Source organism: Mercenaria mercenaria, chromosome 7, assembly GCF_021730395.1.
Source record: "Mercenaria mercenaria strain notata chromosome 7, MADL_Memer_1, whole genome shotgun sequence".
NCBI lineage: Eukaryota > Metazoa > Mollusca > Bivalvia > Venerida > Veneridae > Mercenaria > Mercenaria mercenaria.
In genome coordinates, this window is record NC_069367.1 from 82,119,730 (window position 1) to 82,263,908 (window position 144,179).

At 33.4% G+C, this 144,179-nt stretch overlaps 1 protein-coding gene and 1 long non-coding RNA gene across 3 annotated transcripts; both read right to left on the reverse strand.

The window, feature by feature from the left end:
• Positions 1 to 21,673: 21,673 nt before the first annotated feature.
• On the reverse strand, positions 21,674 to 97,812 carry LOC123553786 (neurogenic locus notch homolog protein 1-like). 2 transcript variants are annotated; one of them, XM_045343431.2, is made up of 11 exons: positions 97,285 to 97,812; positions 44,191 to 44,300; positions 39,631 to 39,797; positions 38,927 to 39,066; positions 38,305 to 38,458; positions 37,716 to 37,856; positions 36,129 to 36,271; positions 25,277 to 25,370; positions 24,183 to 24,317; positions 23,632 to 23,836; positions 21,674 to 22,629 (listed from the first exon to the last, which is right to left on the reverse strand). In XM_045343431.2, exons 1-11 carry the CDS (start codon positions 97,441 to 97,443, stop codon positions 22,479 to 22,481), a joined length of 1,599 nt encoding a protein of 532 aa, XP_045199366.2. In that variant the 5' UTR covers positions 97,444 to 97,812; the 3' UTR covers positions 21,674 to 22,478. The 2 variants fall into 2 exon arrangements, with proteins under 2 accessions (XP_045199366.2, XP_045199367.2); XM_045343432.2 differs by lacking the exon at positions 97,285 to 97,812 and adding an exon at positions 50,507 to 51,087.
• A 20,425-nt stretch (positions 97,813 to 118,237) lies between these two features.
• LOC123536622 (uncharacterized) lies at positions 118,238 to 119,658 on the reverse strand. Its single transcript, XR_006683375.2, has 2 exons — positions 119,290 to 119,658; positions 118,238 to 118,824 (listed from the first exon to the last, which is right to left on the reverse strand). It is a non-coding gene; the product is annotated as an uncharacterized LOC123536622 (long non-coding RNA).
• Positions 119,659 to 144,179: the final 24,521 nt, after the last annotated feature.

The window sequence follows — 144,179 nt, forward strand, 5'->3', positions numbered from 1 at the left end:
TAAAGTCGGAAGGTGGTGTGCGCAAGGCATATCTAGTCCAGTCTATTTAAAGGGTAATGTCCCGCCAAATACTAAATTTCATGGGATTCACGGTTAAGCCGTGAGCTCCGACTATTGTCATTTTCACGGGATTCACGATATAGCCGGGAAATCTAACTACTTTGGCGCGAATTTAAATTGACAATTTGAGGCCCATTATAGTGGTTTTGGGGATAAAAACATAAATTACTGAAGTTTATAAAATGTCAACTTTCTTATTACTGAACAGAATTTAATGAAATTTACATGGAAATTTAAGTTATGAAATACAGAAAAACATGAGAGGTATTTCATGCGTGAAATCTGACATTTACCTCAATAACTCAAAAATTTACAAAAAGATGATACAATACCTGCATTTACAATACATATAAAATAAGGCCCGTATGTCAATTTGTGACACACGTCCCCCCTTAAAAAGAAAATTCATAATTTTCTTAATTGAAAGCAAAATGACATACTGAAAATAGCAAACACAAAAAGAAAACACACACTGTCACTATCTGTACACCATATAATATAGCCACCTGTCTACACTCTACTTAAATAATCTGCACCTACATTTTCTCTACCAGGAATTGCTCTTATACTGATCCTATATGGCTGCAATGCCAATGCCCATCTCATCAGCCTGGAATTGCTAAGTTTCGCTTTATTCAAATAAGTGAGCGGCTGATGATCTGTCTCTAAGACAAAGTCTTTACCGAACAAATACCGGTGAAACTTAGCTACTGCCCATACTATCGCTAAACACTCCTTCTCTATCACTGAGTACTTTTGTTCCCTAGGTAGCAATTTTCTACTAGCATACGCTACAGGTAATTTCTCTCCATCACTTTCCTGAAGTAATACTGAGCCTAAACCTACATCTGAAGCATCTACTTTCAATATAAAAGTCTGATCTAAATCTGGCAACTTCAAAATAGGCGGACCCATTAAGCTAGCCTTCAAAGTCTGAAAAGCCTTTTCTTGACTTTCACCCCACTCTACAAGATTTGGCTGACCCTTTTTCGTCAAATCTGTGAGTGGAACTGCAATGGCTGCAAAATTTGGGATAAACTTTCTGTAAAATCCAACTACACCTAAGAATGAACGTATTGCCTTCTTGGTTTTCGGTCTTTCGGCATCCTGTATAGCCTGTACCTTATTTGGAACTGGTTCAAGGGTCTGAACATCTCCTATCATGTGCCCTAAACATTCTAACTTCTGAAAACCTATAAAACACTTAGTCGGTTTTGCTGTTAACTTAGCCTCTCTTAGTCTGGTTAACAACTCAGTAAGGGCTACTACATGTTCTGGCCATGTGATTGTATACACCAGGATATCATCTATGAAGCTATCTGAGTGCCCTAGGTCCTTCAAAGCCTTCCGCATCAGTCTACAAAACGTTGCTGGTGCGTTAACTAATCCAAAGGGCATCTTACGGAACTGGAACAAACCTTTCGGGGTTTCAAAAGCAGTCATGGGTTTTGCCTTTTCAGACAAAGGAACCTGCCAGTAACCTTTGCTCAAGTCTAGTTTAGAAAAATATCTATACTTAGCTTTGAAAACATCTCCTCCATGTTTGGCATAGGTTCAGCATCGAAAACCGTCAGTTTGTTGACCTGGCGAAAATCTATACAGAACCTTATACTGTTATCTTTTTTCCTTATGAGGACAATAGGGGAGGAAAATGGAGCATTTGATGGTTCGATTACTCCCAACTCCAACATTTTATCTACTTCCTCTTTTACTACTGGCTGTGAATGAAAAGGAATAGGATAACCCTTTACTCTTATCGGATCTGTAGTTGACAACTGAATATCATGTTCAACTAAGTTAGTATTTCCAGGAATATCTGTCAGTACATCTGAGAAATTTTCTAACAAATCTACTACTTCCTGTTTACATGCTACTGGTAACTCTGGATTTACCTCTACATCTTTGTACGTTTCTGTACCCTGCTTTATAGGACACAAAACTATATCCTTTTCTACTCTACTCGAAAACTCGTCACTACTTTCATTCGGATCTAATCTATCATAATCTCTCTGATCCTCCTCTACAATAGCTGCTCCAACCTTACTTAAAATACCCTTATCTGGTATAGACTTACTATCATCCTTCCTTTCACAGTACTGTTTCAGCATGTTTGCGTGAAACGTTTTCAATTTTCCGTCTACATCTATCCTGGAATCTAGTCTATTTACTACCTCTACTACTAGGTAAGGACCCTTCCAATGTAACAACAACTTATTATGTTTCGTAGGTAACAATACAAGTACCTTACTACCTGCCTTAAACCTCCTATCTCTAGCCTTCCTATTGTAATACTTCTTGTATCTAGCACTACTTTTTGCTAACTGTTGCTGAGCTATCTTACACGTATCCTCCAACTTTTCTTGCAAATCCATAACATACTGGTAAGTGGTTTTAACCTCATCATTCTCCGTCTTACCAGCCCATAACTCTCTTAGCACAGTTATCGGTCCACGGATTGTTCTACCATAAAGTAACTCAAAGGGAGAAAATCCCAAACTTTCTTGCGGAACTTCACGGTAAGCAAACAACATAGCATTCAAATACCTATCCCAATCTCTAGGTCTCTCACTACACATACGCTTCAACATTTGCTTCAAACTACCGTTAAACTTCTCTACTAAACCGTTACACATAGGGTGATACGGTGTTGTAGTTAACTGCCTTAATGACAATAACCTACTAACTTCTGCCATAAGTTCTGACGTAAACTGCGATCCACAATCGGTAAGCATCTCCTCTGGCACTCCTAATCTACTGTACATATCTACTAATGCCTCTGCTACTCTCTCAGTTTCAATACTAGGTAGTGCTATAGCTTCTGGATATCTAGTAGCATAATCTACCATAGTCAAAATGTACCTGTTTTTTCCTATCAGTCATAGGTTCGATCGGACCAACGATATCGACGGCAACTCTCTTAAACGGAGTATCAATCAAAGGCATTTTTCCTAAAAGGAACTTTACTTACTCTACCCTTAGCTATAGTACGTTGACAAATACTACATGACTGACAGTACCTCCTAACCTCTGCCATTACTCCTGGCCAGTAAAATTCGCCTAATACCCTATCACTAGTTTTCCTTATACCCAAATGGCCTGACAGTAACGAATCATGTGCAACTTTCATCACAGTTTCTCTAAGACATTTAGGTACAATCAACTGTCTACTTTTGTCTAAATTCTGGGCGGTATACTCTCTATATAACAATCTATTCCTTATCTCAAACCTAACTGAACCTTTACCTCTACACTGCTTAATCGTACCTTCCTCAGCCTTCTTTCTACACAAATCTAACGTGCTATCTTTCTGTTGCTTTTCTAAGAATTCCTCTCTAGATACATCTAAAATCTGAGACGGAACTTTAAGCTTTACTTGCTTCTTAACTTTGGCTTGCGCCCTAGTTTCTACTGCTGACGCTAAACTACTAAACTGAGGTTCTACAACTCCCTCTACATTACCAATTATAACATCATTGGTAGGATTATCTACAACCAACGCCTCTACCATACCCTTGAAATACGGACAATCAATATCTATTCTAGCTACATCTAGCCTATGTTCACTCCCATCTATGTACTTACATCTACGTGTTTTCTCTAAAAACTGACTTGCTTCTACTAAGTCCCGTTTCACTATCACACATGTACAACCTGTATCCCGCATAGCGATTACATCCCTACCATTACAAGTACCGGGTTTTGTAGGACATGTACTTACACTAAGCATACCTAACTCCTCTACTTCACTTAGTTCTATAAAACTATTTCCACTCTCTGACCTACTTGACTTACTCCTATCTCTATCTCTATTTCTTCCTCTACCTCTACTCCTAGATCGGTCACGGCCTCTACCTCTATTTCTATTTTCCTTACTATTTCTACTCTCCCCTTTACTACTTTCCTGTTCCTGCTCTACCTCTAACTCTGCTGCTGCATTAGCACTGTTACCGCCGTACTTTCCACTCCTACAGTAATATGAGCTATGCCCTATTCGACCACACTTATTACACTTCAGTACACCAAAGGGTTGATAACCTCTACCTCTATTAGCAACATTGCTACTACCTCTATTACTAGTTCCTACATTACGACTACTAGGATACTGTCTCTGAGGTGTTTCATATGGTTTATGGCTCCGGTCCTTATTGGTTCGATTCACGACATACTTGGGACCTCCACGAGTCTTTGCAAACAAATCTGCATCTTCTGCTACATCCTTAGCTTTAACTAACTTCTTACTACTCAAATTCTGGTATAGTTCTCTATTACATACATCTAAAAATTGGTCCCTAAGAATAAAATCTAACAATCCTTCGTACGTTTTCTCTACCTTACTCAATCTAAGCCAACCATCTAAATATCTACTTATTCTGGCTAGAAACATCACAAAGGTCTCATTATCCCGAGGCCTCTCAGTTCTAAACTTTTTCTTATAGCCATCGTCAGTGAGTTCGAACTGACGTAGCAAAGCGGCTTTCAGTTTATCATAATCCTTCCTATCTTCCAACGGAAGCCTATCAAAACCTCTCTTGCCGTACCCTTTAGAAGGAACGGTAAGTTAAGTGACATATCTCTTTATCCCAATCCTGCGCACAGCGTACGTTTCGTACACATTCAAGTACGCATCCATGGAATCAATTTTCTCATCAAAGGGAGACATCTTAACCTTTACCTTTTTCTTACTCATCTTTTCTAAGTCTGTCTTAAACTTATGCTCTGTTTCTAATCTCCTACTTTCTGCTTCCTCCTTCTCTGTTTCTAACTTCCTAGCTAACATTAACTTTTCCTTTTCCATTTCTAACTTATCCTGTTCTAACTTACGTCCGTATTCTAACTTATCTAGCTCTAACTTACGTTCTAACTCTAACCTTTCCTTCTCAGCCTCTAAGCTACTACGTCGTTCATATTCTATCTTTTCCTTCTGCAACCTAACTTCTAACTCTAATCTTTCCCTATCTGCTTCTAATCTATTCTTTTCTGCTTCTACTCTTAATCTCTCTGCTTCTAACCTATCTTTTTCTCTTTCTCTCTCTGCTTCTACTCTTATCTTTTCTGCTTCTAACCTATCTTTTTCTGCCTCTAATCTACTATGTCTTTCCTCACGTTCCCTAGCCTGCTCTTCCTTAACAAAGTTACGTAACTCCTCTCCTTCATAACCTAACTCCTGTCCTACCTTCGTTAACTCTACTACACTAGTCATGATTACACTACGTTAACACTATATAACACTACAGTACAACAGCTACTATAACAACCTGAGACACTAAAGAAACAATCGTGAGGGAATACTAGACTACACTAGTTTACACTAAAGCTCTACAGTTACCACTGGAGCCAAAACAAAATACTATACTCTACGTATATACTACACCAAACGTCCTCACTAAAATAATAATACACTAAGTTGCGCAACAGTACTGTGTGTCAATCGAGGTTGCATAGGCAACAATCAACAAAGTACAGTGACAGTAGGCTGCAACAATACCCTAGCCTTATCAAATATCAATCAACTGTAACTAGTGTTAACACTTTAGCGTAACAAATAAAACAAAAAAATAAACCAAAGTGCTTTATCCTAAGATAAAGTATAGGTATAACACAACAGTGTAGCACTACAACATAAGAGTAGGTTAAAAGTATATGCAAGTAAACAAGCTTGCTAAAACACACAAATTAAAATACTGTATCTAGTATGTATACAGTACACTAATACAAAATAGGATCACTGGGAGGAGTAGGGCGACGCACAATTAAGAGTGAGTAGGATAACTCTCCTTGTCAAGGGCGGTCACTCTCAGCACAAATATATGGTGGCTTAATCATAGAGTGACACAAAATAAACCCAAAAGAAAAATAAAAGGAACGAACTCACCCCAGAATCCAAGTGTCGTTTGCAACTGTCTATCAGTCTGTGACCACAAAAGCTGGTTAGCTGAAGCTATGGATCTGTCCTTGTCTTGTCTGAGGTAAGACGTCACTCTGAAAAATGAATAAAACTATTATATGTGTACCAATAGAACAAAACAAGAGGAATCTTTACAAATTAATGCTGCAGTTAAATGGGTGTTAATAATGTTCGAATAGCTACTGTGTCTGGTCGACCAATCCCACTTCTGACACCATTGTGACAGGAAAGGCCGTACCGGCGACAGTAACCATCAAAACAAATCAACACCCTTTACAATATTTACAAATTTATTTACATAAGATGATTATTAACAATGAATAGATATGAAAAGAAAAAAACTGATTATAAGAAAGAAAAAAAAGAAAGTTCAGTATCTCTAGATACAAAAGTTCTTATAGTCCATTCTAATCTGACGTGACACAGGTCTTTAATGTAATTGTGAACTTTAAGTAGCACGAACAAAACATAGCTTCTAAATTCAGTCCCTTTAAACCGTGAATACGTTGATTCCGTGTTGGCTCCCTATGGTGGTAGGTGATTGCATCCCTGAGCTGACTTCAGAGGATAACAAAAATCATCGTCTTTGCGGTTTACGGCACAACCATGGGACGTAAGCTCTGCGCTGGGAATATCACATCCAGGCGAGTGAAGACAAGTGAACCTCGGGCATTGTACTTCCGGGTTATGACATCACCAGGTAAAATCGTCTGGCGGAAGAAGCTAAAATATATAACATATGGTAAGCACCATAGCAAAACAAATAAGTCAGGGCATATAACTGCTCCTTTGGGTACACCATACCTCCGTAGGCTCCCATAAATAATACGTGCTACTTATACAAAACATATGTGCTACTAAGTTCAAACGTCACATGATTAAAATACGTCACTTATTACTTCCATTATTACAAAGATTACTTACTTAAAAGACTAAAGTTAAAGTATGAAAAAGATATGAAAAGTATATGATGAAACATTATAGTAATGGAAATGATAAACTGCAGCTATTATTTACAACTACAAATTAACAAAATTCAATATAAATCAAACGTTATATGATAGTTGGCATCCATATAATATCTAATGCCGTACACTACAACGGACATTAGATGTGCTATAGACTGGCACACAATTACAAATTACAATAATATATTACATACACAGTACTAGACTTGCCATATAGATTTATACATAACAATACAATGCAGTAATGGCGTTCCATAATTAACAAAATGTTTGACATAAGTTTTTGAAACAGTGCTTTACAATTATCATGTTACAAATTTCAGTACAAATTTAACATCTTATATAAATGAAACATTTTAGATTCCTCTTTCGAAATAATTTACAAAAGTCTGAAAAATTTAATAAATCATCCTGACATACCGAAACTAGCTAAAATCATATGCCGAAAAGTAAATGTTACAGAATTCTGTAGAATGAACAAAAATTTACCAAATAAAAATCGTAATGCAAAAATCATACAAAAATCTAACAAATAAATTTCTTACCTCGATCGAGCATAAATTTCTAGCAAGAAAATAATTCAGACATAGATTCGTCTATAAAGTCGGAAGGTGGTGTGCGCAAGGCATATCTAGTCCAGTCTATTTAAAGGGTAATGTCCCGCCAAATACTAAATTTCATGGGTTTCACGGTTAAGCCGTGAGTTACGACTATTGTCATTTTCACGGGATTCACGATATAGCCGGGAAATCTAACTACTTTGGCGCGAATTTAAATTGACAATTTGAGGCCCATTATAGTGGTTTTGGGGATAAAAACATAAATTACTGAAGTTTATAAAATATCAACTTTCTTATTACTGAACAGAATTTAATGAAATTTACATGGAAATTTAAGTTATGAAATACAGAAAAACATGAGAGGTATTTCATGCGTGAAATCTGACATTTACCTCAATAACTCAAAAATTTACAAAAAGATGATACAATACCTGCATTTACAATACATATAAAATAAGGCCCGTATGTCAATTTGTGACACTATTTCTGTTTCTTTACGTTCCGAATGGCATATGCGTTCGGCCATGTCGTCTTTTTGAAAGGTTTTTTTTTTTTTTAGAAAAGTTCATCTAAGATTTTCTCTATTAAAGTGTCGAACTTACAAAGTTTAATGAGATTAAATAATCTATAATGATGTTACTTTCTTCCTTCATACTGATTTCTCAGGAAACCATTTTCTCTCTAGGCTCATCTCAACAGAATAAAATCATAGATAAGAGATATTCTAAATTTTTCAGGAAAGTTCTTTTAAAGAGGATTTTATGGTAGAGGTATTTATTTTGAAGGACTACCAGTCTAGCATAAAATATGCGAAAAATATTGAATCAATGTTACTGGTGCACGGTGGAAGATAAATTACCACTTGTTCAATATGCACAGTACCGTTTTAACGATCTGCGCGTTTTAAGTGAGAAATATGCGATTGAAATGGGTTATTACATTTTCCCGTTTATGACCGTTCATGACCATGGTTTTTATTGTATACCTAAGGGTAAGGTATGACATGTACCTGGTGCCAGTGGATTAACCACTTGTTGCTGTAACTATTTAAGTCATTTATTTCCAATTTATTCTTTATTATTTGTCATCGTTTTGTTTTATTTTTAGACAATCACAATCACAAAAGTTACAACAAAATAAACATGGAATGAATTTAGATTACTTTTTTACACGGTGCTAAGTAATGTTATACTAATGTCAATACATATGTCATATGCTTTATCTTTAAAGCTTTGTTCACATGTTACGAGACAAATATTTACCAAATAAACCCCTCTCGATTTTCGCTTTAAGCAAACTTAGATATCGTAGAAGATTAAAACTGAGAGGTTCAGTTAGGTGCTTCCATATTTAAAGCTGACCTATTATTTCCGTTACTTAATGAAGCTTATTAAAACGAATAATTGCTTTGAACAATTAACTGCACGGTACATGACTGTCACTAGTGCGAACAACACAGGTGTAAATTTATTGTAGGTGGTTCTTTCACTCCGGAGATTAATTTACGAAGGCATTTGTCAGGAGATTTAGAGTAATGCCACTTCAAATGGGTCATTTGTAGAAGTAATTATAAGGTTAATTTGATTACTTGTTCGTTTCAGAAGTACTTTCTTCAGGTCTAATGTGTCGATCTTACTTTAAGATTATTTTAGCAAATGTTGCATGTGTTATATATATTTTATATTTTACTGACATAACTTTTAGTTATAGAAATTTTATATCATACTAATATTTTTGTTTTAACATTGTGTGGTTTTGTTAATTGTGATTTTCCAAGTGCTTCAAGGGTTAATGCATTTACTTTTCCTTTTACTGGAATATCATAGAAAAACAATGAAAGTGAAATCGCACTGATTTAGTGCAAATAGACAGAGAGAGACAACATTAATTCTGCTCTCAGCATCCTTATTCCCGGTAAAGCAAACACATTAAGTTAAACGAAACACTTTTACACTTAATTATGCTCATGTGAGTATTAATTTTAATGGCCTACATCACTTCGACAATTATCTTTTTCACGATAGTGGCGTTGTTTTGCAACCTTTGAATTGAGTTAAACTTAATGAGCAAATTGTATCTTTACGTTTTTGTTTTGTTTTGTTTTGTTTCATTATATTATATCATCCTTGCTGTTTTTCAAATATTAATGGTATCTTTGGTAGAGTGGTTAAGGTCGCTGGCTTTGAAACACTTTTCTCTCAACGCTTTGAATATGAAATTTTGCTTGGTTTGCAAAATTCTGTCATGTTCTTCCTAGAAGACCGCCTATGCCAAAATGATGTCTAGAGGGAAATTTTGTGTATTTCTCCACAAGGAAAAGCTTGGAAGTCGTCATATCCCATCAGAACATTTTTGGATGAAGTGTGTGGCCGGCAACTGCTTCTTGAAATGAAAAACGTAATTACATTAATCTTTCTGCTTTTCTGCAATGGATCATAATCCAAAAGCATAATATGAATCGTGTTTAAAAAGTAAAATGTAACAGGCTGAAATAATTCAGTCCTGACTGGGAATCGATGTCTGGACCTCTCACGCCAAATTTGGACACTCTACCACGTCGCTATAACCGCTTGCTCAATAGAAGGGTAGAATAAGTACATCCTTATTCTCTACCGTACTACAAAATATTTCTTATCTATGTTTCAGCTGTACGGACAGTAACAATGATTGCGATAGATACGTCACACTTATCTAAACAATGCATAGCCAAACACAGTGCATTTGTTCCTGATAACGTCAATAGGAGAATATGACACTTCCTTTGTAGATGAAAAATAAAATATAAGGGTAGATTTCCCGGAAGAACATAGCACCCCAAACACAGCCAAAGAGCTATGCATCGCAAAATAGGGTGAATTCCACTTGATTAAGCAGTACATCTATAAAGATAAAATATTTCAGATTATAGTTTTTCCATTTTAGAATATAACGTTTCCTTTTTTGTTGATGATTACAAAGCCGTTCTACACAGAACCGTGAAAGGTCGGACATGTTTAAAGGAGATACATGGCGGTTTTGTATCGATATAAAGTTTACTCAGGTGACATTCCAGGCAGTTTTCGTCTGAGCAGCAGTTATAACTAGCGGAAGGTTTTATTGCAAACAATGAATCACCAGGGGGAACGGCAGCTCTGCTATTATTGCAGAAAAAGCTTACAAGAAATGTTTTGAGTTAGCTACATATTACACCAGCTATAAGAGATAGCTCAAATCACTTGCCCCTCATCGGTGTGGGTTTGAGCCTCACTCGGGGCGTTGAATTTTTTATGTGAGGAAGCCATCCAACTGCCTTACGAAAGGTCGGTGGTTCTGCCCGGGTGTCCGCTCGTGACGAAATAATGCACGGAGGGGCACCCGGGGTCTTCCTCCACCATCAAAGCTGGAAAGTCGCCGTATGACCTATGGCTGTGTCGGTGCGACGTTAAACGAAAGAAAAAACCAGACAGCTCATATTTCTTGGTCAAAGGTTTCTTGTGTATGTTTTACGAAATTCAGTGATATTCGTAATTCGTAAACGAATGGCATTATCTGATTTATTTGAGAAAAAAATATTATTGACTCTCCTTTGTGCGAATACGGTGAAACAGAAAATCTTACATGTCCAAAATACATAAACCTACGTACTGGTCTACTTACCACTATCTCTCAGTTCTGTAACCCTTCTATCAATGTCATCATTAAAGGTTCATTATCTCTCGACTCCAATCAATCTTTAATGCTGTTAAAAAATACATAAGAGAAACGGAACGATTTTAGAGGTAAAAATGATATACTGTTTAATAAATAACAAATTCTATACACGCAACATTTCCCTGATATTATCTATACATGTTGAAATCCAACAAAGTAAACATGGTTCGGCTATTTTTTAATATTGTACTTTACCCGTTCATCCCGTCATCTTTCTTCACGTTCTTTTGTTGTTGTTGTTTTTTTTTATATATATATATATTTATATTCAATTTTAACGTATTATTATTTCACTTTCCATTCTCAATCTAAATCTGTATCCAGTACCTCTCTCAATGACATTTGTTAATGTCAATTCACAACCTGTTTCAAAATTGTGCTATTCAATGTGTTACTTCAAGACTCATTTCTTTATTAATCTTTCGTAACAATATCATCTATGTTAGATATGCAAATCAATATTTGTGTTGTTGAAATATGTCATTGCTTTTGTCTTTCAATACTGTATGTTTGTATAGTCAGTTATGCCATGAAAAAATTATGGAATTGTACCTACCTTAAGCAGTTGTAGCCTTCTGTCAAATTCCTTAACTAATGTTTTGTAATTTTTTCATGAATTTCTGAAATAAAATATGTTTAAACTAATCGAATGAAGTATTTAATACATTCAAATATAATCTATTAGTATTCATACTGCGTATATGTTTGACTTTAAAAATGTATACTTAATGTTTCAAAACAAGAGGGAAATACATACAAGTAACTGATAAACTGCGCACATTCATACCTGCTCTCAACGTTCATGCATAATTAATGGAAGCTTTCTTATTTCATGAGTAACTAGCTTGTAAGACAGAAGTAATACAAAGAAATATTAAACAAATTCTCTAGTCAGGAATACTTACTTGACTGGAAACAAGCCTTCAATAGTTTTAAAGATTACCCTCCTTACATATTCAAGCAAGAGATGTAACATCACACAACCGTGCAAAAGAAAATGATGCATTACCAAAACGCATTAGAAAAACAGACGGAAGTACGTCATTCTGTGTTGTGGTTTAAAACATTTTTGCGACGATGTAGATCATTTTTCTTTTCATTAGAAATTCTAATTATTGTAGATATTTTCAATTTCAGACATGGATCGTTTTATTGTATTGAACCACAATTCTGCATGTCAAATTCACATTCACATATAGATTGCATGTCGGCTTGAAAGAAAAAAACTCCTACTATGAATATATACATGCATATATAAAGTAACCTTAACATTAAGTCAAGTAGAAAAGTAGTAAATGAATTTATGTTGATATATTTGACATCTTTTTGAAATAAATTTTGTCGTTTGAGGTCATTTTTGTATTTTTGTCAAATGTCGACATTTTTGATAACAAACAGTACTATGATATAAGAAAGTACAATCTTACAGTTTCACTTTTCATTATAACATAGAAAATGCGCGTATTAAAGTAACACATTTACCACGGTACTGTTCTCTATCCTGTCTGTGTGAAACACTTCTGTCTCTTCAAACTGAGCGTTAAAAGCACAGGAGGATTGTGGTGCACTCAAATCATCAATATTGGCTTCAGGAAAGCAATTTTCATTTATTGTGCAAATTCCTTCTGGTGCACTAAACCACAAAAATAAAAATTAGATCATTTATTTCATTAAATCATGTGGAGGGGAAATGTGTTGCGTTTTGTTAGAACTATTGACATAAATTCTAAAAGCATAGCTGTTTTTATAACAGATGTTTTGCTTACATTTATCATTTTGTCCTTAATACTTTGTACATTACTTGGGATCCAAGAATGTGCCGCCTGTGTCATTATCAGATAGATAATTTGATTAAATTGATATCTACATTCCAAAACGTGCTAGACATACGAGTGATCTATTTATGTATTTTGTACGATCAATTTTTATATTTTAAATTTATGTCAATTTGTCAATGGGTCTTTGTGCGTTCTCTTATTATGTTCTTTTGATTAATTTGTCCGTTTTTGAATGCTTCCATGGATACAACGTTTTTCTTTTTCATTTTGAAGGAGTGTAGAATATCACAGAGCATGTAAATGATCTTAAAATGTAACTCCAAGACTATCTAAGAATTTGCATTAATCATTGTTGAACGATAGAGAAAGACATACAAAACCATTTCCATTTTCAGCATTTTAAAACGTGGTACAGCACAAACAATGATTTGTTTCTATCAAATCACACGCAACATTTTAACGTCTTAGATTTTAATTTTCCCCAGGAGTATTACAATGTTAATGGTATGAAACAGTATGACAGTTAGAATTCTATTTTTCTCAAGGGTGTTATGATTTTAATGCCATAGATTATTATGACAGTTTTAACTATCCTTAGGAGAGCTTTCAAGAGAACAAATCTTACTATTAAGAAGATTGTCTTTTTATATATTTTTCTTTTGTGTTCTAATAAATCTATTCAAATGTTTTATGTGCTACTTGCAGTGTCTAATATCTTCTTTTTTTTCAAACAACAGAACAAATGTACAAAAGTTTAAAATATATAATGATAGGAAACGATAAGGATTGTTCATAGATGAATGTGCGACTGGAATGGTAGCAAAATTTAGACTTCATGTATACTAATAACGATGTTACTAAATATATTTCACAGTGTTGGTTATTTTGACTTTGTTTGTTGTTTTGTTGTACTTGGTTTTTGTTTGTTTTTTATGCAAAGTACAACAAATCGGACACATATATAATGATATTGTAATATTCCTTGTGAACCTCTGATCCTATTTTTAGACTTCAGACTAACGAGCAATTTTATGAAAAAAGAAATTTGTTCTTCTGTAACTTATCATTGAGGACTGAAATAGCTTTAACTGCAAAAAAAAAGATCTTTAAAATAATTCTGTCAGCGTATTTCATTTGTATCAATGTATCCGTTATTACTTGAAATCTCTTGCATGACACGTTTATTAAGATTGTATTCAGTTTAAATTCAGGAAACAATTTCTCACGGATTTAAAGTGCTTTTTACCAAAAGATATATCATTGATTTCATACGTCAAAATGTTAATATAAAATCCTTTTTTACAATATACTGTTTTTGCCTTTCTTGACACAATCTTGTTCTGCAGGGTCTTTATATAAATAATACATGATATTTTTTAAGTTTTAAAGTTTTTTTTTCGTTATTTGCTGAAGATATTAAGTTTACAAGCTGACTTGTCTGGTTACATGTACTGACGCTTTGTATAATTATAAAGCTGAGCATTTTTAAATAAGAAATAATACTGTGGCCTATTTTGTCATCTTGCTTACAATACCAAATACCAAAGACATTCCTGCTAAATATATCTTTCAATAACATTTCTCTGTTGCATACAGAGAAAGAAAAATCCTGCAATTTGCCAATACTCACCACGCACAATATTACAGGAGCGTCTATATCTTCTTTTAAATGGGCAATAGGCTTTTCTATTTCACATTGAATAAAGAGAGCGTACTTTACGAGGTCATTCAATATTCAAACCAACTATTGCTATGATAAAATGTACCCAAAGAATGTCTTCTTTAATTACATTGCCTAGCAACGAAATAATGCTAATTATGACTGGCCGCGCAACATGGAAGTATGCTAGTAGGAGTCCCATAAACTTGTCATTGATAATTTGACTATAGACATTGAGACGGCAAACCATTTACAAGTGAACATAACCTCTTAAAAGATAGTAAGATTTAAGAAATACTAACTGAGCTTTTAAAAAGTAAAACTAAACCCCATCTGCTGATGTTTTATGTATCAAGTGAGGATGGTATTTGTGAAAAGTTAATACATTACAAACGAGATAGTATTGGTAATTCTGGGTCGTTTGTATCATTAATGCATGACGTTTCAAACGAAACATCTTTCCTAAAACTTCTTAAATTATTCCTAATCGAAATTTCTTTTAATATCTAGAATTAAATATATGATTCGAAATTATGGCAAATAACATTAATAAAGCTAACTGTCTTTCATAACCGATAATAGCAATTGGAAATTTGCGTGGGAGAATAACAAGCACTGTCGAATAAAGCATGTAAGCAAGGAACTTTATGTGCAACGTTGAAGAGTTGATGCAGTAGCACTGTAGCACTGTAGCAAGGGTAGCACTGTCTGACAACAAAACCAGGGATCGCAAGTTTGATTTTTCCGCTCTCCAAAATTAAAGCTGCTAACATTGGGAATTGAGTGTTATACACCTGCAACGCTACAGAACCAGGACAGCTTCTGGAGTCGAGTGTCCTCTGTGTCTTGCACTATCATTCTAAAGAAATACTTACAGTCTTCTGGAGTAGACATCCATTTCTTTTCATTCGGCGACTATAAATCAGCTTCAGTATAATTCTAGGTTGTTATGTATATTGGTACCTAATTCATGTTGTTAGTGCCTCTTTGTAAACAAATGTTGAAAGCACTTGTTATGTTTGTACGGTAACAGCGATTAAATCAGTCTTTTTTCTGGTCACGTTCAGGGCAAACCTTTACGAATCCGCAAACTTGTCGAAGTTCTTTTGTGTTCAATGTTACATAAATATAATTAAATTATCCATCTATACAATATTTAGAACTTATTCTTTTCAGAATCTCAATATGTAATGTTTATAGTAATATATTTGCTATTGATTCAGGAGATTTTTCCCTCAAATTTAATGCTCTCTATTACCTGCATGTTAAAAGAAAAGGATAGTTTTACAATTCATGATTTGATGAAACAATATTCTTTTTGAAGCATCATTTTATCGAACAAAAATCAGACAATAATTGCTCTGAATAATAACAATTAAATAAATAAATAGAAATTGTTTTGCGACTTCAGTGAGTTGAAAAAAACATTCAAGCACAAATACTGTTACGAAATTGATTATGTTACACAGTGACACTACAATGTACTACCAAGATACATGCAAAACCAATGTTCACAAAGAATTGAGAGATAAAAAATAATTTGGACAGATCGTGAAAACTAATAACAAAATCTGTCATGTGTAAATAATTCATATCTTATTAAAAGTTTACATTATTTGTGCCTTCCAGTTTTCTTTAAATTAAAAGGCTCTTCTACACTTGTTTACAACTCTTAAGTTATAACATTAAAGAATTGACTGTAAACTTACTATCGTTTTCTCTATCAACATCTTGTCAGAATTCCTATTGTTTCCAGCAGCTGACACTAACTAGAGCAATTCACAATATTATTATTAGTCGAATCAGATCCCTTACTTTCACATATAATCTGAGGATTTTACTTATGAGCAGATATATTGGTTTGTGTTAAATATAGCTGACTTATAGTATTAGGAATATTGAATTTGCGGTCACTTATTCCCTTCAGACTGGCTACATAAATATATCATACGCTGGTGCAAAATAAAACTAGGGTTATCAATGACGTCCTTGTCGTGTCCACAAAACAGAATATGTAACAGTGTTTGATGACATTTATAACTATACTAACAACAAGCACACTTTTACCTTGGGAGGAATCAACAAAAAGTACATAAAATGAACTAAAACAAATATTAAGAAAAAACACATGACACACTGTTAAAAAAATTGGTAAACCTATACTCTGTATAACGCATGTACATGGGAAAGAAGAATAATATAAAGAAGAATGCTATATGTAAGAAAACACTCAGAAATATTCTTTTGTTTTCTTTTTTTTTTTTTTTTTTTTTTTTTTGTATTGGTACAATAAGAAAACACACTGAAATATTCTATTGGTTAATTTCACAGATTTTGTGTGTTTATTTGTTTTCGGTATAACGCCGTTTTTCAACAGTTTTTCGGTTATGTTACGGCGGGTAGTTAACGTAACAAGTATTCCTGACTACTGTACCACTACCTGTTCTCCGCTAGTAACTGCCAACTTCCTCACATTAATTAGAGGTGAAAGGGCGAATGATTTCAGACAAATCGTCACGGAGAACATACGCCTCGCCCAGGGCTTGAACTTACGACCCAGAGATCCGTAGATCTGCGCTCTCCCTGTTGGGCTAAGCGGGCGGACGTTAATTTTACAGATGGAAACATGGAAATAGAGGTGATTGTTTGGTTTGTATCGGTACAATAGGAAAACAAACTGAAATATCCTAGAGGCTAATTTTACAGATGAGAATAGAAAGGAAATTGTTCGGTTTTTATCGGTACTATATGAAAACGCACTGAAAAATTCTAAAGATTAATTTTACAGATTGAAATATAGGGGAGATATTTTTTGCTTGTTTCTGTACAATAACAAAGCACACTGAAATATTCTAAAGGCGGTTTTTACAGATAGAAATAGAGACGAGATTGTTTGCTTTGTATTAGTTCAATAAGAAAACACACTGAAATATTCTAAAGGCTAATGTTAAAGATGGAAATAGAGATGAGGTTGTATTGGTACAAAAAGAATAAACAGTGAAATATTCTAAAGGCAGATTTTACAGATGAAAATAGAGAGGAGGTTGGTACAATAAGAAGACACACTCATATATTCTAAAGGCAGCATTTACAGATGGATGCAGAGCGGGGATTGCTTGGTTTGTATTGGTATAATAAAAAACGCACCGAAATATTCTAAAGGTTTATTATACCGATGGAAAAGATAGGAGATTGTTTGGTTTGTAATGGTTCAATAAGAAAACACACTGAAATATCCTAAAGGTTAATTCTTCAGATGGAAATAGAGAGATTTTTTTGGTTTGTATAGGTACAATACGAAAACACACTGAAATAATCTAAAGGTTAATTTTACAGATGAAAATAGATATGAAGTTGTTTGGGTTGTATTAATACTGAAATATTCTAAAGGTTAATTTTACAGTTGGAAATTGAGAGGAGGTTGTTTGGTCTGTATTGGTTCAATAAGAAAACACACTGAAATATTCTAAAAGCAGATTTTGCACGGATGGAAATCGAGAAGAGATTGTTTAATTTGAATTTGTACAATAAGAAAACACACTGACAAAATCATTCTAAAGATTATTGTACAGATGGAAATAGAAATGGGCTTGTTTGCATCGGTACAATATGAAAACACACTCAAATATTCTAAAGATTGTTTGGTTTGTATTAATACAATAAGAAAATAAATATGAGAATAGAAAGGCGACTGTTTGGTTTGTATCGGTATTCTAAAGATGGAAATAGAGAAGAGACTGTTTGTTTCGTATTGGTACAATAAGAAACCAAAGTGAATTTGCCTAAAGGTCGAAACAGAGAGGAGATTGTTTGGCTGAGATCCCCTTCCTAAATTCCAGTTTGTTTATTTCTGCCCATTGTTTTCTCGTTTGGGGCAAACCCTTTACTTTATCTGGGGACCAAACGCCGCTCTTCATGGAAAAACACGCCTCAACACGTGTATCATTGAAGGTTCCATGTTCATCGCCGTTTGAATACATTTGCGGATGTCTCTAAATTGTTTTTTGTACTTTTAGCATGTGTAAATGTTGAATTCTGCTCAACCCGGGGCTAGAGGGCGTGGACGGTAGCATGCATTACCATTACCGTCCATGAACAGGCTCAATAAAACCGAACCTGCAACATTTTCATTTTTGTCGTGTTGAGCAACCTGTGAAGTTTTCACTTTTCTCTATTTTATTATCACAGCAGCGTTGTTTGTGCCGTGTGGCGGCCGTAAAAAGTCTCCCGTACATTCAATCAGGGCTGTTATATTTCGATCTTCCCAGATCGTTCAGCACGACTTTTATGTCGTGTTATTGGTACTGTTTAGTTTCTCAACATGACCATTTCGGCCTGGATGGTTCCAATACTCCCGCTTTCATAGCCTTGGGTATTGTTTAATCACCCCTCGGATTTGGTGCCTGCTTTTTAATTTTGTCTTTTGACAGTTCCTGTGATACGCAGGCTCCATAACCTCAGATCCCCTTCCTAAATTCCAGTTTGTTTATTTCTGCCCATTGTTTTCTCGTTTGGGGCAAACCCTTTACTTTATCTGGGGACCAAACGCCGCTCTTCATGGAATTACACGCCTCAACACGTGTATCATTGAAGGTTCCATGTTCATCGCCGTTTGAATACATTTGCGGATGTCTCTAAATTGTTTTTTGTACTTTTAGCATGTGTAAATGTTGAATTCTGCTCAACCCGGGGCTAGAGGGCGTGGACGGTAGCATGCATTACCATTACCGTCCATGAACAGGCTCAATCAAACCGAGCCTGCAACATTTTCATTTTTGTCGTGTTGAGCGACCTGTGAAGTTTTCACTTTTCTCTATTTTATTATCACAGCAGCGTTGTTTGTGCCGTGTGGCGGCCGTAAAAAGTCTCCCCGTACATTCAATCAGGGCTGTTATATTTCGATCTTCCCAGATCGTTCAGCACGACTTTTATGTCGTGTTATTGGTACTGTTTAGTTTCTCAACATGACCATTTCGGCCTGGATGGTTCCAATACTCCCGCTTTCATAGCCTTGGGTATTGTTTAATCACCCCTTGGATATGGTGCCTGCTTTTTAATTTTGTCTTTTGACAGTTCCTGTGATACGCAGGCTCCATAACCTCAGATCCCCTTCCTAAATTCCAGTTTGTTTATTTTTGCCCATTGTTTTCTCGTTTTGGGCAAACCCTTTACTTTATCTGGGGACCAAACGCCGCTCTTCATGGAATTACACGCCTCAACACGTGTATCATTGAAGGTTCCATGTTCATCGCCGTTTGAATACATCTGCGGATGTCTCTAAATTGTTTTTTGTACTTTTAGCATGTGTAAATGTTGAGTTCTGCTCAACCCGGGGCTAGAGGGCACGGTAGCATGCATTACCACTACCGTCCATGAACAGGCTCAATCAAACCGAGCCTGCAACATTTTCATTTTTGTCGTGTTGAGCGACCTGTGAAGTTTTCACTTTTCTCTATTGTATAGGTACAATAAGAAAACACACTGAAAAGTCTAAATGTTAATTTTAAAGATGGAAATAGAGATGAGACTTTTTGATTTGTATAGGTACAATAAGAAAACAAGCTGAAATATTCTTAAGGTTATTTTTACATATGGAAATAGAAAAGAAATTGTTTGGCTTTTCCTTTAGCAAGTAACAATGCACGTCACAACAAGCTGTAATTGTGCAAATATTTCTGACAAGTGTTATATCTTAAACAAAATAAAATCCCTATAACTACTTCATGACGCTCTCTGCATACAGGCAAAATCAATCAAAAATACAAATTGTTCATGTGAATAAAGTGTTGTCATTTATATCAAACAAAACAACGTTATCAAATGACGGAACAAAGTTGATTATATGCTTTGATAAACAAAAGCAATCCATCACTTAGATACCTTAAGGGTCGTGAAAATACATGACGCAGTCTATATCTGTTTTTGCAAGTCACATTGTAAAAGTCGAGGTTAGCTGATCTGTTCTGAGTTTTTGTCACAATTTCCATCATTTTTTATGAGTAACAAGAAGTCGACTATTTGATATGGTTAGGGGACTGAGACTTGTATTAGAAAATAATTCTGGCAGCAGGTTGTAATTTCCTTTTAAATATTTCTATCACTCTAAAAGCATATTGCTTGGGTTTATTAATTGATTTTAGATCTAAATTTTATAGTTACGTGTGTATTTAATCAGAGCATAAACACGCCATCTGTTATGAAAACAACAAAATTTCATCAACGTTAGCGACGTCATCAAACACTGAAGGTTTTCGTCATTGATCAATATAATAGTCCGAAAAAATTTACTCTTATATATAGACTAAAGAAAGAATAGCGTTGATTTGTTTCATAATTGTTATTTGCCTGGATAAGTAAGAAATATGCATTTCAGAGACAAAGCATATCCCTGGTCCATTCAGTAATCTATATTACATGGCTCCACATGTAGTCGCTGGTCCAGTTTCAGCTGTTTATTATATATTCAACATTCAACATATATTTACTTGACTAAAAAGTCAAAAGTTTGAAAATAGATCTGATTAATTTAACATCTGTTGTCATGTATTTAAACACTTTGGACCTCAGGTAATCTGAATTTTCTCTATTACCTGATAAGCCTTTCAATAAATGTTTACTATTGCTGTTCCGTTCCGTTTGGTCTTTTTGTTTCCAACTCAAAAAGCGAGATCGTTTACACTGTTTATCCTACCGTCATGCGAAATTAAGGATAAACTCTAGGGGTATAATCAATTTTGCTTCATTAGGTCAGTGACGACAAAATGAATTTTTGCCAGATTTTTCTTTATTTCTATTTTTTAAAGACGCCATCTTGTTTTTCTTTAGTCAGAACAAATACTTAAGACATATTGATGCACAGGTTTTTTTATTAACGAACGTTTATTACTATAATAAATATGTATATGAGTTCTGACAATATGTATTTCAACTTTTATATTCTTCGACTTACTTTATAAATTTTAATTAATAAAATATTAACCAAATATTCTCTGCATATTTTTGAATTATATAAATGTGTTTTCTTATAACAAAAACAAAAACACATGCAGAAATGACTGATCAGTTCAAGTTTATTTTTTCTTTGCAATTACGTTTTACACAGCAAATCATGAAACTATTCATTTAATGTACGCACACGTGTATGTCATATTTACATAATGATCTGAAAACAAAGAAACATATAGTGTGTAGTATGCTGTCTCCTTTTGTATGTTATACATATTTATTTATCTATTTGATTAAATCCACACTAACACACGAACAGTTTTTCATAGTTAAGGAAGACCCATCGAGCCATAATTTTATCACGTGCGGGCAACTGGGTAGAGCCTACGACATTCGTTTACACAGCAATATTGCTTCTTCATATGAAGAACTTTACTTCACAAGAGAGGCTTGAACACACATCTTTCAGGAGTTAGCGATTTTCAGTCAGCAAACTAAACCACGGAGGTCGTCTTAATATACATTTATTTGTTTACAATATCAGAGGTCTTATAGGAGTGGAAAAAGTGGATGTTTTGTGGATGTATATTTTTTAGTAGAGATGGAATGGTTTAAAAACAGGATGTGCCTCATTTGTAAACAAATAATATAATACTCTGGTGTCACATTTCGCTACACTCTGCAGTTTTCGTAAACGTTTGTAGCGGACACCATTCTGGCTTCCCGACATGATTTCGCTCTACAAAAGACCTGTATGGGAAAAACGAAAAAAACTGAAGCATTTTCCTGCTTAAGTCCACTGAAGTGAAATATCCAATAATGTTTATATCGCACCACGAATATCAAAATGGTCCCGATGTTGAATCTTTAAAAGAATGTAAGTTTATACCACGTGTTTTTACGTTCTGTTATTCATATCTGCATTGATGTGAATGCCTGGTGGTTACTGGAATGTTCAAACGCTGCGTTCTCATGGCATAGACTGGTTGCCTCCAAGATAGCATCAGCACTCAGTCGATGTTTACCGATATAGTTTGGTTCGTTGCATGTTTCCAAGTCCGGACTGTGAAAAGAAAATAGTACATATAATAAAACATTTTACGTTTCGACATAAATAGGCTTGTCTAAACACCATTAATTTCAATTCCATTTAACTTCACTATTTTGCGTGGAGAAAACATGTTTTCTACAAAACTATTGATATACTTTTATGAAAACCCATAAAATAAAATCACATGATTGTAAACCATAATTAAAATTATTTTTAAAGTTGGATAAAATCACTTCCATGTCATTATATAGTGACTATGTCTTAGACTATTACTTATTTAGGAAAACTTGCAGTTGAGGAGAAAGAAATGAATGCGTTTGTTTTTTATACATGATATCTGTGATCACAGCCGTTGGTCTTATTATATATCATTTATAGTTGACTTTTAAATAAATCAGGAATAATATCTAAAGGAAGGGGGGGGGGGGAGGGGGCATCCACTTGACTGTATGCAAAAGCTATACTGCGGTCCTATGTAGTGTTTTGTCTAATTCGTGTTATTTGATATATATTACTGCACTTAAAATCAATTAATGAAAAATTTAACACCATACTCTATAAAATACCGACTGTCCTGACAGCTGAAACGTATTTATGTATGGAAAAGATATTCTGTCGTTGGCATTATTTAAAGACAAAAATTTAAATATATCATTTTGAAGAATTCCCATTCATAAAAAAAAACAATTAAAATCCGCAGATTATTTTTAAATGATTACGTCATTTATATGGTTGTTTGAAACCACTGACCTTTTCCAAGGACGCAACGAAAAAAGTGTTCCTATTTCTGAAACGTATGTCATCACACTATTTTGTATCATATATAATCCTACTCATTAGGTAGCCTATTATAAACAATATTTTGAATGCACTCGTAAAAAGTTAACTTGAAACAATTTAAGGCAAGTGCAACACTATATGCAACATGTAATTTGAGAAGCAGATGCTTGTTTAGTTTTCTCTTCAACAAATTGAACAAAAACTAACATATTTCTGGAATGGAGGAACACTTACCAGGAGTTTGATCGTTCCCGGTGGTATCGTAAACGTTTCCACATAAGTTGTTTATACGTCTCGTAAATTTTACAGTAACAGGCAATTATTACAGACACTACTATGAGCAACATACTTCCCAGAGTAGCTGCAACAATATACATGTTGTGTTTATGTGATTCACCGGATAGCTCCGCTCCCTCCATCGGCGGAGCGAACACATCCACTGAAAAATAAGATATAGTGCCGGTTAATATGTACAGCCCTAGGTAACTCTGCGCAGTCTTCGTGTTCGATCAGTTCCTGCCCATTTGTTATACGAGTACGAGGTATCAAAAATATAAAGAAAAAAAAAACATTTTTGCGATACAGTGTTGGTATAGCCGCTACCACATGCTATCTTTCCAGTTCGATTTCATTTCCAAAGTAGTATCTCCATTTAGGTTAGTGCTGATTCATATAACAACTTCTCATTTAGATAATGAAGATCATTCCATATACACTACAATACTTACTGAATACCTAAAATGTAGCTTTACTTTATCTGAATTTTCCGCGAACAATTTACTTACTCATATACTCGCAATGTAGTCCTGCAAATGTAACTGGACACATACACTGGTAACCATTTTCAAAGTCGATACAGGTACCATGATTCTTACACGGACTAGAAGAACACGACTTCATCCTTTCATCACACAGATTCCCTGAAATTAAAATGTGTCATCTCTGAACACACCAACTTAAAAAGGATCCAAGTTCTACACTACCGAACATCAAACGACAGGCTTGCCATTACTATACGCAATGAAACACGAGTGTAATTATCATTTAATAACAATTCAATTTTCTGCAGTAAACATTTAGATACAATATTATAGAATTAGTAGTTTTGAATCAAATCACTGTCATAACAAAACAAGCATAAATATCCAACAGGCAAAGCCACGTTCCTAAAACGCAGCCTACCCAAACACCAAGTTGAACCCAGTATGCGGACACGCACGCGACGAACGCACACATGCATTCACACAAAACTAACACACTAACCCGAAGAAATAAAGGAACGCAGTGGGGCACCGCCTTTGAACGGTCAGTGGCAAAACCACCATTGGGGAGCTTAAACCGGTTTATGGTGCAACTAACCTCACTTTTGCCCCCACCATTTCCAAAGTCACAGGACAGTTTAAATAAAAGTTATCCCTGCCAGGTGACCTGCCAGGTGAAATCCTAACATACACAAAGGCAACAGAAGGCATGCAATGTAAAACACAAAATTGCTCTTGTGTATTCATATAAAAAGCAACCCTTAAGAACTTAAAACGCATGTAAAACTTAAAGACATAATAATCATAGGATCAAAGAAGCCCTGCCTACCCTCCTGTAAAGGCCAATGAAAACAAAACATACTCTTACTTATAGAGAACGTACGACAATATATATAATATAGTATAGTATGAATATCAAACATTATACACGAATTATAAATGAGGCTATCATTCTGAATATAATAAACAGGTTGTTTACTTCCACCACCGTCAAATATTTTTTAAATCAAACATGAGCTGAAATCATATAGGTTTTCTAATTTTCAAAATAATGGATCGGGGTACAGCTAACTCAAATTCCAGAATATGATTTCGTAATGCATCGTTTGATGACAAACCTGTAAATCCGTTTAGGCAAGTACACTTGAACACATCACCAATGGTAGCACATGTAGAGTTCGCGTGACAGGGATTTGGTTGGCACATATCAATCTATTAAAAGAAATGAGAGTTCTTAATTGATGACTTCGGCCATTCAATAACAAATATAGGTCACCATGTTCGTTTTATATTTACTGCAGTCTCTAACATTATACACATGCATAACTTACACATGTCTTTTAACGTTTAACCTTTTTTTTAAACTACTGTGACAAAACAAATATTTATACTAATAGCCGGGGAGCCAAGGCATGAAAAAATGGATTTACCTGTCCGGTCATGCTATAGTCAGTTTCTATACATATTATGAAAGTGCAAAGTCTCGCGGATCAGAAAAATGAGCCTGCAAAACAAAAGCTCTTGCGAAATTTGAGAATATCAAGGGAAGATAACTCTGTATATTTGCAGTTTTTTAAGATTCAAAATGCTTTTATACTAACAAAACATGGCATCATGTTTCTAAAATCAGTTCAAATATATATATGTCAACATTGCTTTTACGCATAAGGCTTATGCTTGAAAAATCCGCAAAATGTACTCATTTTATGTACATTTTATTATAAGATTTGGCACCTAAAATACCAGAGAATAAAATATAAATATTTAACCTAAAATTTACAGTATGAAGAAGTAACCTTTGAAATGATCTTATTTCTCATGGTCATTTATTAATACCGCTACGAAACAGTCTGTTAGAACAGAAAATCATCTAGATACTCTGGTTCAGGTTTGGCTTAGAAATACGCAAATCCGGGGTATTTTATGTACCCCACCCACTTTATATAATGCAAAAAAATCTATAATAAAAATATTCGACTAAGAACCAAGAAAATATATTCTTTTTATCACGTATACAAAATAATCTATATTTTTGATCATATACAGCTGGATGAGGGGTATTTAAAAGATTTTAAACAGAAAAAGGGGATAGGAAAACCTATGTATTTTACAACCGATAATTAGAATTAACAACCCGTTATTAAATAAGAGCAACACTAATGAAAGGCGATGAAACCTTTTCTTGCAAACTATTCATTTGGAAAGTAATTTATTTAAATACTCTTTCGTGCAATCTAGTTTGGTTTTGGCTAAGAAATACGCTAATACGGGGTATTTTGTGTACCCCAACCACTTTATATAATGCAAAAATGTATAATAAAAAATATTCGACCAACTACCAAGAAGATATATTCTTTTTATCACGTATACAATATAATCTATATTTTTGACCATATAAAGCTGGATGAGGGGTACTTAAAAGATTTTAAATAGAAAAAGGGGATAGGAAAACCTATGTATTTTACAACCGGTAATTAGAATTAACTATCCGTTATTAAATAAGAGCAACACTAATGAAAGGCGATGAAGCCTTTACTTATAAACTGTTCAGTTGGAAAGTAATTTAATTAAATACTCTCTCGTGCAATCTACTCCAGGTGCGGCTAAGAAAAACGCAAAATCGGGGTATTTTATGTACCCCACCCACTTTATATAATGCAAAAAAATGTATAATAAAAATATTCGACGAAAAATCACTGAGATATATTCTTTTTATCACATATACAATATAATTTATATTTATGACAATTTAAAGATGGATGAGTGGTATTTAAAAGATTTTGAATAGAAAAAGGGGGTAGGAAAACCTATGTTTTTTACAACCGATAATTAGATCAAACAACCCGTTATTTACCATTTAATAAATACAAGCATCAATAATAAAAGGGGACGGAATCTTTACTTGCTCACTATTCGTTTGAAAGTAAATTATTTAAATACTCTTTTGTGCAATTTTGTCAAAATTGTGAAATTGTAGGGGTATGAACATTACTCCACCCATCTAAAACTATGTATAAAATGTGATTGATCGATAAATACAGTTTTTACAAATTCAAAAAGTATAAATGCTTGCTTCGGGGTTGTACACATCTGTTTTTACCTTTCTCATGATAAACAGATAGATGGAATGCAGTTCTAATGTGTTGATTGTAATGTAGAAATTTGACATAATGTGTAATTTTAATGCTTATAAAATGAAACATTTTGAATAATATTTACTATTCAGAAGATTTTAAAACTAAATAATGTTACGATAATTCATTATATCACTATTCAAGAAATTTTACAAATCGTACAAAAAAGTCATAATTATATATATCCCCCAAACATATATAATTCAAATAGGTTCTATCAGAGTTTTAGCTCACCTGTCACGTAGTGACACAAGATAAGCTTTTGTGATCGCCTTCGTCCGTCCACAATTACTTTGAACACGATAGAAACCACATTTTACTATTGATTTTAATCAAACTTGCGCGCAACTTGTATAAGAGCTAGGAGACGAGGGAGGAAATCTACTGGCCACCAGGAACAAAAAATGTCAACGCAACCTTTCAAGGTTATGCATTGGAATGCAGAAGGACTCCTCAATAAGAAAATGAATTAGAGTACATGTTGTTTGATAAGGACATTCAGGTCTGCTGCATCGAAAAGATTCACCCTAGCGAGGACAAATCATTCAATGTTAAGAGGCTACCAGTGCTTCCGTTGTGACAGGTTGGGAAGAAGCAAGGGAGGAATCCTAACACTGATGAGAAACAACATAGCAACTTGTACTGGTATAAAATCTCGCTTTGAAAACTAGCCAAATCCCATAATGGATTCCAGAGTTAGGGCCCCTTAAAGAGCCAAAAGTTTCTGTTTTGGCTTGTGAACAGGGTAGAGACCACATTTTGCAATTGACTTTAATCAAACTTGCACATAAATTCTATTGGCATAATATCTCGGTTCCTGTCAAAAACTGGCGAGATCCCATAATGTGATCTAGAGTGGTGGCCCCTTAAAGTAGCCACACAGGCACTTCACGTTATAGTTTGATTTGAAACAAACTTGCGAAATATCTTTAACAGCAATAAATCTTGCATTCCATGATGACTTCATCAGATCAAATCATAGGTTCCAGAATAACGACCCCTATTTGAACACCGAAAGTGCCAAAATTTGTTAATTGTTACATTATGAACAAGCTAGAAATGACATTTTACGTTTGACTTCAACCACACTTACGACTTAAGTCACGATACGATCTCAGTTCAGTTCGAAAACCGATTTGATTGACCTTTTAGCCATAAAGAGGTTTCATTTTTGCTTTGATCTGACACAAACTTGTAAACTTGATAATCTTTAGGCCAAGTTCGAAACTGGGTTATGTGGGGTCAAAAACTAGGTTACCAGGTCAAATAAAAGGAAAAGCTTGATAGCACCGTAGAGGCCATATTAATGACACTATATTCATGAAATTTGTTCAGAATGTTTGTCTTGATGATTCCTATGCCAAGTTAGAAGCTGGGTCCTATGGATTAAAAACTAGGTCACACGCTAAAATCAAACAAAAAGTCTGTTAACATTCTTGAGGTCATATTAATTACCCTATCTTCATAAAACTTGGTCAAAATATTTATCTTCATGATCCCTAGGCCAAATGTAACAGGTGAACGATATACATGAACCTTTCTTCTCATAAAATGCTAGTATAAGTCTTCTTAGATAATCTAAATTATAAACTTATTGAATGGCTTGCTTGTTATTACTTATAAATTACCTAGTATACTGCTGTGTCTGGATGAATAACAACAAATAATTTTGACTATTATATATATCCCCCAAACATGTATAATTCAAATAGGTTCTATCAGAGTTTTAGCTCACCTGTCACGTAGTGACACAAGATAAGCTTTTGTGATCGCCTTCGTCCGTCCACAATTACTTTGAACACGATAGAAACCACATTTTACTATTGATTTTAATCAAACTTGCGCGCAACTTGTATAAGAGCTAGGAGACGAGGGAGGAAATCTACTGGCCACCAGGAACAAAAAAATGTCAACGCAACCTTTCAAGGTTATGCATTGGAATGCAGAAGGACTCCTCAATAAGAAAATGAATTAGAGTACATGTTGTTTGATAAGGACATTCAGGTCTGCTGCATCGAAAAGATTCACCCTAGCGAGGACAAATCATTCAATGTTAAGAGGCTACCAGTGCTTCCGTTGTGACAGGTTAGGTAGAAGCAAGGGAGGAATCCTAACACTGATGAGAAACAACATAGCAACTTGTACTGGTATAAAATCTCGCTTTGAAAACTAGCCAAATCCCATAATGGATTCCAGAGTTAGGGCCCCTTAAAGAGCCAAAAGTTTCTGTTTTGGCTTGTGAACAGGGTAGAGACCACATTTTGCAATTGACTTTAATCAAACTTGCACATAAATTCTATTGGCATAATATCTCGGTTCCTGTCAAAAACTGGCGAGATCCCATAATGTGATCTAGAGTGGTGGCCCCTTAAAGTAGCCACACAGGCACTTCACGTTATAGTTTAATTTGAAACAAACTTGCGAAATATCTTTAACAGCAATAAATCTTGCATTCCATGATGACTTCATCAGATCAAATCATAGGTTCCAGAATAACGACCCCTATTTGAACCCCGAAAGTGCCAAAATTTGTTAATTGTTACATTATGAACAAGCTAGAAATGACATTTTACGTTTGACTTCAACCACACTTACGACTTAAGTCACGATACGATCTCAGTTCAGTTCGAAAACCGATTTGATTGACCTTTTAGCCATAAAGAGGTTTCATTTATGCTTTGATCTGACACAAACTTGTAAACTTGATAATCTTTAGGCCAAGTTTGAAACTGGGTTATGTGGGGTCAAAAACTAGGTTACCAGGTCAAATAGAAGGAAAAGCTTGATAGCACCGTAGAGGCCATATTAATGGCACTACATTCATGAAATTTGTTCAGAATGTTTGTCTTGATGATTCCTATGCCAAGTTAGAAGCTGGGTCATATGGATTAAAAACTAGGTCACACGCTAAAATCAAACAAAAAGTCTGTTAACATTCTTGAGGTCATATTAATTACCCTATCTTCATAAAACTTGGTCAAAATATTTATCTTCATGATCCCTAGGCCAAATGTAACAGGTGAACGATATACATGAACCTTTCTTCTCATAAAATGCTAGTATAAGTCTTCTTAGATAATCTAAATTATAAACTTATTGAATGCCTTGTTTGTCATTACTTATAAATTACCTAGTATATTGCTGTGTCTGGATGACAAACAACAAATAATTTTGACTATTGATAGGCAAGCCCTTTAATTAGTGTTTTTTATACATAACATTAGAATTAAACATTTGTTGTATTTTTTCACGAACTGAACAACAAAGTGCCATGAACCAAGTATTTATACAGAGTCATATCATTTTAGATAACATTTACTGGTTTGGCACTAAAGGCTATAATAGTAATTAGAATTTTGTTTATATGCGGTCCATCTGGAACACAATTTTAGTTACACATTCCTGCAGTACTAACGACAAATAGTTACATCTGTACGTGCAATTTAAGTAGACATTAACACAATACTTCATAATATCATGCGTAACTATTTTTCCGATCTGTACATAGAAATACGTGTATCAATTTAAACTTTACGGCTACACCACAAAAATGATTTTATCTCGTACTATAACTTGCACTGGCAGTGGAAATGGTAACGCGTTATATTGTTTTAACTTTAAATATGTGACTTCAGACTGCAACAGTTCAATATGTCTTATTCGCAACTTATACACTAGTATTAATCAAATCCATCTAATTCTGTGTCAAACAGACTGTGTTTTATTCTGCGACACTTTTGAGGCATTGCATTACACCAGCAGATACAATGTATTTTATATTAGATTTGGCGCAGATACAATATCTTAAGTATTTTCCATTCGTGCCTTTACAGAATATAGTCTGGTTTCCGCTCAATGACGTTAAAAATCAGCTATCATTGAATTTAAAAGAATTATTTTCTGCGGTCAGTAAATGAGCAATATTGTTTTGCGACAATTGATCTAGGAAAAAGGTCACACTTACCTAGCTCAAGTCTAATATGATTACCACTAAGTAAATAAGGAACGTTTTGTCTGTCCATCCCCTTAAAATGTAATGTTTGTAGTCTGTAGAAGACACCTGATGTTAATAAGGTCAAGGTCAATGTTATAAAATTAGAACTTACACTCCCCTTTGCCTTCAACAAATCATCATGGGAGCATATGTTTTTTACAAACACCCCTTCTTTATATCATATTTTATATAACTTCAGATAAGTTCCATCGTTATATGAGCCGCACCATGAGAAAACAAACGTAGTGTATTTGTGACCAGTATAGATCCAGAAAACAAACATAGTGCATTTGCGACCAACATCGATCCGGACAATCCGCGCAGTCTGGTCAGGATCCATGCTGTTCGCTTTCAAAGCCTATTGCAATTAGAGAAACCGTTAGCGAATAGCATGGGTCCTGACCAGACTGTGCGGATGCGCAGTCTGGTCTGGATCAATGCTGGTCGCAAATGCACTATGTTGGTTTTCTTATGGCGCGGCTCATATTTAGTGCAAATCACCTTAATAATAATTCTAAGATATGTTTTAAAATTAGTGAAGAGTAACTGCCCTTGACTTTTCATTTAGCAGTTGGATAAGTTTTGCAGTCACGAACTTTCCAAATAAATCAGCATTTAACTATAATCATTTGAAGAGAACATTGGACTAGCAATATCGGTTTCCGTGCATTTTGGCTATTTTTGCCCCTATGGTGTAATCATCTGCCTTATTCAAGGTGGGTTGGTGAATAAATTACTTCTGTTTTTTGGATTTGACAAACTTGCAAATGAAAGTTACTAATAATTCAAATGAGAAAGTAAAAAAGTTAAAGTTTGAATGTAAAGGTTTCAGTGCTTTTCGATAGTGTTGCTTGCATTTTATCACATCACAATGAACAGGTTGTTAATTCTAATTATTGGCTACTGTTTTTAATCTAAAATCTCTTAATACTCCGAATCCATCTTTAAGTTGTCAAAATATAGATTATATTGTATATGTGACAAAAAGAATATCTCTCCTTGATTGATGATCGAATATTTTTATTATACATTTTTTTCATTATATGAAGAGGGTGGGGTACATAAAATACCACGGATTTGCGCTTTTTGTCGCCAACCCTAAACTAGATTGCACGAAAGAGTATTAAAATGATTTTTTTTTCAGATGAACAGTTTGCAATTAAAGGTTTCACCCCTTTCATTAGTCTTGCTCGTTTTTATCAGATGGTAAAAAACAGGTTATTAACTAATTATCGGTTGTAAAAGACATCATTTTCATACCCCTATGTTCTATTAAAATCTTTTAAATACCCCTCATCCATCTTTAAATTGTCAAGAATATGCATTTCATTGTATGCGTGATAAAAAGTATATATCTCCTTTATTTTGGTCGAATATTTTTATTATGAATTTTTTGCATTATATAATTATATAAAGTGGGTGGGGTACCCCCTTTTTCTACTTAAAATCTTTTAAATACCCCTCATCCAGCTTTATATGGTCAAAAACATAGATTACATTGTAAACGTGATAAAAAGAATATATCTCATTGATTTTTTGTCAAATATTTCTATTAACATTTTTTTGCATTATATAAAGTGCGTGGGGTATATTAAATACCCAGGATTTGCGTATTTTTTAGCCAAACCTGAACTAGATTGCATTATAGTATATCTAAATCAATTACTTTCCAAATTATTAGTTTGCAAGTAAAGGTTTTTTCGACTTCCATTAGTGTTGCTCTTATTTAATAACGGGTTGTTTATTCTAATTATCGGTTGTAAAATACATAGGTTTTCCTACCCCCTTTTTCTGTTTAAAATCTTTTAAATGTCCCTCATCGAACTTTATATGGTCAAACATATAGATTATATTGTATACGTGATAAAAAGAATATATTTTCTTGGTTGTTGGTCGAATATTTTTATTATAGAGTTTTTGCATTATATCAAGTGGGTGGGGTACATAAAATACCCCGGATTTGCGTATTTCTTAGCCAAACCTGAACTAGAGTATCTAGATGATTTTTTATTCTAACAGACTGTTTCGCAGCGGTATTAATAAATGACTTTGAAAAATAAGACCATTTCAAAGGTTACTTCTTCATACTGTAAATTTTAGGTTAAATATTTATATTTTATTCTCTGGTATTTTAGGTGCCAAATCTTATAATAAAATGTACATAAAATGAGTACATTTTGCGTATTTTTCAAGCATAAGCCTTATGCCTAAAAGCAATGTTGAAATATATATATTTGAACTGATCTTAGAAACACGATGCCATGTTTTGTTAGTAAAAAAGCGTTTTGAATCTTAAAAAACTGCAAATATACAGAGTTATCTCCCCTTGATATTCTCAAATTTCGCAAGAGCTTTTGTTTTGCAGGCCCAATTTTTCTGATCCGTGAGACTTTGCACTTTCATAATATGTATAGACACTGACTATAGCATGACCGGACAGGTAAATCCTGTTTCTAGGCACTTTTCGCACTTTTGGCTCCCTGGCTATAAAGCAGATTTAAAAAAAGAGTGCAAACTGTTTAGAAGTAGCTTAAATGAGCAAGAAAGGACGTAGTTTAAGTAAAAAGTCCATATTTTATAATAAAATACTTTTTAAACACCTCTTTCAAAATTGTTGTGTTTTATGGAAAACTGCAATACATGTACTATGAAATGTATAAAAATACACAATGTAATTATAGATCACATTGATAATTTTGAAGCAGAATAACTTTTAGTAGAAATTATAGATATAGTTGCCAAACATTTCAAAATTTGACAAAATTGTCAAATAATGCTTCTTCACATAAATATCTTAAGGTTTTTTGTCTATTCAAAAAACGTTCTGTCTACAAACGAATACGAATACGAAAATGGATTTTATTAAGCATAAAACTCTCTACAACGTTCACAGCTAATATAATGATACAAAAAGTGGTAATAATTTTTAAAGACTTTTCAACAGATAATTTTTTTCTCCGGAGATATGTTATGTGTGAAATAATTAAGTTTAGCCTAAGCGCAAATATTTTTTGAGCTTAGATGACAAAAGATTATCCAGTTTAGACATAGTTGGCCAATGGCAATAATGAGGATTGAAATTTTCATTCTGAGATTTCGGTTTCAGTTTAAAAATAATTTATAACATAACATTTGAGCAAATGGCATTTTTACAGCACGCCCAGCTAACAAACTATGGTACAATATAGTCTTTCTTTAAGTCGTTCTGTCAGGCTGTTTGTCTGTCCGTCAGTAGACCATTTTAGTTTCCGATCAATAAATAAAGGAACGCTTTGATCTACAATATTACAGTAACAAACTACATGACTTCCTATGTTTATCAGATGACGTTATGAATGTCAATTTGTATAGTTACACTGAGACTGTAAACGGTTTCAGGCCAATAACAAGAGAAAACTTAATTGAGCCTATTCTAGGCAAATCTGTAATACGATTGTCTTTTGTTACTAGGTAAATTAAAATCACATGTGACTGAAAATAGTTTCCTATTCAATTCAGTGACTGTAGTGTAGGTCATTTTCAAACAACAGTGACTTTGAGACTTGCATTGCTTACCCCGGCCATCATTATATGAGCCGTGCCATGACAAAACCAACATAGTGGGTTTGCGACCAGCATGGATCCAGACCAGCCTGCGCATCCGCGCAGTCTGGTCAGGATCCATGCTGTTCGCTAACAGTTTCTCCAATTCCAATAGGCTTTAAAAGCGAACAGCATGGAGCCTGACCAGACTGCGCGGATGCGCAGGCTGGTCTGGATCCATGCTGGTCGCAAAGCCACTATGTTGGTTTTCCCATGGCACGGCTCATTTATATTGTCTGTCTTTTGTCAGTGTAATATCATGTCTTATACTGACATTACACACGCAGTACAACACCAACATCGGGGGAACAAGCCTTTTACAAACTGCTCATGTAGAACAAATGGCTAACATATAATTATGTACGATGTTTCTTTTGAACAGACTCACGCATACATATTTGCATAAGATGTTTTGTCAAAATTTGTTTCTGCTCCAATTTTACAAAAAGAGGCATTTGATATTACCTATCGCCATATGCATATTTACTACGACGGCGTCAAAACGATTATGTTAAGGGAATTCGCTTAAAGATAGCATGAAAGCTAAAGTGTTATATATACTAGCGAAAGTTTAATTCATTAAAAGTCGAGGACCTTGGTTAAAAATAGTTTAGTGCTGCATACATTCAAACAAAACACAATTTTGGCAAATTCAGCACGAACTTGACATGAATCAATTTAATGAACGTTTTAAACGTTTGTATTTTGAAGCTAGAATCGCGCTTCGATTATGTATGTTTTCTTAAAGCAGCATGCCTCCAGATTTGGCTAAAAACAATCTTTCTTTCAAATTGAAGTTTGATTATATTATGAACATTAGAATATGAATTTTTGTTTCTAACATATTTTAAAAGTTCCAAATCAAGAAAAAAAGATGACCGCGTCGGGAATCGGACCCCGGACCGCCGCGGCAATAAAGACATTTTCCCGTCGTCGTAACCAATAGCGCTATAGCTGAAGTAGTGAATAATGACTTCAAAATATAGATATTTATAATCGAGACAGTTTACCTGTAGTAAAAGCGTGACAAACGCTTTTCAATTTTCATTGTAAAAAGTAGTAAAAACAGCAAATTCTCAAGTGTTTCCGCAACATAAAGTTTGTCAGTAATTAAGTTTGAAAGCTTTCTAATGAAATATAGCATTTATTTCAATATATCTAAACAAAATTAATGTTTTTGTTGTTGTCGAACGATCTGGAGGCATGCTGCTTTAAATACGCCTGAATTAGTCAGAATTACAATTCTCATAACTGACCTACCTTATCTTGACACGTGATTCCTCTATACCCAACAGAACAAACGCATTCGAATCTGTCAACCCTGTCGATACATGTACCTCGGTTAGAACACGGGTTGCTCAAACATTCGTTGTACTCTAGTTCGCAGTTTTTACCATGGAAACCTATCAAAGAATTTATCTCTAAGTGATACTTTAAACAACCTATATTTAGATCACATAAATTTTTAATATTTTCTACTTCTTTTTTTCTAAAATCGTCGAATTTATTTTAGTTTCTGTGAGGCCCACTCACTAAAAATGAAAACAAAGTAATCTGAAAAGGATAAGCGTACACGTGACACAATGGTCATCTTATATTCTAGTGCTTCAACAAGGTCTGCATTAATATTCTTCTGCCGATTGCTGCTTTCATAACAGTTGCTGGGTTTAACCGGGTAGTTGCCGCTACTACCATGTGCACAGCACCTTTTGACACGATTGTTTAAATATTACCCACCTATGTACGCAGACTGACTTTCAAATGAAGTTTCGTTTAAGGTTTAGGAGTATATCACCAAAACACAGAAATACTTTATGAACGAACAACATCGTTACCAATATTTTACCTGACCATTACATGTTCTGCCGTACTGTTCCGTACTTAAAATATTCTGAAAAAGTTGTCCCCCTTTGAAAATGAATGCCATTTGTAAAGAAATAAAAATAAACAATTGCTGAAAACTGTGTTCCACCTAGTTATGTGAAATTTCAACACTCGCATGCTATTGCAAATGCATCAAAACGAACATGTGTAACAGTTCCTTGAAAATGGTGAGTTTTTAAAGGCGTTTGACTGTCCGGAAGTAGGGCCCCATAAGCCAGTCCTTTTCCGGAATTCAATGTTTATATCAGTATACTGACACTTGTTTTGTAGAGTAATATACACGTTATCATTACAAAAACTGCAAAACAAGTGTCAGTATACTGATATAAACATTGAATTCCGGAAAAGGGCTGCCTAAAGAGGCCCAACTTCCGGACAGTCAAACGCCTTTAAAAACTCACCATTTTCAAAGAACTATTACAAATGTTTGTTTTGAGGCATTTGCAATAGCGTGCGAGTGTTAAAAATTTCAGATAACTAGGTGGAACACAGTTTTCAGCAATTGTTTATTTTTATTTCTTGTTTTAATGTTTTGGTGATATACTCCTAAACCTTAAAAGTACGAGTTTGTATTTGTCTTTTTGTTGTTGTTGTTGTTGTCTTCATGTTGGGCTTAACGTCGCACCGACAATTATAGGTCATATGGCAAATTTCTAGCTTTGATGATGGAGGAAGAACCCAGGTGCCCCTCCGTGCATTTTTTCATCAAGAACGGGCACCTGGGCAGAACCACCGATCATCCGTAAGCCCCATGAAGAATTCAACGCCTCGAGTGAGGCTCGAGCCAACATCAGTGAGAGACCAGCGACCTTAACCACCCCGTGCGAGTATGTAAGATAGTCTTTCCATATCCTTAAGATCTATATAGGCAATAGTTTTTCTCGCTTTTATTTGATTTAAGTTTCTATTGGCGTTAGTTTTTAGACTCAGTCTTAAAATATATTGAATTTACGTTACACTTACCAGGGACACAGTAGCACTGAAATCCTTCCGCATGCTCCACGCAAACACCGTTTACACAAGGACTGGATTTACATTGATTTAAAATTGTCTCACAGTATTCCCCAGTAACATAAGGTGGACATTCGCATTTCCATGTTGATACTACAATTTCAATCAATATCATATTGATAGTTTCAGAAACTTGCACATGCAATATCAATAGAATATAGAAATGTGACGCATTATATTGCAAATCAAATGCAAAACTGACAGAAATATTGATGGAAATTATTATTGACACTCGATAAGATGTTTGCAAGGCTTGACGACTTTGAAAATTTGTTTTATAACTTGACTTTATTTCAAATACGATATCAAATAATAAGCAAAAATAGTAAAAAAGATTAAGCGGGGACAGGTTGTAGGGAGTTTACATGCAATGTTATATACCTGGTAGAAACCTAATGGCCAGTGTACGATATAATTTGACCGTGCCAGTATGCGTATCAATAGTTATAGTGATGTTTAGCTGTACTTTCATATTCTATGGTTGCCTGACGTTGTCTTAATGGACAAAGAAAAACAATTTGAAAAAGGAAAAGTCGCCTACTGTTAATAGACAATTTCTCAGATGTTTCCGTGACACATGTCCCGCCATTTCTACATTTATTGTCCTCGCAAACTGATGAAATATTGTCGTCTGTGTAAATTAAATCACACATCTTTCCGCCGAAACCGTCGAAACATTTGCAAGTAAATGTCTTCTGCAAAACAATTAAGATAAAATACATCGATTTTCCTCCCCTAGTCAGAAATGTTTCATAAATGTTAATAAGTATTATTTTTTCATTATGAATGAAGGAGTTAAATGTCTGTTACTAAGTATGACCTCAATTGGTCATTTATGTGCGCTGTAGGACCAAACATATCGTTTGTAAATGTTCTAAGTTTGAGGTGAAGGTCATATTTGAGATAATTTATATAAAGGTCAGTTTGTAGGTTTTGCCACAACGATTGACGAGTGTGAATATGAGCTATATCGGGTAATATAAATGGCTGTAGAAAGTCTGCTTCGTACGGACGGACTAACGGAAAGTTCAACTGCTATATGCCCGGGGGCATAATTTTTTTTTAACTATTAGCGTTTTTGCTTGTTTAAGCATTAGCTCTTCTTACTAGCTAAAAAAGTAAAACACTATTGGAAGAAATATTTTATAAATCATTTGTATAACCTCGTTAAATGCAGATGTACATCGACCATTTCCGCTACAGACGATCTGTGAGGTGTTCTCCTGACATGTATTCTCTTTAACTGTAATATTCAAGCGGCAACCTTTGTGGCATGTCATGTTGGAATCATGGGGATCATCACCTGCAACATGAAAAAAAACATGGTCTAGCATTAAAAGGTAGTAAACGGGAACATGTACGTCTACTTTTTTTCTTAAGGATGAGCATTTTCATGAACATTTATATGTATAATTATCACGGGACTTTAATTTCATTCAGTAGAGTTAGAAAAACCCGAAAAGTTCAATCGTGAATAATTGCTATTAGCTAACTACCTAGAGAGAGGCAAGGAATTTTATCAGAAGTTAAAAGAATCAACATAAAACATTAGTACATGTTTTTCGCAGTGAAAATACCAAATATATTTCCTACACAAACTGTTACAGAAATACAAAATGGACAAAGGCTGCTTAAAACAACTTAAAAGACCAGGAAGAAAAACAAATGTTTTGTGGCATAAACATATGTTTCACTTGTGAACACCAGGTCTTACATTTTCCCAAGTCGCGTGTAATTTCTTAATTTATTTTGTTTGATTACAATTAGCTACCAGTTTGATTTTTCAAGTGCTATGATAGATTTTAATGTGCAAAACTAATGTTTAATCGAATTCATGAACATGCTTTGAATAAATAAGTATGCTTACAGATAAATAAGTTAGATCCAATGTTTAACAGTTCCGGTGGTATTTGATAAACATCAGTGGATATGTTGAAATCTGGCAATGTTGCGTTGTTGTTGAAGGTACAAGACGTAAACTGCTCTGCTGTTCTTCTGTAAAAGTGCACTGTTCTTCCATTGTGTGTTGTTATACTAAACAAAAAGGCAAATAACATCTGAGGTACATGTATGACTTCTCTAGCAACAATTATGTCAATACAAATGTATGTGGATTTCATAAACATTGTGAGTATTCTAGTATACAGTCAACTCCAAATTAAGAACTCTTAAAAATATTTCAAACTGGAACGTTTTTATAAAGAATTGACTGGAAGCAGGCATTGATTTTACAATCAATTGTTGTCACTGCAATTTATTATGTACCTGTTTTCGGGAAATAGTTTCTAAAAATGCTTATTAGCTTACTACTCGATCCCTTGCTTTTGTAAAAATGTATTGTAATCACATGCTATTTGTTGAATAAAATATTGTTTAAACCAAACATCGCGAGCTCTGAAATGAAATACTGTATTTCCTATGAAGGTTTGATTTAATACAATATAGATTGTATACGCTGACAATATGACAGTTCCATAAATATGTATTTTATTGGCAATATAAGCCTTCGTTGAGGAATTATCCGATAACAATTTCAAATCTTCAGCACTAACCTTTAAATAGACAGGATATGCGCATGTTATAATAAAGCATCTGTCTCTTATTGAACAAATATCTCGGAGTGTTTTTTACACCAAACAACATAATGAACTACAAAACATTAGTCGCACTATATTACCTCCAGTGCACCACAGAAGTAAATACCGAAGGGTGAAAGCGAGCCCAAACATGATACAAAGATAGCACCGTGATGCCCCGACATGTACATGACCTCAGCGAACTTTGCAGGGCACCTCTTCACAATGCAACATGCTAAATACCTAAGCACTAGGTCTTGAGGTTTTAGACAATAATTGTTTTATTTCTTAACATACTTGGTAAGGGATATCTGAAGCAACATGCCAAAAAGCTTAAAACATTCTTGTTTTCACCTAGAAGGTTTTTAAAGTCTTTTTTTTTTCTATTAAAGTCTATGTTAGACAAGTGAACATCAAAGCGGTTCCTATTTTGACCCTATTGGCAGGATTTGCACTCCCTTGGTACAGGCTAGAAACCAATTATTTAAGCTAAGGACATTAAGGGTTAAGAATTTTTCCAGTATAAATTTATATAAAACAAGTGAACCCCAGGGTGGTGAAAATTGGAATTCGGGGACATGATTTGAATTGATGTGGTAGAGGAATCACCCAAAGCATTTCGTTGGTAAGCTAAACACCTATTCCTATGTACTTACATATTTTATCACGACAGTCTTATTCATATATATTTAACATGGTGACATTGGAACAGTAATTTATAATATGAAGAGTTACTATTACAGGAAAATATGTATATCACGCCCGCTAGTACTTTATGTTAGTCATATATATTATTACCATGTATTTATTCCTGTACTGCTGTCCAGCGTATTTCGATTTTAGATTAAAGTTCCGTTTTAGTAAGATAGTAGTTTGACATTGTGTTGTAATTATCTTAGATAAAAGTCCTTGGATCACCGTAAAGTAATAACAAATGCAAGTACTTGCATATATATGATCTGAAAAAACCTCACTAACGTATTCGAACTGTAATTTTTATTTGTGTTTCCCTATTTGGTAACAAAACGGTTCACAGCTTGTCACAGACTGAAGCACCTTACGGATAAGCATGCGACAGAATCCTAGAACTCTGCTATTCTCGTGACAAATGCACTGTAATATATTTTAATCTACTGTGATTCAATGTATCCATAAACAGAAATATTTTGCTTAGTTATTTTCTACGTTTGCAGTTAACAGACAGTCTGATAAATTGTTACTGAGCACACTATTTATTTACTGTGACAAAAAAAAATTATTAAACCCTTAAAAACCATTTTCAACGGTTGCAAGAAGGAAGGCTAGAAAAGTTTGTTCAGTCAATGGCTGTAAAGGAGAATAAAGGCCAAAAAAAAATAAGCTTCAATAATCAATTTGGTAGGAGTATACTTTGGAAGAAAATAACATAACAACACAAAAACATAGCGAACTCGATTTAATTTAGGCTGTTCATGAAATATGCAACATTCGTCACGTCCTCTTACACCGGATTGCGTAATGTCACCAAGCTTCAGCAGAACTATATTGAACTGACTTCTATGATCACATGGATCAGAGATAAATACAACACAAAGTCATAGAACGGAACAAGATTTTACTATTTCCATACAAAAGTTACAGACTGCTTTTGTAATGAGTACTCAAAATATAGCATAGAGAACAAATATATAAAAACAATACCTGACCGGGTTTAAGGATTCTGTTTATGAATAGTGATGCAATGTAACAAGCTTATTGTTAAGTATATCTCTAATCATTATTCACTGCATAATTTTCTTTTCTTTTTTACATCACATCGTGTTTCAATTATTTCAAAATATAAGTTACGAAAGTGCAGGCAACAATATCAAGCAATGTAAAATTTGGCTATTTGCCGTCGCGTTAAATAAATTAATCTCGCGCTCTCTCTCTCTCTCTCTCTCTCAGTTAAAAGAAATTGATTTTATTTGAACGGGAAGGACGAGCAGTATTAAATGCCATAATAAAATGCCGTTTCAATTATATCAGCAAAGACTCTAAAGTTCCTGTCTGCCATGACAAAATCCTACTTTGTGTTATTTTGCGTGGCAGCGTACTGTGCCTCCAGAGGACTGGTTTTCTTAATTTTATAACAGCGGCAAGTTTCTTCTTTTTTTGTTAGGTTTAACGTGGCACCGACACAATTTTAGGTCATATGGCGACTTTCCAGCTTTGCTGGTGGAGGAAGACCCTAGGTGCCCCTCCGTGCATTATTTCATCACGAGCGGGCACCTGGGTAGAACCACCGACCTTCCGTAAGCTAGCTGGATGGCTTCCTCACTTGAAGAATTCAACGCCCCGAGTGAGGCTCGAACCCACATCGATGAGGGGCAAGTGATTTGAAGTCAGTGACCTTAACCACTAGGCCACAGCGGCAGCAAGTTTCAGCCTGTACAAAGACGCTGAGAAATGAAGTTTATCAATGTTCTGTTAAATAGAGTTTCCCTTAAGCCGATGCTACGAGGCATGAATGGTGCTTTAGTTTGAATAATGGAGTTCTTCAATGTTTTCTTTTATAAAGGAATTTCCATCAAGCCGGTGCTGGGGGCATGAGTGGTGCTTTAACTGGAATAATGGGGTCAACTAAATGTTTTCCAACATTAAGGTGGTGTTACAAGGCATGAATGCTGCTTTAGTTGGAATAATTGGAGTTCATACAATATTTTCTATGATAATTGAATGTCCATCAAGTAAGTGCTAGGAGGCATGAGTGGTGCCTTCCTTGGAATAATGAGGTCAATCAAATGTTTTCTATAATAATGCAAGTTTCATTAAGGAGATGTTACAAGATATAAATGTTGCTTTAGTTGGAATAATGGAAGTCCATTCAATGTTTTCTATGTTAATTGTCCATCAAGTCGGTGTTAGGAGGCATGAGTGGTGCTTTAATTGGAGTAATGGGGTTAATTAAATGTTTTCTATTATAATAGAAGTATCATTAAGCCGGTGCTACGAGGTATAAACTGTGCTTTGGTTGGAATAATTGGAGTTCATTCAATGTTTTCTATGATAATTGAATGACCATCAAGCCAGTGCTAGAAGGCATGAGTGGTGCTTTAACTGGAATAATGAAGTCCATTAAATGTTTTCTATTATAATACAAGTTTCATTAAGGTGGTATTACAAGGCATTGGATGCTGCTTTAGTTGGAATAATGGGAGTTCATTCAATGTTTTCTATGATCATTGAATGTCCATCAAGCCGGTGTTAGGAGGAATGAGTGGTGCTTTAATTGGAATAATGAAGTCCATTAAATGTTTTCTATTTTAACAGAAGTTTCATTAAGGTGGTGTTACAAGGCATTGGATGCTGCTTTAATTGGAATAATGGGAGTTCATTCAATGTTTTCTATGATAATTGAATGTCCATCAAGCCGGTGTTAGGAGGCATGAGGGGTGCTTTAATTGGAATAATGAAGTCCATTAAATGTTTTCTATTAAAATAGAAGTTTCATTAAGGTGGTGTTACAAGGCATTGGATGCTGCTTTAGTTGGAATAATGGGAGTTCATTCAATGTTTTCTATGATAATTGAATGTCCATCAAGCCGGTGTTAGGAGGCATGAGGGGTGCTTTAATTGGAATAGTGAAGTCCATTAAATGTTTTCTATTATAATACAAGTTTATTAAGGCGGTGCTACAAGTCATAAGTAGCGCTTTGGTTGGAATAATGGAGTTCATTCTATGCTTTCTATTATAATAGATTTTCGATTAAGCCTGTGCTAGGAGGCATAAGTGGTGTTAGGCTGTACAGCTTAAATATTCACTTAGACAAACAGCCTTACAGCTTAAATATTCACTAAGACAAAAAAATCAGACTGAGAAAGCGACTTACTTTACAGATACTCCCTCTTGTACCGCTATTGGCTTTATTTCTCGAAATGTATCGTCAGTGAATATATTTTGATAACATTGACACGCTGTAGACTTTGAGCACATATTGATCTGAAAACAGAGACAGTAGGTATAACAATATCCTCATAAAAATCTTTGAGGGACATGTGAGACTACTGCCGTAACAAAGACATAAGGAAGGTTTCCGCCTTAACAAAAGATAATGCATAAAAAAGATCATCTATAAAAACAGAAATAAGTAAACCGATATGTTTTCATAATAATGTCTGTCACAAGGACAAGTATTGCTTTTTAAAAAGCTAGAAAGTGGCTCGGTTAGTTCTAGTTATGAGAGGGCAGGTATGGAGCCTAAAGTGATATGCCATTGATAAAGGGTCTATGAACGTTTATAATACTACCTCAATATTAGAGAACTGTCCACATAGTCCCGATGCAAATTTTGTCATCACTCATTACTACCATTAAAGAAGCAGTCTAAATCATTCTGGCTAAAAACGAATATTAACATATATCCAGTCCCTGGAATATTTCCAGTGTTCAGATATCTTAATGGTATTCGTTTCAAATACGCATGCTTCTAAGTGCTCAACTGGCTCAGTTTCAATTATCCAAAGTTCTCCTAACTGTTAAGCTCGTTTCTGCAATTAGGGCAATATTCTATTATTCGCATCCCTATACAAAAAAAGGATCAAGGGCATCCGTATGTTCGCTTTATGTTGGCTTACCTCGACGAGATGTTATTAAGACATTTTATTATGGTAACTAGCTAAAACTCCGAATCTTTTCGTTACAAATGCAAAATGGAAACAGATCTTTCAAAGAAGTAATTTTCCGCCATTACCCGAAACATCATTAATGAACACACAATGTTCAACTAAGAAAAAAGATTCATTGAAGCCGAAAGGAACATTTTGTCTTAAATTTGTGTCGTTCATCTAAAAACGAGGACCAAGCGAGTTGCATTCTAGCTTTTTAAACAAGAGCTGTCAGAGAGACAGCGCGCTCGACTATTTCGATGCTGGATAGTGAAAGTTGGCACATCTGAGGAAGCTGGAGCTGTCACTGGAGTGTTTAATGACTCTAATGGTGGATGAAGATATTGGACAATAGCTTGAGTATGTGTCAAAAATATTAAGTAATAAAAGAGATAATGATAAAGTGTATCAAAACATTAAATAAATATAATTCTATGCAAAAAGGGGCATAATTTATAAAATATTGGTGCAAGGGTCATGTGATGTAAGTCATGATGTGAAACAACTACTTCAAGTCTGAATCAAATCCATTTAGTAATCACTGACATACAGTGAAAATGCATTAAAATCAACCTTAAATTCTTAGAAAAAGGAGACATAATTCATGCCAGAGTTATGCATCTTGTGTCATATGATGTGGATGATAAAGTAGAACAATAATTTAAGTTTGAATCGAATTGATTTAGTAATAAATGAGATAGAGTGAAAGTGCATCAAAATTTTACCCTGAAATTCTTAATAAAAAGGGTTTAATTCATGAAATATTGGTACCAGAGCTATGGCCCTTGTGCCATATGATGTGGATGATGATGAGGAATAACTATTTAATGCTTGAAACAAATTCATCAGGTAATTACAGAGATAAAGAAAAAGTGCATAAAAACTTCAAGCAAGGTGCGGACGCGGAAGAACGCCGACGACGACGCCGGGTCGAGTAGGACACCTCTCCATACCTCGTATAGTCAAGCTAAAAAGTTATCTAAATGCAAACTTTTGCTCATTTGTTCAAAAGATGTTATCAATTGTTAACAAATGCAACACAACCAAAAAATGGAAACGTTTTTTTTTTTTTTTTTTTTTTGTTTTGTTTTGTTTTCTCATATAAAACTTTTGTCTGAATATTCTATACATTGATATTTATCAGAATTGATCTCCATACTTCGGCAGATTTTACAACAATAGGAAAATCATCTTTCAAAATATATAACAAATAATCACAGGTCACGGTGATTGTTTGGTAGCCATTTAAAGGACCGTTTGAGGCTTTATATCACGTTCTTTGTAAACATTTCAAGAATTGCACGTTATTTTCTTTGACTTATTTCCATTTTAATGATAAAATGGGCTTAGTGTCCATTATGAAAACGAAATTTTAAATGACTGGTATCCATATACTGAACTAGAAACAAGTCATAGCGGATTTTAATCAAGTAGCATAAAATGAATTGCAATTGTAAAAAGCAATTAGTGTTTATTCTGGAGACAATTTTGGTATTTTAAAATTATTCCCATAACATCGAAAACGTCTCTCGTTTTGTTATAATTCAATTTGAAAATATAATGACGCTGGTCAACTTAAAATGATTATTTTTGTAGCCCTTTACAAGGTTTTACAACAATAGCATTAACGCATGTGTTTCGTGTTATAGCATCAGTCTGCTAAATTTCCTGGGATTCTTAAGTTGTTATAACACGAAAAACCATACGTCATCCCTATAAAACAAACGTGTCGCTATCATTGCACAAATTCGGAGCACAAAACCTAAATGCATTGTTTCTATAGGTAACGGAACAAATTTTATTACCCATTGAGTTGTTCCTTAAACGGTCAACATGTTTTAAATATCAATATCTGTGGCTCACAAATCACCAAAACTACCAGATGCATGTAGTTAATCGCTTTAAACAATAACTGATACTTCGTCATTATAAGTTTGACATTAACCATTTCAAAGAGAATAATTTTCGTGTGCTGCAGCCAATGGACGTTAATTAATTTCAGATGCAATAAAGTAGACCAATAATTTACAGTGTTTCTCCCTTCTCACGTGACATCCGAAAGAAAAAGGTCAGGGGGAGCAATCGAGAAAGTTCAAAGTTAAGGCGGCCATATAAAATGAGATGCAGTACGTTGGGGTGAATAGCATAGCAGGGATTAGATAGCAACTGTGTGCTTTAAAAAGATTTTTTTTTGTGAACGAACAAGACACATGTACCCAATATTTATTTGCACAAGAATGAATAATCGGCTCCGGCACTGCATTTGGAAAACACACAAATCATGTGAATTCCCTTGTTTATACAAGTTTTTCTCCCGGATCCAGTTTTTATGCACGAATATAAGAATAAATCAGTAGAAGCTATCGTGAAATTGATGAATGATCCTAGCTGTAATTGTCAATTTTCCACATAATGACAGAGTGCGTTCCTTGTTGAATGATGAATAGTAATGGTAAAAGACAATTTTAACACATGAAATTTTCGTTCTTTTCCCTGTTCTTCTCCTGTTTTGATAAAACAAATACCTGATTGCGTTGTTCTCTTGCATGATTTTTAGTAGAGTTTGATGACTCGGAAAGACTTATTAAGATATTTGTGTAATGATCAATATATTACAGAATATTTATATTCTTGTAGTAAGTTTGTTTTGTGTCACATGTATGCGTAAGTGTAATGTTTCTTGAGGTTTTGGACTCGTAATAGCGGTCGGCAATTTCCGTCGGTTACGTACCCTCCGTATCCGATTTATTACGAAAGCCATATTTTACTTGAACCAAATGATAACGGTGAAAGAATGGATAAAGTAGTGAAACTGCCGATTATCTTTCCGAATCCATTATATTAACAAGGCATAGCAAAAGTTCCTTCAAGGGCACATCTATAGATATACATGTATAATGATCATTGTGTAAAATGTTGGTTGCAATGTCTGTTTTAAATATTGGTTATCAGTGTGTGGAACCCAAGGATTGGATTGGACGCAAGGACAAGACCGTTCTACCGTACTGACATATATTCGCTTTCTTTTTCTGTTTTAAACATCCTAATGTAGTGTTTTGATGCGCAAACAGTCTGTCTGTTATTATTCCAGTCTATGTTATAAACACTCAATGCAACGTTTTATTACATGTATTTATAAAGCATTTTAAGATTTGTCCACATACAATTCTCAAAAATATATCTTTAAATATTCATTATGTCTATCGCGCTGCAGAAAATTCATTTCTTAACAAAAATCAGGAGAAAAATTACATGTAAAAGTAATGAACAGTACAAGTTAATGAACAGTTCGTTGACTGTTGAAAATGCAAATAATTTAGTATAAATGTTAATTAGTCTTTTAAATGCCATATAAATGTGGTGTATCTGTATTCCTTTTAGATAACGCCATTATTCAGTATCATAATGATAGCTTTAAAATCGAATGTCAATATGTATACATCTCGATATCTCGTTAAAAATGTGTCGCTTTAAAAACAAACGTTTTATAACGCGAATACTTCGAAAATCTTGTTATATGCAGCTAATAAATATGGACAATACTGAAATATTCCTCACTGAGAAACATCCAGTTAATTGCAACAAAGGCGCCGGTTGTGAAACAATCACATAAAAATACTGGTTTATTGTCAAAACAAGCGATGTCTCAGTTCAGGAATGATTTTTCATTTCCCTGATTATGGTTGTCACAGCTCTGACCATGCAGATAAAACTGTCAAATTATACGGAGACAGCTGAATAATTATTTGTCAAATTAATTAGATATATTCTGCTGTCTGAGAACGTTTGTGTACTGCATTCAATTTTCATAAATGAATTCTTCTCTATATTGCCGGTCATCACATGCAATTCTAAACAATCGATATATCTATAGAAAATAACTTTCAACAAGACATGTCACTTTTAGTGGCAAATACCATCGAAGCGTGCCCAAGAATACTACAGTTGTCTGCACAAAATATGCCAGAAAAGTTTAGGTATGAACCATTTTGTGGCCTTGACCTTGACCCGACAGATCCGGGTCATAAGCGCGACACACCTTCGCAATATGGGTAACATTTGTGTCAAATTATTTTCAAGTCCCTTAATAAATGACAGGGTTGTGAGCCAGACAAGAAAAAGACCATGCTAACCTTTGACTTCTAAGTGTTGCCTTGACCTTCGAGCTAGGGGTCTGGGTCTTGCGCATGACACGTCATCTCATTTCCTAGGGAACATTTATGCTAAGTAATTTTAACATCCCTTCATTAATCACAGAGTCGCGGACCGGACACGAAACAAACCCTGTTAACCTTTGACTTCTAAGTGTGACTCTGACCTTTAAGTTAGGGGTCTGGGCTTTGCGCATGATACATTGTCTCATTATAGCAAACATTTATGCCAAGTTATTTTAAAATTCCTTCATGGATGGCAGAGGTATGGACCGGACAAGAAACAGAACCGTTAACTTTTGACCTCTTTATGCATGACTTTGATCATGATAAGTCGTCCCATTACGGTAGACTTTTATGCCAAGTTATTTTAAAATCATTTCGTGGATGGCGGAGTAACAGCCCTGAAAAAAAATTACACAGACGCAAGAACGGACGCACGGACGGTCCACTACTATCGGACGGACTCATGGACGCACGGACGGACGGATAGTGCAATTTTAATATGCCCGCTTTTATGGGCATAAAATCATTTATCATCAGACCGATCGAACATGTGTATTTACAGACAAATCCGCATGATTTGCCTGACATTGGAAATGTAACTTATCATGAAAAGATGGGTATACCAGCTAAAGTTTAATGTTGGTTTTTATTTCATTTTGCAATAGATATATAGGTCAGATAATATACATAAAATACATAAATTTCTACATTGTATCAAATGTTCCAAAGTACATGTACTGCATCAGAAGTGTACATAAGAATCAAAACTAAACACTGAGGTAGAAGGAACACGACAACTATCACCTTTATGAGTTATATTGACGGATTAACAGTTTTATTCCTTAGAAGTTAAAGTTTGCTTGCTGCCATATTACCAATATCAGATTCAATATTGTTTGAAAACTTTTATAATCAAAATGCCGTCTTGAATATTTTTTGTTTGTTTCGACTTTTCACCATCATAGTTTCATTATTTCCACTCTTCAACATCGGAAGTATTATTCTTTCGTTGTTTCGAGCTAAACATAAACGACAATGGCACAAACAGAACACTGTAAAACGCCGTTTTGATTGTTTCATTGCAAAATTGTAAAATAATTAAAAACACAAACCATAATGAATTTTTTAAAAAATCGTAATTAATTGACACAATTATTATTTGAAGACCCAACATTTTTTTTTCAATGAATTGACCACTATTGCATTTTCCATTTCTATTATCCATTAGCGATGATGTGGCGTATCAGGACTTATTTATACATATTTTATTATTCTCTTATTGCAATTCATTGTTATTATTTAAAAACATTTTAAAACATCAACAGAAATTTATTTATATCAAAGATGGTTTTAAATACTAAATATCTACACAATGATAGCTTACCGTTTTATTTTCTATATCAACAACTAAACTATAATTTGCGATTACTTCAATCTCTTCATTGTTTGCTGAATATGTGCATTTTACATCTTCTAGCTCACCACAACTCAGTGTTATCCATCCAAGCAACATGCAGACGAATAATTTAAATGTCATGCTTATTTTGTATCCGACTTGTCATATACTTCTTTAATCTTTGATATGCCTTACCAATTCTGAAAGAGTCTTAAAGTTATAGTGGTTTCTCAAATGCTGTATTTCAATCACTTCTGTTAACAGCGCGATAAAGCACGTGTCAGTTTTAAAATTTCTTTGACTGTATTTTTGCTTGCCAGTATGTTTTCAATCAAATTGTTTCAGTTTATAAAAAGTACAATTAAGATTTTTTATCACTGTGTTATTCACAAATAGAAAATAACGCAATTTATCCCATTATCCTTACGAGGTAAAGTCCATTCACAAGTACCTGATCTAAAGGCTTTGATGTATTTGATTTTCTTAGTTTTGCTCGTAGTACTTTGCCAGTGTTGGTATTGGAAATATTGAACTCATGGTCAATTATTCATCACAAACAAGCCCTGCAGACATCTTACTGCGCGAAAACATCTTCTACCAGTGTAAATATATCTGAAATACCGTTAACAACATGTCGGATTATCGAGGAAATGCGTATTAACATTATAAAACCAATCACAGACTTTAAGGAGACAATGCTTTCACTATTTGAATACCGGCCAATCCAACTGGATCTTACCTTAATTCGTAATTGAGTCGAACACAAGAACAAGTCCAGTTTATATCTAGTTAGATGGACAGATTAAATTACAATTTCTGTTCGGCCAAAATATCAACCTTTATCCCAAGCCATGAAATTACATTTACAAAAATTACACAGAAATTGCTCACGTACGTGATCGCAACAGAGCAACTGTCTTTTGTCATCTTACAGCCAGCGAGTTTACAAGTAGACATTTCTGTGGCCTTCATGGTTTTCTCATCGAGATCATTTGAGCCGCATCATGAGAAAACCAACATAGTGGGTATGCGACCAGCAAGTATCCAGACCAGCCTGCGCATCCGCGCAGTCTGGTCAGGATCCATGCTGTTCGCTAACGGTTTTTCTAATTGTAATAGGCTTTGAAAGCGAACAGCATGGATCCTGACCAGACTGCGCGGATGCGCAGGCTGGTCTGGATCCATGCTGGTCGCATACCCACTATGTTGGTTTTCCCACGGCGCGGCTCATTTATTATCCGCCGCAAAAGACAGAGGAATATCGTATTAAAGTTGTCCGTCCGAATGTTCGTCCGTCCGTCCATTTGTAAAAAATAGGAAAGAAAAAAATCGCTGCACGGTTTTTTTTGTGCACAGCTTTGTACATCTGGAAATAAAATATCTTACAAAATATAGTCCCCTCATTCACAGAATAACTTATTTGGCTGGGGATATGAATACACTGAATTTGCTCGTTTCATTCCGTGTTTAGGATCTTAATCTAAAGAAGCAAAGTTAAATGCAATTCTGCATCAGCTTTAATCTCAAAGTAGTTAGATAATAAGGTACATAATAGAATTGATGTAATAAGTCGAGTTGAGTTTCATTTAAAATCGTAAAACTAAATACATTCTTTATAAAAAAAACAAAACAAAGACAAGCCTATTACACAGAATACATTCAACCACAAGCCGGAAATATTCTTTTTCGGTCATTCGGAAAATTTTTGAAAGAACTTAGTACTAAAACACATTTTTTTTCAATTGACTAAACAATATGAATGAATCGACGACAAGGTTAATGCACCATTCATCTGAAAGGTAATTTACTGAAAAGGTTCACGTCGCAGCAGAAGAGGAAATTACTGAGAAGATTATATTGCAACACTGAAAGAAATACAGTAATGAGAGTATTATGGAAAAAGCTATTGTTATTCAAGACATTAAATCAAATGAAGCATATTTTTGAGATGATCTATCTAACAAAGATAGGAGAATAACATCTAAAGGGAAATAATTTATATCTTGAATAATACAGATACAGATAGATACCCACGCTGTTCTGTTGTACATTTCGAACAACATCATTATGAGAAATGTTCATGATATATAAAACGTCGCTTTATAATGTAAGCGTATACCAAACATACAGGTAGATATTCCTAATAAATTGTTTGAGCGATTAGACACTAGTCACATCCAATCTTTTAAAGATAAACATTTTGTACATAGTTATACATTATAATTTTGAAATATTTGTGCTTGTGACCATAACGTTACCAATAAAGTCAATATGTGTGTATTTTTTATTTTGTTTGAATTCATTGTAGATATAAGCAAATTTTAACGTTAGTCTTGGAGGTAAGCCGAACATTCCACATCCAAAGCTGAATAATGTTTTACATGAAAGTTATAGAACGTGAATCAATGTCAGCTACCTTTACAAGTCAGCGAGGAAGAAGATCTCATCTAAAAGTGATAAGCAATCACTTACTTGTTTGTTTTTTTTTGTTTGTTTGTTTGCGTGTTTTATGGTTGTGACTTTGTCTTTTCTTTCTTTTATTAGGTGTTTAAAGTTTTTAAGGCAAAAGATGCTAACATTGGACCAATTATGCATGCTCGGTCGAAAATTACTAAGGAAATGTTTTAAAACTCACTTATTTTGCAAAACATGCTAATAAATTGTGTTTGCTTATTTATCTCTTTGAAGACTTTAAATTTGGAACTTATTTTTACATATTTATAATTGTTACAAACATAAAAAATTAGAGGCCTCATTTCAGGTTTTTATTAGATCCAAACCCAGCCCTTTTTCCCCACCAGGACATATATTTTCCCGAATTCTGAGAAATATCCGCTAACTTGACAGCTCTCAAAGTAAGTTTTTGTGACAACTGATACGGCCTGTATACTATAATTGTATTCATGCTTTAAACTAAACCAAAAATTAATTATTGTTCAAGGTCTATATTGGATTGAAATCAGTCTGAATAAGATTTATTTTCAATATGGTTTTATCTTTTTAACTCTGAAATATTGTTTTAGAGAATGTGTTCCTCTTGTCCTCTAACAGTGCTAATAAACACCCTCTGATTGTTTGTAAATGAAATATATAGAAGGACTAAATCTATCAAATGTTTTACCAACTTTTAGATAATTCATATAAATAATATCATATTACTTCGTAAAAATTCATTTGATGAAGATGTCTCTTGAATGTGTAGTAAGAAGTTATTATGTCTTTCATTACATGCACCGACATAACAACTATCGTCAAGCAAAGACTGGGAAAGAAAACACTATAATTTGCCATGACATCTTTGTAAATAGAAAATGTTCTGCAATTGAGACTTTAGTGACATTTCTACCCGTCAATAGCAAACATAGTGACATGCAATATATAGATCTTTAAGAATATCATGAGATATTTGCATATGACTGAAGAAACGTAAAATTCAAGCTTTTTTGACATAATTTGTTGTTCATTTACTTGGCAATAGTTGTATATTTATATGCATCATTACAAAATTAATAAAGTTGCCATTCTCATACACTGGCGGGCGCTTTGCCATTTATTTGTACAGTGATGCTTGTTTCTGTATGTCTTGTCCAGGCTTTATTTCACTTTTTTGTATAGATAACGATATACAAAATTTTCCAGTTTGCAGTATTACTTTAAAGAAGATATGTCTTGTTCAAGCCCTGACTATTGTAGGTTCAGCGGTATTTTGCTGAAAAGATATCTTGTACACACACAATCTCAGTAATTAACGTAGCAATATTGCTTGACGTTAATGTATTTTTAGTTAAAATCTGAAGTGCATCAATTCTGTGGTTAGGTGAAGTAGGTTTTCGGGACATGTGCGAATGTATGTGACAATATTTGTTCAAATAACGTATTTCGCATACTATATAGAGACAACAAAGCAAAAGAGTAACATAGAAGAAAACTGTACTCTTAATCCTGTCTTTTAATTATGCGATAGGAGATTGTCTTTGGATTGTTTCACCATTAAGTTATCAATGCACGATTAACTCCCAGTTTGGAAGTAATGCGACATATCATCTACTCATCACTGGAGTTATTGTCAGCAAGCTCTTTATCTTGATGTTACCTTATACTTTCTAAACACCAAATCTTTCCAGAGAATTCCCAGTAGTGTACATGACAACTTGTTGTGATAAAACTGATGCGATTTCAGAACGATTTTCTTTTGGTTGTTTTTTTATTATTTGAAAATTAATTATACTTTTAAAAAATATATCATTATAAAACTGTTTGTTTGTTGTTGTTTTTTTTGTTGTTGTTTTTTTTTTTTTTTGGGGGGGGGGGGGGGTTAACGCCGTTTTTCAACAGTATTTCAGTCATGTAACGGCGGGCAGTTAACCTAACCAGTGTTCCTGGATTCTGTACCAGTACAAACCTGTTCTCCGCAAGTAACTGCCAACTTCCCCACATGAATCAGAGGTGGAGGACTAATGATTTCAGACACAATGTCGTTTATCAAATAGTCACGGAGAACATACGTCCCGCCCGAGGATCGAACTCACGACCCTGCGATCCGTAGACCAACGCTCTTACCTACTGAGCTAAGCGGGCGGGGTCATTATAAAACTGTCGGAGATCTTTGTGCAATTTAAAATCGTTCATTGATAAAAATGTTCATAAGATTTATGTAATGTCTGTATGCCTCCCCTGTGGATTTTCATTTTACAATTGCACCATTCATGTTTCCTTTTTCATAACATAAAATCAACACTGTTCGTAACCAGAAGGACATGCTTCTACTATGTAACAAGAGTCGATTTTAAAACTCACTTGAAATGAGGTTACTAAAGACAAATAAAGCATCTCAAAACTGTTTGAAGAGATTGTGAAAAGTAGTCATGGTTGGAGAGTTCTATAAATGGGTTAGTTATCATTTCATGCAAGCTTAAATACATGTTGTTTGAAAATGCTTGATGAAATGAACTAATATGGTGATCTTTACCTCACTTGTAATATAATTATTTCCTTTAAATTTGATTCAAAACTTTCATTACAGTCTGAACAGATACCAAATATAGGATATTTATTTTTACTTTTACAACACACGATTTATTTCAACAACTTTTGAGAGGATTCGAATTTTTTGACAAAGCTAAGTAAGTTACAACACTGGTGTTGTACGATTTACCTGGAAAAGAGAACGTCCCTACTTAAAATTAAATCAGCAATGCTTAGCAACATCAAGAACTGTACAAAATTACAAAAGTAGGGCCTATAGGACATTCAAATCCTCTCTGTTATTTTGCCTACGAATTACAGAAACCTGATCTGTCACAATCAGGTGTCAATTACAAGAGGCTCATTCATCAATTTTTAGCTTCTTATTGTCTCTCAAATGATAGTTTTTGTAATAATGTTCCAATTACTTCAAATATACTTTTACGATCATCTTAATAATAGACAGAGTGTGACTGAATAATGCTTATTGCACACAACAATTTGATCTTTTATTAGACAACATGATATGTATGTAAAAAGAAATATATGTTGTTAGCTACAGAATTTACAGTCGCGGTATCACAGAGGATGGTAATTGTTGCCGTCAGAAAGTGGGATTTGCCTAAACTGCTGTTACAGTGTGACTTATACTGGCTCAATGAGTTGTAGAGAAATACATTGCAATATCCTAGAGGTCACTTATTATTACAAAGACAACGTCACATTCAATTTCAAATTCGATTTATAGTCTAACAGATACTTAATATCTTAAAGACTTAATATCAAACCTGAAGCAATCTACATCATCAAGAAACTATTTTAGTAAATGTTGTGTTGTCTGTTTATGGACTTTCGTACTATACGAGTCGTGGAGTATTACAATACATATGACTGCGTTGGTAGTAACACAATTTAACTTACTGGCTTATATAGTCACTCACTGACTTGAAGTATTGTTTTAATCAATTTTAAAAGCAAGACAAAAAGGTAAACTTATTGTTGCAAACTGAAAAGGTGTTTACTGAATACTACAGATTACTCCGCCTACAGTTTGAAAATTGCAAAAGCTCTGCAAGTATAAAAAAAAAAAACATTTTTCATTCAGTATTTTAGGTAAATGCTCAAAGTAAAATTCTATATATAAAGAATAAAAAATTTAATCCAAATTATGTATGTACAGACAGATCTCTAGTTTGTTTGGTTTTTGTTGTTGTTGTTGTTGTTGGATTCAACGTAGCACCGGCATAAATACAGGTCATATGGCAAAAATGTCCAGCTTCGATGGTGGAAAAAGCTACCCCTCCGTCCATCATTTCATCACGAAAGGGCACCTGGGTAGAACCATCGACTTTCCGTAAGCCATCTAGATGGCTTCCTAATATAAAGAATTCAACGCTCTAAGTAAGGCTTGAACCCACATCGGATAATTTATACTTTATTGTCAATCGAATACAAACATGAGCCTCGTTACCGCCTAAACAATCTTCGTGCCTGACATCGTCATCCGCACCAACACCCAGCGAAAGAACTTATTAACCACTTCCCTCAAGATGTGTTAAGGTATTGCTATTTATGAAAGACATTGTGTCTGAAGTCATTCGTCCTCCACCTCTGATTCATGTGGGGAAGTTGGCAGTTACTTGCGGAGAACAGGTTTGTACTTGTACAGAATCCAGGAACACTGGTTAGGTTAACTGCCTGCCGTTACATAACTAAAATATTATTGAAAAACGGCTTTAAACCCAAAACAAAAAACAAAACACTTTAAACAGACTGAACACCATATCAATCAATACCAAAATGGCACCCTGTTATCAATATTCTAGAACGTACTGACCTTTTTGTACTGCTAAACATGCCATAAAGTAGTTGGTCCATCTATATCGTATATACAACCTTTATAACTCTTGAAATATCTTAAATGTGCATATAGTATAATTATTGAATGTCTCATATATTTGAAACGATAAGCACTGCAGTATCTAAATATCAAACAAATTTTAAAACATTTTACGATATCTTTTCATTCATTTTGAATCCTCAACCCAATTTTAAAAGTTACAAAATACAAATAAATGTCTACAATTAAGAAACGAACAAATTTCGATGTAAACCAGGATAATTATGACGAAAGCAAAATTATTTCCATATCTAAGAAGAAATTTCAATGTTCAGCTTTCCCTTTCGGATTCCTTCCACCACCCTCGACCCCATTTCGCTCTTTACCATTTCCTTCCCCTCCATCAATTTTTAGCATAAATTAATATGTACTTGATGGATGTTTGAAGCACCCGTCTGAAATATTTTTCTATTACAGCTTCTTTTTATTGTGGGCCTACTATGTAAATGCGTGGCTCTGGGGCTGTGTTTTTGGTGCTCTGTGCTTCCGAGAAATCTACCCTTACCTATTATCTTTCATATTTGATCATATCTCAGAAATAATTTCAGATGTACCAAGCAATATCCTTTTAAATGATATTTGTAATTTTATTCAAAAGAAACACTCCGGTCTGTTACTTTTTAAAATGGGTTGCGGTCGTATAATAAATAAAATATCTTTTGATTAAATTTCTACACGCTATTAATACATATTTGTATAAACGTACGTTTAACTTCATAGATGTACTACTTGCAGTATGAAATTAAGAAATAATTTATAGCAGCCCGAGTGAAATTATTTGTACGACGTATTACCGCCCGAGTGTATAGTGTTAAAACACGATTTTGCGATAAATTATTTCGATTCTAATATGCCCTTGATCTAAAACAGTAGATGAAATATAGTAGCGCTCTTTCTTGGTCGCAACAAAAACATTGACGTCACCGCACGTTAACGTGACGTCATTCTAGCGTAAGAGTGTTTTAACAGAGAAAAGCATATTAGAATATATTGCAAACAATACCAAGGGGGAGATAGAAGTTTCGATAGGTATTTAAGAAAAGCATTATTTATCAATATCTGGGTACCTGTTTTGCCAATTTTACTGCATTGTACACTAAATTTCCATCAATATCCAGGAAATCAACTGGCAAATATTTCGATAAAAATAATGGTAACAATTTACAAGGATACGAGGAAACGTCTTCACTGCATTATTTCCATCAATAATTCGTGCATGAGACTCGGTTAACTTTAACGGAAATTTCACGCATTGCAATATATTCAATGCAAAAAACACTTCGTCTTTTGAATGAATTTTCTCAACTATTGCGTCTGTAACTATACAGTCTGCTAATACATTTCAGTAGGTGTATGCTTGTGTAAATATAAGATGATCAAATTGAAATAGTCATCAAAGTACGTGAAAGTAATTACAATGCCAGACCCATTTATATTTAACAAGAGCACCGCCTACGGGTGCCATCGCTCGTCTGCAAGAGCTGGACAATATGTAAGAAAAGAGATTTTCTAAGTACAAAAGGAGCCATCATTCTGTTAAAATGCAGCTTAGAGTTATGGTTCTTGTTCTACATTGTCCCCTAATGATGAGAAACAGGTGTGCAAAGTTTTTACAGTATTTGAGAAAAGGCGGACCTAAACAAAACTTTTAACTGAAGCAGACGGCGATGCCGATCAACCTCGTAGATTTTTTTTCAAAAATCGGACGAGCTAATAAATGACAAAAAACACGGAACCACTGGGTCAGATAACAAGCGTTGTTTGTTTACTTTTGCAAGAAAAATTGATGACTGATAATTGATCAGTAATGATTCTGTAATATATTTAAGTTAAATATTGGCTCTATGTCCCTTTTAGTTTGTACATTTATAACGTTATATATACCCTCAGCATATGAGTATGAGATTATACTTAGTGCAATATATTTCTATTTAGGCGTTGTTAATATATCAATGTAAATACATGCATTTGTTCACTCTCCATGCTGATCGTACAAGTGCTCGTTTTTCCGACTTAATGTATATATATGTCACATCTGAACAGGTTTTTGGATGGATCTGTCAACTAAGGATTTTAGCGTTTCCATAATTCGTTACAGTTACACTGTAGCAATGTCCTCATAACAATATAACATCATTGTATGTATACTTCGTTTAATGCAATCACTTCGTAGCTGATAACAAAGATCTCAGTTTTCTCAGACTAGAACATTATAAACAATATAATCACGAGGAAGCAGATAAATACATTTAATGTAAACTATTCGAAGTTCATAATTCGCACAGGCGACACAGATATGTTTTGCCAATCAATTTATAGCCACAGAGCTGTGGATAGCCTTAAGAGAAGGAAAATATCTCTTTATTCCGATTCATGAAATTGACACTGCATTGGATCCATCGAAACCCGTTGCACTCCTATGTTAAATGCAATAACAAAATGCGAAAAAAATGCCTTTCTTCCACGACAATACTAAAAACGGCATGGGACATCTTTCATGCGTTTCTAAACGGCGTTTCTAAACGCTACCAATTGATGTTTGCATATAAATTATATGAAATGCCAAAGCATTGACTGACACGTATCACCAAAGCCAATGTATAATGCAGATTGAAGTACGGACAAGCACTGGAACAACAGCTCCGAGCCAGAACAAGAAGGCAAAGTGACCGTGTTATCAAGCTGCAGTTATCCAGTGTTAAACAAATGCCAAATGTTAAAAAAAAACAATGATTTCTGTCAAATGATGGGGAATAAATAAGGATTAATCGAAATCGATTATGTTACAAAGAAAACTATTCTCCATAAAGTCACTTACTCACTCAACCACATAAATAAAGATTACACGAGATAATAATTGCAGTGAATAAAATATGTAAGAAGATATGACGTACCATTTGGGTCAAAAGTCTGAAATCGCTCGATCGGTACCATAATACACCATAATGGGTCGGACCACAAGTACATGTAACTAACAAACTTATTACTAAAATGGATAATAACTACAACGTAATGAAGAATATTATTTCATAGCCGAAATGGCTATAATTTGTATTATCTATTACCGCGTGATATATTAATCCGTGTGCATTTTTATATAGTGGCATTGATGACCGAAGGCATTAAATTATATCATATCAAAGCCATCTTATATGCTTCAGTAAATTTTATGATCCGCTCTAATTAGGAACCTCGAAAGGACCTGATAACCTAGTTGACATATGTTTTATCATGACATGGAGCCGCCCTCCCCCCCCCCCCCCACACACACATAATTATGCACATGTCATTCAAGTCGGAGAAAAATAAATACTATTTGAAGTTGTAGAAAAAATAGATATATGATAACAAATGACATTTTAAAATGTAAGGTACAAGTGTTATAGGTGTATGATGTGTGGAATTAGACAGGAAATGCTTGTTCTTTTCTGACGAAAATAAGAATAAAACAGGCTTGTAAGATATGATAAAAAATATACATGTCTATAATCAAAGCATATATACTGTAGAATAAATTACTTGACTGAAATCATCTTTACAGTGGGAAAACAATTCGTAATATAATGAAAATATTATGTAGGTTTCCTTAAAAGTAATAATTCAATCATAAACTTTATAAATATCTTCCTTTGTAACATGTATTTTGATTGGCTGATTTATTTAAAGTGTAACTCGAGCGAGCGATACGCGCTAAGCGTATATTTTACCCGGTAAACGCGTAAAAATACACGGTGAGCGTGTACTTTTATAGATCTACCGATTCAAATACACGGTAAGCCTGTAAATTTACACGGTAAGCGTGTATTATGGTACCGCTCGAGCGATTTCAGACTTTTGACCCAAACGGTACGTCATAAGAAGATCCTTTGAAGACATTTATGGAGAAAGTAAAGTTGTTGATTTTTTTTAGAGAAATTACTAGTGCGTAATTACATTTTACATTTTGATCCCGCATAGAAGCTAGTGACGTGCCTTATAGAGCATACGAACGGTAAAGTAAACAAAATATTAGGAAGAATTACACATCTGATGGAAACACAAGTAATATATGATAAAAGTAATATAAATCAAGAAGCTTTATTTGCACTTTATAACCGTCATTTACGGGGGCGATTAGCAATGTTAACATTTGAAGTATCACGTATTAACTTTATTAACAGATATTAAGATTTACGTTACCCGGTCCCTAACAAAAACACCATAACGTCTGTTTGCATAATGTGTGATAGTGGTCTGTAATATAAACCATTTTCGTTCGATCCAGTCCCTATTATTAAGAATGGACGGTGACTAAGTTTCGGGAAGTAGCTGATTTACCTGTACATTTAGCTTTTCTGAGAACCCAGACACTAAATCATATTCGGTAAATACCCACTAGCATATGTAAATATTATGTATTCTTGCACCATATTGGTGAGATAGCAGCAGACACACTGTCGTTTGAAAGGATTTTTTACAGTTTCTATGTTTGTGCGGTTCTTTGTTACTGCAGCTAAAGTAGCTGAACCTGATATGCCAGCCCCTCATTGATATTTACTTTATATCTTTCTCCTGCTGAAAAGCCCAACTGTTCTTGAAGTAATGCCCTAAGTTCGTCGTTATTAAAGTAGCATGGAAAGAACTATAAGTTCCAACCCGCATACGTTTATAACGAAGACAGATTATTCTTTCTAACTAATTGCATTAATTCTTAATCTATCATACGCAGTTCAGACTGAATATTAACCAAGCAAATCACACACTCCTACAATTTGTCAAACTCCGTTAAATTGATATTGCATGAAGATAGTTCATGCCAGTGCCAATACTGTGTCAATAAGCCGAGTCGTAGTCACTGTCATTAATACCTGCAGTTTAATTGAAGTGAAGAATTGTTGAACGGAAGCATCCGAATTACTAGTGTTGTTTATGTATCCCTTATTTATGGCATCAGTGTCAAGGCAGACATTTTACCATTAAACCAAATTTGTTATTGGCTGCATAATGGAATGAAAAATGTGTGTAGTTCCAACATTGAGTTTATTAAAGACACATAGAGTACAATTTTATTTAGTTCGTTTAATAACCCCGTACTAACTTAAAGAAACTCGTCTGCATTTATTACCCACTTTGCTTTATCTACGAACATTACTGGAACAAAGAAAATGTATAAAGTATCGTTTTGTTTTTCGGTGACGCCGTCTAAATTCGTTTTCGTTACCTATGCCACGTGACTTCAGTTTGCAAATCAAACTACTTGATAACGCATTATAGATAATTTATCAAAATGGAAGATTTATGCAACACTCTGCCTGATTGGACGAGAGTGTCAATTTCTTTCACTCTGTTGATTGTGCTACGCTGAGTGAAATGTAGACAAAGCGTTTATCCTAAACGACGCTGTTCACAGTTTTAAAGCTAACTTTGGCTCAGTATATTTAGCAAGAATATTGATATATCTCAAAATGATAAGTAAGTTTAATAAATATGAATACTGAATACTGAATACGGTCTGCGTTTCACATGAATAAGGGTGTGATTAGAGTCTTTTATGTAGAGAAGTGCTTTTTAAAAGATTTTCCTTGTTACAATTGTCGTCTGTATATGAAAAGGTTTCTTGCTTTTGTGACTTATTCAGATTGCATATTAAAATGAGTACTTGTTTGCTTTGATATATTTGTTATAAATTATTTAACTGATTCATTATATATGAATATTTTTTTTTAGTATGGTATGCAAATATTGAACTCAGTTGAAATCTGTTTTATTATATATTTGCTATATAATGACTGAATCTCATTACACTGAAATGAAGGTACGCTGCATACAGTTTATCTATGTGATATGACTACGGTCAAACTTTGCTTATGAAACAGAAATAATTACAGTTGTATGTTTTGCTTGACCTTCACTTTTTTATAGGTGTGACGTCATTGTCCAAAGATTCGTGAATAGCGAATATGCATTTGTTAAAGCGGGATTAGCTGGCCTATTTTAGAAATAAATAAAAATAATCAATAAAAAATCCTTTAATTGATTTTTTCTCATGTATTCTAATCAAACTTGATTTGTAGCATCTTTATTAGGCTCGCAGCCAACTTTGTTCAGCTGGGACATTTAACCCCTTTTAGGGGCTGCTAGAGCTAAAACTAGAAATGCCTTTATACAGCGTCTCATGAACAGCTTGGTGGATCTTTGTCATACTTGGTCTGGAGCATCATTATAAGGTCCTCCTCCAAATTTATTTATATAGGAACTTGGGCCCTATTAGGGACCACTATAGCTAAAAGTAGATATGCCTTTTTTTCGCATTAACCACTAAAATGTAATGGATTTTTATCAAACTCGATGTGTAACAATATCGTAAGGTCTCCTGCTATTTTGTTACAAATGGGGATAGGGACCAATTTAGCTAAAAATATAAACACGTTTAATGACCTCTTCTCATGAACCGTTTCATGAATCTTCATCAAACTACTACTGTAATTATTCGTCTAAGGATAAACGAAACACAATTGCAACCCTACGAAACCTTTGCGAAAAATTAAAAGAGAACCATTTAAATTGCTAAAGTGCGGTGTTAGTTGTGCAATTTGAAAAATGTTAGATTAAAGATGAATGTTAGATGAAAAATTCATAAACTTCTTTCCTTATTACAATTCGCCGACCATCATTTTTAAAAATATTTCTTGTTAGTCTTTGCAGGGAAGTTCATTTACATTTTTTTCCTGTGATGATTTATAGCCACATCTTTCATTTCGAACAATGAAACATAAGCAGCGGTACATGCGTCTAAAAACAAATGTATGTCTTCTTCTAAAATATTAACATAACATAAATTTCATTATTGTTTGATTTTAAGGTACCAAATAATCAGCGACAGTTGAGAGCATTTCATCTTGATGCCATTAATCAAAATGCATTCCAGTGTTATTCTGGAAATCCATCCAGTCACGGCTTGCTTCGGCCTGTCTGTTGAAATGTAGCATCGATAATCGTAGATCACTCTTAATTAATGTAGATGACATTACATTTAATGTGATAAAAACTGATATAACCGACGGTAATCATGATCTTTTTACGCAACACCTATTTTTGGTTGGTCAAATTTGTTATGTCTTTGTCTGATTGCATGACAAAAGAAGATAATAGGTAACTGTAGATTTCTCGGAAGCACAGAGCACCTAAAACACAGCCTCAGAGCCACACATTTGCAAAGTAGGCCCACAACGAAATTAAGCTGTAATAGAAAAAATATTACAGACGGGTTGCTTCAAACATCTAACAAGTACATACTGATTTATGTGAAATATAGATAGAGGTGGAATGATGTGGTAAAATGGTGGGGGAGGGGGTAGGGTTGGAAGAGGAATTTGAAGGAGAAAAGATGAACAAGGTTGAATATACAAAGGGAATGCTACGTTCCTTAATAACAGTCACACTACAACGTAAACCACAAAAGCGAAGACACTCCTGTACCAAACTCAAACACACCACCACCCACAACTTAATAACATAGTCAGAATTAGAGTCAGGTCATAAAAGTCATAGTTACCAAAATAAAGTGCTCGTGAAAATCTTGATCAAGGCTGTTAAGACAACTGTGATGGCTAATTATTCATTAAATGAGAATCGGTTCAAGTCAAAACAAAGAAGAATTTACAATTCCGTCTGCATTTTAGACTTAACCAACACGCAATAGATTGCTTTGTTCAAAGGCTGGGACTGGGAAAACGCAAATTCCAAGCTTTTTTACATAATTTGTTGTTCATTTACTTGGCAACATTTGTATGTTTATATTGCATCATTACAAAGTTAATAATAAAGTTGCCATTCTCATACACTGGCGGGCGCTTTGCCATTTATTTGTACAGTGATGCTTGTTCCTATATGTCTTGTCCAGGCTTTATTTCACTGTTTCTGTATAGATGACGATATGCAAAATTTTCCAGTTTGCAGTATTACTTAAAAAAAGATATGTCTTGTTCAAGCCCTGACTATTGTATGTATTTTGCTGAAAAGATATTTTGTACACACACACACTCTCAGTAATCAACGAAGCAATATTGCTTGACGTTAATGTATTTCTAGTCAAAATCTAAAGAGCATCAATTCTGTGGTAAAGTGAAGTAGGTTTTCGTACATACCGCGACAACGGACATGTGCGAAGGTATGTGACAATATTTGTTCAAATAACGTATTTCGCATACTATATCGGGACAACAAAGCAGAAGAATAACATATAAGAAAACGCTTTACTCTCAATCCTGTCTTTTAATACGTTATTTTGTGATAGGAGAGTGTCTTGGGATTGTTTCACCATTTAGTTATCAATGCACGATTAACACCCAGTTAAGAAGTAATGCGACATAACATCTATTCATCGCTGGAGTTCGCTGGACATCAAAATCTTACCACAGAATTCCCAAAGCGGTATGCATGACAACTTGACAACATGATTTCAGAACGATGGTTTTAGGAAAATTCATTATATTTTTATATTATGTAGAAAAATCATTATTAATATAAACTGCTAGAGATATTCATGCAATTCAAAATCGTTTATTGATAAAAATGTACACATGCGATCATAAGATGTATGTAATGCCTCCCCTGTGAATTTTAATTTTAAAATTGCACCATTCATGCTTGCTTTTTTTTTCAAACATACCATCAACACCGTTTACGACCAGAAGGACATGCTCCTACTATGTAACATGGTTCGAAATAAAAACTCACTAAAAATAAGGCGACCAAAGACAAATAAAGTATCTCAAAACTGTTTGAAGAGATCGTGAAAGATAGTCATGGTTTGAGAGTTCTATAAATGGGTTGGTTGGATGCGCACCATAAACCGGTTTAAGCTCCCCAGTGGTGTTTTTGCCATTGATCGTTCCAAGGCGGTGCCCCGCTGTGTTCCTTTGTTTGTTCGTTTTGTCCTTATTTGTTGACTCTGTGTGTGTGTGTGTGTGTGTGTGTGTGTGTGTGTGTGTGTGTGTGTTCCTTTGTTTGTTCGTTTTGTCCTAGTGTGTTGGCTGTGTGTTTGTGTGTGTGTGTGTGTGTGTGTGTGTGTGTGTGGTGCACGCGTCTGCGTGCTGTGGATTTCGTTTTGAGGAGGCTGCGTTTTAGGTGCGTGGCATTCCCTGTTTGATATCTGTCTTTGTTTGTTAGTTATAACTTCATGCAAGCTTGAATACATGTTGTTTGAAAATGCTTGTTGAAATAAACTAATATTATAGTGATCTTCGTCGCACTTGTAATGTGATTTTTTCCTTTAAATTTGATCCAAAACTTCCATTACAGTCTGAACACCAAATATAGGATAATTATTTTTACTTTTACAACACACGATTTATTTCAACAACTTTTGAGAGGATTCGATTTTTTCGACAAAGATAAGTAAGTCATAACCCTGGTGTTGTACGATTTACCTGGAAAAGAAAACGTCCCTACTTAAAATTAAATCAGCAATACTTAGCAACATCAAGAACTGTACAAAATTACAAAAGTAGGGCCTATAGGACATTCAAATCCTCTTTATTATTTTGCCGTCGAATAACAGAAGCCTGATCTGTCCCAATCAGGTGTCGATTACAAGAAGTTCTTTCATCAATTTTTAGCTTGTTATTGTCTCTCCAATGATAATCATTGTAATAATATTCCAATTACTTCAAAAGACAAAATTAAAAAGCAGGCACCGTATCAATGTGGTGATTATAAAATACACAGCTACGAAAGCGGGAGTATTGGAACCACCCAGGTCGAAATGTTGGATCTGAAAAACTAAACAGTACCTATAATACGACATAAAAGTCGTGATGAACAATCTGAGAAGATAGAAAAGCATTATTTATCAATAGCTGTTTTGCCAATTTTACTGTGTACACTAAATTCCCATCAATATCCAGGAAACCAACTGGCAAATATTTCAGTGAAACAATGGTAACCCATTTACAAGGATTTTTACATGGACGAGGAACTGTCTTCACTGTACTCTTTCCATCAATAATTCGTGCACGAGACTCTTTTTTGCTTTAATGGAAATTTCACGCATTGCAGTATATTCACAATGCAACAAACACTTTTTTTGAATGACGTTTCTTCGCTGTCAATCAAAGTATTGCGTCTGTAACTATAGATTCTGTTACGACATTTCAGTAGGTATATGTTTGCGTAAATATAAAATGATCAAATGCAGACAGCCGACAAAATACGGAAAAGCAAGAGTACAATGCTATGCCCATTTATATTCAATAACTGACAAAAAATGGAAGCGCTGGGTCAGATCACATTGTTTAATTTTGCACGGAAAATTGATGATCGATAAATGATGATTCTGTAATCTATTTCTGTTAAAATATTTGCTTATGTCCCTTTTAGTTTGTACATTTATAACGTTGTAGATGTCTCTCAGTATATCAGGATGATAATACACTGTGTTATACATACAATATTTAGTGGTCAAGCGTTGTTGATACATCAATGTAAATATTATAATATGCCCCAACGATAACTTGACGTTTACAAAAATTGCTTTCAATAGATTAAAATGGAACATGGGGAATTTTACATTTTTATACGCCCGAAGGGACGTATTATGTTATACCCCCGGTGTCCGTCCGTCCGTCCGTTAGCAATGGATGGATCCCTGCTGTCAATCAAACTAATTGTTATCTATGATATTGACCAATAAGATAGCGCGGATTATTCAGTGCACTTACCTTGTTGCTAACCAGCCATTGCTTCCCACAAGCTTTCACTTAGTAACCGTTACTGACTTATTCTTTTAAGTCTGATACATTTTTTTTTTCGAAGGAAGTGGTGTTGAGGTGTGCGTTAGGAATATGTAATGCCGACGGGCGGTACCCGGAAAGGCTAGAAGGGGGAAGATTTATTTTTTCCGTAAACCAACGGCCGATTTAGAAAAATGTAAGCGTTGAACGTTAAACGGATCAATAGGCAATCTGCTCAAATGTAATTCTAATAAACTTTATATTGAAACTGCCGTGTGTGTCACTAATGTGCATGGTATAATATGATAGCATACGTAATACATCACGAATCGTCTCTCTCTCTCTCTCTCTCTCTCTTTACTCATTTGTCTGTGATCGGAATTTTAATATGAATTTACTCACTTTATTTTAATTTAGGTCGATCGCAGAATTATTCAGTTCAAGACATTAAATATATGTCATAATTGTATATCTTATTTCATATAAAAGTAACAGCTAACCTTCTTCAGCAATATATTCTCGCTATTGAAAGTATGATCTATATTTTCGCATTTGACTGTATGTTAACTATACTACATAAAAATGTTGGATTAACCGACCAATCTTCTTACACAGAAAAATATTAAACATAAAGCGCACATTGAACGAGTCATTAATAAAGTCAAAACATATACATGTAAACTAATTTTACATAGAATACCAAAATCATGATTCAAACATATACATAAGATCTGGACAGTGCAAGGCACATTAACATTATTTCAAAGACAAAACGTAAGCTTTTATTAATCAGACATTAAATCAGGAGCATAAAGATAAATATTCGGCAGTGAATTTTAATGCTTTTTCATTATTTATTATGTTATGTTATGTCTTTCATATTTGTAGACAGCAAGTATACTAGTATCCCCTGTTTCGACACCATTCTGTTTTATTCAACGAAGTCTGAGAATTGATAAGTTTAAATTGATTTTCCTTTTAAATGTAATTTGAAAAAAATAAGTATACGCACATGTCGATGCGGTTTAGAATGTCGTTGATTTTTTTGTTTGATACGTTTATTTTACCTTACGACTATCGTAAACTATTTATAACTACCATTAATACTAAGTATATGATACAATAAATGCAAATGGGTTCATTTTATCTGTTTGTTCTCTCTTTTTTTCATTTTTATTTTTTGTTTTGCTTGCAGCATGAAGACATATTTAATTTTATGAACTGTCAAGTAAACAGAGCACTGGTTTTCGTTTCCTTGTTTCCACCGGTCTAACAAAAACATGGTTAATAGGTTTCAGCAAGATCTTTGTCCCTTTCGGTTTGTGCCATTGCTGTGATAGACTTGTTTAACTTTGCTGGTCTGGAAACTGTTTAATTTAATTGTGGAGCAGATTTAATCAGCCCTATGATATGCGAACAATGTCCGACTGACTGAAAATAAAATTAATATGGCTATACCGTATACCAAATGTTCAAAATTTTGTAAGTTTTCACGCAAAAATTAGTTCTGAAATATACACGTACCAAGCATGGACATGTGTTTATTTTTAAGACAACTGCGTGGTATTTTACAAATGTATATTATAATATAAAGGAATAATTAACTTAATTGATATCACAGCGGTGATTGACAATTCCACAATCAGTTGCAACAGCAGCCCGATCGCAAAACATACTTGTAAAATAAGAACAGTAGAGTATTACGCAACGTTAATATAAAGCTATTGAACCAATGAATGAATTTCTTTATCTGTTGAAAATGTTATCTTGATGTAAGAAATCACTTACACCATATGTGACTGCACATGATGTTTGATATTTTTATCATATAAGCCTAGCGTGGAAATACAGTCTGTATATGGCAGAAGTGGACGTAGCCTACTATTATATAATAATCTAAGACGTAATTTCTTTTCACATGTTGCTTAAAAGATAATTAACATTATAATTATACTCAGGTATTTGCATAAGGACTCAATATTTTTCCTGTCAGGAATATCTAGCAAAGACGGAAAGTGTTTTTTCTTTGATAACGCCAGTATTCTGGCGCTAACTTTTACCGTGGTTTCTTCTGAGTTAAGCTTAATGTCATGTACATAATCTTTAGTAAAACAACTAAGCCTCTTTGACAGCTATCTTTGTGCATTTTGGTTCACATTTTGGTAAGTATTTCACACAGATATCATCTGAAATACTTTCAAGCGAGTCATTAGCTAATGTACATTAATCCGCCATTTTGAAAGAAGCTTGTGGGAAACAGCAACAGTAACTAAGGGGCGGAGTTTATTGATCGGTTTACGGATCCATCCATTTCGCGTCCGCTCTGTAACTCTTGAACCCCTTGAAGGATTTCAAAGAAACTTGACGCATGTTTTAGAGGTATTATTTCAAGGTGAAGGTCACACTTTGGGCCAAAGGTCATATGAGTGTGTTTCGTGTCCGCTCTGTAAGTCTTGAACTGCTTGAATGATTTTAAAGTAACTTGGCACAAATCTTCACCACACTGAGGCAACGTGCAGAGCATATGTTTTGGATGACTCGCTTCAAGGTCAAGGCCACACTTAGGGGTCAAATGTCATATATGACTTTGCTTTGTGTATATTGTTCTGCAATGCAGTGCTCTTGTTTTTATTTGGCAGATCCCTTTTTGTTCTCTTACCATAATTTCTTTTTGAATTACTTCCCTTTTTTGTAACTATAAATAGCTTAATTTGAAACTTTTTTATTATTGGCCGTAGGGAAAAACCGAGACCACTTTTCTTTGGTACAACATGGATGGTACATCTAATTTTTAGATGTATTTTGACATAAATTTACCTGGTTAGAATTTTTTGTGGACTTAGATTTTTTTTTATTTTTGCAATTTCTCCTTTTTTGTTGTTCCTGTCCTTTGGACTTCAACAATCAAGTTCTTTAAATTTTGCTCCCATACTCTGTTGTAACCCTTCGGGTGTATATTGCCCCGCTTGGCGGCGCTCTTGTTCTAGCATATTAAAATCTAAATATTTCTAGTTTTAGTACCAACTGAAATTTGCTTAGTGGTTAAGCATACTGTCCACGTTTAACAGATCTTTTACCATGTGGGTTCGAAACTCAGCATCGACATTTAATTTTTATTTCGTTTTTGCATAAAACATTTAGATTCCTTCATGAATGCAGGTGCTCTGTGCCAACACGACCGCCAGAGAGATATCTAAAGCTGATATGGCATATGAGAAAGGTTTAGCAGCATATCAAAGATGATATTAATTAAATGCATGCACTTAAGCGAATAATGAATATGATTATATTTTATATAAAGACATTTATTATATACGTATGTAAATTCTGTAAAAAATCGGCTTGTATTTCACATTTAAATATGAACAGGCACAACAAAATCCGTATTGTACCTTTTGAATTCCGTATTGTACCTTCCGTATTGTGTGCTGTCGGACTACTTTCATTAATATGACACAGCTCTATAAATAGTGTACATAAAAACTTCACTTAGTTCCATATAAATATTGATAAACATTGAAAATTTCGTTCAGTAACAAAACAACAAACAAAAAGGTAGATCTAGGTATATAACAAAAAGGTCATTATAACAGTAGCTAGATCTGGAATGTTGTATTCGACTTTCGTGGATTTTGCTTGCGCGCCTCGTGAGATCCGATCTGGAAAAAATCCAGTCGAGCCGAATACAGCATCCCAGATCGAGCTACTGTTATAATAACCCCATTATATGCAAATACAAACCACCAAAAAAAGAAACGAAAATATGGGAACAAAAATTAAAACGAATAGGAAAATCAAAAACAAAATCTTTAAAAATTCTTCATGAGGATTCCAACTCACAAACCGAGTTTATTATATCCAATTATTATCTGCATTCTACCCGACTGAGTTATGTTGCAGTATACTAACTGGATAGTTAAAATGAAACAAATACAAAATATTTAATACTAATAAAATGTGCAAGCATTATGAATTGTTAAAAGTCCGTGCTTATCCTCCAACAAGACATTTTCCAATGTCATATCAGTGTGCTCTAGATGGATTTGTTAGCTATAGCCTTTGTATCGTTTCCATAATTCGTTACAGTTACTCTGTAACACTTTCTTCGTAACAATATAACACATATTCCCGCTATCTACTAATACTGTTTTTTATACAGTCAAACTCGCTTTATACGAACTCATCCGGACCTGGGAAATCTGTTCGTATCAAACGAAATTCGTATTAATGAATGTATGACGGATAATTTCTCCGAGCAAGTTGGTCATTTTCACCGGTATCAGCGGTGAATAGTTTCTGATATATAGAAGTTGTTAATAGTTTTAACCTAATGAAGTTAATTTATTCAGATAACATTGAAATTACTCAGTAAAAGTCATACTTAAATACGTAAAACTGTATGAATTTAAATTTTAGTAAGTAGGAAATATGCACGCACAAGAAATACAGCATTTTTTGTACATTTCAACAAATATCTTTACTTGTATACTTCATTTAATGCTGACAGTAAAGATCCCAGTTTTCTCAGACTAAAATATTGTAGCCATGAGAAAGCTTTTGTTTTTTTTTTTTTGTTTTTTTTTTTTTTTTTTTTTTTTTTTGTTTGTCTTGGGTTTAACGCCGTTTTTCAACAGTATTTCAGTCATGTAACGGCGGGCAGTTAACCTAACCAGTTTTCCTGGATTCTGTACCAGTACAAACCTGTTCTCCGCAAGTAACTGCCAACTTCCCCACATGAATCAGAGGTGGAGGACTAATGATTTCAGACACAATGTCATTTATCAAACAGTCACGGAGAACATGCGCCCCGCCCGAGGATCGAACTCGCGACCCCGCAATCCGTAGACCGACGCTCTTACCTACTGAGCTAAGCGGGCGGGTTTCATGAGAAAGCAGACAGATATATTCGAAAGTCATGATTCGCACAGCCGACATAGATATGTTTTGCTAATCAACTTATAGCCTCAGAGACGTGAATTGCCGTAGAAAATACCTCTTTATTCCGATTCATGAAATTGACAATGCATTGGACCCATCGTCCTATGTTTAATGCAATAACAGAATGCGACACAATGTCATTCATTCGTGTCAATGCCAAAAACGGCATGTGACATTTTTCATGCGTTTCCAGACGCTACCAATTAATGTTTGACTATGGATGCGTTACGTTGGCAGACATTTATCACTTAAGCCTATGACACGTAATCAATGTATAATGCAGATTGAAGTACGTGCAAGCATCGGAATAACAGCTTCGAGCCAGACCAATAATGCAAAGTGTCCGTGTTAATAAACTGCCGTTATCTAGTGTTAAACAAATGCCAAATATTAAATAAAAACCAATGATTTCATTTATTTATAAGCCATGTCAGCCTGGTCAAATAGAAAAAAAGTAAGGATTTGTGTCTCTTTTAAAGTTACTGTCCGTAGATGGAAACAATACATATATATGTCATTTATTGAGAAAATAAAGTTGCTAAATATACTTTCAGATCTTGTATTATTATAAGAAACTTCTATCTTGATTAGAATATAGAATCCAGTCCAATTCCGCTCTCGAGAAACTACTAGTGCATTAATTTGATGCCGCATAGAAGCTAGTGACGTGCCTCATAGAGAATACGAACGGTAAAGTAAACAAAATTTGGAGGAATTACACATCTGATGAAACACAAGTAATATATAATAAAAGTAATATAAATCAAGAAGCATTATTTGCATTTTATAACCGTCGTCTACGGGCGCATGTTTACATTTGAAGTGTCACGTATTAACTTTATCAACAGATTAGGATTTACGATACCCGGCCCCGAAATAAAAATCAAAGCACTAAAAGTGCTGAATGCGGCGGGCTTAAATAGAAGACATTAAATATAATGGAATATTATATTTTAAAATTTCTCTTTCTCAAAACAGTGAGATTTTGAATTTTAATTATAAATTTGCATCTAGAATATACACATATCATTGAATACCTATTTTTCTCAGCGAATCACATTTGTACCACGTGACCGTCTAATATATTACTGTATTGGATCCATTATATATTCCGTATTTGACTAGACAATTTTTTTTATTCTAATCTGCATGTTAGCAAAACGATAAAAGCCATATACCGATGAAGTATCCGCATGAATATCAACTTAATGCAATGTTACATACGTCTGAAGGATGAGTTCATGTCTGTTTGATTGTCTTTTTCCTTTTTTACCGAGAATAAAAGGCATAGAATAACACGAAAATAATGGTAAACCCAATGGATGCTCACCAAAATAAGATTATTGCATATTAAAAGAAACAAGAGGACCATGGTGGCCCTATATCACTCACCAGAGTTGATCTGGCCTACTGACCTAGTTTTTGACCTCACATGACCCAGATTCACACTTGACCTAGAAATCATCAAAACAAACATTTTGACAAAGTTTCATGATAATTGGGTTACAACTATGGCCTCTAGAGTAGGCCTATTAACAATACAAACATTCTGACCAAGTTTCATAAAGATCGGGTTGCAACTGTGGCCTCTAGAGTTTTAACAAGCTTTTCCTTTGATTTGACCGGTCGACCTAGTTTTTAAACCCACATGACCCAGATTCGAACATGACCAAGACAAACATGCTGACCAATTCTTATGAGTTTCAAACTTAAACTATGGAGATTAACAATATTTTCCTTTGATCTGGCCTGCTGAACTGTTTTTTTTTATCCTAACTGACACAGTTTCAAACTTTACCTAGAGATCATCTATACAAACATTCTGACCAAGATTCATTAAGGTTGGGTTACAACTGTGGCCTCTAGAGTGTTAACAAGCGTTTCCTTTGATTTGACTGGGTGACCTAGTTTTTGATCCCACATGACCCAGATTCGAACTGGACCTAGAGGACATCAAGACAAACGCTTTAAACAATTCTCATGAATTTCCAACTTAAACTGTGGACTCTTGAGTGTTTACAAGAGTTTCCTTTGATCTGGCCTACTGACTTAGTTTTTGACCATACATGACCCAGTTTCGAACCTGACCAAGAGATCTTCAAGACAAACTTTCTGACAAAGTTTCATAAGATTGGGTCACATATGTGGCCTCTAGAGTGTTAACAAGGTAAATGTTGACGGATGACGCATGTCGCATGACGAACGCAGCCGGACAATGACTGGTCACAACAGCTTACCTTGAGCACTTTGTGCTCTGGTGAGCTACAAAGTGGAATCCGCTGACTGTGCAGATATAGTTTTAAAAAATACTCATGTTGAATTAATAAAATATTAGAACCTCACTGGAATATTACCCCACCATTAGATGAAGATACATGAGGGCCATGAAGGCCCTGTATCGCTCACCTGGCCTATTGACCTAAAGATCATCAAGATTAACATTCTGACCAAGTTTTCATTAAGATATGGTCATAAATGTGGTCTCTAAAGTGTTAACTAGCTTTTCCTTTGATTTGAACCGGTGACCTGGTTTTTGAAGTGACATGACCCATTTTCAAACTAGACCTAAAGATCATCAAGTTTAACATTCTGACTAAGTTTCATGAAGAAACAGTCATAAATGTGGCATCTAGAGTGTTAACAAGCTTTTCCTTTGATTTGACCTAGTTTTTGACCCCACTTGACCCAGATTTGAACTTGACCAATAGATCATCAAAATCAACATTCTGACCAAGTTTCATTAAGATATGGTGATACATGTGGCCTCTACAGTGTTAACAAGCTTTTCCTTTGATTTGACCTGGTGATCTGGTTTCTGACCCCAGATGACCCAATATCGAACTCGTCCAAAATTTATTGAGGGTATCATTTTGACTAAGTTTCATTAAGATTGGACCAAAATTGTGACCTCTAGAGTGTTAACATGCTTTTCCTTTGATCTGATCTAGTGACCTAGTTTTTGATCCAAGATGACCCAATATTGAACTCTTCCAAGATTTTTGAGAGTAACATTCTGACTAAGTTTCATTAAGATTGGGCCACAATTGTGACCTCTAGTGTGTTAAAAAGCTTTTCCTTTGATCTGATCTAGTGACCTAGTTTTTGATCCAAGATGACCCAATATTGAACTCTTCCAAGATTTTATTGAGAGTAACATTCTGACTAAGTTTTACTAAGATTGGGCCACAATTGTGACGTCTAGAGTGTTAACAAGCTTTATCTTAGATTTGACCTGATGACCTAGTTTTTGACCCCATATGACCCAATATCAAACTCATCCAAGATTTTATTGAGGGTAATATTCTGACCAAATTTCATTAAGATTGGGCCAAAATTGTGACCTCTAGAGTGTTAACAGTCAAATTGTTGACAACGGACGACTGACAGAGAGACGGACGACGACGGACACAGAGCGGTCACAAAAGCTCACATTTGAGCTAAAAATGCGCACCACCTTTTGTTGCCAAGAAATATCCTGAGAATGGCGCTATAGTTCATTAACCTTTACCCTGCTAAATTTCTAAAATGGACTGGTCCATCATTCAATTTGGGCAATACCATTTATTATTTGAAGGGGTGTTCACTAAAAATTTATTGACTGAATAGCGAACAGTGCAGACCATGATCAGACTGCACGGATGCGCAGGCTGATCTTGGTCTGCAGTGGTCGCAAAGGCAGAATCACTTGCCGACAGCAGGCTAAAGGTTAAAGTTGAACAATCAAAGTGCAGTATCTCAGTGATAATCATTCGACCAAAACATGAAGATAATATGCAACTTCCGATGAAGTTTCTATGGATTCCAGTCCAGGACAAAAAAAATGGTACTATAGTGTACTAAAGTTGAATTATCAAAGGGCAGTAACTCAGTGAATCATCTGACTCGAACGCGCATTTCCTCTTGGCAGTGAAGCTTCCTATGAAGCTACTATAAATTCCAGCCAGTGGTTGCTGAGGAATACTCTTGACAAGAAATGGTACTATAGTAAATTAAGTTGAATTACCAAAGGGCAATAAGTCAGTGAAAAATCATCTAGCTGGAAGTTGGAACATCCAGAAATATGCACATTTCCTCTTCGGAGTAAATCTTCGATAAAAGATTGATGAATTCCAGGAAATGGAACTTTTGTATACTATGTTATGTAATCAAAGGACAATAACTTTGAAAAATCATCCGACCAGAATATGAAGATAATATGTGCATCTGATATAGCAATAATATCAAACAAGAGATTTAAAGAAACAAAATTTTTTAATTGATGAAAAATGCCTGAAATAAAACACTTGAGACACCAGGTCTGTATGAACAAGTGACCGAGTATAGCCGTGGCAATGCATAAGTCCCATACCGGTGAAATTTTTTTTACTTGACTTTCAATAATGACTTTGACCTTTGGCCGACAACAATGGGTCATGTGCGCGACATATAGCATAATCATGGGGAACATTTCTGTGTAGTACTAAAAATATCCTTTGATGCAATTAATGTAGCAGAAACAAAATTTTACTTGATCTTGAACAGTGACCTTGACCTTTAACCGACAGGCATAGATCAAGCATTGACACACTGTCTCATCATGGGGAACATTTTTGTGTAGCACTAGATAATCCATCAGCAGAAACAAATTTTTCTTGACCTTCAATAGTGACACTGACCTTTGACCTATAAGCATAAGTCAAGTACATGCATATCTACTTATTGCGCTCTAATAGGCGTCATTCCTATAATCCACTCCGGTGTTCCACCTGTAGGGGACTATAAAAACCTACTGTTCTATTTATCGTCTGATTTAATATAAAATTTCCCAACAACCAGAGTAACTAGCAGCTGATTTCCAGGTATGTGTTACTTCTATAAGTAAGCTTAGTATAATATGCTTAATATTACCTTTAAACTTCATTTTTTACAATGTTTTAAGTTTTTTGTTTTTCATCACGTTATGTCTTATGGATCAAAGTACATGTTCATTTAGCAAAACGGAAATGCACAACTTCACACAATAAATACATTAAGGTCTAGAGGTCCGGGCTAAGGGTGTAATTAACGACATATCGAAATTCACTGTATCACAATACATTATATATATAGTCTGGCGATAAGAGTATAATATCATAGGTCTGTTTTACGATACAGTGAAAAGTAGGGATAGACACTGAATGAAAACTTCCATACAATCACTGTTGAAGATAGCAACTAAACAAATGTATCATTTATTACAGTTTCTTTAACTTTAGAGCAAAATTTCAAGTACTTTCCAAGAGAAGGAACATTTTTTTTTTAATTTTGTCACATGATATGTATTAGAGATGGTACCTAAAAATTCAAATTGCATCTGATATTACTTTCTGTTGAACAATTAATACTGGAGTACCTCAATTATATAATGGTTTAACTTTCATACTTCATTTTTCATGCTGAAAGGCTATATTTAATCCAAAAAATTTGGTCCTACTTGGAAAAGTGAAGCCAGTGACAGATAACTCTTCTAGGACTATTTAGTTATCAGAACAAAGTATGTATAGATTCGGATGTGTTTCCCAAAGCTATAGTTTACTTCAAGATCTATGAATAATCATTCAAACAAAAAGTTGAGCACTATCTTTCATTTTCAAACGAATTCATTTAAAGACATTCTTTTTATTTATTACTGCCGATAATTTACAGGTATGGTATGATCATAGAAAATAAAACATTATTCATGAGGAAAAAATATAAATAGACTATATGAATTTTACGACATCGAATCCCTCAACAATTTACAAAATTTGTTTGCCAAGAATAATCAAGGCCTCAAAATGTATGAGTTAAAAACAGAGCGATATAAAAATGTATATTCTATCTCATGGTCACACCAAAACCATACCAAAAACTGTGCCGAAAGAATTTATTTCACTTTTTATGACACGCATCTTGTGTTTACAAATGTACCCAAATTTGCATATTGACCGAGGCGTGCGGAATCGCATTTGCCTTGCGGAATCTACCGTTACAGAAACTTCGGTTAATATAATGCAGACGTTCTTTAGTATAAATAAAATGGTAGTGTTAGTTAATAAGAAATGACAATCACCTTTCTTTAGCTAATCAACCAAAAACAAAGAAGCCGATGTCGCTGTCAAAAATCCCCGTATTTACTGCACGGTGCTATGTTCAATTATTGCAAGTGTGAGATAAGCGATATGCGCTTCAGTTTTGCACACGATTTGGTGTTGTTGTCGTTGAATACATAGCCTTAGGTACCATCTCTATATGTATTGTATTGTGAGACTAAGCATATCGCTACACCCCTAGTCTGGGCATCAATATACAACATGTACATGTACTATTAATTTATTATGTACTGTATTACTGTGTATAAGGTAATTGCTGGTAAAAGTTCTGATTTCTTGTCATAAAGCAGAACGTTTTGGGACAACGTGATAACATAAATCTGACTCGCTGTCCCGTCACGTCCAAACTTAAGAAATCCCCAGTGAAATCCGCTATGAATGTTTTCTGGTACATGTACAATGTATTTGTATAGATTACATCTCTGATAATGAATTTATGTCTACATTAAAGCATAAAATTGCATCACTGACATTTTTTTAATGTATATGTGTTTTCTTTCTGCAAGTTAGTGTCGTTCGCCTCCACTGCGTATTGAAACAGGTGTCGGGGTAAATATCTCCTTACACCTGTTTACATTATATTATATAGATTTATGTCTATATAGATTTATGTCTGTTATTTAAAATTATTAGTTAAATTCAACATGAATATATTAATGTTTCATGTATTGTAGCAGTAAGTCTGACCAGTATATATCACATTTTTTTTATTTTTTAATGTCTTCGTTTTCCTAACATTAAAATGCTGATACGGGTAAGGCTTAGAGGGATAAAAAATATCATATCATAATTTAAGTCATCCCAATAAACCAAATGAGTATATTAAGCCTAGCCTAAAGTTGCCTTCATTTAATTTTTTTATCTTATAATCATAATTACATGTATGTTACTCTCACTCGAAGGTCTGAGGCATATTGAACAGAAAATTTTAACAGCAATTAACGACTGTCACCATTATTTAAACCAATTCAACAATTCATGAGCACAATCCATGTCTTAAATACTAAAGAAAACATTGTTTATTATCTTATTTTTAATTCATCTGTCCAGAGATAAATGGAACTTGTCTAGATGTCTGGTACTGGAGTCTTGACCCCTAATCATTGCCTTAAAACAAAGCGCTAAGCCTATTAGAATAAACAGACCCGCAACGTGAAAGGCACATAGAGCAAATCTCACAAACATCACGTTTTAACTGAATGAGATCTCGTTTTACCAATGTATGAAATTTTTTACCATACAACAGAAGGATAAAAATTTGTCATGAAAAACTTTCTATTAGATTGTCATGATTGTTTGTTTATAATGATAATGGTGTTTTTTAATGTTGACTATATATATATATATATATATATATATATATATATATATATTGTTGTTAGTATTTTTTACACAGGGAAGGAAGGAATAAATTATGATTTGAAGTCTGGAAATTCAGAAGTGGTCTTTTTGAAAATTGGACCCGATTCGGTCAGCCATTACCAATGTATGAAACAGAAAGCAGAAGGATAAAAATTTGTATCGTGAAAAACTTTCTATTTCAAGATCGTTTGTTTATAATGTTAATGGTGTTTTTTTAATGTTGTTAGTATTTTCTACAAGATCACAGGGATGAAATGAGTTTTTGATTGGAAGTCTGAGAAATCAACAGTGCTCGTTTGAAAACTGGACCCGATTCGGTTTATTACGTGACGGCCGTACATGTACGTATCACCAGTTTTAAATTGATAAGCGTCTATCGATTTGATCAGGAGTGATCAAGTCAGCATTAACCCTTCAAGATGATAACACCAGTTATCGCGGGGATATGTGCCTGCGGGAGATGATCTCCAGTTGCGATTCTGTATATTTATAGTTATAGTTTATACTTCTTTGCTAAAAATCAATACACCCTACAAATTATTAACCTTCATAAAATAGCTCTGACAAAAAATCCCAAATATCATGAAATAAAAGCAGAAAAATCAATGGGCAACATTGTGTTTTGTACCCGCCTTCTGTCAATCTGTGTCCCGCTGAACATGAATGACGTAGAAATCTTCTTTAAATTTGATGCCAAGCTTGTGAAGTATCCGAAGTTCTGCTAGTTAGTAGTATCTAGTTGCAATTTGGAATACCCGTTCTTACCAAGCAAACGTAAGGCCCGATTTAAATCTATACACAAGCCATAACGCTGCTTGATAGAAAAATAGATAACCTTTTCCTCAATAACATTCCACTCCAAATGCAATATTCCTTGATTTGAGACTTTTTTAAACTCTTAAACACTGTTAAAGTGCAGAAATCTATAATGCTATCGATGAGTCATTTTCCGCTTCTTCGAACGTTTCCGTTATAAAAACTATTTTGTGGTAACTGCAAATACGGCAGGCATACGCTATATATTAGTGACACCTTGACACGGTCTCACGTTCCTATTAAAAGCTCGTTTCATAAAAAAAAATCACCGCATAAACAGATATGTCCTTTAGAAGTTGTTGTTGTTGTTTCATTCACAAAAACAAGATGGCGTCATAAACAACAATATATAATTAAATAAGTCCGGTAATACCTATAAAAACAAAAAAATATCATTCGCCTGGATTTTCTTCTTTATTCTTATTAAAATGCACGAAAGTACGATAATATACAAACTTCATCAAATGCATTTTTACGGTGTAATAACAATGAAAATGTGGACTATTTTGTCACAGTGTGTTGTTTGGTTTTGTCCAATGACATTCCGCGAAGTCAAATAGTTCTATTATTGAACTAGTTTGACGGGTTTATTACTGTATAAAACAGGTTTACCATACAAGATATAAATACTTTATAAATCATCACGCAGTAACCACTTACCCTTCTTCTCATTAAACTATCCGTTTTACAAGAATTATTACGCTTCAATTTGATGTGTTATTCGGATTGTCTCCAATTTTCGATCTTCCGCGCGATGACACACTTTGAAACTGTGAGTGTTAACTAAGCGGCAGAGGCCGCAAGCGGCCCGCCGCAATAAGAACATCATAACTTCTGTTTGCATAATGTGTGATAATGGTCTGCAATATAAACCATTTTCGTTCGATCTAGTCCCTATTATTAAGAATGGACGGTGACTAAGTTTCGGGAAGTAGCTGATTTACCTGTACATTTAGCTTTTCTGAGAACCAGACACTAAATCATTTTCGATAAATACCCACTAGCATTTGTAAATATTTTGTATTGTTGCACCATGCTGGAGGACAGCAGCAGACACACCATCGTTTGAAAGGATTTTTTACAGTTTCTATGTTTGTGTGGTTCTTTGTTACTGCAGGTAAAGTAGCTTAACATGATCTGTCAGTCCCTCATTGATATTTACTTTATATCTTTCTCCTACTGAAAAGCCCAACCGTTCTTGAAGTGATGCCCTACTTTCGTCTGGAAAGACCAGTAAGACTATAAGTTGCAACCCGCAAACGTTTTTATCGAAGATAGATTATTCTTTCTAACTAATTGCATTAATTCTTAATATATCATCCGTAGTTCAGACTGAATATTAACCAAGCAATTTATCACACACTCCTGCAATTTGTCAAACTCCGTTAAATTTATATTGCATGAAGATATTTCATGCCAGTGCCAATACTTCGTTAATAAGCCGAGTCGTAGACACTGTCAACAATAACTGCAGTACAATTGAACTGAAGAACTGTTGAATTGAAGCATCCGAATTACTAGTGTTGTTTATGTATCCCTTGTTTATGGTATCAGTGTCAAGGTAGACTTTTTACCAAATTTGTTACTGGCTGCGTAATGGAATGAAAAATGTGTGTAGTTCCAACACTGAGTTTATTAAAGACATATAGAGTACAATTTTATTTAGTTCGTTTAATAACCCCGTACTAAGAAACTCGTCTGCATTTATAACCCACTTTGCTTCGTCTACGAATATAACCGGAACAAAGAAAATGTATAAAGTATCGTATTCTTTTTCGTCTTTCAGGGAATTTCCTGTGATGATTTGCAGCCACATCTTTCATTTCGAACAATGGAACATAAGCAGCGGTACATGCGTCTAAAATACAAATGTATGTCATCTTCTAAGATATTAACATAACATAAATTTCATTATTTTTTTTATTTTAAGGTACCAAATTGTCAGCGACAGTTAAGAGCATTTCATCTAGATGTCATTAATCAAAATGCATTCCAGTTTTAGTATTCTAGAAATCAATCCAGTCATCGCTTGCTTCGGCCTGTTGAAATTTAGCATCGATAATCGTAGATCCCTCTTAATGCAGAGGACATTACATGTAATGTGATAAAACTGATATAACCGGTGGTAATTACGATCTTTTTACAGAGCACCTATCTTTGATTGGTCATATTTGTTCTGTCTTTGTCTGATGATATGACAAGTCAGAATTGGAGTCATATCATAAATGTCGTAGATGCCAAACAACGTACTCGTGAAAATCTTGATCAAGGCTGTAAAGACAAATGCGCCGGCTAATTATTCATTAAATGAGAATCAGATCAAGAAGAATTTGTAATCCGTCTGCATGTTTGACTTAACAAACACTCAATAGATTGCTTTGTTAAAGGCTACATGTGTTATCGTGAATCTTAAAAAATACAATGAAGGTAAAAATTAATTGTTAACCTACTTAATTGCCCGGTGCGATTACGGAGAAGTGCGCCTACGACCATTATTCGCTTTTGGCGTAGATCAAATTAAAGCAATAATCTTTAATAAAACGAGTAGAAAAATGGCACTGGATCAATTTCATCTCGGAACGGGTAGTCACCTCAACTACGTCATCGTGATAAATACTAATACCAGTGCATGACAGTAGTTATCTCCCCTGACGGTTTTTGCGCAGAGTTGCAAGCAATGGCTATTAAAGACGGCGCTCGAAGTATTGTCTTTCAATTGCGACTGTTCCCTAGTTCTCTAGTGCTTGTTTTGTTCAACACATGATATGTCCTGTCACAAGGTTTTTGCATAAGAAACTTCACCCACTGACCAATATCATCCATTTGATATGTGGTATCCTTACTACATCACAGTATGCTCATTTTATATATCATCTCGGGCACATTCTAGAATCTAATAGCATTGTTGCTATTGAATTTGTATTTTTTTAAGAAACTTCTATTTTGTAATAATTGTTCCTTCTTATGAGAAGGAACACTTATGGTGAACATGTCACACTTGACTGAGCAGGTAATGGATACAAGGGTATCATCAAAAGCATCCGAATTCCAGTAGGCGCCGCCATTTTGTACTCATGCATATTCATTACAAATAGCCTCTTTGCCAATGTGTTTTTACTCATCTTTAAGTCAATCTTTAGTGAAATGCAACTACGTAAAAATCAGACCTACAAAAACAATAATTTAGTTTAAACTATCTAACTCCTAAATCTTACATGTCATATTGTAGAATCGAGATTAACTAAATGAATATCCATCATCTAAAAATAGACTCCCGCCAAAAAATATCGTCTACTATTATTCTTCTCGGTTTTATTCTTTGCTGCTTCCAGAGGTTCTTTTTACGATTTTATTTCATACCGACTTTAATATTTTAACATTTTAAGTATAACCATCAAAACATACTGTATTAATTAAATTATTCGAGATTTTTTACCTGTCTGTGAATGCTATTGCACGATACGTACCGTCACCGGGTTACAACATTTCAATTACTTTCCTTGTTTTTATATAGAACTGTATAATGCATTTCTTCACTTTACTGAGCTATAAATATTTCGAACTTGGTAACTTCATACCTTTTGATTAATTGTTTTGTAATTGTCAAGTTGTGAACTTTTTGTACGCACTTTTTCAAATCCATCAGTTTGTTGGTGCCGACTTATATAAAAGCCCTTTTTCTCCAGGTTTAGTCGTTCTGGAGCTGTAAGTATCCATTCATGCAATGCAATTACTGGCGTATGGCAGAACTTTTCTTCCATTGTATTGCTAATTAAAATTAGGCAAACATACGACCAAATTCTGATCTGTGCCACTAGGACAGGTGTCGACATTCGTTCCCCAAATTTTGACAGAGTGATGGTATTTATTGTCCGCTAATAATATTTAGGTAGGATCGCTCATCTAAAGGTGTTTAAACTAAGGTGTTTGTTTATTATTTTAAGTTAAATAAATGTTTGTGTGAAATAACTTTAGGTATTATTAAAATAAATAGATAAGAATGCACGTAAACTAGCAAAAAACATAGTTCATAATTATTCTATTAAAGATCCCTTAAAAAGAATATTTAATGTGCACTAGAAGGAACCTTTTGGTAAGCTTAATCTTGTATTAGAATACAAAAAAACACACATTTTTACAGAGTTCTACCTGTATATCCTATTTTTTCATTTTGCTGTTCTTTTATGAACGCCAAGAGGTTTTCGTTACTTTACGCAATATTTAGAGATGGTACCTAAGGCTACATATTCAACGACAACAACAACAAATCAGGTGCAAAACTGAAGCGCATATCGCTTATCTCACGCTTGCAATATTTTAACATATCACCGTACAGTAAACACGGGAACTGTTGACAGCGAAACCGGCTTCGTTATTTTGATGGATTAGCTAAAGAAAGGTGATTGTTATTTCTTTTTAACTAACACAACCATTTTATTTATACTAAAGAACGTCTGCATTATATTAACAAAAGTTTCTGTAACGGTAGATTCCGCAAGGTAAATGCGATTCCGCACGCCTCGGTAAATATGCAAATTAGGTACATTTGTAAACACAAGGTGCGTGTCATAAAAAGTGAAATAACTTCTTTCTGCACAGTTTTTGGTATGGTTTTGGTGTGACCATCAGCTAGAATATACATTTTTATATCGCTCTGTTTTTAACTCATACATTTTGAGGCCTTGATTATTCTTGGCAAACGAATTTTGTAAAATGTTGAGGGATTCGATGTCGTAAAAGTTTTATAGTCGATTTATATTTTTTCTCACGAAAAATGTTTTCTTTCCTGTGATCATACAATACCTGTAAATTATCGGCGGTAATGAATAAAATTAATTGTCTTTGAATAATTTTGTTTAAAAATAAAAGATAATGCTCAACTTTTTTGTTTGAATGATTATTCATAGATCTTGAAGTAAACTATATTTTTGGGAAACACATCCGAATCTATGCATACTTTGTTCACATAGCTAAATAGTCCTAGAAGAGTTATCAGTCACTGGCTTCGTTTTTCCAAGTAGGATCATTTTTTTCGGAGTAAATATTGCCTTTCAGCATGAAAATCAATTTAATGAAGTATGAAAGTTAAACCATAATATAAATGAGGTACTCCAGTATTAAGTTTTCAACAGAAATTAATATCAGGTGCAATTTGAAATTCAAGATACCATCTCTACAATACTGTATCCTGAAAATATCTATAATATTAAAATAAACAATATAAATAACCAATGGCATGGTGGTGTTGTGGTAAGCGGTCTGACTGCTAAACACGTTACCACGAGTTCAAAAACACCTCAGACCTTTTATTTTTAATTCAGTGTAATGTTATGTTATCGATATTGCTTTTATTTTTTTACAAGATTTATGTAACATATTTCACGAATTCTGACTGTTTTCTCTTGTAGTATTCATATCTTGGAAACGCTGGTGACATGTATACTTTGTCATTTTATCTCAGCTACTTCTAAAATATTTATTGACAACATTTTCTACAACGGTTAACTTGACTACAAGTGTATTTTTTCATCAATGGACCATAAAGTTTGATCAGATAAATTAGGCAGTTTTTCAACCTGTTAAGTTTGTAGGTAAAATTAGAAAAAAGAACTGGTCAGACGCCAGACTCGAACCCACAACTCCAAGTTTGACAGCTAAACGTATTGGATTCATTATAAAGAAATATATACGCAACAGTAATACGCTATATTGGGGCGAGAATTAATTTACAGAAATATACGGAATATTCAGGAGTGCCAGGTCAATACTTACGGACAATACTAGATATGGTAAATTCTCAATACGAGCCCTTTCACAGAGGAATATTTATTTGAAATAAAGTAATCTAACATAATACATGTATATACTTATGTATTTTCATAAAGCATATTTTAGACCCATACTTTATTCTTAAATTTGATGAGAAAATGAAAAGTACAGCTTAGAAGTAAGTTAGACTAACACATTACTATTACTTTATATTTTAGTGTATATAGTTAAAAATTCAAAAAAGGTGTAATAAAAACTAGTTTATAATATTTTTAGTTTCACGCATTATGATATTTCTATTTCAACAATTAAGTTACATCATTCTTTTAAGTCCATGATATTCTGTATGAAATATATATGATGTAAAAAAAAATCATGATTCATATTTTTTTTCAGTACATTCTGGTGGATGTTGTTCAGACACTTTCCAGTAAGAAGACGACCTTTTGTGAATTATTGTATTGGAAGTCAAATTTTGAAAAGTAAGACATATACCAGTCAAAATAAGTTAGTTATTGAGTAGAAACACTGAACTGTTGGAAAAAAGTCACACAACTGACCTTTCAAATACTGGATGTTGGTAATAGAAAGGTGTTTTTTCATATTTGGTGGCTAAAGTTTTCTAGCACAAAAGCAACATAGCCCTTTAAATTATGTTTACATATTTCATGTTATGACCTTGTTTGTCATAAAATTGACATTATTCAAGACATCTACAACTTTTAAAAAGTCCATGTTACCACTCATAGACTGATTTGTAACAATTCATATGGGTATGTTGTTCTTGAAAAACAAAGGAAAGATTTTTTTTTCTAAAAAAAACTTTATTAAATAGTAGGATATTAAAAACAACTTAGATGCTACTGATCTCATGTGATCTTATGCTATTGAAAGTATTGTTGAATCCAAAAATGTTTCATTATGTGAAGTGGAAAGTAAACAAGAAGTACCTTTAAAAAAGATGCACGTACGGTCGCATTAGTCAATGCACACTTTAAGCTATGAAACGTGCCTGCACTCTGCAGTTTTACATACGATCGGGTATTTCTAAAGCAAAACAAAATGTAGTTGTTGAAGTAAAACGTTCAAGTTTTTATGTAGAACATATTTTACAGAACACATATTTTACCTCATAATTATATTAATCAGAATCTAGGAAACTTTGACAAAAAATAAAACTAAAAAGAAGGGGATGGGGATGGGAGTGGGGGTACTGAAATGACTATTTTCTTTTAAATCGTCATTAGATACGAAATGACCAAAATGGGGACAATGCGTTGACTAGGGGACGAGTTGACTGTAAATTGTTCCGTATCAGAGTGGCAGGGTTTATGACGTTTTTACAAGCTATTTCCACAGCAGCCTTGCAACGGATTATACTGCCTAATATAGCTCACAGCACCTGTACATCCCTAAAGAAAATAATTATTATCTATTCCATTCGGAAACCTGTGGAATTTTTCATCCACCATCAAAATGTACAATTTTAATCAGCCGTTAAATGACCTTCACCCCAGATATAAACAGGAAGTAAAGATGAAATTAATACCGGACTGCGGCCGGGAAAAATTAAGGGAATAATTTTGTAGTATGATGTGTTTGATAAAATTTTATGTACATGTATATATAACGTAATAAAAGTATAAGCATGTTGTTATGTTATTTCATTACTTACATTTATTGGTGAAAGTGCAAATAACTAAATATTAAAGTATTTATGTTCTTACCTATTACTTTATTTGTAAAGTTTTAAGAGGATGTCATGTTTAAACATTCGTTTCCTGTTAGGTGGGTGGGAAAAAATAAAGATTGAACTTTATTTCCAGGAAAGTAATTTGTTTGGTGTATTTACAAGACTATTAATTGAAAATTAATAATAGGTATTTTCAGTATATATATTTACAATATCTATTTTCCATTGTTGTAAAACTTTATGTCGATATTTCATCCTAATGCCTTACCAAGCAACATGTAAAATAGTTTCTGCAGATTTTTGTTAACTAATTTTATGCCTAAGAAAAAAAAAATAAAGTAAAACATGTCTCTAAAGATCGCTCGAGGGAAACGGTCATAGTTGAATGATTATATCTCCACACAGACAATGCATAAACTGGAAGTGTGTGCTTTATAAGCAGGTTGTAAAGTTGCGGTACTTATATGGAGGTGGTCTGTAGAAGATGGTGAAGTTGTGGCACTTATATGAAGGTGGTCTGTAGCAGATTGTAAAGTTGTGGTACTTATATGCAGCTGGTCTGTAGCAGGTTGTAAAGTTGTAGTACTTATATGGAGGTGGTCTTAATGCAGGTTGTAAACTTGTAAAGTTGTGTTATTTATATGGAGGTGGTCTGTATGCAGGTTGTAAAGTTGTGGTACTTATATGGAGGTGATCTTTATACAGGTTATAATGTTGTGGTACTTATATGTAGGTGGTCTATAGCAGTTGTAAAGTAGTGGTACTTATATCGAAGTGGTCTATATGCACGTCGTAAAGATGTAGTACTTATCTGGAGGTGGTCTGTATGTACGTTGTAAACTTGTAAAGTTGTGTTACTTATATGGAGGTGGTCTGTATGCAGGTTGTAAAGTTGTGGTACTTATATGGAGGTGGTCTGTAGCAGGTTGTAAAGTTATGGTACTCATATGGAGGCGGTCTGTATGCAGGTTGTAAAGTTGTGGTACTTATATGGAGATGGTCTGTAGAAGGTTGTAAAGTTGTGGTACTTATATGGAGGTGGTCTGTAGCAGGTTGTAAAGTTGTTGTACTTATATCGAGGTGGTCTGTATGCAGGTTGTAAAGTTATGGTACTTCTATGGAGGTGTTCTGTAGCAGATTGTAAAGTTATGGTCCTTATATGGAGGTGGTCTGTAGCAGGTTGTAAAGTTGAAGTACTTATATGGAAGTGGTCTGTAGCAGTTGTAAAGTTGTGGTAACTTATATCGAGGGGTCTGTAAGTTGTGAAGTTGTGTACTTATATGGAAGGTGTCTGTAACAGTTGTAAAGTATGTGGTACTTATATGAGTATCTGTAGAAGGTCTAAGTTGTGGTACTTATATCGAGGTGGTCTGTACACATGTAATTGGTACTAAATGGAGGTGGTCTGTTAGCAGGTTGTAAAGTTGGGTACTATATGAGGTGGTCTGTAGCAGTTGTGAAGTTGTGGTACTTATATGGAGATGATCTATAGCAGGTTGTAAAGTTGTGGTACTTATATGGAGGTGGTCTGTTGCAGGTTGTAAAGTTGTGGTACTTATATGGAGGTGGTCTGTAGCAGTTGTAAATTTGTTAATAGAGTGGTCTATATGCACGTGTCTGTACAGTTGTAAGTTCTTATATGGAGATGGTTTTGTATTTACGTTGTAAACTTGTAAAGTTGTGTTACTTATATGGAGGTGTCTGTATGCAGGTTGTAAAGTTGGACATTATATGGAGGTGGTCTGTATGCAGTTGTAAAGTTAGCTACTTATATGGAGGTGATCTGTATGCAGGTATGTAAAGTTGTGGTACTTATATGGAGATGGTCTGTAGAAGGTTGTAAAGTTGTGGTACTTATATGGAGGTGGTCTGTAGCAGGTTGTAAAGTTGTGGTACTTATATGGAGGTGGTCTGTTATACAGGTTGTAAAGTTGTGGTACTTATATGGAGGTGGTCTGTAGCAGGTTGTAAAGTTGTGGAACTTATATGGAGTGGTCTTATATGCAGGTGTAAAGTTGTGTACTTATATGGAGGTGGTCGTATGTACGTGTAATGTAAAGTTGTGTTACTTATATGGAGGTGTTCTGTAGCAGTTGTAAAGTTGTGGTACTTATATGGAGGTGGTCTGTAAGCAGGTTGTAAAGTTAAGGGTACTTATATGGAGATGGTCTGTAGAAGGTTGTAAAGTTGTGGTACTTATATGGAGGTGGTCTGTAGCAGGTTGTCAAGTCGTGGTACTTATATCGAGGTGGTCTGTAATCAGGTTGTAAAGTTGTGGTACTTCTATGGAGGTGATCTGTAGCAGATTGTAAAGTTATGGTCCTTATATGAGGTGGTCTGTAGCAGTTGTGAAGTTGAATGGTACTTAATGGAAGTGGTCTGTAGCAGGTTGTAAAGTTGTGATACTATATGAGGTGGTCTGTAGCAGTTGTAAAGTTTGGGTACTTATATGGAGATGGTCTGTAGCAGGTTGTAAAGTTGTGGTACTTATATCGAGGTGGTCTGTAGCAGTTGTGAAGTTGTGGTACTTATATGGAGGTGGTCTGTAGCAGGTTGTAAAGTTGTGGTACTTATATCGAGGTGGTCTGTAGCAGGTTGTGAAGTTGTGGCACTTATATGGAGATGGTCTATAGCAGGTTGTAAAGTTGTGTTACTTATATGGAGGTCGTCTGTATGCAGGTTGTAAAGTTGCGACACTTATTTGGAGGTGGTCTGTATGCAGGTTGTAAAGTTATGCTACTTATATGGAGGTGATCTGTATGCAGGTTGTAAAGTTGTGGTACTTATATGGAGATGGTCTGTAGAAGGTTGTAAAGTTGTGGTACTTATATGGAGGTGGTCTGTAGCAGGTTGTAAAGTTGTGGTACTTATATGGAGGTGTTCTTTATACAGGTTGTAAAGTTGTGGTACTTATATGTAGGTGGTCTGTAGCAGTTGTAAAGTTGTGGAACTTATATGGAAGTGGTCTATATGCACGTCGTAAAGTTGTAGTACTTATATGGAGGTGGTCGGTATGTACGTTGTAAACTTGTAAAGTTGTGTTACTTATATGGAGGTGGTCTGTATGCAGGTTGTAAAGTTGTGGTACTTATATGGAGGTGGTCTGTAAGCAGGTTGTAAAGTTATGGTACTTATATGGAGATGGTCTGTAGAAGGTTGTAAAGTTGTGGTACTTATATGGAGGTGGTCTGTAGCAGGTTGTCAAGTCGTGGTACTTATATCGAGGTGGTCTGTATGCAGGTTGTAAAGTTGTGGTACTTCTATGGAGGTGTTCTGTAGCAGATTGTAAAGTTATGGTCCTTATATGGAGGTGGTCTGTAGCAGGTTGTAAAGTTGAAGTACTTATATGGAAGTGGTCTGTAGCAGGTTGTAAAGTTGTGATTCTTATATGGAGGTGGTCTGTAGCAGGTTGTAAAGTTGTGGTACTTATATGGAGGTAGTCTGTAGCAGGTTGTAAAGTTGTGGTACTTATATGGAGGTGGTCTGTAGCAGTTGTGAAGTTGTGGTACTTATATGTAGGTGTTCTGTAGCAGGTTGTAAAGTTGTGGTACTTATATCGAGGTGGTCTGTAGCAGGTTGTGAAGTTGTGGCACTTATATGGAGATGGTCTATAGCAGGTTGTAAAGTTGTGGTACTTATATGGAGGTGGTCTGTTGCAGGTTGTAAAATTGTGAAACTTATTTGAGGTGGTCTGTAGCAGGTTGTATGGTTGACGTACTTATTGGAGGTGGTCTGTAGCAGTTGTAAAGTTGTGGTACTTATATGGAGGTGGTCTGTAGCAGGTTGTAAAGTTGTGGTACCTATATTGAGATGGTCTGTAGCAAGTTGTAAAGTTGTGGTACTTATATGGAGGTGCTCTGTATCACAGGGTTGACTGTAATTTGATCTTTTCATTGATGTGCATGACTTTAATGATCACTGATCCTTTTACTTCCACCATGTTTTGTTAAGAACAATATGAACCGCCCCATGAGAAAACCAACATAGTGCATTTGCTGCCAGCATGGATCCAGACTTTTCGCTGACGGTTTATCTAATTGCAGAAAGGTTTGAAAGCGAACAGTATGGATCCTGACCAGACTGCGCGAATGCAAATGCACTATGTTTGTTTTTTCATCGTGCGGCTCAACTATAAGTTCTCAGAAGCTGAACAGTTGTATACGTTTTAAATACGTTTTTTATGTTTACTGTCTCAAGGAAAATTAATTTTTCTATGCTTGTATACCCAAATATTGTTAAAATCTTCTTGTTTTATTGTCATGTTGTTACCATGTTGTATCCTGACTGGAAATTAAAGCATTTGTTGGTGTTGAAAAACAGGAAGGACGTCAAAACGTTTAAAAGACAAAAAACGATGTTTAGTTCCGGTTTTATTTTATCATTTGCAATGGAACGTTATGTATTTTTCATAAAACAACATTTTTAATCGAGAAGATGCTAAGACGAACAAAGAGGAACTATCAAGGTATTTGAATTTTATCTCATTTTATGTAACAGAATATAAATTACTGCATTATGTAGTTCTTTACATGTATACGTCATTTAAAGCACGAGAGTAATCTTACACCCCCACCCCCCATCCCTGGGGTATAAGATGGAGTTTTCCAGAAACGGAGAAATCACCGGAAAACTCGGTCTGGTATGCAAGAAATAGATATGTTATGTGTATACAGTAATACGTTTATACAATACTCTTAAGTTCGATCATGTACATCATGTGTTTTTAATTCATTAGATATTATCAAGAAGTTTTAGCAAGCACGTTATAACATTTATTTAAATGAACGATTTGTCAACACATGTAACTACACTGAAAGCTTGCGATTTGAGTGAAAGTACTTTTTCAAGTATTCAAAATGAAGCTGACTCCAATATGGTATGGGAATAGACTCCAGTATGGTATGGGAATAGACTCCAATATGGTATGGGAATAGACTCCAGTATGGTACGGTAATACATTCCCATATGGTACGGGAATAGACTCCATTATGGTACGGGAATAGACTCCAGTATGGTACGGAAATAGACTATAATATGGTACGGGAATAGACTCCAATATGGTACACGGGAAAAGACTCCAATATGGTACGGGAATAGACTCCAATATGGTAGGGAAATAGACTCCAATACGGTACGGGAATAGACTCCAGTATGGTACGGGAATAAACTCCAATATGATACGGGAATAGACTCCAGTTTGGTACGGAAATAGACTCCGGTAAGGTACGGAAATAGACTCCATATATGGTACATGGGAATAGACTCCAATATGGTACGGAAATAGACTTCAGTATGGTATGGGAATAGACTCCAATATGGTTCATGGGAATAGACTCCAATATGGTACTGGAATAGACTCCAATATGGTACACGGGAATAGACTCTAATATGGTACGGGAATAGACTCCAATATGGTAGGGGAATAGACTCCAATATGGTACGGGAATATACTCCAGTTTGGTACGGGAATAGACTCCAGTACTGTACGGGAATAGACTCCAGTTTGGTACGGGAATAGACTCCAGTATGGTACGGTAATAGACTCCGATATGGTACAAGGGAATAGACTCCAATATGGTACATGGGAATAGACTCCAATATGGTACGGCAATAGACTCCAATATGGTACGGGAATAGACTCCAATATGGTACGGGAATAGACTCCAGTTTGGTACGGGAATGGACTCCAGTATTGTACGGGAAAAGAATCCAATATAGTAGGGGAATAGATTCCAATATAGAACGGGCATAGACTATAGTATAGTACGGGAATAGACTCCAATATGGTACGGGAATAGACTCCAATATGACACGGGCATAGAATTTAGTCAGGAAACATTTGTAATATTAATAAGTGTTATTTTTCTTAGCAAACGTTTAACAACTGTTACAGCGACGTAAAAGTAAAAACTAATATTGATATTCAGCATGGTGGCCATTACAAGATTACATAAATGGTCAGGAATTTAAAAAAAATGGCAGGGCACTTACTGGGAATAAGACATGTCCATACCTGTCAATAAGGTATTGTATGTGCGTTCTGGTTGGTCAGACATGTAAACAAACCCGCGAAGTGATTTGTTTTTTCAAAATTGAAATATTTTACTAAATTTACAGTATTTCATTATATATTTTGACAATGTTTGCTACATTTTTGTGTATATCAAGCGAAGTTCCCCCGCCATGCTAACAATGTAAACAGAGGATCATCTCATTCACACGAAAATTACATAAATAAAGTATCATTGTTCATATGTTCGGCCACTAAGGTAGTTCTTGAACAACATGTTTGTGAACAATTACAATAAAAGAACGCTAATGTTTTATTTATTGATATACATCTAGGCAACCTAACACATACAGTAATTATCTCCAAAGAAAAGATTACCGTCTGTCATTGATTATTTATATTGAAGTTAATCAATTCTATGATATACAAAACCACATGAGTCAGCACGTGGTTATGAAACGCTACCACACGGTTCCACAGCATAAATTTGATTTTTTTACAAATTATTTTATTTTCCAGTTAGACGTTCTGCAGTAAAAATTTTCAAATGTTCACGTGATAATATAGGACAAAAATCCTATATAAAAATAGTTATATGTCTTTTTTGTATAAAAGAGCACGACGACAGCGTAATCAAATTTGCATTTTGTGAGAACTATTTCATCAACTGTTCTATCGGAGTTTCATGTGTGGGTCCGTCGGAAATGAAACTTAATTCTAACAAGTAACAAGACCGTTGCCTATTTAAACATGTTTTGTTAAATTAATAGTTACTGATTTTCAGCAAAATCAAATTATTGAAGTCGGTCTTTGTGTCGCAGGTGTGATAGAACCCTAAACGAATGTAAATTATGTATACACTTACCGACATATAAATCAAATGGTAGTGTTTGGTGAAATTGTCGTGACGTAGGCCGTATACTTGCAAGTAGGTTGTATACTTACCTGTGTTTCAGTTTTCGGTGTATACTTACCTAGCCCATTCTTACACGTGTCCATACTTACCTGTGTCTGTATTTACCTATGTCTATACTTACCTTTATTCATTGAGAGTCACCAAGATACATAGAATCCTATAATTATTTCCTATATTTAGCTATCAGTAGTAAGCCGTAACATATACAATAGATGACTAACGTGACTAACAAATTACCTGTCCTTTTACCTGTATCTTATTATCCCTTTGTTATGGTAATTATTTATTATTATTCCTATACTTTTCAGCCAATCGTATCAACGTATTAGTTTACGATGATATTTTGAAAGTGTATAGTTGTTCGGTTTTTATAACCTAAATAAATTATATTACATATTATATAATATATTAATAAAGGGATTATATATTGTTACAGGTACGTCACTTTGCATATCTTCAATTGCATACAACTCATTTAATTATGTTTTATGCACTTTAAATTTCTAAAGATTCCGTGGAAAGGTGAGATAGCACGACAGATAACACAGTAAATGTTGGGGACAACATTTATTCGAGAGGGGGGAAATATGTCGCAGGTGTGATAGAACCCTAAACGAATGTAAATTATGTATACACTTACCGACATATAAATCAAATGGTAGTGTTTGGTGAAATTGTCGTGACGTAGGCCGTATACTTGCAAGTAGGTTGTATACTTACCTGTGTTTCAGTTTTCGGTGTATACTTACCTAGCCCATTCTTACACGTGTCCATACTTACCTGTGTCTGTATTTACCTATGTCTATACTTACCTTTATTCATTGAGAGTCACCAAGATACATAGAATCCTATAATTATTTCCTATATTTAGCTATCAGTAGTAAGCCGTAACATATACAATAGATGACTAACGTGACTAACAAATTACCTGTCCTTTTACCTGTATCTTATTATCCCTTTGTTATGGTAATTATTTATTATTATTCCTATACTTTTCAGCCAATCGTATCAACGTATTAGTTTACGATGATATTTTGAAAGTGTATAGTTGTTCGGTTTTTATAACCTAAATAAATTATATTACATATTATATAATATATTAATAAAGGGATTATATATTGTTACAGGTACGTCACTTTGCATATCTTCAATTGCATACAACTCATTTAATTATGTTTTATGTATTTTGCATTTCTGAATAGATAATTATGTTCAAAGTATATTCTAAGTAATCGTCGTCGGCCATGTTTGTTTACATTTGCTTATATATGAACGTATTAGTTTACGATGATATTTTGAAAGTGTATAGTTGTTCGGTTTTTATAACCTAAATAAATTATATTACATATTATATAATATATTAATAAAGGGATTATATATTGTTACAGTTACAGTCACTGAACATCCCCAGTCCCCAGATAGTAAATCACTCTACCGCTGAGACGAATCAGCATCCCTACTCAAACAAATAAGAGGGACGCAAAGCGCCTCGGCGACATTTGTATGCCATATCTGATGTTATAAACGTTTTCGAAATTAAATTAGAGTTAAAAAGAAATTGATAAAAAGCCTTACCGTTTTATTTTCCAGATCAACAACTAAAGTATAATCGGCGGTATCTGTTGGTAGAGTATGTACACTGTCCGTCGTATTGCTGCAATTATCCTGTTTAGACTCGCATAAGCCGACCATTATGCACGAAATTAACGTGCAAATGCTGAAACAAAGCTGCATGTTTGATTCTTAAAAGTCGTATGTACACTTAGGGTACTCTTCTCTTAACTCAAGACAAACCAACATTTCAACTTTATTCCATTTCATAAGTAGTCCAGAATGTCAGTTGTAATCACGATGCAAAAAATGTTTTATTTTGAAACTTGCCCCAGAATTTTGTATCATTTTTAACAAGTGTTATTTCACAAGCTTATTGTACTGTAGCCAGTCTGGTTTCATCGAAACAATTCTAGCACCTCTAACAAAAATATTATTTTACCGCATAAGCCCGTCCATATTACCCTGTTAACCAATATCAGTCGGCTGTCGTAAACGAAACCGATAATCCCTGCATATACCAGCTTACATTGCGTCACAAATCAATCTCAGTGAGCTAAAATACCCTATACTGAGCAAATAAGATCTTAACATCCGTAAACAGCATCTTAAACAAACCATATCGGTTTATTGAGAAAAGCTGTAACCACAGTATATATACGGTAACAGTTTTTTTCTCAATAAATAGCATTAAGATATACACTGCGTACTGCTGTACCGAGTTACCTAGGTTAATATACAGCAAGGTACCTGAAAACAACAGTTTTCTTTTATAACACATACAAAACTAATACAAAAATGTGTCGCAATTTCCTGCGTCGAGTCGCATGTCATGTCGATGGGTCGTGCGTCTAGCTAAAACGCGAAGGACAAAACACCACGTAAGGTAAACAAGATGCCATAGAAACAAAATTGACGGTTAATTTCTTTGTAAAGAATGACTCGCCAGAAAAGGGAAAATATGAAATACTACACAAGATATAACGCAACTTTAATTAATGATGACGACAGGTAATGTAATATTTAAGCCGCAGATATTAAGAAAAATATTCTAATAACAGATATATTGGCTAGAACGCTGAATATCATACCAAAGAACATATTAATATTTAATGCAAGTTTAAATTTGGATTCACGTTAATTCACTTTGTATGGTACGTTTGAAGTAATCAAAAAGCAAATAGTACTCGATCAACAGGGTTTTCAGTATATCTGTGGGAGTCAATCCTTTTGTTGGAAAGCGGTCCAGTATCTTATAAATTCACGACACTATATTCTGAGGAAACATAATTCATAACCTTTTAAATTCTCAATTAGATTTCTGACCACAAATAAAAGTCATATATTTAAGAAGGTTATGTATGTTTATGACAATCCTCCTCAGGTTTGCCAACCCACGTGAGCTTTCAGTATCAAATAAGTCGATTCAGATAACATTTTTGCTTTATTTCTTTTTACTACTTATATTTGAGCGTCGAAGAAAAAACTCGACATAAAGCGCCTGCCACTTTTTTTCTCAGCTTTCACGCACGCTGCCTACACCCATGCATTTAGTCCGAAAAAATTAGATTTGGCGAAGTGTTTGAGAAAAGTATAGAAAATGTCATACAAACGTTTTGTGTGGAAAAAAACTGGGTAGTTTCCATTTTAGCGGTCCCCACTGACTTTGACTATTTATTTTAGGAGGGTTGTGTTTAAATTCTTGTAAAAAATAACATAGCTTTGGAACGGGGCTAGTAGCACTAATGAAAAAAGCAGGGCTGTGGGGCGGCAGCCCCCAAAGTAACGTGACGTCATGACGTATTTCCGACCGGGACCGCTAAACTGGAAGTGTCCCAAAAAACTGACAAAAATAAGCTAAAAACGGTATTGGAACGTTTAGTAACCTTAGTAATTGGAACTTGGGATTTAAACGCATTTAGGATATGCAAACTTCACATTTAAATGCCTTATTTTCAACTAGTTAGACAAGATGGTGTAAATAAGATTACGAAATGTGCTTGTTTCGCATGTAAAGTCAACATAATTATCTAGATTATATAATTATCTTGATGAGTCAGTATATACATATGGGAACATCAGAGAAAAATGTAACTACACACGATCTCCCTTAAGACATTATAGAGATTTTCTACAAAAAAAGTAATTACTTTGTGACAGGGAAAAATATCTAGAACTACTAAACACTAAACATCCTGAAACTATTCTTGCATACCAGACGGGGATTTCCGGTATTTTTACCGGTGCTGGGAAAATCCATCTTACACCCCGGGGTGTAAGATGACTCTCGCGCTTTAAATGGCGTATTACGAACTACATATATGTGGAAGATTTATGTAGTAATTTATATTTTATTTCAAAGAACGGAATAAAAATCCAATACCTTGACAGTGTCTCTTTATTCCTGATAGTATATTTCTCGATTCAAAACGCGTTATTTTATCAAAAATTCATAACTTACGCTGCAACTGATAAAACTAAACATTGTCATTTGTCTTTGGAACGTCATGACGTCTTTCCTGTTTACGGACGTTGCTTTCCCGCGCTTTGTTTAAATACGCTGCTATAAGAAATAGTTCTAAAAAGAAAGCCGTTCGGTTAATTTTATCTTTATAATTATTTCTTGAAATCGGTATGCAAGAAAAAGATTCTTTCACTGGTTATAGATGCAGATGGAAATATCCGGCTCTCGGGTAACTGTTTAGGCGGTAACTCGGCAGGGAGCCTCGTTACCGCCTAAACAGTTACCCTCGAGGCCGGATATTCCCATCTGCACCTACAACCAGTGAAAGAATCTTATATTCTTAAATTGCAGACTGGATTTTGCCAGGTGTTTTTTTTTTTTTTTTTTTTTGGCCGGTGCTTGAAAAAGTAGTCTTACAGACCAGGTGTAAGATCACTCAAGTGTTGTAATGTTTGAATGAATATGTTCATTAAATAGAACTTAACTGCCTTCCTGTCTTTTTAGGCGGAACATCAACAAATTTTTTATTTATTATAAAATCCGCTTACTTAATAACGTTTTCGACATTTTCTAGCATGCTGATATTCACGTACAGAACTAAATCGTTACATCGTTACTGTTGAAAAAGAATTAAGGATATTGGGGAGACCTAAAATTCTAATGCCGCCATTTTACCACGAAAGCGATAGGCACATGCCACTTAGCTACACTAACATACTGAAAGACCAGGAGGAAAGGAAGAATGATTAGGACTATTTATATCTGGACTACTTGTCAGTAGACCAGCATAGGTTTGCATTATATTTGGTAGTGATCAGCCTTTATTGCTAAATGAATAACGAGGACAATGGGAAACGTAATGTAGCAGATACAAATATCTGGAGTCACATCGCCGAATTAACATATATATATATATATATATATAATTTAATACCAGGTGTGCAAGTGTGCAAACGATATAATCAACTTCAAATGATAATGTAAGGAAATCATGAAAATGTCAAGATCAATTCAGATCAAAGGAAGTGTGTTGTAGTGTTCCACTTTCAAGCGTATTTCATATCGTTTTGTTATATTTTCTATACCAAACGACATACGCATACATCACACGATATGGCATTTTTGTTACCATGAAATCAATTGCCTTCACAGACTGACGTATGAGACAGAGTCTGTTAGTTCTGTGTAACTTTAACAAATAACGAAATCATATTATGTCAGTCTTTCTTGTTCTGATAATAGATCTTTCTGAATGCAAATCCCTTATGATTAAAACATACAATTGTCTACTCGGGCAGTAATAGCAGGAAATCAAATAGGAACACAAGTCATGCAACGTAAAAGAAAACACCGATGTTAATCCTGTATATTCAGGGTTTACATATTTATCTTAAATGGTATATTCTGTATATATTATGGTGATACAAAAACTGAACTACAAAGCAGAGTAACTGGAGTGGAATTATTATCTCGTAAGCCAGTTACAGACAGAGACTTCTTAAACGTTCATAACACTCAAATGTATACTTGTCAAATCCTATGGTTTTTTGTCAAACGTAGATATACGAGGGTCATTCTAAAAATAAGGACAATTGTTCTCGAATATGGTACAGAGCCTGTGTATAGATTTCAAATTTAGTTTATCCCTTCAAAGTATTCGCCCTTGACTTCTGTAGGTGAACGCTGTAGAGTAGTTTCCCCTCGATATAGCCTTGAGTAACTGAAAATACCACTCCCAATTGCTTTATTCGATAAATATTTGCGCCTTTTTCAGCCTTGGAAAGAGGTAAACGTGACAACGACTTAAATCTTGTAGATACGCAGGATGATTGATTTGTACTACTTTTCATCTCTCAGAAACTTTTGAACACTTGTATGTTTGTTAGGCGCGGTTGTCATGGATCAGCTGGAGACCGCGAAGACCAGTCCTTGGGCGTATTTTTTCTTTGTATTTTCGTTTAACAGATTTCAGTATTTCGTCTCTATAATACGTTCAAATCACTGATTTTCCTGACTGTGTAGGAATTTGTATAACAGTACCTCTTGAGTTAAAGAAGATGGAATACAAAATATGTTTTATAAGTTCTTTTTGCAATTACTTGCCTATGGTCCCCTTTTTGCAGCAACTTCCTACTGTCAACACGACGCTGTGGCTCATAAATGTATATCTAGGTCTCAACTCCTTTATGGAGCTGTGACATTTAGCGATCATCTAAATTTAAGAACTTTTCAGCATTTCTTTAGCACATTTGACCGCACCTTTCACTCCTCGGTTAACAAGTGACGCAGCCATCGGACATCCTTTCTTAAACCCGAGTGCTTATACTTTTGGTGAACATTTTGTTTTTAAAAAAATCTTCATCCAACAATTATGATCAACGTTTTAGAAACATTAAATCAACTAAAGAAAATAGACGTTTAAATTGATGAATAATAAATCTTTTTCCCTCCTAGAATTACTAGACTCTCTTGACAAATGTCATGATACTGCAGATGGTCCAGATCAGATATATTACCAACTTTTAAAACACTTACCAAAAGAATCATTAGAGCTTTTCCTTGATATTTACAATATTACATGGAAAACAGGAATTTTCCAGTTTCCTGGAGCGAAGCTATAGTTATTCCCATATCAAAACGCGGGAAAGATAACACGAACCCCAGTAATTATAAACCGGCTGTCCTTACTAGTTGTATATATGCAAAATCTAGAACATATGATTAATTCTAGACTAGTTTGATATCTTGAATCTCAAGGCCTAATTACGACATTTCAAAACGGTTTTCGCTAGCAGCGCAGCACAACTGATCATCTTGTTTAACTGGACAATTTTATTCATGATGCATTTGTTAAAAAGAGTATTTTGTGTCTGTCTTTTTTTGATTTGGAAATAGCTTATGATACCACATGGAAATATGAAATTATGAATGACCACGACAACTTAGGTTTAAAAGGTCGTCTTCCAACATTTTTTTTTTTCTGATCGCAAATTTAGAGTACGTGTTGGTTCTACCCTTTCTGACTCTTTTGAGCAAGAACAGGGCATTCCGCAAGGCTCTATCTGTTACAATAATATTGTGAAATATTTATGACCAGGGACATATTGTTCCTTATATGTCGATGACTTTTAGCTCACCTGCGAATAAAGTGCTCAATGTGAGCTATTGTGACCGGTCATTGTCCGGTGTCCGTCGTCGTCTGTCATGCGAACACAGTAGTATAGTAATTGTTTGTGCGAGCGTTCGACCCCACTTGACCTTTTGACCCTTGGTCCGGACTGACCAATGTCGGACAATTTAAAACCTATGGGTTTTAAACAGACTAAAAAGTTTTAAACATATATAATATAAGATGAGTTTACAAAATAAAATATATTGTTTGAAAGAAAGAAAATTTACAGATAATGTAAATCCTCACTATGTTACAACAAAAAACAGGAGGTTAATGATAAAAGCAAAATGTAAATCTTGCGGAAAAACGAAATCAAAATTTGTTAAAAGTACTATCAAAGCAGGTAATTTAGATATTCACAAAGCAATGTTACCTTTATTACCTAAGAAAGGTTTAACACTTCCAGGATATAACTATTGTGGACCAGGAAATCCTTTAGATAACGGACCTCCTGTCAACGAACTGGATGCAGTATGTATGGACCATGATTTTTGCTATGACAGTGATGTAAAAAAGAGTACATGTGATAAGCAAATGCTTTCCAATTTAAATAAAACTAAATCAAAAACATTTGGAGAAAAGATTGCAAAACATTTAGTTGTAAAACCAACCATCAAAACGAAATACACACTTGGTCTCGGACAAAAACAAAAATCAAAAAACGGGAAAAGGGGGTAGAGTATACCCCCAGAATCACTGTACCAAGCTACCGCTGGAGCGATGAATTAGCAGAAGAATTACACAAACCAATTAAAAGAAAATTTAGGAAACGAAGAGTGATAGTTAATGATATTGATGATACTTGGTCAGCTGATTTAGTTGACATGCAAGCTTTTTCAAAATATAATAAAGGAGTAAAATACTTGTTAACCGTTATTGATATATTTAGTAAATATGCTTGGGTTATTCCATTAAAGAATAAAACTGGAGAATCTGTTACTGAAGCATTTGAAAAAATAATTTTAGAAGGACGATTACCAGTAAATTTATGGGTAGATGAAGGAAAAGAATTTTATAATAAAAAGTTTGAATCATTTTTGAATAAAAATAAGATTAATATGTATCATACATTTAATGAAGGAAAGGCTGTAGTAATAGAAAGATTTAATAGAAGTTTAAAAAGAATAATGTGGAAATATTTTACAGCAAATAATACTTATACTTATTTAGATAATTTGCAGGATATGGTTGATAAATATAACAAAACAAAACATTCTAGTATAAAAATGACACCAACCGAAGCTAGTAAAAACTTAAATAAAGGTACTGTTTACTTTAATTTATATGGTGATTTAAAGATACCAAAGAGTAAAGCAAAATTTAAAATTGGTGATCGAGTTCGCTTAAGTAAACTTAAAAGACATTTCGAAAAAGGATATACACCAAACTGGACAGAGGAAATATTTATAATTTATAAAATTAATAATACAAATCCCAGAACATACACTATTAAAGATTTAAATGATGAAATAATTCAAGGTTCATTTTATGAACAAGAACTTTTACCTACTACACAAGAAGTTTTTAGAATAGAAAAAGTTATTAGACGAGACTATAAGAAAAAACAAGCTTTAGTAAAATGGAAAGGTTACAATGAAAAATTTAATAGTTGGGTTCCGTTTAGCGATCTTGAACAAATTTAATTTAGAAAATAAAAAGTTTAATTATATAAATGAGTAATAAAAATCTTATTTCTAATAATAATGGAATAGAAACAATAGATCAATTAATTATTCACTTAACTAAACTAGCTGCTGCTTACAGAAAAAGTTATAAATTTTGTGGGAGAGTAAGTACCGGATTATATATTACAGCAGGTGTCTTTGGTTGTTCAGCTGCATTAGTACTTGTTCCAGCTATTCCTGTATTTGTAGCAGTTGCTGGTGCTGTTCCATCAGTAATTACCATATTTACTAACAGACTAAAACTTGACGACAAGAAATTTATTTTAAAAACACATCATCACAAAATAAAACAACTTATAACAAAAGCACGGATTGGAAAAGTAAATAAAGAAGATCCAAATAAAGTTATTCAGGATATTTTTACAATACTATTAGAAATGCAGAAAGAAAAAAATTATTCAACACCTCTTGAAATGCACATGAAGGAATTTAAACTTAACGGATTAAAAGTAAAAAAGAAGAAGAGTTGTATTAACTTTAATTAAAGATTTTTTCTATAAGTATTTATATAAATGAGAAAAATTATATCAGTTGAAGGTAATATTGCATCAGGAAAAAGTACGTTTTTAGATATTATTAAAGAATATAATCCTAATTTTAATATAATTCCAGAACCAATTCACGAATGGCAAAATGTTATGGATCCACGTGCAACCGAAGGTTCCAGCTTCGCAAGTTATAATTCATATAACCTTTTTGAACTTGCTGCTCAAGAACCTTCCAAATATTTATTTCCTTTTCAGCTAACAACTTTAAACAGTCATATAAAAATGTTATCTTCTGCTAAACAGTTTGATGGTGTTTCTGTCCTTGAACGTTGTTATTTAACTAACAGTAACGTTTTTACAAAACAACATCACGACAATGGTGTTATAAATGACCCCGAGTGGGCAGTATACAATCTTTTCTTAACTGATCATATTATAAAACCATACGGAAAAAATCCAATTGATGGATTTGTTTATGTTAAAACCGACCCAGAAATATGTTTTAAAAGACTTCAAAAAAGAAACAGAACGGAAGAAAACAAAGTTGGTTTAGATTATTTAGAAAAACTACACAAATTACACGAAGAATGGTTAAACAGAATGTTTCAAGAAGGTATTAAAATTTTAACAGTTGATAACAATTTAGAAAAAATGACTTTAAAATCTTATTCAAAAGATATAGATAATATAAACAAATTTCTCAAATCAATATAATTTCATTAGGTGTGTTTTTAAAGATTTTTTTCTATAAGTATATTATATATAGATGGTTAATAGAAAGGTAGATAGAATGATTATGCCAAAATTATCTAGCACTTTAGGAGAAATAATGAATCCAGATAAAAATTCATATAAGAAAGTTCTTAAAAGAAGAAATGTTATTAAATCAAAACTTGATCAAATAGTTAGCGATGAATATAAAAATCATGTCATTGATAAATTACAAAATGTTATAGATCCTTATCTTTTAAAAAATAATTTATTTGAATGGAACTGTGGTTGTCTATTAACTGAAGAAGAAAATGTTGAAAGATTATGTGATTGTCCCAGACCAAATAATATTCGAAACAATCCTAAAAAAGTTATTGTAACCGACTGTGATACTAATGAAGAAAAAACATATAAAAGCAATTATGCAGCGTCTAAAGACCTTGGTATTAATTCTGGGTTAATAACAATGTGCTGCAAAGGAGAAAACCGAGTAAAATGTGGAATATCAAAAACTAATGGAAAAAGATATAAATTTAAATATTTTATTTCTTCTTAAAGATAATTTAAAACTTTATTTATTTTATTAATTTTTTAATTATTTTTTTAATCCTTTTTTGCTTAACGAATTTTATTTTCTAAATATAATATATAGATGGAAATCGAGAGATCTACAAAACAATTTTATAAGAAATTTGAAATTAAAATTACATATAGACAAGATCCAAAAAATCAATTATATTTAACTATAAACGACTCTTATGAAATACTTAAATCTGAACTTAAAACTTTAAAAGGTATAAAAATAAACGTTGTTTTAAAATAACTTTTGCAAAAATGGATAAAACTGATACAATATATAAATCAGCTTATTTTCAATCAAAGGCTTTAGAAATTATTAACACAAACGAAATAAAAAAACTTTACATCAAGCTTTTGATGAAATAATAAATAGAATTGGTAATTGGATTTCTGAAGGAAGTGGCTGGAGAATAGAGTCAGTTGATGCTCATTATATAAATAGATATAAGTATAGTCCATTGGCTGCTTCAAGTTATTTAGAATTACCAAAACCATTACAAAATTCAATGAAAGGATTAATAAATATAAAGAATGATGATAACGAATGTTTTAGATGGTGTCATTTAGCTTACAAATTTCCTGTTGAAAAAGACCCCCAAAAAATTTCAAAATATAAAAAACATATAAACGATCTTGATTATACTGGAATTAAATTTCCTGTTACATTAAATCAAATACCTAAAATAGAAGTTTTAAATGAAATATCATTTAATATATTTGGATATGAAGAAAATAGTATTTATCCATTGTACATATCAAAATATCAATACGAAGAACACTGTGACATGTTGCTAATTATTAATGATAAAATAAATGATAAAATAACTGATGATGACTGTAAGCCCTCAAGAACTGTAGTCCAACATTATGTTTGGATAAAAGACTTTAATAGATTAATGAATAACAAAACAAAAAATACAAATAAGAAACATTTTTGTAGATCTTGTCTGCAACACTTTACTCAAGAAAGAATATTAAATGAACATATTCCAAATTGTTTAGCTATTAATGGTACCCAAGGTGTAAAAATGCCAAAAGAGGGAAGTAAAGTACAATTTAAAAATTATCATAAAGGTTTAGCAGTACCTTTTGTAATTTATGCTGATTTTGAATCAATAACTAAAAAAGTTTTAACTGCTTTACCATCAACTGAATCTTCATTTACTGAACCGTATCAAAATCATATAGATTGTGGTTACGGCTATAAAGTTGTTTGTTGTTATGACGATAAATATACTAAACCAACCCAGATTTATAGAGGCCCTAATGCAGTTTATAAGTTTATTGAAAAAATGCTTGAGGAAGAGGAATATTGTAAAGACATATTTAAAGAACATTTTAACAAAGATTTGAGAATGTCTAAAAAAGATGAAAGTGAATTTAAAAAACAAAAGTTTTGTCATATCTGTGAAAAAGAATATATAGAAGGTGAAGTGCCAGTACGTGATCATTGTCATATAACAGGAAAATTCAGAGGAAGTGCTCACTCAGAATGTAATATTAATTTTAAACTAACACATAAAATTCCTGTTATTTTTCATAATTTAAGAGGTTATGACGGTCATTTTATTATGCAACAAATAGGGAAATTTAAAAAAGAAATTAATGTTATTCCTAACAATATGGAAAGATATATGGCATTTATGATTTCTGACTTGGTCTTTATTGATTCATTCCAATTTATGTCTCAATCATTGGATAACTTAGTAAAAAATATTCCAGAATTTAAATACACATCAACTGAATTTGATTGTGAAAATGTTGAATTATTAAAGACAAAAGGTGTTTATCCATATGATTACATGGATTCATTTAAAAAATTTAAAGAAACAAAATTACCTTCTAAAGAAGATTTTTATTCAATTTTAAATGAAACACATATATCTGACAACGAATATGAACATGCTAAAAATGTTTGGAATAAATTTAAAATTAAAACAATGGGAGAATATCATGATCTATATTTAAAAACTGACGTATTACTTTTAGCTGATGTATTTGAAAATTTTAGAAAACTATGTTTAGAGTACTACAAATTAGATCCTTGTCATTATTTTAGTAGTCCTGGTTTAGCTTGGGATGCAATGTTAAAAATGACTGGAATTAAGTTAGATTTAATAACTGATATTGATATGTATCTTTTTTTTTGAAAAGGGACTGAGAGGAGGAATAAGTTATATTTCAAACAGATATAGTAAAGCAAACAATAAATATATGAAAGATTATAATTCAAAAGAAGAAAGCAAATACATTATGTACCTTGACGCCAATAACCTTTACGGTTGGGCTATGTGTCAACCTTTACCCTCTGGAAACTTTAAATTTATATCCGAAAAACAATTTAAGAAATTAATTGCAAAAGGTAAAACTAACTTTATAGTTGAATGTGATCTTGAATATCCAAAAGAATTACATAAAACCCACAACGATTATCCTTTAGCTCCTGAAAAAATTAAAATACCAGATCAATGGCTTTCTGATTATAGTAAAAATATTAAAACAGAATTTGAAATAGGAAAAAGTAATGTAAAAAAATTAGTTCCAACTTTAATGAAAAAACAAAATTATGTAGTTCATTATAAAAATCTTGAACAATATACACAATTAGGGCTAAAAGTAACAAAAATACACAAAATATTAACTTTTAATGAAAGTCCTTGGTTAAAAAAGTATATTGATTTTAATACTCAAAAAAGATCTAAAGCAAAAAATTCATTTGAAAAGGACTTTTTTAAGTTAATGAACAATTCTGTATTCGGTAAGACGATGGAGAATTTACGCAAGAGGGTTAATATTAAATTAACTCATGATGAAAATATTTTATTAAAATACATAGCCAAACCTTCATTTGTTAGTTCAACGATGTTTAACAAGAATTTGTTTGGTATTCATAGAATAAAAGAAAGTTTGTTATTAAACAGACCTTGTTATGTTGGAATGTGCATTCTAGATTTATCAAAATATTTAATGTATGATTTTCATTATAATTATATTAAGGAAAAGTACGAGGGTAATTGTAAATTATTGTTTACTGACACTGATTCATTATGTTATGAAATAAAAACCAAAGATGCATATGAGGATTTTTATAAGGACAAAGATTTATTTGATAATAGTGATTACGATAGTAATTCAAAATTTTATTTTGATAATAATAAAAAAGTAATTGGAAAATTTAAAGATGAAGCTGCCGGCATTCCCATTGTTGAATTTGTCGGATTAAGAAGTAAAATGTATTCATATTTATTAGAAAACGAAGTTAATGTTAAAAAATGTAAAGGAATTAAAAAACTTGTTGTTAAGAAAACAATAGTTCATAAAAATTATAAAGATACTTTGTTTAATTCAACCCAAAGTAATCACACCTTTAAAGTTATTCGTTCTGATAAACACAATCTTTCCAGTTATGTTATAAATAAAACATCTTTATCATGTTATGACGATAAAAGATATATTCTTGATAATGGTATTGATACATTAGCTTATTCTTAAATTAAAACTTAAATTATAGAACCATAAATTGTTAACTGAATATTCATAACGTTTAAAGAATTAATATAAAAAGCATCATCAATTTTAAATTCATTTGCATAATTAATAGAAATAGATTCATTTTTTCTATTATTTTTTACATGATAACTTTGAAGAATTACACTTTCTTTATTTTTTATTTGTAATTTAGCTTCTCCTTTATCTAATTTAATTGCATCAACAAGAATAATTAAGATGCAATTTTGTTTAATTGCCACAATATTACCACCCTGAACTAAACCAGGACTAGCATTTACAGTTTTCCATTGAAATAATCCACCATCGGTATCTTGGGTATAACTTGTTAAAAACAATGGAGGTTTTTTTATTAATTGCCTTTCTATTTGTTTTTCTATTTTATTTACTTTTTCATTTATATTATTGAATATTCCCATTATATTAATTATTCCAGTTAAATAAATGTCCTTTTTTATTAAAATAATTTATAATATGTCTGTAAATCTTCCGAAGGGAAGTATAGTACAAATCTGTGTTGAAATTTTACTCTTTATTTCGAATTTTCGGACCATATTCTTGAAAAAGGACAAGTGTCCGAAAATTCGAAATAAAGAGTATAATTTATAATAGTTTGTTCATTTACTCTTTGATTATGAATTTTTAGTATTTTATACAATAAATCATACAACGGTACTTTGTCTTGTAACATTTTAATGAAAAATAAACAATAATATCCGCAAAGCATACTTGTTTTGTCTTGATATTGAACATTGTTGTATTTTACATTTGGTATATACTTAATTACTTCTTTCGGCGGAGGAAGTCCAAATGGATCGAAATACATATTATTTAAGTAACAAACCCAATGTGTTCCAGGACCAACAGAGTCGTCTAAATTTATAATTCCACACTCGTCCTTTACTTTTAATTTTAATAAATTATTTCTACTAAACACACCCCTAAAGTTTTTAATTTTCAATTGTTTTACCCATTGTTCAATTTCAAAGTTAGATATTGGTTTGTTTATAAATTTTATTTTTTTTTTACTATAGGAATTCGTCTGTAAGGTCTCCGTTGTGAATCAATCTGTAGTCCTTTTCCACTTAACAAAGATGTAATCAAAGGTATTCCTAGAATAGCAGCCAACATACCTAAAAACCAACCGTCTTGTTTTTGTTTTTGTGTTAATTTAATTACTCCAGATCCTACTAATTGCTTTCTTTGATTAGGTGTAAGATATGGTGATATCATATTTCTCTTATCATTAGCTACTGAAATCATACCATTTCCAAATATTTTACTAACACCAGTACTGGCTAGCCCAGACAAAGCACCAATGCCTAGAGGGGCTAATATTTTTGGAGCTATTTTTGCTGCCATTGGAAGAATTGTTTTTCCTAACAAACCAGCTAAAGCTCCTAAAAATCCACCATTTTGACCTTGACTGGACATTTGTTTCTTTGAAATTGTAATTTCTAATCCCTTCTTATTTGCAACAGCTTTTTTAATTTGATTAATTTGTGTTTTTGTTAAAAGTAAAGGGAAGTTTCCATGTAATTGTTCATGTTTATCTAAAAGTATGTGGAATTTTATTATTATAAGCTTGTGCTAAATTTTTCTTTTGTCCATCTGTTAGGTTAACTTTATATTCAATATAATTTGATGTCATTATATATAATTTATATTTATTTTATTTAAACAATAACAAGTTCATTTCCAATAGTATTTATTTCAACTGTTTCTTCATACAATACAATTGCGTAAACACGAATATTAGCTGCCGGTGGAATATTTAATTTAGCTGTTAATGTTATATGCTTAGGATCTTCTGTTATTACTTCCTTTTTATATTCCAAGTTAAAATGAACAAATCCAAATAAACTAAAAAAGTTTGATCTATTTAGCAGACTTCCAGTAGTCTTATTATTTTGTTTATAATAATAATTAATTACATCATCATATATTCTTGATATACTTGTGTATTCTGTTTCTGGATAAAAAACACCATTACCAACTTCAAGACGACAAGAGCTCAAAGTGCAATTTTCATTTGCTGCATTAACTTTAAATGTATCTAATAAATGCGGGTTATGTTGTTGTGAATTACTTTTGTCAGGTCGTTGTAAATAAACAAATACATGTTGTGGTTTTGTTATACCAGCTGTTATTCTAAAGGTTATATTATTTTGTTGTGTATCAGTTGATTGTGTCACCATTTCCCTAAGGTATGACCATCTTGCTTTTGTAAATCTTTCAGAAATTAGATTAAGTCCAAATTCATTGAAAATTAAACGTGGAACCCACAAAATTAATTTAGTTACAATTACTCTACCAGCATCAGCAGCATTAGCTCTAAAAATTAATTCATCATCATCTGTCAGCTGTAGTGTTATTTGAATTTGACTTGGAGGTATAATATTAGTTTCTAAACCCTGAAAAAATGAATAATTATTTAATGGAATTTTAGCATTTACCTCATTACCACCTTGGATTAATAACTTCCTAGTAGCAAAACCTTTATTATATCCGGCTTGGTCATCCCTACTTTCAGCAACAGCAGTAGTATCTAAAGAGATAAATTCATTTGTTCCAGTTGATTCTGCATAATCATTAGATAGTTCAACTAAATCCTTTACATTTATTACTTTGTATAAATTATTACAATCATAAACAATTTTTCCATTTTGTTTAACCACTAATTGATCAATTAATGAAGCTGCATTATTAATTAAAGCAATTTGATCTCCATCAGCATAATTATTACCATTAGCAAGCTTATTTACTTTAAAACTTACTTCAAAATAACCATTAAACCAATCAAAATATGAACTTCTATCATTAATTGTAAAGTGATAACCGTTTTTTTGTTGCTTAACATTATTTCCCAAGACAGATATTAAAGCTGTATCTAATTGAATAGGAGTTAATTCATATCTTTCACAATATTGTTTTGTTCTAAACATGTATATATTATATATTATTTTATTTTTTATAAATTAATCTGTTAATACGTTTTTGTCGAGCTGAAGTTCCAGATCCTGACAATATTCTATTTATTCTCATATGAATATCCTCCTCCTTATTATTTTTACTGTTATTCTTTTCTTGTAATTCCTTAGCAATTAAATTACCAACTGCCGGAGCAGGTTTCTTTTTAAATTTTTCAACAATTTTATCAGCAGCTAAATTTCCATCTTCCGTTCCAACCTTTTTTGTTCCACTTTCAAGTGCTGCTTTTCCTGCTGTTTCCAAAGCTTTTTTTCCAGCTGTGCTAATTGAAGATGCAACTCCGCTTGAAAACAATTTCGTTAAAGTGTCAACGATACCTGTACCGTGTATGATTTCTTTTCCCGTGTGAGCATCAACACAAATAAATATTCCTTTATTTTTGTCATAAACTTTTTTGTACATTATATAAAACTAAAATTTATAATTTCATATTTCTTTTAAAATTAGTGTAAAACTTGTTTCAACCTCATTAAAATTAATTATTCTACCAAATACATCTGTAATATATATTCTAATTGAATTTATAATATATTTATTAATTTCAGAATATCCAACTCTTTGTGGTTCTTTTGTAAATGGATAAGCTCTTGTTAAATCTGCAGTACTTAAAGCATAAATAATATCACTGAAATTACCATCAACAAGTGAATTATCAATAAGATCACAATGAATGTAAATTGTATCCACAGAGTTAGTTATATTTGGTGTTGTAGTTCCCCATTCAGTATTGTTTAATTTTTTTTTCTCAAATCCAAGCAATGTATGAAAATTTGATATTTCCAAATCCAACTTAAAATTATCTGTAATTGAAATCAAAATCTTAAAACTACTTAAATCAAATTCCAAACTTATTGGAGCAATTTCTGATTTATCAAATTCATAATCACCATTACTTATTAATGTTTCCCTAATATAATTATTAATATCTGTGTAACTGTAAGAACCATTTGTAAATATGATATCTTTCCAATCCTTACCATTATTATAACGAATTCTTTTATTGTCATATTCATCACTAATATTATGCCAAGAATAGGTCATAGTGTTAATACTATCCAAACCAACAACATAAGTTTTATTTTTATCTAAAATTAAAGAACGACTAAATCTGATTGTAAAATCACTCGGAGTATTTTTATTATCTTTAACTGTTTCAGAACTTAATACTATTTTTTGTTCCATTTATATAATTATTAAACATATCTTTTTAATAAAAGTGTAAATTCAAGAAAAATATTTTTTATATAACATTTCATGTTGTTCTGGTAAGAGTGAATTCATTTTTAATAGTTCATCAATTATTCTAATACCTTCAATTTTTAGTTCTTCATTATTATTTCCAGCATCAATTGAACCACAAATTAACTCCAAGTCATTAACCAATTCTTTTGGATTACACGGACAAACGTCATAACCTTGTCCCCTAATTACTTTTTTAAATTTCATAGATCTTTTATTGATAGGTAATCCTGACTTTTCTGTTAATTCTTTAAATATTTTTCTAGAATGAATTGAATGTTTTTTATTATTGTTATATCTTTTATTAATCAAATCAATCAAATCATTATCTACTTTAGTGTTTATTACTTCTTTTCCAGTTATTTGATCCTTAGCAACCAATTTGTTTTGACCATAAAGTTTATTACGATCAATAATTAAATTTCCATATTGACCATTTGGTGAAACTTTATATGGGTTATGATATCTTATTCCTTTTCCCATATATTTTCCAGATTTTAGAATATTTCTAATAGTTTCTCTATATTTTTTTAAATTATTCGACTCAGCTATAATTGCTTCCTTTTGCTTTAGATCAAGATCTGTTTTGTTTTTCTTTCTAGTTATTGCACCAGATTTATTACCCAATTGTTTAATATCCTTTGATGTCTTTTCTATGATATTTTCTACTTCTTCCCCAGTCATTTTTTTATCAGGATTTTTAGATTCAGTGTGAAAAAATTCAAACACTTCTTGTGGTGTATTATATTTTTCACCTAAAAGTTCTAAATCAATGTCTTTATTAAAATCAACTGTAAATTCTTTTGGTCTTGCTCCCAATTCTTCTGATTTTTCAGTTGTATCTTTAGTTGTATCTTTAGTTGTATCATCAGTTGTTTCAGTTATTCCCATCTTTTTTCTTCCATAATCTTCTAATCTCTTAAGTTCATCTTGAGGAACCCATCCAGCAGGTTCATCTCCCCAATCTATCGATGAAGCCGATTTTAAAGCTTGTTCTTTTCTTATTTTATTTTCATAATCTGCCAATATTTTTTCAAGATTTTTAACATGTTCAGAGGAGTCCGGTAATGGTGGTAGCGGTTCTTGGAATAGCTGTGGTGAACCTTGATATGTTTGTATGTCTTTCATTTCATCACCTAGTAACGCTAATTGTTGTTTTATTCCAGGTAATGCTTTTAACTGACTTGATAATTGTTCTTTTTGACTTTCTATTCCTTCAGTAATTGGCTTATAAATTTCAGTGTACATATCCCGATTTGTAGCTTTTCTTATTTTTTCTCTCATTATTTCTTCTCTAAGATCTCTCATCTTTTGCCCGACTAATTTTTTTCTTATTCTTATTTCATTAAGTTTTGATTGCATTTATATAATAATGTAAGATAATGTAAAATAATGTAAAATAATGTAAGATAATGTAAAATAATATAAAATAATGTATTATTATATATAAATGGAAATTCCAAATTATGATACAAAAAGTGATAAATCCAATAACTTTAAACAACGTTATCCTTTTATGCCAGATTCATGTTTTAGAATGTTAATATGTGGATCTTCTGGATCTGGAAAAACAAATACATTAATGCATATACTTCGAAAACCTCTTATATATTATGATAAATTATACTTGTATGCTAAAAACTTAGAACAATCTAAATATCAAGATTTAATTAATCAATTAAGTCAAATTGCAAAAAAGATTAAATTAGATCCAAATGAAATACTTGAATATTCAGCTGATCCCAACCAAATTGAACCTTGTGAGAATCTTGAATCAGAAAAACAAAAAGTAGTAATATTTGATGATTTTGTATGTGAAGATAAAAAAGTTCAAAATGAAATAACAAAATACTTTATTCAAGGACGTCACAAAAACTGTTGTGTTATTTATTTAAGTCAGTCTTACTATAAAACACCAAAAGATATTCGAATTAACTGTTCACATTATATTTTATTTGAAAGTCCAGGTAAAATGGAAAATGATAGGATTTGTAATGAACAAAATATAGATCGTGATTCTTTTGCTAATGCAACAAATCAAAAATATGATTTCTTATATATTGACAAACCAAGGAAGTTTTTAAGAAAAAACTTTACTGGTAATATATAATGGGAGTTTTTAATGATGTAAAACAAATAAGTGAACCTGACAGTATAAGTAAAGTTAAATTTGATATTGATTTAAGTGATTATGCTACTAAAAAACAATACAAAAAGCTTAGAAATGACATGGAATCATATCTTCACAGAAATAAGGAACTTGATAACACAATGAACAGAGCATTAGATATGGGAGGTAATAAAATAATCAACCTAGGAAATCCAGATAAATCCACCGATGTAGTTTCAAGACGATTTATGTTTAAAAAAGTTCAAAGTGTAATAGATGACTATAATCTTGAAGATATCAAATCTATAAAACAGACATTAGAAGAAGAAGTAAAGAATATTGAAGAATTAACAAAAGATTTTAAAAAGAATTCATTATTAATAGTTGAATTACAAGGTAAAATTGAAGAAGAAATGAAAGCTATGGTTGATTCTATTAAAGAACTTGAAGAGAAATCTGATTTGACAGATGACAACATAAAAGAAGTATTTCGAGTTAATTTAAACATTTTATTCACCCAAATTCAAGAATTAAAAGATAGTATGATTAAACATGAAGAACTAAAAGACAAGATTATTGAAGCTGAGAAAAAGTTACAAAATATGTATCAGTTAGAAATCAGAACAGAAATAAATAAACTAAATACTGAAACTAAAAATAAGCATAAAGATTTATTAGAATTTATTTCAAATAAACTTGCAGAATATAAATCTGAACTGGAAAAGGCAGCTTCACAAAGAGGTGATGATCATGATACAGCATTAGAGGATTTTAAAAAAGAGCTCAATTCTAAAATAGATGACTTTAAAAAACAAATTCGAAATTGGATTAGTATTGTTGACAACCGTCATAATTTAAAGTATGCAGACTTAAGTAATATTACAAAAAAATTACAAGAAGATATTAATGAATTTAATGCTAAAGTTGAAGAACATAAAAATGAACTGGACTTTGTAGTTGAAAAATCAGTTAAACAAGGAGAGTTAATTACTGCTAATACTGAAGCAATTAAGATAATTAATGATCAAATTAAAAAAATAATAAATGATTTAGACTCTGTAGTTAAAATATCAGATAAACAAGGAGAATCAATCACTGCTAATACCCAAGTAATTACTGCTAATACTAAAGCAATAATCGCTAATGTCGAAGAAATTACCAATAAAGCTGAAGAAATTACAAAAGTAAAAAATGTTTTCTTAAAACAAGAAACACAATTAGCTAGAACAAAAGGCGTTGTTGACAATTTATCTGCTTCTGAAGTTGCCGCAACAAAACGACTTGATGATTTAGCTGAAATAATTCTTAAACTTAAAAAGAAAGACAAAAAAATAAAAGAAGAATTGGAAAAAGAAATAGAAAAAGTGAGACATGAAGTGTTTCTCTTTGAATACTATAATAACACTCTTTATGATTACGTAAAACTGAAAAAGTATTTTAACCGTGATGGTGCCTGGATATATTCAACATATGAAAATATGACCGGTCTGAACTATTTAAATGCATTTAAATTAAAACTTGGAATTATTGTAGATTATAAAGATTTTATAAACACAAACCAAGAATATAAATTATTTGCACAAGATGTGGTTTTGAGTGGTGTGTTTAAAGTTAAAAAATCCGGAATGTATATAATAGATATTAAGATTTTATTAACGGGGACCAGGCCCCTAGGTGAACCAAATAAACCGATTAAAAGCCCAATATCACATTTTATATTTAGGTGGTGGAATGTTGAATATCATACAATTCTTCGTCTATATGATGTATTTGATAATGTAAATATAACAGCTGAGGACTTTGACACTGATCAGTTAATATCTATGTATAAGAAAAAAATTAAAATTTATCTAAAACAAGGGACAGTGATTGACATTCATCCTTATGACGATTCAGCATCTACAGAAGTAACATTTTCGCTTTTGGCGGATAGTTACATCAAATTCTATATATCGGATGAACCAAAGGACAGTGATTGATATATATACCTGGGGTTAAGTATAATAACAATATCAAGACAAAACAAACACATTTTGTGGTTATTATTGTTTATTTTTCATTAAAATGTTACAAAATGGTATAAACATTTCTGATTTATTGTATAAAACACTGAGAGTAAACAATGTAAAACATAATGAACAAACAATTATAAATTATTTTAATAAAAAGGGTTAAAATGTATCAAAAACATAATATTCTTTACTACTATCAAAAATGCACCTATAAACGTTATATTCCATACTACTCCCAAAAGCGTATATTCAATCATGCATATGCCTATGGCATACTCAAACGGTTGAGTGATTTCAACAACATCAAAATATCATAACATTAAGCCATGCGTATGATTATGGTATAATTCTATGGTTGAGTAATTCTCACAACATGAAAGTATTATGATATTCAATCATGCGTATGATTATGGTATAATTCTATGGTTGAGTAATTCTCACAACATGAAAGTATTATGATATTCAACCATGCTATGGTTAACATTCTTTTCTTGAAGTCTTCCGATGATATATTTTGTGTTAAACGTTCGTTGTCTTTATAAAGTCTTGGATTTTTCACGTTGTAATTCGTCTGGCTAATAATATCTTTGTAGAATTCTTGAATACCTATAAAATAAACAAAATAACATTAAAAAACCCATATCAACATACTTATTCTACAACGTATAAATAGTAAATAGTAAAAAACTGGTAAAGAGTTAAACATATAATTATTTTCTTAAGCTTGTTAAAAACCACCTCGGTAGCCTAGTGGTGAGCGTCCGCTTCAAGTGCGGGAGGTCGTGGGTTCAATCCCCGGCCGAGTCATACCAAAGACGTTAAAAATGGCACAAGCAGCTTCCTCACTTGACGCTCAGCATTATGGGGATAGTGCTGGGACTGGTGGGGTATCATGCCACGTGTCTACGGCGTGATATTCCAGTGAGGCAGCAAAATAAAGTTGGGCATTGTGCTCACTGTTACAAGCAGACATCGTCGTTTATATGACTGGAAAATTATTGAAAAAGACGTTAAACCCGAACACACACATAAGCTTGTTAACAAATAAAAAAATAATAAAATAAAACTTACATTTCAGTTGTTTAAATTCCACTTTTTTCGTTAAAATACTTAAAACAGTAAAGAATGTTATGTGTATTGATAAAACTAGTCGTAACCGGCTGATGCAATATTGCGAAATACTATAATGGAAACCCAATATCTGTTTACACTGTAAAGTCAATATCAGCTTTAAACTGGAGGCTAAAACTATTTTGTAAATTGTTTTTCGGTCCGGGTATAACGTTTTTATTAAGGCTTTTTTAAGATATTTTGAAAGTTAAATATGTATTTTCTCAGTACTTTATGGAAGTTAAAAGCTCCCAGGGACTTACGTTCATCAAACCGAAGGTTTTCACAATGAGTTGTCAAAACCTGTGGATTTTAAATTGTCCGGTATTGGTCAGTCCTGACCAAGGGTCAAAAGGTCAAGTGGGGTCGAACGCTCGCACAAACAATTACTATACTACTGAACACAACATTTGCATTTGCATTATTAACACTAGAAGCCACAGTTGTGACCCAATCCTTTTGAAACTTGGTCAGAGTATTTGTCTTGATAATCTGTAGGTCAAGTTTAAAATTGGGTTATGCGGGGCCAAAAACTAGGTCAGTATGCTAGATCAAAGGAAAATTTTGTTTACACTCTAGAGTACACAGTTTAAGTTTGAAACTCAGGAGCCGTCATTGATATCATGAAACCAGTTCCTTGTTTACATAAAAACACTTTTCTTTCCTATCCAGACAAATTATGATTATAAATGTAAATATATAGACATAACTGTCTTCCTGTTCCTTCAACAGTTGGTGATAAATTAATTTCATAGCTAAAATAATATATGGTATATGTATAATTCAATTACAGTCGTAGTCTTCTTTCTCAAAATATACAACATCCTTCCCTTTAGAAACATTCCACGACAAGATTAATTTAGTAGTAATAAAAATTCTAACACTATTATTGCCTGTCTAAAAGGCCCTAACTACATTTGTAACTTGATTGCATCAGTATTTCTACAATGAATGAGACATTCTACAGTCAATAATACAGCAAGTACTCATTTGAACTCTGACCTCATTATGCCTTAACGAGAAAGCCTAGAAAGCAACAGTCACTTTTCATGCTGAAACAACAACAAAACAACAAATAGTTTCATTTTTCTAGTCAGGTTACAGCAAAATGTTTTAATAATACTTTGGTTTATCTGTATAAAAAGTTTACTTCTCGCGGGGAACAGTAAAAATGCATAAATACGAATGTCGGTCTCATAATATATTAAGTTAGTAAGTAAAGCATTTCATGGCGTACTTGTTTGACATTGTGTAGACATATATTATATTCAAATGAATTTAAGCAAAGTAAACTGTTACACTAATTTATATAAGGATTACTTTTATACTCATTTAAGAGCAATAATAGAGAATACCACCGTTTCTGAGGTAAGCCTCGATTCAATGTTTGAACCAGATATTTTCGATGATTTGTCTATATTCTATTTATCCAACCAGTTGAAGGAAACAGAATGAAGCTGTTTTATCAAGCTAGATATCGTTAGTATAATAGTTACAGTAGAAGTTGTGAAGATACGTGATAAATAGTGCGATCAATAAGCTTAATATGAAATACCTTGCCTATATTAGAAATTAATAACATTAAGAAGAAAAAGTAAAATATGACATTTTATTAATCTTCATGTATTTTCCTCACCTGGCATACGTAGATCAGATTAGCAAAATAATGAAAATTGAGTCCTTCTGTCGTCAAAATAAGAAATGATTGATGATCTATTTCAATTAAGCCTTTCAGTAAAATAAAGAACCATGGATTCCACAATAATTAATTTCATCCACTTTTCCACCTGAGTATACCTTTAAACCCGGAATTACAACGGTGTTTAATGAATTCAATTTGACTTTGTAAGCTACTTTTATGACCTGAATTTCTTGAATAAGATGAGATTAAAATCTGAAACAAAATCTACAAATTACAGACATGATTTTCTATTTACTGAACATTAACTGAAAATATACGTATATGTGTTGCTGCATGTGAACTGTTATATTTCGAAATCGCAGCATATTTTAAACGGCTATTTAGATAAACCTGTCATAAGAAACATAATTGTATGTTCCATATCTGCATTTGTTTAAAATAAATATATTCTACAGCTGCACAGTTATTATGGGACTTTGATGACAGTGGAGAATTTTCGCCAAATTGAATATTTGCAAATTTAAACCTATTAAGGTGATGTCACGTTTTGAATTTCCGGTGAATAACAAAAAAAGAACAAAGAATATTCAGTTCTTTCCAAAAACCGTTATGTTAAGATTCAACCAAATAGTTTCCTTTGTCTACCAGAAAGGAACAATTCTTACATCTGAATATAGAGGTTTGGTACCTCTATAACAGACAATAAACTGAAACAATAGAAATTCATATGTGACTTCGGTGAGTTGAACAAAGCAATTTCAGGCACAAATATTAAAGTGGAATGTAAAGTAAGTTACACACTACAATATCCGACCAAGATACTTACAAAAACAATGCATTTGCAGGATAGAGAGATAAAAATAATTTTGACAGCTCGTGGAAACTAATGACAAATTTTGACAGGTATATGATGACTCATGACCTAATTAAATTTTGTCTGTTATTCCTAACTTCCAGTTTGATTTTCTTAAAAATGGGTACTCTATATTGTAGCTTACAACTCGTGAATAAAAAACAATATAAGAATGTATTACATACTCGTTCCTATTCCCCGTTAAGTTACACTGGTACCGGAAACGTCAATATTTTTCCATACACTGACGCCTGAATTTCATATCGGGTGCGTGACGTAATTCAGTGTTTGTTGTTGCATTATTTTTTCTATTTATAGTTAAGTATTGTCAATCCTATTCAGGCTATTGAACAAATTTATGATACTTACACTATATTTATACGTGTAGGTGTGTATGTAATAAAAAGGTTATTATCTTTGCATCGGAATATATGCACTCGTTCTTCAGCGGAAGAATATTGCGCTCCTAAAGTCGCGCAATATTCCCGCTGAAGAACTCGTGCATATTTCCCGATACAAAGCTAATAACCTATAAATATTGTTACCTCATTGTCGTTTTGTCTATCCAAGTCTCGTACGAATTCCTAATAAACGTTATATTATGACGTTTTCAATATTGTTTAGTTTTTGGTTTGAAAATATCAAAAAAAATAACGTTCCTTAGATAACCCAGCTGAAACATTATTATCATAAAATTCATAAAAAAGGAAAAATTAAATATTTTGGGTCCATTTTAGAGCATAGATCTAAATGTTCACATTTTAGATCTAAATGTTCACATCTTGTTGATGGGTCTCTTATTTGCTGATCATGGACTGTCCTTTTGTTTCTTAATTTATCACCTGTTTGACCAGTATAAAACTCTTTGCATCCATTGCAAACTAAAACATACAAAACATTTTGGACAGTACAATCCATGTTTTCTTTTATATGAAATATTTAATTGTTTAATTTTATAATTATATAGTTTATCTGTTTAATTAAATGTGCTGCAAACCTAGACACTGAATCGTTATATAAATTCCAAAGAAAAACATAAAGCATGTTTAGATAGGCGAGTGGTTTATAATTTGAAAATTGATGACGCTTTTCCTGAAACTTTCCGAACACCACTCGTCTATCTAAACATGCTTTATGATTTTCTTTTTCATTCATTTTCTGTAATAATATGCAGTTTATCTATACCCTTAAGGGAATTTATATAACGATTCAGTGTCTAGGTTTGCAATACAGCTAATTATACAGATAAACTAGCTCTTTCCCTGAACATTCAAAACTATAAGAGACAATTTTCCTTATTGTCAAAAGTAAAGTAGTATTTCATGAAGCGGACATGAGTAATGAATACAAATGTGACAGTGTTTCATATAAATCTGTTTTCATTTCAAGAACTTGTTTCAATAATGGAATAAGTTAACAAATAATTCAATTATCCTTTTACTTCCGGGTTAGCCGAATGTTATATAAAATATCAACACAAGCAGTCACTGTATATGACGTAAATCAGCTGAAGCATTGCATCCTGGTTTGATTGTCTCATAGTTTTATTTTGAATATTTTGTAATAGGTATAACTATAAGACGCATTTACGTTGTCCCGAATCACATGGTGCATTCTGATTAATAGATCCCAAACAGTGGTTATGTTGTTTGATAAAATCAATACTTAGAGAAACGATGTTAAGGACTAATATCGCGAGGGAGCATTCTGGGTCATATAGTTATATTCAACTAAACGACAAAGAAGAACGTTTGATTCTGTTACATAATAATTGTAACGCAATCTATGATTGTATTGCATGATGTTACAATTTCAGTATTTGTTCATGTACAGAATTAGACCGTGTTACTAAAGTATAAATTCAGCCTGTTAGCACTTGTATTCAGTTTGTTTTGTGTTTTGTAAGCTTTCAAAAGTATTTCAAATGCTTCCTAATGCTGGAAATCATAACAAAACAGTAAGAGGAAAGAATTAATCTAGTTTGTTAAGAGAAATTTTCTCATTCCAATTTAATTCAATATTAAAAGCAATTGAAAACGAGTTATCGAATTTCTTAAAGTAATCAATAACATTTTCTTCATCAACCTTTTAATTTTTGCCTATCCTATGTCGAGTGAAAATATTGCGATTGGAAAAATATCGGCATTTTCAGTCTTGTTGCTCAACGAACATAATGGAAATTTCTGAAGTAATCTCATTTGATAAACAGTGATTAACACATGTCTCAGAAAGAATTAGCTTACTTGATTATGTTTATTCCCTCACAGAATAAATTCTTTGTCTTACTGACAAGCAGAGTGATTTGTTGTTTTTTCTGTGGCACGTGATCAGCTTTGATAAATCCTTTGAAGGACAACGAACTTTGTCCAGATTTGGTTGGTCCTCAAAAGTGAATTAACTGGCGGCACTTTGTTTTATTTATTTATTTTTGTTTTGAAAGTTTGCATAATTGGTAACGTTGAAACAGCCTCATCATTTCCAGTCCGTAAAATAAGTGCAGCCATAGGTTTAAATTAAGAACCTTGAATTCAAGAGTGTGTTATTTTAACAAATACGATGTTATAACTATATGGTAAAAATTATTTGGACACAACCATTTTTCGTATTATGTAGGCAATGTATAATACTTTGTTGAAATGAAATGAAAATGCTTAAGTTCTAAAAAATTAATGTGTATACAGGTACCTGACAAATGCAAAGAATATATATTTATTATCAAGGTAGCCAAAGCAAGTAAATCAATCTTTATTACAGTTACCACTACACTAGGAAAAAGCATAACATTTGCCTCCAAAAGTCTTAAAGGAAAACCATTAAACATTTCACAGTATTTATTTTCGTCAGTAGTGTCTGACCAAACCTTTTATCTTCATTATGCAAGCATTACAATGTGTTATAATTACAAACTGAAAGCGGGACATTTCTGCGTCACGGAAATGGATACGCTTTCCACTGCGCATTTAAATGTATTATACTCACTGATTTAAAAGCATTCTCCTGTCCGTATAAAAATAATTGTAGTCCTGGTTCACTGACGCATTTTATGACGCCAAACATATAAAAGGCAAGCCGGGCTGTAATCGATTATAATATATACAGAGATAGGTCTTTTCCAGGGAACCAAATGCATTTTATGCCTACAATTCCCTCCGAAAAGTTTGACAGGGAACTTGCAGCTTTTCAGCGATTTTTTATCAATATCATTCTAAACAGAAGGATAGAATCAACGTGGATAACAAATTTGGTGTACACAAAAGACCAATTTTCGATCTGGTCCACAAGAACTTGCCCTCCCAATAAGTTGTCCTGTAATGCAAATTAGACTGTACTTGAATATCATTATTTTCAGCAAATATTAATTAGACTAAGTACTAAGTAATGAAAAGGTAAGAAAGGGTAAAAAGAAAACTGAACAAATCGGGACGAGGACCCAAAACGCTGACGCTCTCAAATGATTGAATTGATAACTCTACATATTGTTTGAAATGTAGTACTAATAGTCTGACACAGATCTAGTAGAGAACACCATTTAATAATAAACATTTTTGAAAATCAGACTATTACAGCGGAAGAAGAGTTGAGACCAGTTATTCTATAATATCTGAACTAGACTCTGTATGATATGTTTGCTACCATTATCGTCATTTTAGTTCATATCTATTATGCTTAGCTATCTATAACAGAAAAAACAGCAACTATTAACAGTAAAAATGTTTTTTGCAGAACAAATCAAATGCCTTGAAAATGTCAACTAGCCGTAAAATCTAATTCTAATATCATGCAAGAATGTTCTGAAGTCTGTCCTGGTGAAATTTAAATCCAGTTAGTATGAACTCAAAATTTCACATAGAATCTAAACTGAATTTAGTATAATCCTCTTATCAAAGATTATTTTTAATCGGTAATATTAATTAAGAAATAATAAGTTCCCAAGTGTGGTTTATCGTAGAATAACCTGTGTTTTTCGTTCTTATGCCTAAGAATATATCAAAAAGGCCGTAGGCCTGGGTGATGTATTGTTTCGCCTAAGAACGAAAAACTAGGGTTATTCTACGATAAATCACACTCGGGAACTTGTTATTTCGATTCTAACATGACATACTAGTATCAACAGTGTTAGAAAAATTGGTAACTACTTTTTACGACCGTGCGACGCACCTGGATCGGATGACGTCATTGCACGCGAGTGGTTTATTACAGAATAACCGGAGATAGATTTTGTTCTACATGTATGTGGATCATTCGCTGGATGTGTTAGAATAGTGCATATCCATAAAATGTTAAATGTCCAAATTGATAATATTTTGTTACTAAGAAATACATGAAAGGTTTCCAATAAGACCTTGCCAGGATTCGACCTTTCCTCAGACAGCTTCAAATTTAGAATATCATGTATTTGTATTACCAAGAACAGAAAGAAGATTCCGGAAAACAAAGGAAAACCCAGACTTTGAAATGATGTTAACATCCTGTTCATCGAAATTGGTCATAGATTGTAACAACATGCTGAAATACATAATGCGTCGAAACTAGGACAAGCTTTACAATAAACAATAAGTAATTAAAACTCAGAATTCAAAAATAATACATGTAATAAAGTGAAAAATAATGAGGAAATGAAATGTACATATCAATATATTACGCTGTTAAACTAGATATGAACGACTGCGTATTACCAAATCAATGCCAATATTCTCATATCTTTTCTGTCTAAAAATGTAAGAAGCTTCTGTGTGTTTCCATCAGTATCTACGCTTTATATTTGCTTTTTCATTTCATAGTGCCTTCTTTATTTACTTCGCAATACATAATGTGTCATTTCATGAATAAGTCAGCAATCTGCGAAACGTCTTGAGCTTCTGTAGATCCGGTTGTACTTTTCGTTTCGCATTATCATTTACATAATAGCATGTTACGTTTTATCATTGAGTGCCAGCACCTTTATCAGAAGTGATTTCTTTGACCAAATTAGATAAAATGTATTGACCGAGAAAAATATTAGTACAAATGATGATGATATAAAAGATTATATGGAAAACGGAACATCAGTTATAATTGAAATTTCCAGTTATGCCACGTTAACCTTATATCTTGGACTCCATTGAATTAGAAATATTTCATTTAATGATTAACCGAGTTTATTTCCATGTATAATTTAAATCATAAAGTGTATAAAGCGTATTTGTTCTGCGTAGAAGAGAACACCTGTCCATTTAAAGAAGTCCAATAATGCCCAGCAATTCTTGAATTTACCGGACGCTAGGAACATTTAAATTGTAACTTTTAAAGTTTGAGCATAATTTTAGAAGTAATTTGAATTAATGGGCTGAAGAATACATAAAAACTGAAACTATCACATAACCACATATAAATTTATATAAACCATGGGACTCCATACATACATGTTTTTCTACATTGCCTACAATGAATAGTTTTTCTTCGTGTTCTAACCTTTTAAACTTTGTCTACAGTGTTCATTTCATATTAAGCTCACACTAATTATTTTAATTTATTTTTCTTTTACGAAACAAAAATGCACACGACATGAAATTACTTTTAATTTTCTCTTTTTAGGAAATCTTTTTTTTAATTCTCGTCAAGCAACTTGACTGAAATCAAGAAATGTACTCTAAAGAACAAAGCGTGACTACCATTTTCATCCCATTTGTCGCAAAAATCATTTTTGAACGAATAATTTAGTTAATTCCTTTCAATCTGAATGCACCAACAGAAACGTCTTCGCAGACTGTATTGCCTCTTGCGCAGTAATTTTACTTGCAAGGAGAAAACTCATTGAAAATAATAATCATCCTTGATAAAAAAAAATCCAGTCTGACAGAGAAAATACAATTGAAATGCAAAATTGAAGTGAATCTCTCGAGTTATATTGGAAGAGATGAAATATAAGGGCAAAAGACAATAGAAAAAGCCATGTCTCAAGAAGGAAGCCCCTCAAATTCAATATGTTAGATATACACACGAAAATATATCGTGATTAGAATTTTTGTTCGCTAAACTCGTCAAACGTTGGTATTATTTTCTTACATTACATTTGTTGATATAAGGCCTAAAAAAATTCTTTGTTTCCGGTAACATGCTCAAAAAATATTAGGGTAGGTAGGTCGGATTTTTTTAAAATATTTTTTTATTAAGGGGGACTTTTCGGAATTTTTTTTTGTGTCAAAAATGAATACAAATAAGGGGGTTATGCCTTTAGAGCATCAGTAAGTTGATTTCTAACATCACTGACCATGTTTAAAGCATAAAAAGTGCCGTTTCTCAACTTTTTGTTAAAATGTTCTCCAAGGCCATAAAAACATTTAGGGTCGGGCCAAAAATTTTGGGTAGGTCGGGATACCGGAAACAAACAATTTTTATTACGCCTAATCACTTTCTAGTACAGTTAGTATACAGACACTATGAACTGGAAGTAGTAGATATTATTGTAGTGTTAGTGCTCTCATTCAGGTACACAAGTACAGAGTATATCACAACCGATTATTGTCATTCTCCAAAATTCAGTGTGTCTTTCGGATCAGTCCGTGGTGATTTATTAAATTTCACTCTACACTTCAATACTACAGTCACTAGTCTAACTAACTATACTTGACGTCATATTTGATATGACCAATGTCTATATTGCTACACCTGAATACTACAATCAATTGTATAACTAGTTATAATCTTTACGTCACATTTGATATGATTACTGTCTATATTGTTAACTTCCCTTTGATGTCAACATATACTTATGCTGTGTATTGCCACATGGGTTTATGACCTTATATGAATTGAAATCTTGAAATCTTGAAGATGTATATACACATTACATTGTTGGAAATATCTTTTCAATCTCTTTACATTATGGACAACTAAAAGGCTATGTGTGAATAAGACTTAGAATGGTACAAAATTATATATATATATATATATATATATATATATATATATATATATATATATATATACAATGTATATATTTACATTTTAGCGAATAATATCTAATTATCATTATACACCATCTTAAGGCAACGCATTCTTAACAAAGCGGTAAAGGAACAAAGTCGGTGACCACTAGTGAATGAAGCACCAAGCCAAAATATTATCACCATCTTGTTCAAAGTTACAGGGAAGTGAAACAAAAATACGCCTCCCTGCCAGCTAAATCTATTGCATTTGTAATGGTAACCAAACTAACGATCTGTTAACCACAAACATTCCAGTGGAGAATTATATAAAAACCATCTACAGAACCATTAATTAATTTAAGTTTAAATTCGGGTGAACGGAATACATGGGTTGTTATCAAAATCAGTTGTATATTTGATTCATAAAAAATAACGCGCTTGGAAACAAAACGACGGATGCTGCACCCTTGCGGAATAGTTTCGCGTGGGCGTATCCCGAGTGAATATTACACGCGGTATATAACTTATTCGTATTGTTCAGATATGTTAAAACATGGTTCTGTTATGTTGTTTTGTTTTCAATTCCAATATATGTTTTATGTAAGCAAGTGGTCGAAATAGGCAAGAGCTATATCATGGCGCATGTATGGTGCCAAATATAGTAAGCCGACATGACGTCACTGCGTAACACTGATTTAAAGTAGCACGTCCTGTGGAATAATTTAGGAGTGCGAAGACTTCTAATGAACTATTCTACGCGTCTAATAATTGATACAGTGTGCATGAATTAAGTGTAACATCATTCTGTTTGTGAAAAAGTAGTATATCAAGTGCGGTAGCACTCTTTCTCGGCGCATGTATGACACAAAATAATATATCGTCGAGACGTCAAATTTTCGTGTTTTAACAGAAACATGCATGGATTTGAATATTAGAATTCTTGATAGTATATATAAATTTATAATTCAACTGTTTACTAACGTACTACCAAACACTATAAGTGTATTTCATTTGTTCCGGCACAAACGACAAACAACTCATGGCACAAAGTGACGGAGATGTATTTTGCATATGCCTTAAAGAATAGTCTTTGACACAGATATTGCCTTATGGTTTGGCCGAGGGATATAAATTACGGGGAGCAGATAAACATGTTAATGCTTCTAACGGTTTGAAGACATGTCAGACATTAACAAGTTCTGCTGAATCCATTAGAAAATGTACCTAGTATTTTACGTTATACATATTTCTCACACCATAAAAAGGATATTAGATTAGCTGAAACTGCAAAACATACAAAACGATCTTACGATTTAGAAGTTCTATTAATAAAATAAAAAGCTCAAAAATATGCGTTGCGATCCGTAGAGGTTATTGGGAAACTATAGTTAGTTTTAATTCTCGTTCACTATGTTTTCAACAGGGACACGTTTGTATTAAAGTTGTAGTGTGCTTTTTATTGACATTTATTATCCTGTTTGTATCCCATTTGTCTTGAGAAACACGCTTCCTCTGGGAAATTCAAATGCTCGCCATTTCTGTAAGTTACATGAAGCATTTTATTTGACGGTGTATAATTCTTATCGTGCAGAATCCATTTAATTTCTATTCCTCGCTGTGTTTCCTCTTGCTTCGGAAATATGCAAACATGTTTATTCGTTCGGGAAATGTTGACAAATTTTAACCAGGAACATGATAAATATAGTAAATAAAATAATCACATAAGAGGATCCTTTGGAATCACAGAACGCAACAATGCAAACTAATAGAAGGCTGTGTTTGATTATGTCTGTTCATGAATTCAGTAGAGCAAACGGCAAATAGTATTTCAAATGCTTTCGTTGTGCATATTGCAGTTTTGACTGTATTTTCAGATAGGCAAGGACACAGTACATGAAGATTACTTTCTACATTAACATTTTTAGGCATCTAGTCAATAGCAATAAAACTATTTTCTGCGTAGGTCGGGTTCTGTTTTCTGTAGTTTACTGACAATTTCAAGGAAATATTCCGAAACTAATACTGAGTCTTGAAATGTTTCTAAAAATTTGCCTAATCAACATTTCTTTTTTAAAATATCTGATGTCCATTGTCATTTCTGACACTTAACCATTACATAAACTTTGAATGACGAGTTACATTCAAGCTGTGTCAACTTGTGCACTCAAGTAAATTTTATTCAGTTGAGCATGAAATAATCACTGCTCCCTAAGTTGAAGTTATTCTATAAATTTTAACGAATTTGTTCCGTCTATAATAGGCTTTGGCATGTGTCAAATATTTTCAAACTTTTCTTTGGTTACACCCTCTCACTCAATTTTAATTTTGCGATTTTGTCTATAAAGAGATCTTTTATATGTCTTCTAAACAAATATCTGTAAGTCATAAGGATCAACTTTCTATCAAGTAGGAAATTTAAAAACAAGAATCCAATTTAGAGGAGATATTCAAAGCCATTACATGAGAAGAGATGTCCAAAGTCATTACATGAGACCATGAGTGGAGATATTTAAAGCCATTGCCTTAGAGGAGATATTCAAAGCCATGCCTTGAGTGGTGATATTCAAACCCATTACTTGAAAAGAGATATTCAAAGCCATTACATGAGAGAAGATATTAAAATCATTACTTAAGAGGAGATATTTAAAGTTATTACTTGAGAGGAGATATTCAAAGTCATTACATGAGAGGAGATATCCAAAGATATTACACTAAAGGTAATATTCAAAGCCATTACATGAGAAGTGATATTCAAGTCATTTCTTGAGAAGAGATCTATAAAGCCATTACTTGAGAGGAGATATTCAAAGTCATAACTTGAGAGGAGATTTTCAAAGTCATTACTTGAGAAGAGATATTCAAACCCATTACTTTATAGGAAATATTCAAAGCCATTTCCTGAGAGGAAATATTCAAAGTCATTACTTGAGAGGAGATGTTCAAAGCCATTACATGAGAACAGATATTCAAAGCCATTACTTGAGAAGAGATATTCAAAGCTATCACATGACAGGAGATATTCAAAGCTATTACTTCAGAGAATTCAAAGCTGTTACTTGAGAGGATATATTCAAATTCATTACTTGAAATTACTTGACTTGAGAAAAGATATATTAAAAACCATCACTTGACAGGAGATATTCGAAACCATTACTTGAGAGATATTCAAAATCATAACTAGAAAAGAAATATTCAAATCCATTACGTGAGAGGAGATATTCAAAGCCATTACTTGAGAAGAAATATTCAGAGTCATTACACGAAAGGTGATATTCACAAAGTCATTAAATAAGAAGGGATATTCAAATTCATTTTTTGAGAAGAAATGTCTAAAAAACAAAGAAAAATATCAAACAGGGAATGCCACGCACCAAAAACGTAGCCTCCTCAAAACGAAACCCCCAGCACGCAGACTATGTGCACCACACACACACACACACACACACTCACACACCCAAAGCCAACACATAAGGACAAAACGAACAACACACACGCACACAAAGCCAACACATAAGACGAAACGAACAAAAAAAGGAACACAGTGGGGCACCGCCTTCGAACGGTCAGTGGCAAAAACACCACTGGGGAGCTTAAACCGGTTTATGGTGCATCTAACCTCACTCTTACCCCCACCATGGTCCAAAGACATGGGACAGTGATATAAAAGTAATCCCCTCCAGGTGAATCTCTTACACACGTAATGGAAACAAAAAGGCATGGCATGTAAAACACAAAAATGCTCGTGTATAAATATATAAAAAACAAACCTTAAGAACCAAAAACGTATGTACTTAATGCCTTTTCAGAAGACAGAGCAACAAGAGAAACACCCTTTAGGGCCCGACGAAACAGGCCAGAAGACAAATATCAAAACAGTTCAGTCCTGGTAGGGTTTAAAAACTGCTTATCATAGAGTCCTCCCCCTCTTCCGTCAGACGCAATCAAAGAGGAAAGCGTAGAGTCCAACTGTAAACGGGTTGAACACTAAACATGCGGTATGTCTCAAAACAGTTGGGTCGTAACCTCTTTTAATAAAACGTTTGATAATCTTTCCAAATACATTTGGAAAATTACCGTGACCCAAGATCTTACGAAGTTTGTAAACCACATCCCCATAGAAAACGGGTTTAGAAATACCTTCTCGCAGAAGTGTCTTTAAATTACTATTGAATTTTAAAACTAAATCAGAATTACGATAATAAAATTTAGCAAAATATTTACGCAATTTGTAATAACAGTAGCCTTGCTGAAGAAGTTTACCTGTAATATATTGATTACGTTCATTGAAATGCTTGACATGACTACACGCTCTGGCAAACCGAATTAATTGAGAAATATATACCCCATAAGATGTAGCCTGAGGTACATCCCCATCCAAATGGGGAAAATTTACAATACTAAAATTAAAATCATCCCTCTTGTCATAAATTTTGGTATGTATAAAATTGTCATAAATAGAGAGATGTAAAGCCATTACATGAGAGGACATATTCAAAGCCATTACTTGAGAGAAGATGTTAAAGCCATTACTTAAGAGGAGATTTTCAAAGCTATTATTTGAGAGGCGATATTCAAAGTCATAACATGAAAGGAGATATTCAAAGATATTACACTAAATGTGATATTCAAAGCCATTACATGAGAAGTGATATTCAAGCCATTTCTTGAGAAGATATTCATAACCATTACATGAGAGGAGATATTCAAAGCCATTACTTGAGAAGAGATATTCAAAGCGATTACTTGAGAGAAAATTTTCAAAGCCATTACATGAGAGGATATATTCAAAACTATTACTTGAGAGATATTCAAAGCCCTAACATAAAAAGAGATATTCAAAGCAATTACTTGAGAAGAGATATTCAAAGCCATTAAATGACCTGAATGTGTCTGTTATATTATCAGAATATTTTAAAAAAAGATTAATTCATCTAGTACAGTGTTAACATATTCCATCTTGTGACGAATGTTTGCATCATTCAACAGCAAACATTTTATAACGCATTCTATTGTTTATGATGTGTTACACTGTGCTTGGTTATATGTTATCACACAGGGAATTTAATGATGAGGATTTACTGTCTAGGGAATACATGGCGACATGAGCTTTTTCTTGAGACATCAAGATAAAAAGGAGCGAAATGCATGGCATTTACAACAGGTGTTACATAATCTGTCCGTAAGAAAGCAATAATGCTGTTTGTTTTGTTGTGTTTAACGTCGCACTAATACAATTATATGTCGTATGGCGACTTCCAAACTTTGATGGTGGGGGAAGACCCCAGGTGTCCCTCCGAGCAATATGTAATAACGGGCGGGTACGTGGGTAGAACCACCGACCTTCGTTAAGCCATCTAGATGGCTTCTTGATATAAAGATTTCAACCCACATCAGTGAGGGGCAAGTGAGTCTAAGTCAGCGACCTTAACAATTCAATAATGAGTATATATTATGTTGTATCACTGCCAAAAGAGAAATGTTACTGGGCGCTTATTATCTCTTGATACAATAACTATGATAAATATCCCCATGACAAATTTCATATCATCAGCATGATTATAACAAGAGGGCCATGATGGCCCTGTGTCGCTCACCTGAGTACCATTGCTCAAAATGATATGATTGTTTCAAACCAATCTCATTAGAAGCTGCTAAGGTGTATTCATTTAGAAAAATAATAATGGAGGTAATTTGTCATAAATTCAGTCAATATGTATCTTCACTGATTGTCCAAGTCCATCTGTTGACATAAATGAAATTTCAGATCTGTATCTTCATTAGTTACCGAGATATACCCAATTTGATTTGAAATAAAGGGAGGTAATTTGACATAAAGCCAGTCCATAGTTATCTACCCTGATTGTCTCAGTTCAACTAATGACAAAAATGAAATTTCAAATAAGTCCTATAAGTACTTACTGATATAAATCCATATTGATTACAATCAGGGGAGGTAATAAGATATAAAATAACTCTGGAACCTACGATTGGATCTGACAGGTTCGTCATGGAATCCAAGATTTAATGTTGTTGAAGATATTTTGGAAGTTGGTATCAAATAAAACCATAAATGAAGTCTCTATATGGCTGCAAAAGCCAAAATAGCCAATTTTGGATATTTAAGGGGCTATAACTCTGGAACCCATGACGAAATCTGGCCAGTTCAAAAAAGGAACAAAGATCTTGCGGTGATACAAATTGTGTGCAAGTTCGGTTAAAATCAAATCATAAATAAAGCTGCTATTGTGCAGACAATGTCAAAATAGCTAATTTTGGCCCTTTCAGGGGCCATAACTCTGGAACCCATACAGGGATCTGGCCAGTTCAAGAAAGGAACCAAGATCTGATGGTGACACAAGTTTTGTGCAAGTTTGATTAAATTCAAATCATAAATGAAGCTGCTATTGCGCAGACAAGGTCAAAATAGCTTATTCTGGCCCTTTCAGGGGCCATAACTCTGGAACCCATAATGGAATCTGGCCAGTTCAAGAAAGGAACCAAGATCTTATGGTGATACAAGTTGTATGCAAGTTTGGTTAAAATAAAATCATAAATGAAGCTGCTATTGTGCAGACAAGGTCAAAATAGCTTATTCTGGCCCTTTCAGGGGCCATAACTCTGGAACCCATAATGGAATCTGGCCAGTTCAAGAAAGGAACCAAGATCTTATGGTGATACAAGTTGTGTGCAGGTTTGGTAAATATCAAATCATAAATAAAGCTGCTATTGTGCAGACAAGGTCAAAATAGCTCATTTTGGCCCTTTCAGGGGCCATAACTCTGGAACCTATGGGATCTGGCCAGTTCAAGAAAGGAACCGAGATCTTATGGTGATACAAGTTGTGTGCAAGTTTGGTCAAAATAAAATCATAAATGAAACCACTATCGTGCAGACAAGAAATTGTTGACGGACGGACGCACGCACGCACAGACGACGGACGAAGGGTGATCACAATGTGACAGGTGAGCTAAAAAGGCAGAATAAAAACAAAATGCCACGTTTCGGTGCATGCTATATCTCATACTGCCGAGTTAACTTAATAATACACCCACGTTATATTTCAGAATAAAGTGCACATCATTGTCATTTTGAATTCCGAAGAGTAATATCTTCACAAAGAAAAACAGTAAATTTTAAGAACTTGACTGTGTCTATAAACGTAATATAAATTGTAAGTATTTAACACATTTTTATAATGCTATATTGAATTTGGTATGGCAATGAAGCTAGTCAGTATTGTTTTGTTTTTGTGACTTTAAATAAAACTTATATCCAACATTTTTACTTTTGTGGTATTTAAGGTATGACAAAATATGAATGTTGATAGTTTACAGAATCGTCTCTATTGATATACCAGCAATGTTTGACTGCATCGTTTATTATCTCACAAACATCCGGTCTAATCCATTTGAAAATTTCAGTATATTAATTGTGTCAGAGCAGTTCGATTAACATGGACTGCTTTTGTTTGTTAGCATTATCATATTCACTCCTCGGAAAACACCCATTCATGTTTGTGAGATATCGGGTCGTTCTGAAAAATCAAAGTTCAGGGTGTTGGACCCAGCATTTTAATTTTATATTAAAACATTTAAATGAATCTGCCTAGTAGATTCATTCTGTAAGTGGATCATGAGGAAATTGAAGCTATACGGTATTACCCAAATTACATCAATTTATACAAAAAAAGAATGAATGGTTGTCCAAAATTTCAAATTGATAGGAACACGTGTGGTAAAATGAATCATTATGGTCAGCTAAATATTGCAGGAAATACATCTACGATGTTAATATTTGTTATATATAATGTCATCAAAACAAATATTTTAGCCTCAATGCCAAATAAACATTAGTTATATTTTGATGCAGTATATTTTTGCTTTGGAAACTTTGTTTCCTGAGCCGAAAGAATGATCCTAAAAAGAAATTTTGTAAAAATGGAGACAACTCTGCTCAAACGTTATTGTAGGCTTATATGACTGGTTCTTTTAATCTCCTGCAATCCACGCACTTGCTACCTTAAGGCATGGCAAAGACATACATAAATTCTTCAGACAGAATTTAGCAGAACCTGTAATTTTTCAGTGATCACTCTAAGTAAAGATCAAGAATAGCCCTGCGGAAATCGAAGCAATCTATGTAGTGACATTACGATAATTTTATTAAGTTTTACCCGCATAATGGCAGCATTTACGTCAGGAATGGCAAAGCTCTAAAGTGTGTTTCTATGCATGGTGAATACATTGAAGGGATGGCGTGAAAGTTGTCTTGATCTGAGACCAATGGTAAAATTTACAAAATCACTCTCGTTGACCTTTTTGTAGATTAGCCATAAAATCGCACTGACTTCCCAGTGTTTGTTTTACTGATGCTCTGCCTTCTGCAATGGCATGAAATACCTGTATAATTAGTTCCATAATACAATCTTTAAGAGGATCCTTTGGAAGTGAAGAGCGCAGCAAAGCAAACAGACTCGTTTTGAATGAGCATGCTGAGATATAGAGTGTCAGGGTAGCCGGTTTAAATACTGCAGCGGTAGTTTTCAGACGTTGTCGCTTTTTGTTCTTTTATTTTTACGTTTAGAATTTGCTGTCTATATGCTTTACACTGCTGCAGGGTACTGTTTAAAGAGGCAGATAAATTGTATAAGATCAGGTCAACACATGTTATGTGTATAGGGAACAATGGATATGTAGAGGACCACGATAACTTGCCTGTTTTAGAAAAGATGCAACAAAGAAAATCAAATTGTTAGAACAACCCTATTAATGCACTTCAGTAATTAGTTGAATGTATTTTTCAACAGTATTTCAGTTATGTAACGGCGGGAAGTTAACCTAACCAGTGTTCCTGGATTTTTTACCAGTACAAACCTGTTCTCCGCAAGTAACTGCCAACTTCACCGCTTGAACAGAGATGGAGGACGAATGATATCAGACACAATGTCTTTCTTAAATCGTCACAAAGAACATACGCATCACCCGAGGATCAAACTTACGACCATGCGATCCTTAGATCTGCGCTTTCCGTATTGAGTTGAGCAGGCGGGCTGAATGTAGCTGTGAAAAGTCCGTGTTAAACTTATTTTGTAAATGCTGGGATAAGAACATTGTGTGTTGCAGGGCTGAGGACGAATCAAATAAAAACCCACAAAGTGTTTAGGTCCATTTTGTATGAATATAATGTGCATGTATTACTAATTGTAAATAATTAAAAAGACAAAAATGACTGAATATGATATACTGGTACTGATGATAAACCCGAACAGAAAATGAGGTTTTTTACCTGTAACTTTTTTATTTCTGCAATTTGTAATCAATGGTTGGTATCAAAATAAAGTTTAACATTTGCTGAAAACTTTACATAATTCAAATTTATATTTAGTTAGCAAACTCACACGAAGTGAGGCCCTGAAAGGGGTTAGTAAAATGGGGACTGTAAGCAGGTTGACTGATGATAAATTCGAACACTTTGTCATTTACAAAATTTTCTTCATAGTATTATATTGAAACTTTCCCCAAAAAGCTGCAACAGTCATTCCTGATCATGTAATGAAAAGTGACCCAATGTCAGGCATTCATGTGGCGACAGTGAGCATGCACAAAAAAATACCCTCTTCCCCAGTAATTTTGGATAAATATTTTTATACAGATAAATGTAAGTCATTTATTTGTACAGAATATTTACCAATTTTGTTTTTATTTACACCAGTTGGTGTTGTAAATGGAAACTATTAGATGGTGTATTCAATTTTATAAATAACCGATTGCAATCAAATAATTCCAAGGTGGTCGACTTTATCATCTGTCCGGGTTTATCATCAGTACCAGTATGCAAAAAATCGATGAAATAGAAAACCATAAACATTTACATTGAATTAAACATTTTTATTAAAGTTGCACTGGCAGAATTGTTGATTTGATTTTAATATAATAAAGTAGGAATAACTGGTAAACGAAACAAGTAAATTGCACATAATCTAATAGTTATTTCGACAATTGTTTGTACCGTTTGGTATTTTAATGTCCTAGGTACAATTTAATGCAGAATTTGGAAATTTGCTTTTGAAGATTGTATGTTTTAGTTCTTGTTACGTTCGAATATAATCGTGTTTTAAATTCAAACTGATAAGAATAGACGAAAATAACGCATATAAAGTGGTGGTAGAAACCTAAAATGTATTGTAAATTAGGTGTGTAGGTTGGAAATAAAACTCATTTTGGTAAATTAAAAAATTATTTTCTTCCTTAAATGTGTAATTGTAAACATTTAAATGCCTTTGTTACAACGATATCAATAATATAAATATTTCTATTGTTTTCTGGAGATATTATTTTACAGTATTTTAAACTTGACTCGGTGTTTGACGTGTTATTCCTCACTTTTATTATTTCCTAGTGTCAGTATTTTTTTTCTTTATTTTGGAACGTGGCTTTCCCTGTTGGATATATATATCCTTGATTTTGCTGTTGTTGTTGCTGTTATTTTAACTATACGCAAACATGTACAAAAACTGTATATTTCTTTATAGGGATGCCGAATTATCTGATATCAAGCCACTTTACCGGTTTCCTCTCTTTTATTCATACACTGTAAAGAAGCAATGTATTTTCACATTCTTAAGGGACTTTAAATAAGGATCTAGTGTCTACGTTCACAGAAAAGCTAAGCATACAAATAAATCAGTTTTTCCCTTGGTCATTCAAACTAATAAGAGAAAATTTTACTTAGTACTCTCGACGACAAGAAGTAATATTTTGTCGAGCGAACAAGGGTAATAAATAAGGATTACGATGTTTCGTGATATAATTTTCTTCCAGATTTAGGTACATTGAGGAATTTACGTTTTCACCATCGTGGTTTTGTGTTTTCGGCTTTCACTGTTGTAGTTTTATGTTTCGACACTGATCATCGTTACTTCGAGTTTCGCCTTTCGTTGTCAAAGTTCCGTTGTTTCTAAATATGTCAATTAAGTCTGAAACTGATGGTGTGTAATATTATTTCAAAGTGCATGCCCATCGTTCTTTTCATATTATAAATTCGTTATAAAAACTATTTAATTACACAAATCTATAGAGAGATGTTATCTGATAAGGTGTGTTTCCACGTATGCTGTAGATATCATGTAAAACTCACCGTAAATATCATGTCATAAGACGAGGTACTTAACCTTGGTAAAAATGTAGTCTCCTATGTGGCAACCTTATTGAAAACTTTCCGTTCACAGAACAGGCGAAAAGTATAGATTTACACACAGTATATTTTATGACATTAAAACGATATTTTGTGCCTGTGAAATCTAAAGAATGAATGTGAATTGTGTTAGATTTTCAAAAGTGTGTGTCTGAGAAACAATACTCGTTATTTGATTCGTATATCAATACTTTTTACAACATGCCCATTTATCCTCAAGCTAGGGATAAATGTTGTGAGATTTTAATTATTCAAGCGTCTCCTCATTGTCCATTTAAATGAGTGACTTAATATTGTAGCACTTGTCGTCCTGCACATCCATAAACTAATGACTCAAATAGCACGTGCTTGTAATTGATTTGCTGAATTCACTTTCCTAACCCAATGTTGACCAAAAAGCATCGAGTTTAGAATTGTAAGTTTCTTTGTGAGATATGACTTCAAAGGTCCGATTATTTCCAATCATTCAATACTTGCATTATTACCTTCCTTCTTCTTTGACTTCTACGCAGACGAAAATGCTCCTGGGAATTTCTGGATTTTTTCATCTCATGCAATAAAAGCATCTAAATATCTCAGTATATATATCTCTTATATATTTGCCAAACAAATGTTACTTCTCATCATTTTTTAAAAATGTTATGCGTGTTTTCATCACACTAAAAATTTCAATAGATATTAACTTAAAGCTTAGCAATTCCTCCTCTAATGTCCTCATCTTGCCTAAATATGAAAATGTAGCTGTAGATGCAAACCTGCTTTTACAAATCTATGATTTTACTTGGCTTTCGCAGGTACATGAGGAAAATAGCAAATAGCTATGGAAATGTCTATCGGATGTCAACGGTGTAAGATGTCAACTACTGTAACAAATATAAATGAGACATTTCAAAATACCGATACCACGCCCTTAGGAAATTAATTATTTATAGCAACATAGAAAAGTAGTTCTAATACTATGTTCTATTGAAAAATAACTAGCAGAGCTTACTGTGCCAGAGATGATAAGTAACAATATTTTAGATGGGTTTTTGTACTATGACAAGGAATGTTATTAATCAAGTATATAGGGTGATGCACTTTCATGAGCATATATTTATCAATATATATGAACACATTTTGATAAATCTAGTAAGAAAATCAATTCAACAATTATCTTCTGTCAGAGATCTTCCATAGTGCTTGATAGAATATATTAAGTCGATAGAAAGCCATACAAATACGAACGAGCAGAATGAATATAGGATATTACCAGTAAAGCTGACAGTTTTACTGTATGAGATGTAGCAAATCCTACAGTAACTTTAGTTCATTTCTCTCACTGAGTGTTGATACCCAAACAGTTGTATGGGTTCTTTAGCTAATAAGCCGAAATTTTCAACGAACGAAACTCGATTCATACATTAATATAAAAAACAAGCCTGTCTCAGAATAGCAGGTGTAACACACTGCTGTCCTCTGGGTAACGTAATTCACACCTTTATCAGCTTACTGTAAGAATTAGTAAAATAATTGATATACGAGTAAGTGATTCTAAGAGTATATCAAAATAATGTATTTGGAAGAACGCGTAAAAAGCAGTGACAACAATGAAAAAGTAGAATGGCTATCAGCTGTAGAATGAGGTGCGATACAGTCACCACATTAACTTGTTTCGATTTCTACTTTTATATTCTGTGTTACGCTGTTTCAGTCTTGACTAAGTAACAATAATTCCTTTACAGATTCTTTTAGAGTAACGAACCCTATTTTAACACTCTTTTCTTACTTTTTATAAATGACTTACCACTTTTTATGAATAGTTGTGATACAGACTTGTATGTTTGCTGATGACACAACGATACACACCCATAATAAAGATCATACTGTTGTCGCAACAAACTTACAAAATAGTGCATATGAATGAGTGAATGAGGATAAAATATTACCTCATGTAGAAACTCAAAAATTGTTAGGAATCTATATTGATAACAACTTAACTTACAATAATTAGATAGATCAATTGTGCATCAATGTTTCACGTAAAACAACATTACTCAAATCGTCGCGTGAGCGGAACGATGCTCTATCTACCATTTCTTAAACGTGGCGAAAATCGCTTCCAAAGTTTAACTCTCGTCTAGTTTCTTTATTTCTGGGCGAAAAAAAAATGATAAATATATCTACTTGTTCCTTGCGTTTAGTTCTTTCAGATTGTAAATGCTTTCAAATACATTTCGTTTTCACTTTCCTGCAATTATACATTTTTCACTTTGGAGCAAATTTGAAAAAAAAATGTTACAGGTGTATTGCTCTATCGGGAGATAGAGCACTGTAAATTTACAAAATTGGACATAGAGCAAGATAATATTTATTACAATTGTATATGGAAAATAGGTCAAGAGCTCTTAAACAGTAATTACAGTCGCTGTAGTCATTTTAAAATTAAAAGAGGATTGGCTTTGGTTTTAGTATCGTCAAACTGACACAATATTATAGGCTATATTGCAACTTGTAAGATTGTCATTGTGGAGGAGGACTAGATGTATTATTTTTGGCACGGGCGGATACCTGGGTATATGACTTCCTTCGTGTCAGCTAGATGACTTCCTCACATGAAAAAGCGAGGTTTCAAACAGTGGTGAGGGGCAGGTGTTCAAAAATCAGAAGATTTGGACTGATTTGCCAATTTTTTACCATGCTGTCCAAATTGTTAACTGAACTACTACGCTACAGACATAATTAACTATTAAACTAGGCATATTGGTCGAAATTATTTGCAGATGGGAATTCGTAAAACCCTATCGTAGTATTGTGTTAAACAACAACAAAAAGATTTTGAAGTTTAACTACTCAGTGACCGCAATAATTATTTTCAAAATGAACAACAGATCTAAAATCGTTTTTAGTCGTAACTATTCTACATGTATTTGCCAAATACAACTAGTTTTTCATGACGCTGAGTAAGATTGTCCATGTTTTGTTACCAGTTGGCATTAAGTTTGACATAATACTAAGCATTATAACAATAGCTAATAACATTGTCTTTGCAATTAAATATTCTCAGTAATAACTGTATTCCTTCACAAAACAACAGTTTTTATATTATGTTCAATTTCTGCATGTAACACAATGTGTTATTCATGTCTCTTTTTAGCTATTAGTATAGGTGGATTGTACGGTGTCCATCGTCCGTCTTCCTGCGTCAACAATGTACTTAAAATTCTTCTCCTCTGAAACTACTGGTTACATTTATACCAAAACTTGGTCAGTAGAATTTTCAGATAGATCTCTATCAAGTTTGATCAAATGATTAACCTTGGCCCCTTTAAGGGCCGCCCGAGCAGAAAAAATAGGAAAAACATTTGAAGAACGTCTCATGAACCTCTTGGTGGATCTTCATCACATAGTCTGTAGCATCATTTTAATATCCTCTTCCAAATGTGTTCAAATGGGGACGATTGGCCCCTTTGAGGGTTACCAGAGCTAAAATTAGAAAATGCCTTTAAATGATTTCTTCTCATGAACCACTCTATATATCTTCTTCAAACTTGATTTGTGGCATCATTATAAAAATCTTCACCAAAATTGTTCTGTGGGGGGCATTTGGTCCCTTTAAGGGCTGTTAGATTTCAAAATAGAAATACCTTTAAACGACTTCTCATGAATCACTTGATAGATATTCACCAAACTTGGTCTAGAGATCAGTATAAGGTCCTTTCTCAAATTTGTTTGATTAAGGGCATTTTGTCCCTCTTAGGGGGCAACTAGAGCTACAAATAGAAATATTTTTTGTCATGAAACCGCTTGACGGATCTTCATCAGAGATGGCCAGTGGCATCATTGGAGGGCTCTCTTCCAATTTTATTCAAACGGAGGCTGTTTGCTCTTTCTAGGGCTAAAATTAAAACTACCTTTAATGACTACTTCTAATGAACCACTCAATGGATTGTCATCATTCTCGGTCCGTAGCATCATTATAAGAGCCCTCTATTTTTTTTAATTGTGGGTAGGAGTGGGGGAGCTTGGCCCTCTAAAGGGCCACTAGACCTAAAGCCTAGACCTAATTTATCAGGTCCTTTAACAAATTTATTCAATTAGTGTGGCCTCTTTTAGGCTGCCAGAGTTAAAAGTAGAGATATCTTTTACTAAATTCCTCTCTAACTCTTGAATGGGTCTTCATAAAACCTTGTCTGGAGCATCATTATAGGTCCTTTACCGTGTTATGTCTTATAGTCAAACAGGGACACTTTGGCCCTTTTAGGGCCCACTAAAG

Coding starts and splice junctions, on each gene's coding strand:
- LOC123553786 (XM_045343431.2), bottom strand. CDS start 97,443: ATGCAGCTTTGTTTCAGCATTTGCACGTTAATTTCGTGCATAATGGTC. Junction 36,272..37,715: donor TCAGTGCTACTGTGTCCCTG/GTAAGTGTAACG, acceptor ATTCTTTGATAG/GTTTCCATGGTAAAAACTGC. Junction 23,837..24,182: donor ACTACATTGCGAGTATATGA/GTAAGTAAATTG, acceptor CTTATTTTTCAG/TGGATGTGTTCGCTCCGCCG.